This window comes from Tachysurus vachellii, chromosome 9 (assembly GCF_030014155.1).
Source record: "Tachysurus vachellii isolate PV-2020 chromosome 9, HZAU_Pvac_v1, whole genome shotgun sequence".
NCBI lineage: Eukaryota > Metazoa > Chordata > Actinopteri > Siluriformes > Bagridae > Tachysurus > Tachysurus vachellii.
In genome coordinates, this window is record NC_083468.1 from 18302897 (window position 1) to 18447075 (window position 144179).

A 144179-nucleotide genomic window follows, 5' to 3' on the forward strand; every position below is an offset into this window, starting at 1 on the left:
ATGTACTTTTGAACATTGGAATAATTAATGATAAAATGTCGACTCTTCTGAACTAAATATTAACAGTGTATTGTTCTAATGTCCTAATGCACTGACCTCCACCAGCCCCTGCAAGATTCGCACAAACAAAACACAGCCGTAGTGGACTCTCGCTGCTGATGGGATGAACATATTTAGAATTGACGTCAGGAAAATAGCAGCTCCAAACACCCTGAGAAAACATGGAGAGACAAATTTTGAGCCATTTCAGTTTTTATGCTATTGTAGTTGATTTCTTACAATGAAGGTTTAAACTTTCACTGTTGAGTATTTCACAATATCGCATGAGATTTGCCTTATGATGGTTAAATAATACTAACTAATGGTGAATGAGTGACATCTACAGTTTAATTCTGAATATGGAGTTTGGCAATGAATATGTCTAAAGCCAAGTATGAAAAAAGAGCAAAAGTAAAGACTTAATGATAAACATTTTGATGGACGTTTTGTCCACCGCTCTGTCATATCGCAAGGCGGCATTTTCTGATTCATTCACTTATTTTTGTCACCATTTACTTCATCATTTTATGCTTTCACCCCTATAAAATCTTGTGCAAGTGACACTTGTAATATTCTAGAGGTTGATGTTTCAGGGAAAGATCTGCGACAGGATCTTTCATTATTAACTCTGTCAGCCTTGCGTCCTCTTTTTCCTGTGAGGCTTTTATTACAGGAGCACTATCACAACTCTCATCAACACAGCACACCGCTTTAACCCTTCCAGCCCTGACCAGGCATTTGTTCTCACAGTAATCTGTACATAAATAGTGTATTTTGTTATATGATACTAATTACTGTCTTATCTTTAACTAGACTTGAAGTGTTCTCAGTATCAGGAAAGACTGTGTGAAAACAAAAGTTTCATGCATCACCTACCTCTTTGCTTCTACGTGGTTTATGGTGCCAGGAGGACTACATTTACCTGTTTGCTGCTAGCTTGTTGGAAATAAAGCCTCCAGGGATTTGAGTAACAATGTAACCCCAGAAAAATGAGCCATGTATCAACCCTACTGTCTCAGGGTCCCAGTTAAACTGGGCAGGCTGTAAAAAACAACAAATATTAAAATATGCAATTACTAAGTGCAATACAGAGACAGAAAAAGGGAAAGAGCAAAAAAGTCATTTAGATATTTGTATTTCCCTTTAATCAGACCACAGGAAATTGCTGTACCTAACTACACTGAAACTCATTTATAAGCTTTTCAGCTAAAATCAAAAAGAAGATAATCTCTTGTCGCCTCAGCTGAACTGGTTAATTACTTTGTCTTCTGTTTAACAACTGCAATATTAATTTTTTCAAAGGGATGTGGTCTTAAGTCAGTGAAAAAGATATGAGTGATAAAAAGAGATACTTTCATGAACTCATAAACTGTTCTAAGGGCATTTGTCCCAACTGGTCTTTGCTGTTGCATGGCACTATGGCACAGGAGGTAGCATTACCACCTCACAGCTCCAGGATCCTGGTTCAAACCTTAGCTCAGGTTCAGTCTGTGTGGAATTTCACTTGTTCCCTTGTCTATTTGGGATTTCTCGTTTTCTTCAACCTCAATTCATCTTCAACCTAAAACGCATGCTGGCTAGTCCAAATTGGTCTAAATCGGTGTGTATTTCTTCTTTGTGTCTAGTTTCTCCAGGATAGGCTATCGATTCACAGTGACCCTGACAGGATAAAGTGGTTACTGAAGATGAATGAATGAATAAATGCACATTCTTTTATTCACCTGCATCACAGCAGTCCCATTGATGTACACCGTGTTGTTGTTGACCATTTCCACAATGGCCACACCTAGATTGCAGCGGATACCAAATGAGATACAGAAACCCAGTCCACTGAGAATGGCAATGATGTAGCGCTTGGGCAGGCCAAAGCAGCCACAATCGAGCATTGGTGGGCTGCGGTGAGAAGCTGACACGGGCCTGCCATCTTCCGTTAGCTCTATTGGTGCCTCATCGTCTACATTGGTGCCATCAATCTTCCTGCAGAAAGGTGGTAGACATGTGACATAAAAAGAAAGTGTTCAACTAAACTTCTACCTAACAAACCTTGTTACTCAATTAAATTCCTCCTGCCAGCTCTTCTTTCAATTGTTCTTCTACTTCAGTATCTCAGCTGATGCTCCTCATTATGTTTTTGCTTTCTTATTCTGTCTGCCATCAGCAAGATCAGAATTTGACCAAAAACATGGCCTGAGAAAGGTCACAGAGTGGAGCTTTTGTCTCTCACTCCCTTTCACCACATATACACCAGCTCTGTTATAGAAACTCCATCATGTCTCTTATGCACCAGATAACAGCTACGACTTTCTCATGTCTACTCTCAAGTTCCTGCCTCTCAGAGACTGGAGAGTATTCACTAAGAGTTTAGTGGAACTATTGTAGAATAGAACTGTGGATTATTTTCATGAAGAATCCCAAAGCCCTGGTCTTTCTCTCTACGGATGTTTATGCATCAGGTGAACTCAGAGTAGAAAAATTGGGAGCTCTTTCAAGGTTTGCTTTAGCTCACAAATAGCATGAACACAATGACAAGCATATAATATCGTTCAATTGTCCAGCATTTAATCCTCTAACCCAAATGTACAACCAAAGTCTATTTTTTACTCCCTATTTATTTATCTAAGCATTACAATAATTTGATCTGTATAAGAACCATAGACAGTAGTTAAAAAAGGAGATACAGGAGACCTCACTGACTGATAATGTGACATTTTTATAACTACAGGTAATGACAATGTCAATACATGTCAATACATGATAAATTATAATTCTGGTACAGTTTGTCAGATGCACCACATTTCTTTAGGTTAGGATTCAGCAAGATAAATACTACACTATTCTTAATTTAGTAAACTTCACTTGCACAGTGGTCACTATATTTCTAAATTATATATTTAACAGTATCTGTTCAATTACAAATCACTTTAATGTGGTGTTCTGCTGTAGGTTTTGTGGTTCCAAGATAATTTCAGCAGTTCCCTTTTGTAGAATCCAGAATGCAGCACCTAAACTGTGTATGACAGAATATTACACAGGCACAGGAAATTATTCGCTTTATCGCTTTTATCTGTTTGTCTTACTTTTGACAGCGATTTTCCATTTATATTAAGTTTGCAAGTATGTCACACTTCTGTGAATATGTCAGTGTCTAAAAGCATTACCCTGGGAGCATAATTTCTATTTACAGTATGATCTATAAACTATATTTATACGTATACATGTCCACAATATATACAGCATATTCAGTTAATACTTCAGATAAAATTACAATTAGGTTAATCGACCTAATACCCAACCCTCTGGACAAATATATCACAGGAGTAACACCAGTATTAGAAGAACCAGCATAAAAGTTAAGAACTTTAATTAAAAAACAAAACAATGTTATAGCTAAAAATCATGACTATTAATCGCATTAATTCAAATCTTTATTACATCCGGGTGGTTCACAATAAAGAGTTCAACTTCTAAACAGTAAAATATGCTGTCATAACTTTGTTAAACAACAGAATTGCAAAATGTAGTGTTTTCTAAACAGATAAACGAAATGTTCCACACTTACCTCTGCAGGTTCCCCATAGAGTCGCCCACAGTGTACTTCATCTCCTCCTTCCCTGGCTTCAACACCTTCTCCTTCAGTCCTGCAAGCCCTCCAAACGGCATCTCTCCTTCCCTTTCACTGCTCTTCTACAGACCGTCTGTGAATTGCGTCCCTAAATTGCTCTGCTTTTGCCAAGTAGGCAACAGGTCCACTAGGCGTTAATGCTCATCCTCTTCTGGTTGGGCTTGTTTGACTGAAGTACAGTAGAGGGGAGGTGGGATGCTGCGCCTTGATGCTCTAGCAGCACTAGATCGGTGGCACCAACTGGAAGTGCAGGAACTGAACACGTAATTCAGATGTCCTCAGCAGTCCAAGGATCTCTGTGAACTTGTTCACTTGGCATGAGCATAAAGAAGCACCTTGAAAAGCTTGTTTGGCAGAATAAGAAAAGGCTGGGAAAGTGATTTGCCCTGAGTGACTATATCATTGTGAAGAATATATCGAGAAACTAAAGATCCCAGAGAAGCTTTTACTTTTCACAGCGCCAACAAATGCAGAGGATACCTACCTGTATCCCCTCCAATCCTCACTCTCCAATGCTTGTCTCATTTAGAGCAGGTCAGTAAGACAGTCAGCCACAAGTCATTAAAGATTAAATGCAGCATTAGGCAGGCAGGCTCACTGTTGTATGATATAAGCAGGTGTAACCAGAGACACAGCGTTTTTTCTCAGACTCATGATCATTCTGTATTAGTGTAACAAAACCATAGCAGGTTAAAGAGTGTCAGCCCCAGCAATGACACACTGATGTGAATGTTCAAAATGCAGGTGCAAAACCCACAAAGAAATATAAAAGTGATCAATAGTGTAATGTGAAAAATATGAAGGACTTCAGCAGTTTGTATGGTAATATATAGTGAGATAATGGGGTTCATTGCTGCCATGTTCAGAGAGCAGCTTTAGGTATTATTCCAAAAAGCCAAGCCAAAAACCCCTTATGGCATTCCATAATGGTCATTACTAACTAAATAATAACTCATATAAGCAAAAAACAGTATAATTGTCTCTGTGCTGCTCTTCATTTTAGTGAACTGAAAATCTGATCTTTAAAGAAAATCTTTTTTAATTTCCATCTTTGTTTTCTTTTGAATGAATGCTTAGCTTTCACAAAGAACAATGCTGATTTTTGCCAATAAAGGCTGAAAAGAAAATTCCCAAAGTTCCAGTGCGACACCTAGTGGTTTTGTCAAGGAAATGACCCAAAATATAATATAATATAATATAATATAATATAATATAATATAATATAATATAATATAATATAATATAATATAATATAATATGAACACCTTTAATAAATCTAAAGCACTGAAAATACTAACTTTCAGAAATCTTACAAATTATCAGATGGACGGTCATCATTTTATTTTGCATAAATTCTTAGTGTGACAGGAGCAGAACAACTGGTGAAAACGAAAGCGTGTAAGAAAGCGTTATTGCCTTAAAAGCACCTCTCTACACTTGCATTAACGGGTATTTCAAAATGCACTCTACCACAAAATAAGAAAGATATTCTAGCATTTGCACGCTCCCAGGGTTCAAGAAACATTCATTCATTCATTCATCTTCTACCGCTTATCCGAACTACCTCGGGTCACGGGGAGCCTGTGCCCGTCAGGCGTCATTGGGCATCAAGGCAGGATACACCCTGGACGGAGTGCCAACCCATCGCAGGGCACACACACACACACACACACACACTCTCATTCACTCACGCAATCACACACTACGGACAATTTTTCCAGAGATGCCAATCAACCTACCATGCATGTCTTTGGACCGGGGGAGGAAACCGGAGTACCCGGAGGAAACCCCCGAGGCACGGGGAGAACATGCAAACTCCACACACACAAGGCGGAGGCGGGAATCGAACCCCCAACCCTGGAGGTGTGAGGCAAACGTGCTAACCACTAAGCCACACCCAATAATTTTCTGATGTTTAAAAATAATGTTGTGGTGGACGCTAGGACCTGTGGGACGCTGCTGCAGAGTTACCCCAAACTTAATTATTTTCCAATAAAAGGATGTCACAATAGTTTAGTCCCCTCAACGTGCATTTTCTTTATACATTTTAGAATTTATATATATAATACATATATATTTATGTTATTTATATTTATGCTATATGTTATTTATATTTATGTTCATATATTTATATATTTTCTGAAATTGCATTTGTTAAAGAGCATTATACATTTTAGATTATATATATATTTGTAATACAATCTAGCCATGGGGGTCACAGTCCAGTGACTTCTGTGCCGGTCCCAAGCCCGGATAAATAGAGAGGGTTGCGTCAGGAAGGGCATCCGGCATAAAACATTGCCAAATCTAACCATGCGAGTTGTCAGTAAGAATTTCATACCGGATCGGTCGAGGCCCGGGTTAACAACGACCGCCATCGGCGCCGTTGACCTACAGGGCGCCGGTGGAAATTGGGCTACTGTTGGTCGAAGGAGTAGAGGAGGGAGGAGAGTGCACAGACAGAGAGAGAAGAGGAAAGGTAAGAGTGTAGGACTGAGAATAGGGACTCTGAATGTTGGTACTATGACAGGGAAAGGTAGAGAGCTGGCTGATATGATGGAGAGAAGGAAGGTGGATATACTGTGTGTACAGGAGACCAAGTGGAAGGGTAGCAAGGCTCGTAGTATAGGAGCAGGATTCAAGCTGTTTTATTATGGTGTGGATAGTAAGAGACATGGGGTAGGTGTGGTCCTGAAGGAGGAGTTTGTGAGGAATGTTCTGGAGGTGAAGAGAGTGTCAGACAGGGTGATGAGTCTGAAGTTAGAGATTGAAGGGGTGATGTTGAATGTTGTTAGTGGTTATGCCCCACAGGTAGGTTGTGAGTTAGAGGAGAAAGAGAGATTCTGGTGTGAATTCGATGAGGTGATTGAGAGTATTCCCACGGGTGAGAGAGTGGTGATAGGAGCGGATTTTAATGGACATGTTGGTGAGGGGAACACAGGTGATGAGGAGGTGATGGGCAAGTTTGGAGTTAAGGAAAGGAACCTTGAAGGACAGATGGTAGTAGACTTTGCTAAGAGGATGGACATGGCTGTGGTTAACACGTATTTTCAGAAGAGGGAGGAACATAGAGTGACTTACAAGAGTGGAGGTAGGAGAACACAGCTAGACTACATCCTTTGTAGAAGAGGCAATCTGAAAGAGATTAGTGACTGTAAAGTGGTAGTGGGAGAGAGTGTAGCCAGACAGCATAGGATGGTGGTGTGTAGGATGACTCTGATGGTCTGTAAGAGGAAGAGGTCAAAGATAGAGAAGAAAACTAAGTGGTGGAAGCTGAAAAAGGAGGAATGTTGTGAGGAATTTAGACAGAAGTTGAGGCAGGCTCTGGGTGGTCAGGTAGTGCTGCCGGATGACTGGGAAACTACAGCAGAAGTGATCAGGGAGACAGGGAGAAAGGTGCTGGATGTGTCATCTGGAAGGAGGAAAGAAGATAAGGAGACTTGGTGGTGGAATGAGGAAGTTCAGGATAGTATACAGAGGAAGAGATTAGCCAAGAAGAAGTGGGATATGGACAGGACTGGAATAGACAGGAATACAAGGAGTTACAGGCGCAGAGTGAAGAGGGAGGTGTCTAAGGCCAAGCAGAAGGCATATGATGAGTTGTACACTAGGTTAGACACTAGAGAAGGAGAGAAGGACTTGTACAGGTTAGCTAGACAGAGGGATCGAGATGGGAAGGATGTGCAGCAAGTTAGAATTATTAAGGATAGAGATGGAAGGGTGCTCACAAGTGAGGAGAGTGTACAGAGGAGATGGAAGGAATACTTTGAGGAGTTGATGAATGAGGAAAATCAGAGGGAAAAAAAGAGTAGAAGGGGTGAACTCTGTGGAACAGGAAGTAGATAAGATTAGAAAGGATGAAGTCAGGAAGGCCTTGAAGAGGATGAAAAGTGGAAAGGCAGTTGGTCCTGACGACATCCCGGTAGAGGTCTGGAAGTGTCTAGGAGAGGCAGCAGTGGAATTTTTAACTAGTTTGTTCAACAGGGTATTAGAAAGTGAGAGGATGCCTGAGGAATGGAGAAGGAGTGTGTTAGTGCCGATCTTTAAGAATAAGGGTGACGTGCAGAGTTGCAGCAACTATAGGGGGATAAAGTTGATGAGCCATACAATGAAGTTGTGGGAAAGAGTAGTGGAAGCTAGGTTAAGGAAGGTGGTGGAAATTTGTGAGCAGCAGTATGGCTTCATGCCGAGAAAGAGCACAACAGATGCAATTTTTGCTCTGAGAATGTTGATGGAGAAGTATAGGGATGGTCAGAGGGAGTTGCACTGTGTGTTTGTAGACTTAGAGAAAGCGTATGACAGGGTGCCAAGAGAAGAGCTGTGGTACTGTATGAGGAAGTCAGGAGTAGCAGAGAAGTATGTCAGAGTGGTGCAGGACATGTATGAGAGGAGCAGGACAGTGGTGAGGTGTGCTGTAGGTCAGACAGAGGAGTTTACAGTGGAGGTGGGACTGCATCAGGGATCGGCTCTGAGCCCCTTCCTGTTTGCTATAGTGATGGACCAGTTGTCAGAGGAGGTCAGACAGGAGTCTCCTTGGACGATGATGTTTGCAGATGACATTGTGATCTGTAGTGAGAGCAGGGAGCAGGTGGAGGAAAACCTGGAGAGGTGGAGGTTTGCGCTGGAGAGAAGAGGAATGAAAGTCAGTCGTAGTAAGACTGAGTACATGTGTGTGAATGAAAGGGAGGGAAGTGGAATAGTAAGGTTACAGGGTGAAGAGGTGAAGAAGGTACAGGAGTTTAAGTACTTGGGGTCAACAGTCCAGAGTAATGGAGAGAGTGGGAAAGAAGTAAAGAAGCGAGTGCAGGCAGGTTGGAGTGGGTGGAGAAAGGTGTCAGGAGTTCTGTGTGATAGGAAAATATCAGCAAGAATCAAGGGGAATGTGTACAGGACAGTGGTGAGACCGGCCGTGCTGTATGGTTTAGAGACAGTGTCACTGAAGAAGAGACAGGAGTCAGAGCTAGAGGTAGCCGAACTGAAGATGTTGAGGTTCTCTTTGGGTGTGACAAGATTGGACAGGATTAGGAACGAGTACATCAGAGGGACAGCCCATGTTGGACGTTTGGGGGACAAAGTTAGGGAGGCGAGATTAAGATGGTTTGGACATGTTCAGAGGAGGGAGAGTGAGTATATTGGTAGGAGAATGTTGGAAATGGAGCTGCCAGGCAGGAGGCAAAGAGGAAGGCCAAAGAGGAGGTATATGGATGTAATTAATGAGGATTTGAAGCTAGTGGGTGCAAGTGTTGAGGATGCAGAAGATAGGGTTAGGTGGAGAGAGATGATTCGCTGTGGCGAACCCTGAAGGGAAAAGCCGAAAGAAGAAGAAGATATATTTGTAATACATTTATTTATATTTATGCTATATGTTATGTTATTTATGTTCTTATATTTACAGTGGGGCAAAAAAGTATTGCCAGCCACCAATTGTGCAAGTTCTCCCACTTAAAAAGATGAGAGAGGCCTGTAATTTTCATCATAGGTACACTTCAACTATGAGACAAAATGAGGGGGAAAAAATCCAGAAAATCACATTGTCTGATTTTTAAAGAATTTATTTGCAAATTATGGTGGAAAATAAAGTATTTGATCAATAACAAAAGTTCATCTCAATACTTTGTTATATACCCTTTGTTGGCAATGACAGGTCAAACGTTTCCTGTAAGTCTCCACAAGGTTTTTACACACTGCTGCTGGTAGTTTGGCCCATTCCTCCATGCAGAGCTCCTCTAGAGCAGTGATGTTTTGGGGCTGTCGCTGGGCAACACGGATATTCAACTCCCTCCAAAGATTTTCTATGGGGTTGAGATCTGGAGACTGGCTAGGCCACTTCAGGACCTTGAAATGCTTCTTACGTAGCCACTCCTTCGTTGCCCGGGTGGTGTGTTTGGGATCATCGTCATGCTGAAAGACCCAGCCACGTTTCATCATCAATGCCCTTGCTGATGGAAGGAGGTTTTCACTCAAAATCTCACAATACATGGCCCCATTCATTCTTTCCTTTACACGGATCAGTCGTCCTGGTCCCTTTGCAGAAAAAACAGCCCCAAAGCATAATGTTTCCACCCCCATGCTTCACAGTAGGTATGGTGTTCTTTGGATGCAACTCAGCATTCGTTCTCCTCCAAACACGACAAGTTGAGTTTTTACCAAAAAGTTCTATATTGGTTTTATCTGACCATATGACATTCTCCCAGTCCTCTTCTGGATCATCCAAATGCTCTCTAGCAAACTTCAGATGGGCCCGGACATGTACTGGCTTAAGTACATGTTCCAGCTCTCTGCAGGTCATTCACTAGGTTCCCCCGTGTCGTTCTGTGATTTTTGCTCACCGTTTTTGTGATCATTTTGACCCCATGGGGTGAGAACTTGCGTGGATCCCCAGATTGAGGGAGATTATCAGTTGACTTGTATGTCTTCCATTTTCTAATAATTGCTCCCACAGTTGATTTCTTTACACCAAGCTGCTTACCTATTGCAGATTCAGTCAGGTGAGTGTAGAAAAACACTCATTTTACAGAGGAATTTACCAATTAATTCATTAGAAACCTACAATGTGATTTCCTGGATTCTTTTCCCATTCTGTCTTTCATACAGTAGTTGAAGTGTACCTATGATGAAAATTACAGGCCTCTCTCATCTTTTTAAGTGGGAGAACTTGCACAATTGGTGGCTGACTAAATACTTTTTTGCCCCACTGTATATATTTAGATTATATGAAAATATGATAATATAACCTAATTTTTTCATCTCTACACTAGCTACATTTAAATTTAGAATTGATTACAAACTGCTGCTGCTGCTGCTAAATGGTTAAGCTTCTACGTATCTAACCAGTCATCTAACACACTACAATCCTTCACGATCTCTGACATCACAAAACTCTGGACCTCTGGTAGTTCCCAGAATATCAAAATCTACTAAAGGCAGTAGAGAGTTTTTGTATTTAGCTCCCGAACTTTGGAATACCCTCCCTAGTGTCTGGGGCTCAGACACACTTTCCCAGTTTAAATGAAGATTAAAGACATATCTCTTTAGTCAGGCATACACATAATACTTACCATAATCTTATGCTCTAGTACATCTGAGGCACATTATTATTTAGTGCTTGCTAATATTATGAACAGCAGCTATGCTTATACCTTTCCACTACTTTTCTTTTTTCTACTGATCCCGAGGCATCCAGAGATTGTACCAGCTCCAGTTGTGTTCCATGTCATGAAGATTGTGGACCTTTATTAAGAAGAGGTCAACCCTGAGAGGATTTAGATGTAAAAATGTACCAGCTCCGGTTGGACTCTGCTTCATGAAGCATTAAGACATTCTAAGAGGAGATGCATGAGTGTGTGTGTGTGTGTGTGCCCTGCGATGGGTTGGCACTCCGTCCAGGGTATATCCTGCCTTGATGCCCGATGACGTATTTACAATACCCATAGTATTGATCATGACACTAAATATATTCCTCATTTTTTCAAAGTGTACATGCATTATTTAAATTTCAGGTTGTTTCACTACAAAATTAGAAAAAAATCAGAATAGTGTGAATACTTATGCATAACAGGTGTAATTTAGTGTCACCAATTCAACCATCCACACATGGAAACCATGTGGAAGTCCAAACAGGGTTTACGCTCTGATTGTAGCTTCAAGTGTAAGCTCAAGATTGAATTCTACCTGCTGTGCCTCTGTGCCATTGTATTAAGTCCTTCGTTGTTCTTTTGTGCTCACGAGCAATATTGTTCTTCGCTGACAACACTGTCTGTCTGTTAATAACTGTACATTTGTCCTAGATTATCTAAACTGAATGTATCTATGTGGATATTTCCCAATAAAATACAGAACAATACAATATATATAAAACAGTAGAATAAAGAATTGAAGTATGTATGATAAGAAACAAAAAAACAAGCCAATATACAGTGTTTTTTTATTTAAAATTGGAAATAAATATTAAATAAATACATATTAAATAATTAAATATTTAATATTCTACACTATTTCTATGTCTCTAAGCAAACTGTAGAAAAGGTCTGATTTTCCTCAGGCCTAATACTGAAACACGTGTTCAGAGGACACTCCAATGGATCCTTAGATTTTGAAGTGGATGATTAGATTTTGCATGTTAGCCCCAGTGTACACTGTCATTAAAGCAAAGGGGACTGAGCAAATACTAAGAAAATCACATTTTCACATAAATAACAGAAAACAGAAAATTTTGACGTGTGAAATATCACGTGTAAATACAGTGCCGATCCTGACCTCCCTGGGGCCCTAAGCAAAATTCTGCTAAGGGGCCCTCTTACCTGACCCGTGAGCCATGTAAACCATTTGCCACACATTCACACTTGTCACCCCACTGCTCCCACTACAAACCTCCCTCCTTTTAAAAAAAAGCCCCATCTCTTGGTAAAAGAGTAAAACAATACAGAATTGAATGAGGTAAACAAATCTTTATTGAATGGAATATTTTAAATAGAATTTTGAGTTGAATATTAGCAATTGAATTTAAAGTGAATATTAACATTATCTTAAATAAGCAGAAAATAACAATTTATTTTCTGCTTATTTAAGATAATCATGTTAAGATAATGTTAATATTCATGTGCTAATGTTCAATTTCTTTATATATATATATATATATATATATATATATATATATATATATATATATATATATATATTAATATAAAGAAATAGAACACAGCTTTGGATTTGGGGATTTTGAGCGCGTGTCATTTCGTGCATGATTGCATGTTCACGCGCAGCGCAGTTATTGAGCTGCTGTTTATAAACACCGTTGGCCTTGGGCGTTTATTTACGCGAATGGCCAAGACAGGCCAAGAGATGCACTGGGCGCTAATTTAGCTAGTCAGATAGAGACTAGAGACAGAATCACATCAACTTAACTTTACTGTTTTGCTCTTGCTGACATCAAACTTGAAGAGAACACAAGTTTACCTGATTGCTGTTCTCGCATTTCACTCTCAATTTGTTTCTTTTTTCTTTTTTCATGGCCAGATGGATAGCTCCACTTCATATTGTCATCTACACAGTAAAAATGAACATGTGCTGTAAAATGAGGCAGGGGGAGTCGGGGCCTTGCGTAATTTGCGGGGCCCTACGCAACTTGCGTAGTGAGAGTATAGGGCCGATCGGCTCTGTGTAAATATGTAAAAGATTCTTCTTGTCACAAAGGTTGTTGTCAATAATACATTTTACAATGAAAATTGTTGTATCAGACTTTTGGATCCCACTGTAGCTGTGACAACAACAACAACAACAACAATAACAACAACAACAATAATAATAATATTAATGATGATAATAATAATAACAGGGGGCACGGTGGCTTAGTGGTTAGCACGTTCGCCTCACACCTCCAGGGTTGGGGGTTTGATTCCCGCCTCCACCTTGTGTGTGTGGAGTTTGCATGTTCTCCCCGTGCCTCGGGGGTTTCCTCCGGGTACTCTGGTTTCCTCCCCCGGTCCAAAGACATGCATGGTAGGTTGATTGGCATCTCTGGAAAATTGTCCGTAGTGTGTGAGTGCGTGAGTGAATGAGAGTGTGTGTGTGTGTGCCCTGCGATGGGTTGGCACTCCGTCCAGGGTGTATCCTGCCTTGATGCCCGATGACGCCTGAGATAGGCACAGGCTCCCCGTGACCCGAGGTAGTTCGTATAAGCGGTAGATAATGAATGAATAATAATAACAATAAAAACAATTATGATAATAATAATAACAACAATAACAATAAATAATAATATTAATAACAACAACAACAACAACAACAACAATAATAATAATAATAATAATAATAATAATAATAATAATAATAATGGAGATGATGATGATGATGGTGATGATGATGTGTTATTAAAATAGTAATTAATCGATGGAGACAAAGCCATGACAGCTGACTACACAGACAGACAGACAGTGCAAACTTTTTCCGTGACATTAACCCGATTCCCGCTGCAAACCGCTATAGAATCTGTGACCGCATTTTTCTGCGCTTGTGTAACATATCGCGTGACCTGCAGGATTAGAAACGTGAGGGAACGGAACGCGGAGGAGGCGGAGCCTGAGCGCGATGGGCGGAGTCCCGGGCGTCTGCTTCCGCGTTCCCCCCTCCGTGCGTCCTGATTACACACACACACACACACACACACGGTTTGTGCGTTTTCATGCTCATGGTTGCAGCCTCTCCGACTAAATTAGGTGACAGAAGGAGAAGCAAAACGGTCAGTTACACAAATCTTCGCTGCCTCCCGCCTCCACTCCCCCTTCACCCCCCACCGTCTCCAGCGTTTATTACCGCCTCCTCCTCCACATGCAGCCGAGTGCTGGGCCCCGGCGGACCGGCTCCAGTCATGTCGTGGACAGATGCAGCCGCTGCCGCCGGTGACAGAGCCTCCGGGGGAGAGACAGGTAGGTCATCTGGGTGGGTTTAAACACACGTTCTCCTCTAGGGGTTTGTCGTGCAGGCTGATACACGGAGAGAGAGAGAGAGAGAGAGAGAGAGAGAGAGAGAGACAGACAGACAGACAGACAGACAGAGACTCACACAGAGACACAGAGAGAGAGAGACTCACACAGAGACACACACAGAGAGAAACACACACAGAGAGAGAAACACACACACAGAGAGAGAGACACACACACAGAGAGAGAGACACACACACAGAGCGAGAGCGAGCTGTGTTCAGCTCTCATTGGTGTTCACGCTTAAACTAGGTCAGTAGTTCAGTAGAGCAAACTCTCGCAGTCGAGGATTGACGCTGGTGCTTCTGTGCACGACTCTCTGCACTGCACTGCTTTGGAAACGATTCCACAAGGAACAGTTCAAGCCTTTTGTGTAATTGTATTAAAGCACAACTTTCTGTTCCTGATCCTCTGTGTTAAGGCACTAATCATAGTAGTGGGGAAAAAAATGACACTTTGAAATATTCATGTCTTTATTGATTGAGTTTGACGTTCAGGGTCTGAATAACTAAGTTGTAAGTAAAATACTGTGCATTATGACTTGTTTTGGGAAGCTTTGTAGTGGCCCATAAGCTAGATGGTCCTGGTGCTTGTGTGATTTATGTTTCTCTGGCATCAGCCCTGGAGGTCTCATTTTATTTTAAGCCCTGCTTTTGCTTTGACTCAGTTTTTTATAGCCTGTGGTGCAAATGTAAGTAAACATGTACACAACTTTATTGTTCAGCTCAGATGAAATGATAGATGTTGGGCTACCGATCAGAAGGTTGTGAGTTCGAATCCCAGGTCCACCAAGCTGCCACTGTTAGGCCCCTGAGCAAGGCCCCAACCCTCAATTGCTCAGTTGTATGAAAATGAGATAATGTAAGTCGCTCTGGATATAAGGGCATCTGCTTAATGCTGTACATGTAAATAAGCAACAGAAGTATGCCGTATGGGACTTCAGACGTTTTGCAGGAATGAAAATATGCACACACCACACCTTTTTTTTACCCAAGTGAAAATGTGAAAGTGTAAATATGACTGAGGTGTTGTGTTTTTTCTCCCTGTCAGTGCGCCTGGAGCTGCACCGTGCTTAACGCGTAAACGGCACTTGTGTAATATGTGGGTCAAACTCAGCACTGTTGTAGGCCAGTCCTCTGATGTCCTCATAACACATTCAGCGAGCATGCTTAAACAAGAAAACTCCACAAACCTTTATAACCATTAATTATTAAATATTAATTTCCAGAACAACTTACATTGATCTATTTTATTTTTCACAAGGTTTCAATATCGATCCAAACCTACAACCTTCTAAATGATAGTCCAACGCCTTAACCAGTCAACTACGACAACAAACATAACACCCACACAACCAGTTAAAAAAAGATGTGTAAAAAAATGTTTGCAGCGAGCAAACCCAGTATTTACAGGATGTCATGTCTAATTAATTTTTGTGGTGGTTTAGGGTCCTTTGTCTTCAGTAACTAACCCTTTGTCAGGGTTCAGAATCTAACCCATAAATGCTGTGTGAGAACTGAGACTATACCCTGGGTGGGTCACAAATCCATTGCAAGGAATCGCACACACATATAGACATCTCAGGGCAGTTGATCACAGCAAATCAATTTACAATAGTGGATTGAGAGCGTTGTGAGGAGTTGTGCCAGCCTGCATGGCTAAAAATCTTCTTGTACAAAGATTGGCTGTACTGCTACATGATGACATGCCATGCAGTGGAAAAAAAAAGCACTGCTCTTTTTTTTTATTTTTAAATGACACCCTAAATGCATTTTGTGGTCTTTAGCTTTTATGAATGTGCTTCATGCTGCCTATTCCTTGAGTGTTTTATTGAAGTGAGCGAGATGGTAAATTTTTAAGTAGGTTGCGTTGTCCACAGTCTGTCTTAGCAACACTGGGATAATATGAGGCAGGAATACAGTACAGTGCCTCTTTTCTTCCAAACCTGTAGTACAACAATGGCACACAGTTACTTACTTAATTTGCTGATTACGAGTTACTGAGTAAACGCTAGAACGGAAAATGCACGTAGTGAAAAAAAGAAAGCAGCGTATGTTCATAGAACAAAAATCTGTCACACATTCTGTAATTTTATTACCAACTCTCGGTCCGTGCATCGAGTAATAACTTCTATCCAAATTGGCTGTCAAATACTTTTATTGTCTTAAGTATTTTGACACGGTCAATACAAACCAGATCATTATTGCAGAAATGATTTGCACATAAAAGATTTAAGTAACTTGGAATCCATTCAGAAAACAGGAATGTGAGAGAGACCTTTTATAGCTTACTCCCACAGCTGGCATATAACACGAGACAACCCTTTCTCAAAAGTAGGTTAAAGTAGGTTATTTTCAGCAGCATGCTGTTGCTTCACCTTCTGCCTCACTCTGATTGAATCCATGGCAGCGGACAGGGATGCAGGAGTGATGGGCAAAAGCAGATTACAATCTGCCTAGAAGCATTATGCACAGTTTTATTCCTCATGCACATGAAGACACAGCCCTGATTTATAACAGTTACAGTATTTTAGGGATTTGCGTCTTTAAAGTTGTTTCAGGTGTCAGCTGCTCTGCTCTTGTGGGGGAAAAGAGGGGGAATGAATGCAGCTGAATTCCCATGTCTTTGCTGATATCCTGTGGAAAATATGTTCCGTAAATATTCTCATATCATGCTCATGAATTTATCAGTGCTGACTATGTGAATAGGGACTGTAAAAGGAATTAATGTGTCTATAGTGCGCAAGAGATGAAATGTAGCAAATGAAGAACACTGAGACTGGAAACTGAATTACAGAATACTAGCGCTCTGTGTTTGAACATGTAGTGTTTAGTCTAAATCTACGGTCACACGTGCAGAGATAAAGTCACCAGTTGCTTCACTATGAAGTCACCAGTAGGCGTTTTTACTACTGGTTGCCATAGTGATAATGTTTATTAGTGGGTGGTGCATTAGCATTCCAAATCAATTTTCTTTGCTGCAAAGAAAAATTGTGTTTGAAAAAAAATAATCAGCGCTGTGTGCTCTTGCTCCGGTTCACATGCTTCACGGTTCTGCTGTTTTCATTTGGTAGCTGCTGCACGAAGTTGCTCCATATTTGCATCAAATTTAACTTTCCCCAGCTCTGTCACATTGTAGGACACACCCGCATCTAGTTGCCAATGGTCACCGTCTCTCATGTCAATGGAAGACGCGAACTCTCGTTGGAAATGAACGTTCTCCCGTCGATTTGTCGCTGTGAGTCACTACATATGTGAATGTAGCATAATTCTGGTCCAAAGTGAGTTGTGATGTGTGTGCGTTGTATGACTTTATAGTGTGATGGTAGAAAGCAGGTTATCATGTTTACTTTAGTTCACAGACTGGTTTTGCACCTCATTAAACGTGCCATGTGTATGTGTTAATTAAGGCATCGGTTACTGCAGTTCTTAATGGACCTAATTGTTAGCAGAATTATTGGCACACGATAAATATGTTTATAAGAAATGGCTGTTAATAATAGCTTCATCTTGCAGTGAAAATATGTGAAAAATCTATACTTTTTGATGTAAATTTATTCTCGGGAAATAAAAAAAAAACATCAGTCATTAGTTATAGCTCTGTACTTATAATTTTCTGCAGCGTCCCATTGTTAACATAACATGATGCTGCAGAATAAAAGCCTTCAGTGGCTCTGTTGAAGGAGCGGTGGATCTGAAATGGCCATCCTTGGGTTGTTGGTTCAAATCTGACTTGAAGGACAGTTTGCTTTGGGCAGTAGTGACTCAGTGATGTCTCTGAGTTACTGATTCAGCACCACCAAGATGTTGGGCTCTTGATGATGAGCCCTCCCTGCATCAGGGGTGCCATGTCATGCTAGACCATGTGCTCTGACCCCAAATTCTAAACAAGCTGGGATCATTTTTACTGTAATGCATACTCAGTATAACAAAGTCTTTCTTCTGATTGTCTCCTTTAAAGTTTTGAGGCAACTCCTCGTTACACAATCGCTCCAGAGTACAAAGTCCTCTCTTTTGGACACTCTTTAATACAGGCCACCTTTTTAGGTCAGGGGACTGGGTTGGCCATGTCTATTGAACTTTTTTTATGTGGATATGGATGTTTTCAGTGCGTTTAAATGAAGCAGCCACAGTTTCCTTTCATAAATTTCACATATATTTCTGTTAACTATGTTTCCTATGGGTGCAAGTAATTTTGGAGCGTACTCTATGTGGGTGTGTGCACAGTCTGTTCAGTTTCTCTAGTTTGTTTTATGTGCTTGATGATGTAATGATACAAAAATAGCTTTAATTATGCTAGTTTGATGACTAATGCAGAAATCTCCGTAGAGGACGGGCAGTTGATTTAATATTTGCATGCGAGGTTTCTCAGGACATGAGAAACCGTGAAAGTGTGAGCCGTTTTCAGAGAAACTGGAGCAGCCTTTGCACAGTAAATTGCCAAGATCTTGTGTAAAGAAGAAACACCATTAAGCCAGGTCATGAAAACTATCCAGCAAGCAGTACATACTTAACAGGCACATGTTAACTTTATTTATGTTTATAAATTTTAAATTAGATTTGTTTGGTTTTTTTTTGTTTTTGTTTTTTTAAATCCCACTCTTTTAAAAGTCGTACGGCTGTGACTTTGTGGAACAGTTATGAAAACTGTCCCACTTTTTTTTTTTCGTTTTCTTTTTTTTTTTTTTATACATTATCACAGATTTTTAGAGCAAGCTCATCTTTTTCTTTTCTTTTTTTCGTCCATTTTTTGGTTTGTGGTGTCTGAAATTGTACCAAGTACGATGTTGAAATGAGGGTCGCCATGTGACGCTAATTATTGTGCACTTTTTTTGCAGTAGACCGGCAGATAGTGTAATGATTAAAATCGACGTTCTCTTAAAGAGCTGTTGTGATTCTTATTTTTGTCATTTTGTTTTATTCAACTTGACTAGAATTTTACTAAAGGTGGCTGTGAATGTTTGTTTATTAATTTCGCTTTAAATTTTGGAAAAGCTTTTTGTAGATATTTGCAGACTTCCATTGAGATTATGAATACATGGTGTGTTTAATGTTTTTTCTCAGTCTGTTATCTATATCTAAAAAGCAAACAAAAAAACATTCATCTGCATAAAATCACTCATAAACAGGTTCATAGCTTCAGGTACTGTTTACATCAACCATTAGAATGGAGAAAATCGGCAACCTCTGTGATTTGGACCATGACAGAAAGGCTGGTGCCAGACACGTTGGTTTATAGAGTATTTCTATATCTGCTGATCTCCTGGGATTTTCACACACAGCAGTCTCTAGAGTTCACTTAATATTGTATAGGGACAAACAAACAAAAGACAAAACAAAGTGAGGGAAACCTGTGTTGGTGGAAATGCCTTGTTGATCAGATGAGGTCAGAGGAAATTGGCCAGATTGGTTCTAGCTAACAAGAAAGATACAGTAATTCTAATAGACTCTCTTGTGGTGTGCAGAAAAACATCTCAAAACGCACAAAACATCAAACATTGAATTGGATTGGTTATAACTGAAGAAGGATATGCTGGCTTCCAGTCCTGTCAGCCAAGAACTGGAATCTGAGGCTACAGTGGGCATAGGCACACTGATTGTCCACTTTAAGCCATTTTATCTTCTACTGCCCAGTTTCAGTGATCTTGTCTGGTCTCAACAACCATGCCAAAGTTAAAGTCACTGAGATCACATAATTTTATTTATTTTTTCTGATGTGAACAAGCTGTTCCTTGGTATTGAACTGAATGTAGATACCAAGGAACAGCTTGCAAAGCAAGGAACAGTCTCAAAGCAGCTTTACAGAATTACTAATTTGTGAGCTTTACACAAATTTACAAATTTTAAAAATATATTTATATTAATCCATAACGAGCAACCCCGAGGCAACGGTGGCAAAGAAAAACTCCCTGAGATTTACAGCATGAGATGATATGTGGAAGAAACCTCGAGAAGAACCAGGCTCAAATGGGAACCATCCTCATCTGGGTGACATCTGCATGACTTTATACATTGAGTTACTGCCATACGATCAGCTAATTAGGTAATTTTACGAGTAAGGAGATATATGGGCGTTCCTAATAAAGCGCTAATAAAGTCCTTAGTATTTGGCTAGTTTTGTAGTATGCTGAGTTTTTTATTCTACTTAAATACCCTTCATTTTATTTTAAATGTTTTAAAGTAAGGTGTTGGGTATAAATTACTTTCTTAAAGAGAAGAAAGAGGTAGATCATTGCAAAATGTGGCCACAGCATCACATTGTAAAGCCTAATAATGTTCAATCCAGAGCCCAGGATTAAAAAATCAGCCTGCTGCTGATCTGTTAATGGCTATTTAGGTCACTTGGCTTGTGGGCCACTTTTAAGTGGAGGAGCCATGGATGAGAGCTGGGTTTGCTCTGGCCCGATCCACTGAACTCTGTGACTCACAACTGTGCCGCTCTGAAGAAGCGAAGGAGGGGTTCAGGGGAAATTAAACATGCTTTATAGGCTTAGCGAGGAAAAAAGGTTCAAGTTTGGCCACACACATACACACGTGCAGTCCAAGGAAGACGCTTTGATTCATGAATGGAATTGTTCATTTTGAATTTTAGAAAAGGAAAATTCTGAGTTCTAGTAAAACATATTGTGAAGGATGTGTTATATGACGCTTGCCCTACTGTCCACACTGACCTTTTAAAGAGACAAAAACTGGTTATATTGTTCATTTTTTGCATTCAGGTTTGTTGTGTCTATATTCAACAATGAAGCTGAGCCGAAGAAGTAGAGCAAACATAAAGTTCTGTGTGTACTCAAAGCTCAGGCATTATATTTACTCACTGACACATTTTCTGACTGAATGTGAACATACTTACATTTGTCAAACAAGATTGTGATAGTACTCGTCTAGTACATATGCAAGGCACTAAAGGCAAACTGTGTATTGGTATTGGTGTTGGTGTTTAAGAATTCATTCTCTTTTGTGTCGCGTAGCAGCTAAATTGTGGCATTTTATTGTACATTCACACACCGACTCACGGAGACAAAGCAACCAAAACCCTTCATTTTCAATAGGTCAATAGTCATTCTAAACCCCACTTAACCCTCAGGTAGAGAATTTTGGTCTTGTTATTTAGAAGTAGCTCTTGTACCAAGTTTATGAAACCCTGCTTCTAAGCATTGCAGTGCCAAAAGCGTAACAACACTTAACCAATACGGCTCAGGCGGCAAGCACACTCAACATAACTGAATTGTGCGTTGTAGTAAAGGGAAAATATATGTGACACTGAAAAATTTAGCAAAACATACCAATGAACACCTGGACAACTATGCAACAAGCTGTGGAAGATATGAGTGTCTGCTAGGGTGCAGAACTGCATCTATATCATCTTTTTTCAATGCTGTGAAAGCACAAGACAAGCCATTTATTTAAACCGGTCGCAGTCACGGTTGTTGATGCAGCAGATATGCTAATAAAAATGTTAACCCATGGTATTAGGAAGGAATAGTGTGAAACTTCAGATTATGAATAAACAGGATCAGTTGTTCACCCCTGGTAAAGTTTGAGTGCTGTGAATGGCACATGATAACCCAGGATTCCCAGATTGTCCGGCATATTCAGTGTTAAATAGTTTGTGTGTAAAAGTGTGAAGCCCTAATGAGAGCTGGTGACATCTGGCATTATAAGCAGCCTTAGGCGACTAGATGTGGCCGTATCCAAAAAAGTGTGACGGGACTGAAGACAGTAGGAACGTACACAATCCATGGCAAAGATCACATGCAGCTTTTCCTTCATCTCACCTGATGTGATGCAGACATACACTGCTGAATTGTATATACAAACACCAAATCTCTTTCCAGAATGTTTCATCTTAGGCACAAGAAAACTGATCATTGAAAAGTGAAAGGATATTGCTATAGCTACCGAAGGTTGAAACCTCCCAGAACAGCGACTGTTGGCTTGCAGGGATAAAATCAATGTGTGTGAACATCAGCTGATGCTCATAGGATCATCCTTAAAATCCTGTAAAAAAATCTTTTATTCGGTCATGCAGAAGCAAATGTGTCTGTATTTAAGGTCCCCTGGAAGTTTCTTTTTGTGCTTGAATACTGATAGTGAAATCAGTCTCACTCTGCTCCAACACAATTTCCACTATGGCTTCCTTCCAACACAAAAATAGACACAGGAACACTCGCTATTTTAGTTTGCTCTGGCAGATTCTTTGTTATCCTGGAAATGTTTTTACTTTTAAACAGACTTTAACATTCCTTCAGAACATTAAGTTTCAAGTTTGTCATATGTAAAAAATGTTATAAATAAATAAATAACAAAAAAGAGCCAAAGTAAAAAAATACACACAGACAAGAATAGTGATAATAGTAATGCTTAATATTCTATATACGTGAATGCGTACAAATCTCACAGCTTGGAGGAGGGTGTTTGAAGATGATGGTTTATTAAGATTTTTTTTTTCCTCCAGTGTTTTGTCTAGTTGCTGCTTCAAATCAACAACAAATTAGTACATAAGAACACGACTAGGCATCATTCGTTTAGTCAGATTGCCTTTAACTAGTAATTAAGGATTTCTGACATGAAGTTTTGCTGGATTGCTCTTTTGTATCCTACTTCTAAAAAAAAAAAAAAAAAAAAAATAGGTCAATGCCCAGAGAGCATCTGGCTTGTAAGGTATTGCTGAATTATGTGATCAGTGTGTATTTTGTGACGTCTCCCTGCATCCCTTGTGGAGGCAGATTTCAACAACGGGAAGCCAGTCAGGTTTATAGCCTCCAGAAGACACTTCCTTTTAGGAAACATCCTGACTAAAAATCATGGAGTTGTGCGTGGCAGGCTTGGGGAAACCCACCAGCCTAAATTCAGCTGTGACTGAATTTAGGAAAACAGCCAAAAATGGTGGACAAAAAGTTGTTTTCCTTTTACTTAAATTTAATTTATTCGGTCATCTGCCAATTTGTACATAGTAGCTAGCTCTCCTGTGTCATACAGCAGACAACCGCCTCAGGCAGAGTGAGGGCCAACACGTACTTCCTCCAAGACATACGAAGCCAGTCAGTGCATCTTTTCAAGCTGCTGCTCATGTTATGACAGCCGATTGTTTCGGAATACAGTAGGTGCTGGTTTCCCTTTTTCACGTTCATAATTTCACAGAGACAAACTGATTTTTTAGTGCTTCTCTGTGTCTGTGGCATCGTCATGATTCAGGCTCCTGATATTTTAAGGTCATTTCACCTGAAATAATGCAAAGTTGACTTCAGCATTATTTTAATTAGTTTCTTCGAATTCTGTCTAATAACCTTTAAAAGAGGTTTGGCTTTTTAGTACGATAAGACATTATTTTTTTGTATTATAACTCTCATTATTTTATTATCACTATTGAAGTTGACCAATTATCGAATGCTCTGAAGTCAAAAGTGTCCTTATTCTTCACCTTTGGTGGAAACTAGACTACAAAATGATGATATAATGTTACTTCTAGTAGATATACATGTAAAAAGAGAAGCATCTCAGTTCAGGAAAGCATTTAAGGAGACTTTCACTGGCATTTTAGTCCAAAAGTTTGCCTGTAAATGATTCCTATGAATTGTGCTTGGAAGTGCTTGGATCTGCACTTGTTTACAAAGTAAAGTAACTTGTGCATGTGTTTTAGCTAATGATTTCCACAACATGTATCCTACATGAGTGTCAGGGGAACATTTTGGGACACAGAATAGGAGGCCTTCAGACATTTAAATGTTTTTTAGTCAATCAATTCAATTCAATTTTGTCAAATAAAGTCAATTAAACAGAGGTAATAGTACATTTTTGTGGAAAAAGATCCACAAGAGTACTCGAAGACGTGATGCATGTCTTTTTTTTATTATTATTTATTTAAACATCTGGAACAAAATTTGTACTTACAAAAATCATCGGTTTGCACCATATTGTAAATGCCAAACATTTTTACTGTGCAGAATCGGGCCTAATTTCATCTGAGGTCTGCAGAGTTTGGCACTGTGCAGAGGAAAATTATGCTAGATGAATAAATAATCATTTCAGATGAATGTCTGACATGTCCAAACATTTTCTTGGCAGTTTTCAGAGTGTAGGAAGTCTCATGAGCAGATTTCTTCAATTAACTTCCGGAGAATTGAGTCAGTGTATGGCACCAAAAATTTCCAGCACGCTCCAGTGATCCACCAAGCCTGGGTGAAAAGATGTTCCAGACTTCTAAAAATTGGGAAAACCTTGGAAATTTTCAATGAAGTCAGCTGTCCATGACCGAGTTTCACATACAGTGTCAGCAGCCATTGCATGTCATGCCGTGCGTACGAGCTCCTTTGACTGTCCAAAAATTCCCCAACTTCTGAACAGTGCCAAAAACATTGAGAGCATGCAGAACTTGTTTTTTGTGAGTGGGTGTAAAAATGGATTTGAGACTTTCAAGCCCATTCAAGCAGATTTGTTGTTAATGCCTTGTGACTTGAATTCATGCAAGCAGTTGCACACCTGTAGAATTCACCTGTATTCACATACTGATGTGTCTGACTTCACATTTATGGATTAAGGGTGTGTAAATGTGTATTACTTCATATTTGTGGCTGCAACTGTAGCAAAAATGTGAGCATGTGAGTTTCTTAATTTGTGATTCGTAAAACAGTAGTTGTGCTTTTAGAATTTGAGAAGGTGTAACTGTTGTGTTGGATTTGTGAGAGGAAAAAAATTCTACAAGTACAAATTCCACCATCACAGCTGCTTGTTTTGCACCAATAAATAACAATAAATCAATATGTTATCAATAAATAACAGCCAAGTTTAGTGATATTTTCCCCCCAATGTGTTGGAAATATTATATTAATTTATATTAATGCTGTTTAAAGATATTTAGCTTTTTTACAGTATTCCCATCAACATCACTCTTAATAATATAAACTAATAAATACTCGCCGTCTGTTTTAGTAGGAACATCTGTACAACTGCAGGTGTATGCAATTATCCAGTCATCCAAGCATGTGGCAGCAGTGTAAAGCGTAATATCTTGCAGATCATAATGCACTGTAATTATGAACACATCTTTTTGGATTGATATTTGTTAAGTTAAACATATTTTACACTTTTTTTTCTAAACTATGTAATTCTTGGTGTCATCTAATCTAAAATTTTTAAATCTCTATGTCCATGTTCTGGTGATCTGGTAAAAAAGTGTCATGTATAAAAACGATCCAGTCCATACTGTAAATAAAGTCAGGGTAAATAAATGGTTAGTGGATTTGTTTTAAACTAGACATTAATCTCTTCATCCTATATTAAAGCACAAGTCTGAGAAAAATGTAGTTTTTTGCTTTGTTTATGCTTGTGTGTGTTATAGGAGATGTGTTGGAGGAGGGTTTTCAGACTCACTCTGTCTCTGTTTCCGGTCTGGTGACCAAAACTTCAGCTGCTGGCACAGCATCCGGCATGGAGCTGACCAGGAAGCGCAAGGGCAGCACCGACAAGTAAGTGAGCGGTGGTGTATGAGTGAGTGATGGTGTGTCTGTGTATGAGTAAGTGAGCGGTGGTGTACGAGTGAGTGATGGTGTGTCTGTGTATGAGTAAGTGAGTGGTGGTGTATGAATGAGTGATGGTGTGTCTGTGTATGAGTAAGTGAGTGGTGGTGTATGAATGAGTGGTGGTGTGTCTGTGTATGAGTAAGTGAGTGGTGGTGTATGAATGAGTGATGGTGTGTCTGTGTATGAGTAAGTGAGTGGTGGTGTATGAATGAGTGATGGTGTGTCTGTGTATGAGTAAGTGAGTGGTGGTGTATGAATGAGTGATGATGTGTCTGTGTATGAGTGAGTGATGGTGTGTGTCGGCGTATGAGTGAGTGGTGTGTCGGCGTATGAGCGAGTGATGGTGTGTCGGCGTACTCACCCTCACTCATACGCCGACACGCCATCACTCGCTCATACGCCGACACACCATCACTCGCTCATACGCCGACACGCCATCACTCGCTCATACGCCGACACACACCACCATCACAACATCACTGGGGTGTCGGCGTATGAGCGAGTGATGGTGTGTCGGCGTATGAGCGAGCGATGGGGTGTGTCGGCGTATGAGCGAGTGATGGGGTGTGTCGGCGTATGAGCGAGTGATGGGGTGTGTCGGCGTATGAGCGAGTGATGGGGTGTGTCGGCGTATGAGCGAGTGATGGGGTGTGTCGGCGTATGAGCGAGTGATGGGGTGTGTCGGCGTATGAGCGAGTGATGGGGTGTGTCGGCGTATGAGCGAGTGATGGGGTGTGTCGGCGTATGAGCGAGTGATGGGGTGTGTCGGCGTATGAGCGAGTGATGGGGTGTGTCGGCGTATGAGCGAGTGATGGGGTGTGTCGGCGTATGAGCGAGTGATGGGGTGTGTCGGCGTATGAGCGAGTGATGGGGTGTGTCGGCGTATGAGCGAGTGAGTGATGGTGAGTGTATGTGTGCATAACTTAATCACATAACTTAAAACATAATTTGGTCCATTTGAGTGAAAATCTCCTATTTGGACTTCCATCTATTACTTTTTCCTGAATGAGGGCAGAATGAAAAGCGTCTGATTTATTTTTTTATTAAAAATGACAGAAGGCTAACTGTTCATCTAGTTTGTGTTGATCACCAAGCCACTTTGTTTCCAGGGAAACAAAATCAGTGTCAGTGCTGGATGAGGACATGGAGGATGATCAGGAAAGGTCTCTCATTCTCTGAATACATTCTGAACTCTTTTTTTTATTTCAGTAACTTTTTTCATAACAATTTTTAATGATTTTTTTTAGGTCAGAAGGTGATGATCCACACGTGAAAATGAAATGTTTCAGGTACTTAGTCATTTAATGTTTTTTCCACTTACATTATGTAGTGACTTCTACAAAGATACCTTTTAGACACAAAATGAAAGTTTTTTTTTTATTGGGTTTTAAATATATTTTCATGTAACATTTTTTTTCTTTAATGCCTCTTTAATCTCTTTAATTCTTTAATCTCTACCTTTTCGACCGTCTCTTTCATTTTATTGACTCAGATAGTCGCTAATTTATCTTCTGACATCCTTTCTTAGCATTACTTCATGCAGTTTCTTAGTCTGAGTAGTACATAAGGCAAATGTACAGCCACAGTCTGGGATTGTTTAGCACATTTAGGAAACATACTATGGTCTCTGAAGAGAATCGAAGTAGAGAGAGAGGAAGGGACAGAGAAGGGCTTCATTTGTTGATGATCTACATTGTGAAGTGCTTTTAGAGGAAGTCAAAGCGACAGTGGTGCACTTGGACCAACCAGACCCCAACGTCCTGCAATTTAGTTATTTTTGCAGTTGGTGCACTTTTAGCCCATGCAGCAAAAACTGACTTTGGAGAAGTTTTTTTCACACTTTTAGAAATGTATTATTGAAACAGGATCTAAAGTAACAGTTTGTGTAACCCATTTGTCTTGATCTTGCATGATCATAAGCCTTCTATCCCATAGGGAACCTCACAGCCAAATCGAGAAACGGCGGCGGGACAAGATGAATAACCTGATCGACGAGCTGTCGGCCATGATACCCACATGTAACCCGATGTCCCGCAAGCTCGACAAACTCACTGTGCTGCGTATGGCTGTGCAACACCTCAAGTCACTCAGAGGTACGTTTCTTCTAAAGATTTCTTTTCATGTTTTAAATAGCAGTAAATCATTTCCTGACCGTAGCTCTTCTTGTTTGGCCAGGTGCGACCAGCTCCTTTGCCGAAGCCAAATACAAGCCTTCATTCCTTCCTGATGATGAACTCAAGCACCTTGTTCTCAGGGTAATCCTGAGACATGTAAAGCATTGGGACCAGTATGATGCCTAGCTAGTTTAGTTCACTACAGATATTTACTTAATTTTATGGTCTACGTAATGCACTACAGGCACAGCGAGCATGTCCTGCTGCCCTTTGATGCAAAATGATAAGTATTAGAAGATAAGTTTGGCTTTCACATGTCTTGGAATAAGCACATTTCAGCTTTTATTCTGCCTGGGTGGTTGATGAATGTTGGGGGAGAGCTGACAGGTGAGTGGGAAGAAAAAACTGGGAAAAAATGTATTTGAAAACATTCAGAAAATCTAATTTATGCACATACGACTAAAATATGGACTCCTGTCACATCTCTGGTGAACCCATGTGGGATTCAGTATACAGCCTATAATTTAAAGAGAGCAATGTGTAGTACCTGTAACTCAACTATAAAACAGTTTGAGTTCCCCCAACCCCCCAGTTCCTGGCCACCTCTGTGTACAGAGAGATGTGTTGGTGTTCTGGAGGTCGTCTGTAGTCCAGCTGTTCTTTGTATGTTTTTCATTCCACTGACCTCTGTGCTCTCCATGTTGCCTAGGCTGTGGATGGATTCCTGTTTGTGGTTGGATGTGACAGAGGGAAGATAGTATTTGTCTCAGAGTCTGTTTCGAAGATTCTGCACTACACTCGGGTGAGCATATTATTATTCACCATTATAAAACGATGTTGCCTCATGAACAGCTGGTTAACCAGTTTGGGCCTCATACATTTTTTTGAATTGCAGGACGTTTATTACACATTTATGACTCATTTTACTGTTTTGCCTTTTAGCCAGAGCTGATAGGCCAAAGTTTGTTTGACTATGTTCATCCAAAGGACATAGGAAAAGTAAAGGAGCAGCTCTCAGCCTCTGAACTGTACCCACGGGAACGCCTTATAGACGCCAAAAGTAAATACTTTAAAGTGATCAGAAATTCTTCTTTGAGGACATTGTATACAAGTCCTAGCGTACCATTTAATGTGCCTACTGAATGTAATGTTTGTGTATGCGATTTCCTCAATGCACGTGTGTGTAGCTGGACTCCAGGTGCAAGCTGACCTGCCTGTAGGAGCCACTCGAATGTGTTCAGGAGCACGTCGCTCTTTTTTCTGTCGAATGAAGTGCAACAAAGTTGCCGTTAAAGAAGAAAAGGACTTCCATGCCAGCTCGTCAAAAAAGAAAGGTACGCAGCACAAATCAGTGGCTTCTGTATATCCTGGTGTTAATTTCAGCTCTCAAAATGTTCAGCCTATCTTTTTCTATATTAAAAAATAAATTCATTGCTGGCAATTGCACTGGCAGAGCCCTATCCCTACTAACCTACTATTTAGTTAAATGCAGTATGCCAAAGGAGTAATCTGTCCATATTCTCAATATTAATAAAACCATAGGTGAGAAAAACCCTGATGCACTCTCTTATAAATTAGTGGGCCTGGCATGGAAGAGCTGTCAGAATAAAAAAAAAACATGGTGGAAGGCAGCGCTTCAGTGCATTTGAAGTGTACATGCTTAAGGTGTTGAACTGTACAGTATGTGCTTAAGAACACCTGAGTGATGTGGGTGCTTTTAAACTACCGCAAAAGCCACAAGATCGATCAGCTGACCCTTCTTTCACAAGGTTCCCATTTAGATATTCGCTGGCCAACTTACTTGCAATACATTCTCTAAATTCACTTTATCTATATCTCTAAATGATCTCAAAGTTCTTCTGGCTCATGGTGTCGCACCTGATAAGCTCAAATGAACACAAGCAGCTGCTTGCATCAGGTGAGGACTTTTCATTTGCTCCAAACAAATCGGCTTTAAAGAGGCATCCACCTGCAGCATGCAGAGAGAGATTGTGTTGAGATCAGTTGAGAGGATAATGAAGCACTAAAAGGAAGCTGACATTTAGTTTAAGTACCCATCTGTCCACCTGAGATTGCAGATGGAAAGTTAGGGTTGGCATGTTTGCGGTTTAAGTGTTTTTTTTTTGTTTTGTTTTTTTTTAAGGAAGAAATACTCGGTTGACTGCTGTCAAACTGTACAAACCTCTGATAGTTTTAATTCCCCATACCAGGTAGCATTTAATGTTCCTGATTTAAAAAGAGGTGTTATATTGTATATGAGTACACACACACACACATACATACATACATACACACAGTCCCCAAAGACACTATACATGGGGAAATTAGCACTTTGTCCCAAAATGTCTTTATACACAAGATAGACTTAACAATGCTTTTGACAACAGAATCAAACATTGAAATAATTCTCATGGTCAGATCAGAAAGGTTTCACAAAGTTGCACAGTACAGCTGGAGGCTCTTCTTCCCACAAGCCATTTGGTCCCTCATTTAGGACAATAGCTAGATGCTGGACTTATTCCTGACTCACCGACTCAACGCACACTACCTCTAGCTGACTTTTTTAGACACTTTATTCAATTTTATTTGTGCTGTCAAATATAAATGTTCAGATCTTTCCATGTACTTTCTTCCCTTTTTCACCTATACAGTTCATTATTTTTGTTAGTGTAATTTACATTTTTGTATATTTTTATTCTTATTCCATTTGTATTCTTATACTTTTATTATCGATCCAATTTTTTTATGATGCAGACAGTCTAAAAACATTTTACTACATGTCCTACTGCATGTGGCTGTGTAAAAGTTTGAATTTGATTTGATTGACATGCACTTACTTGTAGAACACCAGATGTGTTCACATGAGTACACGAGGAGCAAGAGAAACAACCTCGCTTGTGTTTACAAAGATATGTTTAGAAGCTCAGGTTTTATTCAATGTTGCATTGAATTCACATGAATTAATTAAAAGGCCAAGAAAATCATGATTTTAAGTGTTTAAAGTATTTAAACTGGACTTTTAACTTTTAAGTCAAAGCTATTGGTCGTGTTTGTTTTGTGATCATTAACAGTACAGATAAGGCTGGAATGTGTAACAAGTTCATGTGCATTCCTGTTTCTAAATATATTTCAGTACATCATGGATAAGATTGTTCAAAAAAAAAGAGGAAGAAGAAAGGATGATAAGAAGGCATATTGAACCTAGAATAAAATTTTGGTGATGTTCTCTATACAGATTTCACAGAATGCTTTAATTGCTGTCATTGCTGAATGCTGTCATGATTGTTAATTACTGCCCCTAGGCACAGAGTTCACAGTGTATTTATGTTAAATCCCTGGGTGTAGCTTGACATAGCTGACATTGCTGTACCAGTTGGTGTTCATCTATAATTGTCTGTATAAAAACAAGGCAAAGATACATCCCGCTACCTTCCCTTGAGAAGTGGAGAGAAGACTTAGGGAGACTTTAAAGACTGATGCCAAATCCAGACACTATCCCCTTCTTCCACTCCCTCCCTAAATGAACTCTGTCCATAGTTGAATTTTAAAAATGTTCTGTTTATTTGGAAATTTAGCACCATTTCCAGCTTTTAAGGTCTGATCCCAAGTTTCTTTCCGTCTCTCTCTCTGTGCTGTTGAAGAATCACAGCGTTATTGTACCGTGCACTGCACCGGCTATATGCGCACTTGGCCCACCAGTCAGCTCGGAGCGGAGGGAGAGGCCGAGGCAGATAAGGAGAGCTCACACTTCAGCTGCCTTGTAGCCGTGGGCCGCGTGCACCCTCATACTATCCCCCAGGCCAACGGAGAGGTGAAGGTCAAGCCTACAGTGTTCATCACTCGCTGTGCCATGGATGGCAAATTCACATTTGTGGATCAACGGTATATAAATTTAAGGATAATTTTAAAGGTAGCTATTATGGTGTGACAACATAAAATCAGCATAGGAGATCATATGACACTAATTCTTGCTTTATTTATTTATTTATTATTTATTTATTATTTACAGTATATGCAGTGGAAAGATAAATCAGCTAATTTTCAACGTTAAATGTGATAAACTTGATGTTCAAGTAAGAAACAAATAGAAATGTTTTACTGGGAACAACCACGCTAAAGCCATGCTCCACAAAGAGCTTACAAAGCAAGTACGAGAACTCAAGAGGCTCACAACTTTAGATGTAATGTAGAACAACCTCATCATGTATTAGAGAGCCTGCCCAGATATCCTACAGCAATAATAAAAGAGCTGCTGGAAGATTTATCAAGTTCATGCGACACTCATGACTGTAACAATAGCTGCTTTGTTCTTCACATGAGTGGGTTATAAAGTAGAATGAAGAGAGAGAAGCTCGTTTTAGAGAAAACAAAACATCCAAGCCCACCTAAATCACCTCTAAACGCTTTGGCAAAATATTTTCTAGTCTAATGAGACCAAGGTTCAGTGTTTTGTTCAAAAGTATACAAGGTGCAAATCATGACAGATTATCACCAAGAAACATGGTGGTGGCAGCATTATGCTCTGGCTGCTTCATCTAGGACTGATGCACTAGTCTCTGGTTTAGACATGGATAGCTCCAAATACCAGTCTGTTTTGCCATAAAATCTGCAGACTTGTGTGAGAGAGCTGATGCTTTCACTTTTTAGCATGACCATGGTTAATAGCACAAATACATGTGAACAAAAGAAAAGAAGACGATCAGCAAACTTGGAATAGCCTAGTCAGAGACCCAGATCTAAACCCTGAAGACAACCTCTTGAAAAATTTTTTACAAGGAAGAACAGAATAAAATTGCTAAAGTGAGTGGTGTGCACAATTACCCAACTGGATTATTGTAACCTATATTTTTTTCTCTTTTTTCCCCCCAAGAAAGGTTTCTATTTATTTTTCTCTAGAATTGTGTTGGTTGCAAAAAGATCTGACTCGATTTATCTCGGTTTATTTCTTTTTTCCTTGGATTATTTTTATTTTAACAGATAAACAGGGACATATCCTTTTTACTGCTATTTGAAATGTACTGAAGTTTTGATTGTTATTGCTATTGATTGACAGTTTTAGCCCTCAGGCTAAATTACAGAGATAACTACACTGTTTCCACTGTTTGCAGAGCCACCACTATACTTGGATATCTACCACAGGAGCTGTTAGGCACATCCTGCTATGAATACTTTCATCAGGACGATTTGCCTCATTTAGCAGACCGACACCGAAAAGGTGATATCAGTGCAGTGCCGTGTTTTGTTAATGTAATCTGTTAATTTGATAAGAACCACCATGTCAAATACAGTGATACCTCGAGATACGAGTGCTTTGACATACGAATTTTTTGAGATACGAGCTGTGATTCGACCATATTTTTGGCTTGAGATACGAGCAAATTTTTGACATACGAGCATCCGAGCCGCCGCCGCCGAAACAAAGATCCCCAACAACCACGTGTGCTCTGTTTCTCCCGCCTCAGCTTCCCGCTTCTCACTCGGTTAAAGCCGCCTTTCCACTGTACACGTCAAACGACGGGCGATAAAACAGGAAGTCATTCATTTCCTACGGAGAGTCGCAAAGGAGCTGCGTGAGGTGCCGACCATCTGCGGATCCGTAATTTTCTGATCCGTTTTAAGAGTTGGATCCGTTAAAAAATTTAAACCTGTGCGACTACACCGCATCTGATATGCCGACCGGACAGGTTTTTATTAAAACAACCGGCAGATGTTAGTGAGGAAAGAGTGACAAAAAAGGCAAAAACAAGTGAAGAGAAAAGCGATGAAGAAAATTAAGCAAAATTAATGTAAAGAAAACAGAAATTGTAGCAATTAAGTTCAGTTAAGTTAAGAGAAATCAAGCATCGTGTTAGTTCTGGCAGGCCACGTCGTCAAGCGTGCATCAGCTGTTAATCAGCTGTCCACGACGCGCACCAATCCGGTTACGCCATATTACCCGGCCATTTAAATTCCCATTCATTGAGTCGCTCTAGCGCTTCGCTGCTGCTGCGATTTAAACTCCCTCCTCCAACCCCGACTCCACCATGCCGGAACCCGTGTTCGCTGTACCAGTTTACGTCATAAATCTCCACATCTCTCTCTCTCTCTCTCTCTCTCTCTCTCTCTCTCTCTCTCTAATTATTTAATTATTTATTTATCCATTTATTCATTTATTATTTTCCTTTCCTATTTTTAACTCTATGCATGATTAATGGTTCTGTTACCCGGGGGTCTATTCTATTTTCTAGTTGCTGATCTCCCCGCTCTAAATGAAGTTTAGTTAAGTTCCATTTAAGTGTAAAGTAGCATTAAGAGTGTACAGTAGCGAGTAAGTGAACGAAAGTAAAAGTGTAATTCCTCCTAATTCCTCCGCCTGTTTACTCCTCCCTCAACCTCCGTGCGCATCTTCCGTAAAGTAAAACCAGTTTATTTTTTTAACATTCTCTTTTATTACTGTAATTTTTTATACAATATATGTCATTTATAAATACAGGTACTGTACATTTTTCATATTCAAAACACATAAACAAAACAACTGGAGTGGAATTTTGCGAGCTGGAACGGATTAATGGGATTTCAATTCATTTAAACGGGGAAATTTGCTTTGAGATATGAGCAAGGTCACGGAACGAATTAAACTCGTATCTCGAAGTATCACTGTAATCACTGAAAGCTTAACCAAAATTTAATTAGGCTATCGTTCTTTCTCTAATGATAATTGGTCAGGCTGGCTTCTAGCTGTAGTGAAATTCCAGTTTATAAGTTATTGCATAGCTGAATTCTCACATCTTAGACCTGTAGTTTTGCTCATATAATTAGTTTTTTCCCTTCCCTTTTTTTTTAGTGTTGAGAAGTAAAGAAAAGATCGAGACAAACTGCTACAAGTTCAAAACAAAATACGGCTCTTTCGTCACCTTGCAAAGTCAGTGGTTTAGTTTTATAAATCCCTGGACCAAAGAAGTAGAATATATAGTGTCAACAAACACGGTCATATCGTGAGTACAACTGCCTCCTCCTAATTTATGAAGAATTTATAAACAGAAAGAAGCCAAAGCCTTTATGCAGGATGCGTGATGGAAAATGTTTGTTGTGATACTCTTGTGTTACCTGATGCAGAGATACGAGCCATTCAAGCAGATCAGTGGACAAGTCAGAACAGACGACAGATTCCTCCAAAGCCTCCGAAGGTGAGGGCCTCTGTTGCTTCTTGAGCTTTGGTAAACTCTGTATTTATAGCACGATACTAAACAATATCAAAGAGCTGTTTTAATTGCTTCTCATGGACAATATGGACCTTAGTAGAAATGATTATACTGGTGGTGTGAGATAATGTGGAACAGAATGTTTGTTACATACACTTGTACAACAGTTAGATCTGACTAGGTGTGTGCTTTATTTGGCGAAACCACAGAATCTTCAACAATACTATTAAGATTTTGTTTCCTAAGGCAACAGTTTGATATTTGATAATCTCACTGATTATACATATGATATGATATGATTTGATATTATCCTGTGTACATCCATTTAAATGTATTTTTTATTTTTATTTTTTGTATAATAATTAATTTAGAATAATAATCTACTTCCGAATGTTGTGTCAAGTTTTTTGCCTCTCGGATCATCCGATTGTTTCGCTCCTTGGTCTGATCTGATTGGTTGGTTGAAAGCTTCTTCTCGGTGTGTTAGTTCTGATGCAGCATGTTTATTTCCCCCCAAATATGTTTCATTCATATTAAGTAACACCATTGAGCACTTTCCTCTATAGCAATTTTAATAAACAAAACTTTAACAAATAAATGTGTATTAGAAAAGATAATGTAAGACATTCCTTATACTCTACACACAAGTATAATTATGGTCCATTTTTTTTGTGCTCCCTCTTCTTTTTATTAAAACAAATTCTGTTACGAGCCTTAAATAATGTTTTATTCAAATGTCTAGATCCAGGACCTTCTGTGGTATTATTATTTTATACATTTAATCATTTTCGCCGCTAGATGGCGGACAAACACAATACAAGTTCATCTGTGTGTTGGAGAAATTTCCCTCTGAAGGCTGAAAGCAAAGATTGGACTGTAAAATATTTTTTCCGCAAAAGGTTGGAACAACATCTGTGTGTTTAATTTGTAAGTAAAGTGATGAAAGTGTTCAAAGAATATAATCTCAATCAGATTTTTTTGTTATTTATTTATTTAATTTTTTTATCCGTTTATTGTTTAAATAAAACTCGAATATGATTTCTGAGGAGTCATCTTTTTTATATATATATATATATATAATGTGTGTGTGTGTGTGTGTGTGTGTATATATATATATATATATATATATATATATATATATATATATATATATATATATATATATATATATATATACACACATATATATATACACACTATATATATATATATAATATAAACAAAAGGTCTACAGACAGCAAAATGTATTTTATTCACCAAATAACAACACGTAGCAACATGACACTTTTTGCGAACACTTTTTTATTTTGTATGTGTGTGTGGTTGAAGAAAGGGGCTGTTTTAAACATGGATATTTGCAATTGTGTTTGTCGTATTTATTTTTTTTTTTTACTGCTCTTGTTCAATTAGTAAGGCGTAGTAAACAATACAAATTTTGAGGTGGTGTATTATCACACGTTACTAAATTATTGGTGTGATTTGGTCGCAGTAGATCATTATAACACCATCCCTTCTGTGTTCTGTTGCATAAGCGAGTGATAACAGATCAGATTATTTTAGGTTTTTGGTCCTCTTATAGTTAATCTAGAGTTATTTTGTATTTTTCTTATTAGATGATGCGAAAAAATCACTCCCCATCATCCCAGGTATCTCGAATGCTTCAGGCACCATGATTTATGCTGGAAGCATCGGGACACAAATAGCTAATGAGCTACTGGATTTTAATAGGTAAGTCTTTCACTGAATATTAGAGAAATGTCTTGGAATGGAAGTTATTTGAAAGTGCTGAAATATGGAATGTACACTTGACAATCTTCACAGGATGAACTCTTCCCCATCTAGTGGCAATGCCAGCCCCTTCAATCTGCTGCAGGACAAATCTCCACTGGTCCTTACTCAAGATTGTAATGTGAGTCACTCTGATGTGTGCGTGTGTGTGCGTGTGTGTGCGTGTGTGTGCGTGTGTGTGTGCGTGTGTGTGTGCGTGTGTGTGTGTGTGTGTGTGTGTGTGTGTGTGTGTGTGCATGCAAAATGAGGTTTTGCTGACTGCTTTGTGTGTGTGTTTAGGTGCCAAATGGGGACGTGACAGAAACTCATGTGCCCAGCAAGTCCAGTACGGAGGATGGCTCGCGCAGTGGACCCTTTACCGGAAGTGAAAATGTCATGGGTACCTGCTACACTTTATCACTACAGGGATGAATAGTATAAACTCAATCTTGAAACATTGGCGTTTAGCATAGATGGGTGAATACGGCTGTTCTAATACACTACCTGAATCTGATAAACTATTAACAACCTAAATCAGATCAATTACAGAATGTAATGAAACACTTCACACCGATTACTGAAATGTGAGTGATTTCTATTTTAAACAAAAACACAAAAGCACGTCTATTACCATTAGGAAGCAAGCTAAATTTGGCTCAGTAACCAGGCCTCTTGTCAAAACAATTAATTTAAAGATTTCACTTTGATATCAGCGCTTTTACTTTATTTTTTAAATTTATAAATTATTTTGCATGCAATGTGGACCCCCATTTCAGTATTTTGAGCTATTTTGTTCATATTCATGATATATAATCTCAGTTATGGCAATTTCACTTTTAATAACAATTAGCAGTACATAAAATGTGGAGGAAAAATTTTAAAGGGGCGGATACTTACACAACCTGCAGTATAATCACTCTCTCATAAGATCCAACCAAAGCAATCATTGTGTTCCTCTTTCCTTGCTACAGGGGGACCGTCTCAATTGGATCTCGAAGGGGTTCCAGGGCTAGGAAGTCTAAGCAGCGACGAAGCCGCCATGGCAGTCATAATGAGCCTGCTGGAAACTGATGCAAACCTGGGAGATGGCGTGAACTTTGATGAGATGCGCTGGTCTCTTTAACTTCAGAGCTCCAATGTATTTTCTTGAGTTTTATTATTATTATCTTTTTTCTTTTGGTTAAGTCCTTTTTATTATCTGTTTGGAGTTTTTAACCTTCATGGACCACTCGGGATGTTTTTGCCCGTAGTTTCCACATCATTTGGCCAAAACATTCTCTGTTTCAGCAAATGGAATAATTTTTGGCAACGACCCTTAATTTGACATATATTTTGGAAAGATGATATAAGAATTTACAACAGGTCTTTAACAGATTTAATATCCTAATGTTATGTTCAGGATAAAAATATCCATTAAGATAAACTGTTTTAAAAATATATCAGATTAATATTTTATACTTTATTTTATATTCTTTTTTTTTTTTTTGCATAAATCTGTTAATCTCAATTCTGATCAAAACTACTAAATATTTTTTAGAAATCTAGGATTTTGACTTTTTAATTACCAGTTCTTTAGTGATGTAACTGATTTGGTGGGGAAACACAAAAGTGACTTATTTTTTATTTAAAAAGTGATTGTGGACTGGAATTTTATTTTATTTTTTTACCTTTTATCACAGTCTTGGATATGCCTTATTTTGCCCCATTGTCTTTCCCAGGTCAAAGATCACACCTCCAGGCAAAGGATGTGGCGTGTCGCCCAAATTTAAGTCCATATTTGGCCATTTTTTTGGGCATGTACTGTCGTAATCTGCATGGCAGAAGCTGCTCATCTATTCTTCATGGTGCTTGTTGCTCTTCCCCAATCAAATGACAAATGATTAGTAACACAGTATGCAAGTGTTTACAACAACTTACATTGTTTTTGTTTAGTCTGGACTTCTCACCATCAAAAGGCAGCAGGCACATAAATATACACACACGCACACACACACACTATAACATGCTGATATACTACATAGAACTCCATATAAAAAAGCCTCGTTATATTGGCAGTCAATGAGGTAAAAACAACCACGAAGAGTAAATGAGGGGGAAAAAATTCAATCTGATGCTGCACAAAAACTAACAATGCATTAAAGCCAATGTTGTTACTAATCTTTTACATCCAAGAGTGTGATAAAAGGTAAAATAAATAAATAAATATAAATCCCCCCAAATCAGTGACATCACTAATGGAATTGACAATTAAATAAATATATTTAGTAGTTTTGATCAGAACTGAGGTTGATTTAGGTCTGATAAACAGATTTATGCAAAAAAAAAAAAAGTAACAAAATATATATATATTTAATTTCATCTATTTAATTTTTAATCTCGAAAATAATAATGAAAGGGTATTGTTTTGGAACAATTCATGGGTTAAACAAACTTTATCACTGGGCCTAAGATCATCTGGGCCTAATTATGTCTTCGAACTATTTTCAATCGGCTTTTATATATATATAATTGCTGTCCTGCAGTGTTCATCAGTGCAAAGGAAATAGAGATATAGAGAGAGCAAGAAAAGACACCTCCTTGGGTTTATACCTTTATCTTTAAAAACAGTGAATATTTTGCAGGATTCATCCTTAAAGGACAGAAAGCTGGTTATTATTCTCTTTGCCAGAAGTGAGCTTTCGAAGCCAAGCATCATGGAGGTGAAGAGGAAGGTTTGTGGTCGAAATTTGTCGAAAACATTGTTCTGAGAGAATTATACAGAAGCCCTGAGCCCTTAAAGTTGTAAGTGCCATGTCATTATTTAGACATAATACCTAATTATTTTGCTTATTTTTTAGTGATTTTAACATATTACTTCATAATTTTGATGTTATGTTTAACACCCAAAGGTCTATCAATACCATTAATTTACAAATGGTATACAGCAGTCAGACTTGCTTCATTAATTTGACAAGCGCCATTCCAAGGTTCTGGTGTTTTTGTATAACACCGGTCTATTTCACTCTGCTCATCTAAGTTCACCACCTGAAATTCATTGTGGCTGAATCAACGCATCATTCTGATATTCGTATAGTACTAATGCTCGAGTGAGCAGAAAAAAGATCAATCCTTATTCAAGATTATTATTTTGACTTATTTATATGGATTCATTTTATATCAATGTGTTAGTTAGTGTTTTATTTGTATTTATTTTTTATTTATGCACTCAGTTTATAATTATTTTAGTTTTTTTTTTTTTTTGGTCTTGATCATTTATTACTTTATTTTTGTTGTTTATTAATTTGGACGTCATATACACTCAAAACCTCCAATCTATTAACAGGAAAAAAAGAGATTCATTAATTGAATATTAATTAGCATGTAATTCCTATACATTTTAGTAATTCTTACCTGTTGACACGAACAATTATGTAAGTGTGTGCAGGTATAGTAAAGCTAACTTAAGTTATTATGCCCTTGTTTCAAATTATTATCTTAAGTTGAAATAACTAGGTATAAGTTTAACATAATGGCATAGCATGCTAAACAGCGCTCCCAACACACACACACAGCTTGTAGTTCAGGGCTTCTGAGGAGTTAACATTTGATGCTTGAATTCTAAAACATTTTCAAGGTTTTGGATTTTTTTATTTTTGTTTTTTTTTTTTGTCTTAAAGATGATGCATGTTTCATTTGACATTGGTTCAACCTTGATCCACATCTATAGTTCTTAATGATGCTTTCATGGCATGAAAAGCTAGCTGAGCGGATCTAAGCAGAGTAGAACAGTGACAGAGCCATATTACATATGTCCTTTTTTTCAGAAAGTATTCTCTGGTAAACTATGTCACCGTAAAGTATTTAAAACATGAAGATGATATCCAAATTAATCCACAACACTCAGGGAGCAACTGACTGGCTTATTTTCTTTTTCCACTCACCTTGTACAGTATTTAGCTATAGGTTGTTGTTTTTGTTTCTTTGTTTTTATTTTGGAGAGAATCACTCACAGGAATCTATTACAGAGATTGTTTTCTGTACGGTGAATGATGCGCATTATAAACCTTAAGAGGCACACTTTATTCTCCACCTGCTGAGATTTCCAACATTGCTCCCTTTTGGACACAATGAATTTCTAGACACTTTAATGTGACTCTTGTGTACATGAAGCTGAATGTGACGAGTTAATTATGTGACAATGAGCCATATTGGTTAGCTATTATGCCTGTCTAGTGTAAACTGCCACCACACTAGTTTGGTTTGATATAAACAATTTAAAAAAAAATAATTTTTTCAAGTATTAATGGTGACATATTACAAAATATATAGCTCTTCAGACAAGATATTAAACAACATAAGGGTCTAACACATGGACCCCTGAATGGATGAATACCACAGACCACCATTCCCTGGGATGTTTGAGGGTTTGGTTTTGGTCATTTGGGGCCTTAAGCATAAAACAGCTGTTTACTCGACCCATACAAACAAGCAGTGAGCTGTGATACATGTGCCATATGTGAATGGTGAAAAAAAAATTGTTTTTGAGTTGCTGTTTTTTTTTTTATTATTAGGATCTACGTACTGTATGCATTCACCCCTAGCATAGGGTCACTGTCTTTCAGTGTGAATATGTGCTATATGCACTGGCACTAAGCAAAAAATTAGTACTGTACTTAGAGTAGAACCACAGCCATAACACCTACTACTTCAGTCCTAGTTAGATTCAAATAGCCTGCATAGAAACATGCTATATATATGTTGTTGAACTTCTAGTGATATTCATGCATGCTGGCCTTTTGGAGTTAATTTTTTTTTTTGCTTGTCTGTTTTTTGTTTTTGTTTTTTTTTTACTTTTTTTTAGTATTGGATAAAGTTAATGTTTTGCCTTATGTTATTGACTCAAATGTTTTGTCATTTTGATGTTTTTTCCTTGCTTATGTTTTGGAGATTGGTGATTAGTTCACCTAAGACTGTTCCACTGGGGACACTTGTAGTTCCTCCTTCCATGAACTGCTTGTGAGGGGAATGTGGTTGGACGTGGGACATGAATCACTCTGTACAAGTCTCCTGGAAAAAATAATAATAATAAAGAAGAGGCTGTCGGAAAAGAAGAGGATTTCATCAAGGCCACATTCGAAATATTATCATCATTCTGTGTTTTATACTTATGATGCCATGGCTGCTGCTGTGAACAGGCCTGGTTCATGACAGAGAAGCTGTCTATATCTAGGCTATCATGTACAAAATGACTTCAATAAATATTAGTTTAATTTACATTTGAATCATCTTTCTCATTGAATTATATTATAAAGATGTGTATTTCCCATTTTAAACTGTACCATTTTTTTAAACACATCTGCTTTATTGTGGTGGATCCAGAACCTGTCCTGACAACCCACTTTGAATGGGATGGCAGCACTATGCATACACATTTATTTACACCTTATAGGCCCAATAGCCCAATAGGTGCACAGACCATCCTTGTACCAGCTGGTAATGGCTCACAAGGAGTCTTAACTTTCCTCCATTAACCAAGCAAATTAACTGCTGTCTGAACTTTCAGGAAATTAATATTCTGAGAAATGTAAACTACAGCCATGAAAGGGCAGCAATTTTAATATGTAAGAAATCCAGTTGGACAGCAAACCAATTTCAGGACTGAGTTGAACATTTGCAAAAAAATTTAGTCTTGCCCAAGTTTTCTAACTTGGAATGGTGGAAGTGGTTGGATGTTGTGGCTTATAAATATGAGAACAGCGTTAGCTGATAAAATTATATTTTACCTTTTCTCAAAGGAAATTCTGTTATTTTTTGTATATTATAATATAAAATAACATACAAATAGATGATTATGTTAATAATACACTTGTTAATAATTGATAATGATTGTTAATAATACATGTTTCCAAGTGTTTGTAGACACCTTATCATCACACCTACATGTAAGCTTTCCCCAAACTGCCACAAAGTGTATAAACAATCATCTAAGACATCCATGTCTTCAAATGGTGTATCGCTGCAGTTTCCATTCACTGGAACAAAGAGTCCCAAACCTGTTCCAGCATGATTATGTCTCTGTGAAAAATGTGTTGATTTGTGGAAATGATGACCTTGACCTTAATCTTACTGAACACCTTTAGGGTAAACTGGAACACCGACATCAGTGACTGATCTTACTAATGCTGCTGTGGCTAAATGGGCACAAATCTCTACAATCTCACTCTAAAATCTACCGGGTGTCTTTCCAAAAGAGTGGAGGTTATTATGGGATCTGGAATGAGTTGTGTGTGATGCTCAGCTGTCCTTAAACGTTTGACCATATAACGTTATTAATATCTATACCTGCTATAATGTCATTTTATTCATCACATAGAAAGTCTGCATTCAATCTAGTATAGTAGAGTATACTGTAGTATCTTACTAACTGTTCAGGATCATGGTGCTTATAATTAAGCTAATAGGAGGTATATACAGTATTTTGTGAAGCAGAACCAAATAAATTCATTAGAAAATATTGCAAATGTTTTCAGTAAACAAATTATAAAATAAATTACAAATATCAGTAATAGGAAAAGAATAATCTGCATGTAGTGTATCACCAGGATAAAAAAAAACAATCTGTAATTCAGTAATCTGGATCTAGTATGGAAGGCTGTTTAGTTAAGTGTCATCACCATAACAACCCCCAACCCAATCGCTCCTAAATATAACTGCTCTCAAGGTAATTACATTTGAAGCCCCCAAACTGCTTGTGCCTCCTGCTAAGAGATTACTTTTGCCTAATTTCACGGCCTCAGGATGGCACCTGTAAGAACGCTTAAGCTTGAGAGAGGTAAGCTGGGCTCTGGTATATAAACATGTGTACCTGTGATAGCTGATAGTGGAGCAGAATTAAGGATGGGACAGGCTGCGACTTTACCCTGCAGAAGCAGAGGCACCTACATCACAGAACTTTATGAGTGGGTAAGGTAAGGCCGAGGGTTTATTCACAAATGATTTCATATTTGCACAAACCTGCGTTCAGCATTCATAATGTGTTTTTGGTCTGACTCTTCTGCTGCTTAATAATAGTTGACCGAGTTGTAGATTTATAAGAAAACATATAGTTTTGGATTTTTTAAGCTATTTTCTAGCACATAATTGGTAGGTAATAATCTCCATTAACCAAGCAAATTAGCTACAGACTGAAATTTCAGGCTGCTAAAACTATTAGGAATTAAGTATGAAATTAATATTCTGAGCAAAGTAAGCTACAGCCATGCCGATCAGCCCTGTATTGTCTATCTCTGACAGAATGTTCTTAAAGGAGTGTCCGAGTGGCCTGATCACTCTGCATGAGTTCAAACGCCACTTCTGTGTTGGAACTGTGGGAATGGAGTCTGCTGAATACGCTGAGCAGATCTTCCGGACATTAGACAACAATGAGGTATGACAAACCATGTATCAACATATTGACTAGGATCAGAGGAAGCATGTTAACTTGTTTTATTTAGAAAATATAAAGTACCTACTAGGATTTGCCTTGAGTTTTGTTCTGCTTTATAGTTACAGTATCACTGCAACTGTACTGTGATCAGATAAGTTGACTTAAAAGACAAAATAATTTTGGTTTAAGGAATAGAGCTTGCTGGGACATGCTGTTATAGGAAAATAATCAACAACAGCGTAATATTATGTGGCCGGAAGTGAAACATATAGTTACTATAGTGAAATTTTTATTTTCAGTTCATTTCAGTTCATCCCATATGTGTTCAGTGATGTTAAGGTGAGGATGGCCCCACTTGCCATTTAACGTCTTTATGCAACAGGCTGGAACAAGGGCATAAAAAAAAAGGCATAGAAAAAGCATACAAAACATTCTAGACAATTCCAAGACTCACATATTAGTGTGCTGGTCAGGTGTCCACAAACATTTAGCCAAACACTTTACTGTAAACCTCTTATTAGAATTACTGATGATACAGTTGTCAAAGCCGCTGTTATAGAATATAAACATTTTCTGGCCAGTCAGTATTATATTGCCTGTCTCTTTCGATTAGTTCTTTTTGAGAACAGTGTGAAACACTATGAATTGTGACTTTCAAAGTTGATATCTTCTGCACACCTCCAAAAATGTATGTAACAGGATGGATTCGTCGACTTCCGAGAGTACGTGATGGCCATCAGCATGCTGTTAGAAGGCTCATCAGTGGAGAAGCTTCGCTGGTCATTTAAACTTTATGACAAAGACAAGGATGGAGCCATAACACGATCAGAAATGCTTGATATCATGCAGGTGTGTTTTTATATTCCTGTACACGTCACTGGGATATAGAATTGGTCTTTGCTTTGGTTGCAATGCTTAATGTTGAATAATAAAATCAGACCTAGTTCTGATTCAGCATGCACCATTTAAAGACAGGTATTTGTGTAAAATGAGGTGAGTAGTACTGGTCTACTTTGTTAGAGGGTGATTCAGATTTTGTGATTGTGTCTTATTTGTTGGCAGGCTGTGTATAAGATGAGTGTTGCAGCCTCTTTAACCAACCCTAATCCACTGACTGCTGAGGAATGCACCAACAGGATATTCATAAAACTTGACAAAGATAACAACGGTAAGGTGGAAAAGAGTTGTTGTTTTTTTAAAGGAAAAGTCCATGCTAAAGATCTCTCATATTAATCTTGAAAAATAACTTGAATTTCAGGTAACTTGATTCTCGCATCTCCAGGGTTTGGAGTTTAATTCCTGCCTCTGCTTCCTCTGGGTACTCCAGATTCCTTCCCAAGTCCAAAGACATGCGTTGTAGGCTGATTGGAATCTCTAAATTGTCCATTTTGTGTGAATGTTTGTGTGTGTGTGTGTGTGTGTGTGTGTGTGTGTGTGTGTGTGTGTGTGTGTGTGTGTGTGTGTGCGTGCGTGCGTGCGTGCGTGCGTGTGTTTAGGGACCTGTAAGTTGACATCCTTGTTTTCTGCATCAGGTGTTTTGTGATCTCAAGGCTAACAACATCTCCCTACAGGTTCAGATGCCATCTGTTTTATATGTATTTGTGTGGTGTATACAGTATGTATTGTGGATGTATATGTGTGTGGTGTGTGTGTGTGCACTGTGATGGGTTGGCACCCCATCCAGGATGTCCCTTGCCTAGTTCCCTGAGGTCCCTGAGACAGGCTCTGGGTTCCCCATGACCCTGTGTAGGATAAGCGGTAGACGATGGATGGATGGATGAATGGATGGATGGATGGATGGATGGATGGGTGAATGTGTGAATCTTCAGTACCATCCAAGATTCATATTGTAAATTGTTTAACCTTCTTTCATTTACATGTTGGTCTAATTTCACTTTGGTTAGCAGTGTCCTATTTTACAATGTAGCAGCTTTAGTGTTTTAGTCTGTCCAGCTTTCTCAGGGTACTCTCTGTAATCTGATCACTCAAAATAATGTATTCAACCTGATTCACTGTGTCAGCATTGCTTACATTGTTGGATACACTTCTGTGTTGGATATAGGCATGTCACTGGAAAATAGTGAGTGAGAAAGATGTGCTTGCTCTTTTATTACTAGGAGCCACAAACAAAAACTGATTGTTATGCCTTATGTTCGAGGTTATTGAACCACTAACCACTAACCACTAACTTTTCAAGGGAATAACAAAAACGCATAAAAAAAATAAGTACCAGATTCACTAAGCACATCAGAAATGTTTCAAAATAAATTCAATTATATGATTCAATGTTGTTTTAGGGTAATAGTTTAAGTAATAGTACTGTAGTCTACACTGCAAAAAATTACAGAATATTGTCAAAATTATCTATTATTTCCTCATAAATGATTAGAAAAATCCAAATATATGATTATCAAACCTATTTCTAGACACGTTATTAATTTTAAGTATTTATGTCTAGAAAGATGCAAAATTATCTGACTATAAAATTACATCTAATTTAAAATATGCAAACATTTAACTTAATAATCTTATATTTTACTTATTATTTAATATTAGAATAAAAAATAAATAAGAAATATTGCTAGATTTAAGATATTATCAACTGCTGACATTATTGTTAGCATAGTTTTAACTCAAATGAATCACTGTATTTATGAGAATAAAATCCATACCATGCTCTTATTCTTAGCGTCTGTTGCCTTATGTAATGGCAGTGTATAAAATAACAGGAACCATTTTTCTTTTTACAGCCATCATCAGTCTGGAGGAGTTTATTGATGGGGCTCTGGCTGACGATTGGATAAGAGAGATGTTGGCATGTGACCCCAACACTGTAAAGGTAGAGAGAACCCTTAAGGGTTGCTCTGGAAATAAATCTTTGGGTTCATTTGAGTCTACAGAATGAACGCTCATCTGCTGGAGCAGTAGAATAATATCTCTGACAGTCCTACACCACATATCTAAAGTTTTCCTGCTGTAACACACCCAGCTTCTTATTTAACTTTTAAGATTAATAAACACTACAATTTGGAGACTATTATTATTACTAATATTTGTACATTTACAGCATTTTGCAGACACCCTTATATCATCTCATTTTTATACAGCTGTGCAATTGAGGGTTAAGGGCCTTGCTCAGGGGCCCAACAGTGGTAGCTTGGTGGACCTGGGATCGAACTCACAACCTTCCAATTGGTAGCCCAACACCTTAACCACTAAGCTACCACATGCCCATTGTAGACACTACAGCAGTGGCAACTTTTTGCTGAAGGTGCAGCATGCAGTTGATAAGTTATCTTTTTATAAATATCTTTTATGTCATATTTAATAAGACATTATAGAGACATCAAGACATTTCAGTTTTACATAAGAGCATTTTGAATAAACATCAGCACAGTTCCTCTTTGTGTTTTTTCTTGTTTACATGCATGTCAATACAATAACACATAATTTGTTTAATGTGATCATTTACAGTTTAATTTACAAATAAACACAAAAAGCTAAAATAAAAAAATAAAAACAATTCTGATGTGCAGTTTGTTCATTTCGAGTGAATCAGAAGAATCAGCCAAGTGCAAATCCTTCTTTTTTGTCCATCATAGTAGGTGTTATTTAGGCTTTGGGTTAAAACACTTGATCCTGTGCAATTTAACATGGACGTCTTAGATAATAAACACATCATATAAGTTTCTCTTTATCTGATTACAAAGACTGCATTTATCTTATTCTTCCCTATTATTGTTGAGTTGTGTCTTCTTGTCCATCTGGCTTCTGAAGCAGATAAATCTAGTTCAGGATCTCACTCCCTCTCTTTCAGTAAGTGCTTTATCCTTTTTGGGGGTTGTGGAGGTTTAGGAGCCTAATCCAGGAACAATGGCTGTAAGGCGGGAAAACACTCTGGATGGAGCACCAGTTCATCACATGGCACATTCACATTTACACTTGTGGCAATTTAGGGTTACCGGTTCATAGACTGGCATGTTGTTTTGGGAGGTGGGAGGAAACCAAGTTGGGCACGAGGAGAGTATAAGAAACTCCACACATGATTGAACCAGAATCCATGCAGCTGTGAGGCAGGAAATAAATCATGATCTGGAAAACAAGATCACAGGACAGAGATCACAAGATTATGGGTCAGAGATCACAAGATCACAGGACAAATAGGTTGTGATTCTGAAATAAGGGTAAATGGAAAAAAAAGTAATGTTAGGCCTCTGGGGATTCCTAGTAGTTAGTGTGTGAGGCGAACGTGCTAACCATATATATAAGGGCTATAGTGGCTTAGTGGCTTAGCACGTTCGCCTCACACCTCCAGGGTCGGGGTTCGATTCCCGCCTCCACCTTGTGTGTGTGGAGTTTGCATGGGGGTTTCCTCGGGGGTTTCCTCCCCCGGTCCAAAGACATGCATGGTAGGTTGATTGGCATCTCTGGAAAATTGTCCGTAGTGTGTGAGTGAATGAGAGAGTGTGTGTGTGTGCCCTGCGATGGGTTGGCACTCCGTCCAGGGTGTATCCTGCCTATCCTAGTTCGGATAAGCGGTAGAAGATGAATGAATATGTGTATATATATATATATATATATATATATATATATATATATATATGTGTGTGTGTATATATATAAATCACTTTTCTTTTTTGTTTTTTTCTTTTTTGCACTATGTTGTCAGACAGTGTGATTGGGTACAAATATGATGATTGGCTACAAGTAGGATGTCCTTTAGAATCGAATCCCGCATCATGGGTAAATGTGTAGTTCAAAAGAGTCGATTCACCGATTCGAGTCCCTTTTCCTCGTCCCTTGCCGTGACGTCAGCGCCTTCCCGAGTCATTGTCGACATGGCGCAGGCGGAGGCGCAGCGCGGAGTTTTCGCACAGCAAACCTTGTGAAATTACATTTCGCAGCGAGGACGACGGCAGAAGTTCCATCCTAACAGGAAAGTTTAGTTGTAAACAGTTCAGACTCCGGTTTTGGTAAGTCATTTAAACTCTCCACATTAGACTGTGTGCAGATTCACACTTTCCAAAAGTTGTTGTTGAGCCGGAAAGCTACATGTAACCTGTGATTAATGGATGTTACACTGTTTCATGTGTAAGATGAAGTATTTTAGAGCTTGGCTTGAAGAATAGAATGAGCAGTAATCATATAAAAGTCTATAAATGACACCAGGATTCAGTTAGAACAACTACAGCTGCTTGACTCTGAGTAATTTCCGTAGCCAGAGGGGACATAAACACAAAATAACACCCAAAGTCACGTACAAATCCGACATTATTCTCATAATCGTGTTCTCACATGGTGTTGTGTTGGAATCAGTAAAATAATATGATGTCCTCTGAGTTACTGTTGGCTTGTGATTCATGCCTTCCACGTAATCAGAGGAACAAGAGCAGCTTTCTGCTACTTTTCCATCATTCACAGGGGAAAAAGTGTGTAAAGAGAGAGGAAAACCTTTGTGCACTGGGATGAACACGACTTTCTGGGCTGTTAATACGTGTCCCAGGACATTAGTACAGATAACATACAAGATATTAGATGCTCTATGTCTTAAAATTTGTAGTGCAAAAGACCATCGGTTAGTTTTTACACTTAAGAACTCGACAAACCTTTCAGTAATCATTTATTCCTGATTATAATCCATCTATTCAAATATTCGTTTGTATTTTTGCTCATTTATTGGCAATAAGTAAAATAATATTAGTTAATAAATGAAATAAAATTGACTCAAATTTTACAAATAGACCACATTAGACTTTAGACCTTTATAGGATTTTATATTTATAGAGATTTATAGACCTTCTTCTTCTTTTTTTACTTTTTCATGCTACTGAGATTTGTATGAAGCGAATTTAATTCAAACAGATTTACCATCTATAGATCTCCAATAATAAACCGAATCCCTTTGACTGACAATGGTGTTGTTTTGATTTCCATCACTGTAACAAAAAGTAAATAAATCACAGCTCTTATTTAGCAAACATCTTTTTTTTTTTTTTTGCACACTTTTAGAAATAATTTTTTACATTTATGGCATTTTAGCAGACACTCTTATCCAGTGTGACTTCCATTTTTATTTCAGTTTATACAACTGAGCGATTGAGGGTTAAGGGCCTTGCTTAGGGGCCTAGCAGTGGCAGCTTGGTGGACCTGGGATTTGAACTCAACCCCTCCGATCAGTAGTCCAATGCCTCAACCACTAGGCTTCCACGTCCCTGAAATGATGGCGATCCTGCAAACATGAGACTAAACTTTAGAGCTAAAATGGTTCACTGTGTAATCATACAGACTGCTCCGTCCCTAAAATATCTGTCCATGTATACACTTTGTATTTCATCTGCATGTCTAAATAGAGTGTATATATACAATATACAAAAAAATTTTGTACATGCAATATATCAGATATCATTACTCGATGCAGTTCTAGTTTCTCTCTGTGCTAGTGGTCTTGCCCCTATGGGTGTGTTTTATTGCAAAGTGTTTTATTTTGAATTTGACAGTGTGCTATAGATAGAGAAACAGTCCATCTTCCTGCAGTTACACTTACGAGAGGTTGGAATAAGTCGTATTCCTCTGTCTTTCAGGCTGGAAATAAGATACGATACTTAATTATTGCTCTTAAAATGTCGATCTATTGAGTAATAGTCATTGATATTGTAACATCTTAAGACACAGTTTGCTTAGTTAAGAGTTCAGGTTTTGTGCATTTAAGCACTTTAAATATCGTATAGTGGTGGAAGCGGTGTTGCTTATATACTGTTGCTTCCTACTTTTGATAGGAACGAACAGTTATGGATGGAGAAAAAGCAGCCTTGTTGTAGACTGGTCAACAGTTGATATGTGGCTTTCATCAGAAACCGGAAATCACAACAGCTTATGTTTCAGTCCATAAAGTGTGGCGCCAGTTCCAAACCAAAATAACACCATGAGTTATAATTAAAAGCTCCACATGTGAGGGCGGATCACGTGACATTTCCGAGCATGTTGATAACGATTCCTCTCAGCTTGTTTTCTGAAACCTTTTGGTACAGAAAGATGATTATTATACTAATGCATGGGTTCTGATATAATATTTAAGTATGAAATAATTTGTATTTTGAGATTTAATTCTGTTCTTTTGTCTCTGTGCCATATTTCTACTCTGAGGTGCACGCCTTGAAACAACCTTGCAACAACATAGCAACCATAAAGACTTGTTTTTGTGTAGAGATGGATGGTTCTTTTCTTTTTTATTTATACGGTCACTGAGTCTGATGGGTTCAGAGAAGGTCTGTAGTTACGAAAGCGTCCACTGTGTAGTGTAGCCTAAAGACATTTATCCTGATGGAGCTCCAAACCCATTAGGACAGAGAATTGTTTTTTAAAGGCAAGTTTTGGTGAAGTACAGGAACATGCATTGGACGTATGAATCTCAAACAGTGACATCATAGTGTGATTTTCATGCTTCATACTGAAGCCATGTGGTGACTTGCAATATACTAAAACAAGTCTGTAATGTGTAAGGAAAACTCCTCTCATGACACACATACGATATCTTTATGTTTAAACATTTTGCAATGTGCTTAATGATTCTGGTGATAATTTGTTGGCTTTTGCTAATCCAGTGAGAAGTTATTCTTTGTGTGTGTTTTACACATGAAGGATGATAGTCAGGTCTTGCAAAACAACAGAGCAGAACAACAGAGTTTTCTCACTCACTATGTTCCAGTGATGTTCAATGATGTATTAATGGAAGGTCAATGTAGAACACAGATCCAGATTGCATTGCAGCAGTTAGATGCGGTTATGCTGAGTTACAGCAGTGACTCTGCTCGAGTACTTGGTGAGCTACAGGATGATAAAGTGATTGTGTTGTTGGAGAAATTCACAGTGAAAATTTGCAATGGAACCTGGTCAGTTTTGACAGATGAAAGTGAGACTGAAAATTTGCTGCAGCACTGTCTATAGCTATGAAATAAAGAGTCCAAAACAGTTTAGTCCATAATGGAGCATGACTCAAATGAAATGCTGGTCATGCCGACTAGGCAGTGCACCACCGTCTTGAACCTGTAGGAAGTGGTGTGACTTTGGTTGCACTAAACTGTGCTTGGTCTGCACTTGTTCTGGAAGTAAAGTAACCTAAACATGTGTTTTAGCTGATGATAACGTCGTTATTTTCCACATCACGTGTGTATCAAAATGGGTGGGGAAATCTTTGGGACACATTTATTTAATATTTACATTTATGGCCCTTATTGAGTGACTTACATTTTCTCATTTTATACAACTGAGCAATTGAGGGTTAAGGGCCTTGCACAGGGACCTGGGATTCAAACTCACAACATTCCAAGCTATACTCCAACATCTTAACCACTAGACTACCACATCCAGATGAACACAGTTGCACTGCTTAGAGTGAGACTGAAACCAGAGCAGCACGCAGCAGATGTTCTCATTTGCTGTTGTCCACAACCTGCACAAATTTTCCAGGGTGAAAACCACCACAATAGATGAGATGAACGAAGGGCTAATTTCCGCTGGCAGCACTATCAGCAGGTAGTCGAATGGCGTTGTGGGTAATGTGGTAAACAATTAACCAATATGAAAACAGACCAAAAATGTTAATGATAAAAAAACAAAAAAAAAAAAAGTATTTATAGATTAAAAAAAGGACAAAATAAATGTAATATTGACAAATTTTGAATGTCATTGATGAATATCTGTTAAGTATAAAGATAATATTGTAAAAAGTTCAGGGTGAATTTTTCGTTTCAGTGCCCAGATTTCTCACAGAACACACACAAACTTGATGTGATGTGTAGAGTGCTGCTTTACACAGACTGGTATTGCAGTAAACACAGATGTTGTATTGTGTAGCCGTAGCGCTGTGTGACTTTTCTCTGATGTCTGTATTGGAAACAAATATGAAGAAAACCTCATGAATTCCTAAAGACATAAATTAAATCTCACTAAAACACTATTTTAGTGGCATTCATTGTTTTCTGCTGTTTGGCTCACTTTCTGATGTGAAATTCCAGCGTCCTCATGGAGCAGGAATTCGCGTTATCCCTGCATGCTGTAATAAAGGAATCTGATAGAGTACTACGTAGTGCCATGTTACAGTGATGACCAGCACAAAGAGCTTGTTATTGTCATTGTGTTATTGATGTCCATGCCTTGGAACCATTTTGTTCTTGGCACAAGAGGAAATTCCCCAGCAAAGCAAGAATCTGCAATGCAAAGTGATTGTAGCAGTTTGCAAGTGTGTTTGATGTGTATGTAAAAACATAGTCTTCTAAGCAGTGAAGGCCGAGAACCGAGAGGCCGAGAACAACGAACGTGTTTGGACGGACACAAAACTAGCATGCTGTACACAAAGGAATGCACAAAAAGCTTGCAAGCATTACACTGCATAGCTAAACTGTGTTTTGTTTTTTTGTTTTTCACTTGGGGTCGTTGAAAGACATTGTTCATGCCCCGCTTTTTCAAAAAAAAATTTTTTTCATATGTTAAAGAGAAGTGTTTCCATTTGTGATTCTTTTATTTGCAGAGTAGTTTTCTCTGCATCGTGCAACCAAAGGATGCAGCACAGTGTTCTACTGCTTCACATCCTCACTCCTTGGCCTCGTAGACTTCAGGAGCTATTATTGTTTTTCCAGAGAGAGAGAACCTAGTAATCTCTAACAACAGGTTTGACCTGGCCTTGAAGTTTTCACAGCTACAGAACACTGCGAACAGCAGCAGACACACAGCATGCTCAGGAGAAACACAGACACCGTCTTGAAGCTTGATTGCTTGAATTAGTAATTTTTGGGGCGTAACATTTTCTAAAGCAATGCATTAGGAAAAATAATGGGTAAAAACACTGCTGTAGCAAGAGTATATTTGAATCACTGTGAAAAATAGTTTGGAAGACTGACTTCCGGATCTGAAATGTGTGTTTTGATTTACCCTCCTGTCAGTCCAGATCCTGGAGGTGGAGCTTTGTGAACATAATGGGGGATAGAGATCAAAGTTATAATACAAAAATGTCAGTTCAACTCTTAACAATCCGTTTGAGGCCTAATCTTGAAAAAACAAAATCACTAAACTTACCTAATGCACTTTTAATAAATAAAAACTCAATATTTGTCATGTTGCTATGTTATAAGAGGAATTAAACAGTTGTTTAAAAAAAAAAAAAATCTGCTTTGTTGTGGTTAAAAACACCCCTTTATGTCATAATTTATTTGAACATTTCCATGGAAAATGTTTTCTCAGTAAAATGTTTAGCTAAGTACATACCTTTTTGCCTAAGCGAGAAAGTTTGTAATGTTCTAAATATATATTTGAACACAGTTCCAAAAAAACTAAAAGGCTTTAAATCTCAAGGCGTCTTCTATTTTATTTGTGGTCCAGACAGACTTCTGGGTGTCCCCTCTTTGTCCGACATTACTGCTCTCTCTCTCTCTCTCTCTCTCTCTCTCTCTCTCTCTCTCTCTCTCTCTCTCTCTCTCTCTCTCTCTCTCTCTCTCTGTGTGTCTCTCTCTCTCTCTGTGTCTCTGTGTGTGTGTCTCTGTGTGTTTTCTTATTTGAATATGTTTTGAATTTGATAGAAACAGTGATTTCTGTTCAACCCACTAGGTCAGATAATCTACCAAGCCTGACAGAATCTTACCTCAGCTTTAGAGTTTAAAATTTTTTTTTCTTTAAGAATGGTAGTAAAATACTAGTTTACTCAAAACACTGTTTCCTGTGTAATTTTCAGATTGCTGTCGTGAAGCCATTTCAGTTTGAATTACCTCAGTCTAAGAAAGCAGTGATGTGTCTGGTTATTCTGAGCCGTTGGAATGAGCATTTAAACAAAGCTATCAGGATAAAGTGGAGGGATTGGTTCCATGTTCTCTAACGTGGATTTATTTCCGTTTGATGTGGTACATGTTTGTGGGTGGTTTCTATGAAACATCAAGAGTGAAAACCACTGGATGAATGCTGGGTGTCACCAGTGTGTTAGAGTTTGTTGGAGCCCAGCTGTTTAAATAAAACCCACCGTTCTACTGGGCGGCTGAATAGTTCCTCCTAACCTGGTAAAATCACGATATTCCCTACACAGTGCACTTTGTAACCGCTAAAGCAATATGTTGTAACTTGTGTACTAGCACTATGTCAGAACGTGGTTTTGGGGTGTTGGTCATGTATTCATTCATGAACTCATTATCCTTATCCAACATCATCAGAGACTTTACACATGGAAGTATAAAAAAAAACTTATTGTTCACCTCTTCATGACTGTAACAAGCAATTGTCTTGCTTGTTTTATTTAGGTAGGTAATTTTAATCACCTAGTTTGCTGGTGCCTCTGTGTACTGTGTTGGACATCGGCTAGCTCGCGGTCTTTCAAAATAAAATAAAAATAAAAGAACTTGGGGTTTAGCTAGCAGCTGTTGTAAGTCTACACTACACCACATTTAGCCAGTAGTAGCAAGCTACAAACCTGAGGTCTGTTTCTGAAAGTTTAAAATGCTCACCTATCTTTACACTGGCTCCAAGCCAAGCATCCACTACCCAGTTTCTGCATCTGATTTCTTTCCTTTTTGGCCATAAAACGACGTGCTTGGGAGGTTTGGTAAAAGCGGCATCTCAACCCTACATTTTAATCCATAATCATACATTATGCCTTTTTTTTCTGAAGCAGAAAAAAACAAAAAAAAAACAGATTGACAACACTAAGTAGTATTTTAAATGAATACAAACAATAAAATATCTTTTTTTTTCCATTTGCACTCGTTGCACTCCTGTTACCATTTAACCGAATCCTGTTTCCTTGGGGTATAAATATGAGGTTGCACACACAAAATCTCTTTATCTATTATTGTAGGAAAAACAAAGCACTTCAAACTCAAAAGAGACAGATAAATGTTGACCTGCACAAATCAGTTCATGCATATAAAGGAACATAAGCTGTTAATAATATCATTAAGCACAATTAGAACCACGAGAAAAAGCTGAAACCTATAAAGGACAGTTGCTAATTTAGATTCAACAGTTAGAAATTACATTCAACAGTTTCAAGCTGTTAATTGCCATTTTGACAACAACAGACAATATAAAGGCTTTTGCTGAGAGCATCTCACAAAATTCTGCATCTGAACTTTAATATCAAGTAAAGGGCACTTGATACCCTGCTGTAAAATATGATGGTGGATTATTGATGCTTTGGCTCAGGTTTGATGCAGCTGGTTCCAAAAATCTGATGCCAAGATACTTGGTGCCAAAACCTGGCAAAAAAAAAAATTAAGAGAATTTAAGAAAAAAAATTTGAACCACAACTAAGAAGCTGGCTAAGAAACCACATGCACAGACATGATATTAGGGAGTTTAAAATGTTGTGCATGTAGGAGTGGGTCGAGATTGTTCTGAATGTATCTTGAGCCTTATTAGACAAAAGGGTTTCACATAAAAAAGGATCATTTCAGAGCTTGGAATAATTTAGGAAGGCTGTATGTGTGTTTTTACCTTGTATATTCTGTGTCTGTGTGTCTATGAATGTGCGTATGAATAAGAAACCATTTATTCTTAGTTTGCACTAAGGATTTAATGCTCTAGAAATAATGGTACTGCTGTGTTCTTGGGCTGTGCACCAAAAGACCCTCACAGACTGCACCCACTAATCTCTCAACAGAGTGTCTTGTGTCCCAGAGCAGCAGCATGAACACTGTGCCAATAATTGAGGTAAATGACCCAATTATTCCTTACAATCACTGGCTCATGGTCTTATCCTGACTCCGTAACCTAGGGAACAGTGGACGAGTGAAGAATCATCCTGCTTTCCCACCTTCCAAAGATCGATTGTGTTCAAGGCAACTCGAGCATTCTCTCACAAAAGCCCTAGCCCGTAGCCTGTGTGGGCGACTATAAACATTTTATTGAGGGAGGTTAGGTTTGATCGCTGTTTGAGAAGATAATCCTAACCTTATGAGACCCAGCCATTCAATTTTGTTAACTTTGGAGGATCACAAATTCCACTCTTTAGTGTTCTGTCATGCCTTAAAGAGGAATTTTACAGCTCGACTGTGATTTCATATCTGCTGCATTGAGACATGAGACAAATTCTTTTTCCTCAACAGGAAAAGGGCTCCTGTTTAAAAAGGACATTTTTCAGAAAAGAAAAGCAGGTTAATTTTTTTTAATCACCTAATATTCCATTTAATAAGCAGGATTTTCAACTTAATCCACATTTACCATTTTTTTATTCAACTTCTAAATATCATTTGTATAAGAGAACATTCTGAAGGAGCCTTGTAGATTTGTAAGGTGAGAAGGATCCGTATATAATCTCTCTTATAATCTTGTAAGGCCAGAGACTGAAAAGATGCAAACACACAACACCCACAGGCTTTGCCTATAAAACCAGCCCCAATTTCCTGTAGCTCATGCCCTTTTAATGGGTGGAGGACTAACGTCTCAGTGAGGATAATATTGTAAAATAGATTATTTGACCTTCCAAAGGTAATATTTGTTTTTACTGCAGATAATGTGTTTTTGTAACATGAACTTTATCAAGTGTTATAACTCATTGTATAAGTACAATACGAATCATGTGTTGCGTTCAAATGAGACCAAAACGAAACCTGCAGATTAGAATGACCCGCTGCATGTTGCATGAAAAAATGTGACCGCTTATAAGGAAAAGCAACTGAAACCTGGTGGAAAATATGAAGGTGGATTATGTGATGCTTTGGAGGTGTTTTATGTCTAGTGGAAGATTGATAGCATCCTGAATTGTTCAAGATGTTCTTGCTAATATAAGTCAGGCCCAGATCTGGATACCATAGAGCTTTCAACATGATGATGAGCTAAACATTCTTTCAAATCAAGTCAGAAATAGTGTTTGTATTCCCCAACAATTAATTCCAAACTTCTAATTTAAACATTGGATCAGACAATAAATATTTTTTAAGACTTCTTAATATGTCTTATTGGGGGCACGGTGGCTTAGTGGTTAGCACGTTCGCCTCACACCTCCAGGGTCGGGGTTCGATTCCCGCCTCCACCTTGTGTGTGTGGAGTTTGCATGTTCTCCCCGTGCCTCGGGGGTTTCCTCCGGGTACTCCGGTTTCCTCCCCCGGTCCAAAGACATGCATGGTAGGTTGATTGGCATCTCTGGAAAATTGTCCGTAGTGTGTGATTGTGTGAGTGAATGAGAGTGTGTGTGTGTGTGCCCTGCGCTGGTTTGGCACTCCGTCCAGGGTGTATCCTGCCTTGATGCCTGATGACGCCTGAGATAGGCACAGGCTCCCCGTGACCCGAGGTAGTTCGGATAAGCGGTAGAAGATGAATGAATGAATATGTCTTATTATTATGACTTGAAAATATGTTTTCTGTTGAATAGACAATTATATACAAGGCTGCACATTCAAGAGTACATGTACCATGGTTAACCATGTCTCTAATAAATAGAAACATGGTACATGTGAGGTTTCATGTATTTTATTTTTATTTTATTTTTTGCTAGCAAACATCAATGTAGTAATACTTTAGGCTATTGAGATATTAAAATAATTTTACTGTCTACAGCAATACAAGCTGTATAAAGATGAGAAAATACCATTACTGTCATCACCGAATTATAAATAGAACCCTGGACCACTTCTCGGCTCATTTCTGCCCAGGTCTGGCTCTTCATAAACTAACAGGCGGTCCATTTTACCAGCTGATGTTTAGTTTAAGCACCAAGGAATCCCAAACCACCACGGCTTAACAGTTTTTGTAAGCCAGGATGTCACAGTGAAGGTTTATAACAAAGCAGAGTAAGCATGGTATGGAAGCACACACTTTTCTGCCAAGTGGTGCAATCTGCCTTAGACAGGTACTGTACCTCAAATGATAACTATTGGATGCAGTGGCAGGTAAAATCTTGATAGGATGTGGCACACTGAAGGAAAAGCAGATCTAAACAAGTGTAATGTCAGTAACTTGCTGCTGTAGATGAGCTTGTAGATACATGGATTGGCAGCAGATAATTAGCTGCAGTTTCACTGACCAGAGCCTTGGGACATTCAAATAAGATGGTCAGTGAGGGAGGGAGGACAATTAGGTTAGTATTTATTTAGGTACCATGTTGTTTGGACAATCCCAACCATTAAATCAACCAACTCAATGGGATTTAGCCTATTTATTCACTTTAGATTTTAGCTATTAGGTTTTTTTCATTCAAATTTTGGTTTTTAATTAAACGTTACTATTACTCAATTAAATGTATAAAATTTTGAATAATATTAATTCCCTGGGTCTTTGAACAGAGAACTACTGGTATTAAATTGTTTTTCTTTTAGCACATTATCAGGTATGATGTCCCATCAGTGCACACGTCAGCGCAGACACATTGTCTGTACATTGATGTTTTTCCGTTAATATGTTCCCTAAATTAAGTCTTGTCGCATATTACACAGTAAAGAAATAATTGGTATAGCACTTATTTTGAATGCTTTTTTATTTTTATTTTTTTAAGGTTAACTAAACAGGTTGAAGATGATGTCTGATGCGAGTGATATGTTGGCTGCTGCTTTGGAGCAAATGGATGGCATTATAGCAGGTAATATTAATTACATTTTACAAATATTTGGGAACCTGATTATCATATCCATATGCAATTGTTTAATGTCCTCTCCCAGATTTAGTCAGCCTCTGCTGTTATAATAAACTCCACTCTTCTTTGGAAGGCTTCCATGCTCATATTCAACTCCTAGATCATAAGTGATGTCTGGCACTGATGTCAGATGCAAAGACCTGGGGTGAAGTTGGTAATTCCAATTTATTACTTAAAAGGTGTTTAGGGCTCTGTCCAGGCCACTCAAGTTCTTTAACACCAACCTCATAAAACCATGTCTTCATGGGTCCTTGCTTTGTGCACAGGGGCATTGTCATGCTGAAACATGTTTGGACTCGACCACTTAGTTTGAAAGTACAAAGTCATCCTGTACAATTGGGTGCTTCAAACTATGTGGCAGCAGTTTGGTGAAAGTCTGTATATGGGTGTGACATCAGAAGTCCACATACTTTTGGAGATAGGGTTTATAAGATTTGTTGCTTTTTTTGCATTTAAAGTTCATACATTCAAGATAAAATAACTAACAAACACAAAATCTCATTGTCTTTGTACAGGACTGATTTCAGTGATTACCAAGGATTTTTTTTCTTTTTGTTTGTGTAAAAAAACTACAGTTCAGTATCCACAGTGGAATGAGAATGGGAAGACTGCTTTGATGCTTTGACTACCATTACCAAATACCATAGTGACATTTGAGAGTCCTTGATGTGTCTAGCTTATTATAAAGCTGCCGTTTTGGGTCGTAGCCTATCATACGATGTGATGCCCTGAGGTCTTGTTAACTGTAACTCTTATTTCAGTCCAATTTAGACATTGTCTTGGCCTGTACCAGAAATATAGCCCTCAGATCTCAGTGGATGGTTCCATTGTTTTTGTTCCCCAACTTTAGATAATTGTATATGACTGATCTCTTAGCAGGGCGGCATAGTGGTGCAGCAGATAATGGTGCTGTCTAATAGCTCAAGGTTCTATGGTTTAATCTGAAGCTCAGATTACTTTTTGTGTGGAGTTTCACATGTTCACCCAGTGTCTGTATGGGTATTTTTTGTGGGTTATTCAGTTTCCTCCTACTTTCCAAAGAACTTCCAAGACATACTGTTTTGTGGATCAGCTACTTCAAATTTCCCCTAGTTGCCCTGTGTGTGGTTGAGTGTGTGCATGGTGCCCTGTGATGGGCTGGACACAGAACCAGACAAATGTATACTTGTCTTACACCAAGTGTTCCCAGGATAGACTCCAGTTCCTCTGTTATAAGGAAAAGGCATCTACTAACGCTCAGTGAATGAACAAATTATGTTGTGGTAAGCTATATCAGATCAATGTTTGACCTGATCACTCATATTGAAAATATTAATCTTTGCAAGTAATTCATGAACACATTGGGAATTCTTATTCTGTGTAAATTAAACGAAAGGACCGTATTCAGCTCAGCACACTATGAATCACCATTTAACCCTCATTGGATTTTAATAATGGTTCCTCCTTAATTGACAGGAATTTTTTTTGGTTATGTTTTTTAATCTGAGACAAACCATCTCTACACATTAGACGCCATTGACTGAGTAACACTCTCATATTTCTACCAGGCTCTAAATCTCTTGACTATTCCAATGGGATTTTTGACTGCCAGTCTCCAACCTCACCATTCATGGGAAGCCTGCGGGCGCTGCACCTAATCGAGGATCTGAGGGGGGTTTTAGAGCTCATGGACACAGAAGAGAGAGAGGGATTGCGCTGCCAGATACCTGACTCGACAGCACACAGTCTGGTGGAGTGGCTACAGGGACATCTAGTATGCATTCTCATCTCATAACTGTGTCACATTACTGCTGTTTCCTTTTACATGTAGGCGAGTAGTAAGAATAGCTTGATGTTGCTGTGTTGAAAATAGAATTCCTCTTTTGTTATTTGTACTTGCGAATACCTTTGAATAATGAGCAATAGGGGTTTAAGGGCCCAGCAGTGGCGGCTTGGTGGACTTGGGATTCAACCTTCCAATCATGTAATCGAACCATTAAGCGTTAATTGAACCATTAAGCCTTAACCATTGGGCTACCACATCCCCATAAAACATTTATTTAACCTTGGTGATTAAAAGCCAAGGCAACATTTTGTATGATGTTATATTTCTATATATAGATGATGATTATATTCATCAATACAAATATTTAAAATCTTTAATACTGTATGCTAAGAGAGAGGCAGAGAGACATGTTGGTATACTTCCAACCAAATGCCAGAGGCAGCATGTAATACCATAACTCTTCTGTTTACTTTTGTGTTAGTCTGGTCACCATTTAAGGTGCTAGGAGATTAACAGCGTTTGCAATGCAAGTACTTTTCATGAGCACTAAGTTTCATTTTTTTTTGCTTCTTTCTTTACATTTACATGATTTCGCTCAATTCATTAAGCTAATTTTGGTCATAAAAAATAGGACTCTTAAAGTTCAAAGCTAATAGATGTTATTATTCTGTTGTACAGTCATGATTGTGTTCTGTTACAGTCAAATGGCCACATTTCAGTGACTGGTGATATTTACCAAGACAGACTTAATCGCCTTGAAAGTGACAAAGAATCCCTCGTTCTTCAGGTAATGTTTGACCTTATACATATATTAACATTATACATATATATTTTGGTTAGTATACATCCTGTGTAGGCTTATCCGAACAGAAGATGGTTGAATGAATGAATTGATAGATGGTTAATATGCACTATAATCTGTGTAATTCTGTATGGTTGTAATACTGCATAAAGGTCTATTTTATTCAGCTCTGTTTATGTTGGCTGCTGGTATGTTCTTGCTGACTTCATAGCCAGCTCCTTGTGATCTGTTTGTTTTATTAAATGAGTGCATCTTAAATTGCAGGCTATGCGAAAGACACTTGTTTGACAGTTTGATTTAGTTAGACTTGCGTACAAATATTCTCTGTGTTTTTAATGACCACTCTACTCTTCACACTCATGTCAGCTACCCTCGTGCTCTCTGTTAATGATTCTGTTTAAGCACCGTAAGATTTTTCAGCTTACTTTTCTTGTAGTGAGATGCTGTTGTTGTCTGTTTTGCTTTGATTGATGTCACTGAAAATGAAACACATTCAGAACACGTTCATTTTATGTCTTCTGTTTATTAGTGTGACACTTTAGAAGGAGTTTCCATCATGTAGCATCGATCATATGTTGGAATCGAACACTTTTCAAGATTACAAATAAATAGGCACGCTCTCAGACCTATGCCTGCTTTTACAGCTGAAATTATTTCTTGCAGGTGAGTGTCTTGACGGACCAAGTAGAAGTCCAAGGAGAAAAGATAAGAGACTTAGACTTGTGCCTTGAGGAACATCGTGAAAAACTGAATTCCACTGAGGAAATGCTACAACAGGTATGTTGCCGGATGGTCACTTTTAAGAGGCAGATCTTGAAAAGAAACTGGAAACTGTTATTAATGCAGCACAATGATGTATATTTTTCCAGGTGTATCAGCCATACACACTATATTTATTTGGCCAAACATTTATGGACACCTGACTATCACACCTATAAGTGGTTCTTCCTCAAACCTACAAGCACAGAATTGTATAGCATGTTTCTGTATGCTGTAGCATTACAAGTTGTCTTCACTGGAACAAAGAGGCCCAAACATGTTCCAGCATGACAAAGCCCTTCATGTACACAAAGTCATGATTTGCCATGGTTGGAGTGGAAGAACTTAAGTGTCCTGTACAAATCCCTGACCTCATCTCCACGGAACACCTTTAGGATGAACTGGAATTGTGTGTGTGTGTGTCTGTGTGTGTGTCTGTGTGTGTGTCTGTGTGTGTGTCTGTGTGTGTGTCTGTGTGTGTGTCTGTGTGTGTGTCTGTGTGTGTGTCTGTGTGTGTGTCTGTGTGTGTGTCTGTGTGTGTGTCTGTGTGTGTGTCTGTGTGTGTGTCTGTGTGTGTGTCTGTGTCTGTGTCTGTGTGTGTGTCTGTGTGTGTGTCTGTGTGTGTCTGTGTCTGTGTGTGTGTGTGTCTGTGTGTCTGTGTGTGTGTGTGTGTGTGTGTGTGTGTGAGTTTAGGGACCTGTAAGTTGACATCCTTGTTTTCTGCATCAGGTGTTTTGTGACCTCAAGGCTAACAACATCTCCCTACAGGTTCAGATGCCATCTGTTTTATATGTATTGAATTTTATTTTCTCTCTTTTCTATTTCAGGAGCTTCTCTGTAGGTCAGGTCTTGAGTCTCAGAAGATGGAGCTGATGGCTGAGATTTCAAATTTAAAGCTAAAGCTGAATGCCATGGAGAAGGAGAGAATTGACTTTGATGAACAATTCAGAGATAGTGAGGTTGTAATCACATCTAGGTCACATTTATTAATTACTAAAAGCAGGAGAATGACTGCTAAACACTGTTTGTTCTATAAACTTGTCTTGGGCTGCTTTGGGTTTCTCTGGAAAATAGATATTACAGCAAAAACGTTGTTCCATCATCGGACACACACATCAGAGAATGCTGTTTCCTAAGAGTGTGGGTGTCTCAGGGAGGTCTGTGTGAAGGGTCTGTGCTAGTGCTGTGTACAAACACATGTGGAAATTTTATGGATAAGAAAAGACTTTCTGGAAACAGATGGATGCCTCATGTTCTCTATATGGAGGCGGAAGAGAGAAGTTATCCAAAATCACACATGCTGACTTTTTTTTCCTGCCTGTGAATTTGTTTACTGTCTATAACTACAAAGTTAAACTGTTCAAATTATGCAAGCAGACAGAATTCATTGAAAGCCTTTATGAAAAACATGTAACCCATCAACCCATACGATCCGAATCAGACAGATTTAATCCATTCCTTTTTCTTTTATTTTTTAAAAATTATTTTCTGGCAAGAATCAGACAAGTTATGTTTATAGTTTACAGAATTTCATGTGTGTTTGGTCTTGGATGGTCAACAATATTTATATTTTTGTTTTAAGAATGAAAAAATGAAGGTCAGCTTTTTATTTATTACTATTATTATTATTTTATTTTTTTATTATTATTATTATTTTTAGCTTCTTGAGATTCTTGCCATACCAAAGCCATTTGAATACAGTGATTTTATTCTCTAGGAAATGGAAGATCCAAACAAAATTGTTAAAGCACACAGACTGTAAAAATGCTTTTTACCCCGAGGAATAATTTTAAGTTTTGTTTGTTTTTGTTAGTCTATATTTCTTTGACTGTTTATTTAATTGTATGCGTCTGATATTACATTGTCGTCTCTTTTCAGTGGTTTAATCGGTTTGAGGCCCCAGGCTGTTCGCTTGTTTATTGAATCATAAATTTCTCATTTAAGGATTCTTGACACTCTTAACAAAGAGCTTATCAGCCTGAGGTCTTAGTGTTGAATGGAAGTAGCTGTCACTGTATTCTTGTTTCTGAACAATGGCTAAGATTGACTGTCAAGGCTTTGAGGCTTTGTCGATACTTGATCATGCACTGTGTGGAACTTTGCATTGAGCGTTATTCACTAAATCAAGAGTGAAATCTTTTTGAAGAATAATTTATTGAATTTTTGTCGGGTTGTTAATATGAGCTTTTTTCCCCTTTTCAGGGTTTGATCCTAGAGATTAATGAGCTGAGGTATCGCAATTCTGAGATGGAGAACGAACGGTTGCAGTATGAGAAGAAACTAAAGTCTACAAAGGTGACAATGATGATTATTTGATCTGTTTTAACAGCTTTTTCCTATTTTCTCACCTTTTTTCCCTGTATTATTGTTCTTGACCTTTCATTGAGCTTCATTTGTTCTTGACTGTTCATTGAGAACTGTTCTTGACTTTTCATTGTGATAACCTGGGTTGACTTTCTGCTCCATCGTTCCTTCTTCAAGTGTCTGTTTTTCCTCTCTACTCAGTTTCTTTCTCTCTCCTTTCCTGGCTAATATGTGCACTGCTAGTCACTAATGGCAAGACTGTCTAGCCTGAAACTCAAAATGGGCCAGATGCAGTATGAAAAACAGAGGAAGGAACACAAAATCCAGGCACTCGAGGTTGGCCTACCTTGCTGCGGTTGTTATTTTATTATTTGCTTGAATGTGAACATACTGTGTGTATTTTGGCCGTATTTGACTTTTCATCCCTCCCTCACGATTGTATAACATTAAAATTAGCACTTTTAGATTTTCTTTCTCATATAATGCATATTTTAACAAATGTTTTCAACCAGCTTTAATAGCTCAAGTGAGCTCCTGCAAAAAGTCATTTCTCATCATTAATTCGAGGTTACTGGTTCAGCAGATGGGTTTGTTTCAGACAGAAATCCAGAGGGACATTAAAAACACCCACACTTTGGATCTGTGTGGAGGATTTGATTATTCTGGAAAACACATTTCACAGTACAAATCCAAACCAGATTTATTGCTTATATTAGTAATATATAAATAAGTTATCTAAAAATAAACCCTCAAACTTTCCTCTTAATACAGTATATTTACTATGCTCACTAACCGAAACTTGGTTTTGTTTTGTTTGTTTTTTAAATAACAGAATTGTCCATTTTAATAAAAAATTCCAAACCCTCAAACTTTCTTTAGAGAAAGCACAGATAATCTGTAGTTTAATGTGCCAAGTCTAAATGTCATACATAAATATAAGGTTTTGAAAGTTTCTTTATTATCTATGCTTTCCATGATATTGTTTGAACCACAGAGAAAGAAGTCAGCATGTTTTGCTAACCACAGCTATGCTTTAATTTAAGGCACTCTAGCCATGGGAATCTTTTGGGTGAGACAGTAAAGGCTTTGCAGCTTTTAAAATGAAATGTTTTGAAAAGTTTCCTGTTCAAAATATCCGCCGTCTGTGTAATTGTGTGATTGGGGGAAAAGGTTCAAAACAAAACACGGTGGAGATTTGTTGATAGTCGTTGTGGTGGTGTTTCAAACTCAGCACTTCATTTATGATCTGTGATTGCGGGTGTGATTTATTTTCTTTTTTTTTTTTTTAAAGGAGGAGCTGGCTATATTAAGAAGGCAGCTGGATGGTAAAGATGGAGAACTAAGGAGGCTACAGGATGAGACAGGGTCCAGATCACCCACACCTGCAGGCTTAGAAACCACTGAGAGAGGTGAGTCAGCATCAACCTGCTCCAACACGCTGTGGGAATTAACCTAATGCACAGCCAGGGTTAGGACTTTCTGACTTTTCACTGTGCCATCCAGATGCTCGATTAAAAAAGGGGGGTGGGGGTTTGGGGGGGATGCTGTAATAGAATGAACCAATAGAAAGGTTTTATTTTATTCTCAATATCTGATTAACAAGAAGTGTATTTCGTTACTCTGTCTCCCATACAGAGGATACTTTTAAGCAGAAGCTCAAAGAGAAACGTAAGGGCGGCTTGCCTTCTATGTAATCATTCACGCCTGTTGTCTCGCTCACTTCCGTTCTACTTTCACAGCCTGCATGTATGCGCTCATTGTTATTGCATTTCTGTGACAAGAATAACGATTCATCCCTGAGCCAGTTATTATATGTACAACTTATTATAGGAGGGTAAAATACTCCAGTGATTTTTTTTCCCAACCTAGTCACAATTCACCACCCAGGACTGAGAAAAGAACTGAAAACCTGTTTAGAAACTCATTATAATGGAAATCCAAGGGCTGGTGTTGAAGTATTTGCATCGCGTTTTTGTTCTTTCGTATTTAAGTCTTAAGTCAAAGGTATTTGTAAATGAACTCGTTTGGATCCATCTGCTCCAAGACGGTACTTTTTTACAGAAGGAAAAATTAGCTTTAGCAGTGTACCCAGTTTCTGCCCTGTTCTTCCTGGATACTACAAAACCTTCAGGAAATGTAACCCGAAGGAAGTGCAGAAGGTAGTGTTGCTTCCTCACGACTGAACTCAGTTTACTGTCTGTATGGATTTTTGTCTCATGTCCCTGTTGGTTTCTTCTGGGTTCTCTGGTTTCTTCCCACTTTTGCGAGAACATACCTCTATGTGGACTGACTATGCTGCATTGCTTCTAGATAGATGTGTGTGAATATGTGTGTACACGGTGTCCTCTGAAAGATCGACATCAGATTCACTGCAGCACTGATCCAGGGGAACCAAAAGTAAACAAGTCTCATACCTCTTTCATCTGAAGAGCCTTATTATTAGAGTGTAACAACTGTAGTTTTCCCTTTAAACCTCTATTAGTCAATTTCATATAAAATGGGTTTTACTTTCTTTTCTCAGCCCTTGGAAATGTCTTGTTTGTGCTAATTAGAGACCAGTTGATGTAGATTAGGTTTGAAAAAACGCTGGAGTGTTCATTTTAAATAAATGCTAAGATCAAAATCTAAACCAGCTTGCAAGAAGGTCAGTATCTATCATCTGTTCAGCATGTTGGATGCGTCCTGTTTACGCACTTAGGCCCAGCAAGCACTTTGATTTATTTTTATTCTCCTTGCCTGTGTGCATTAACAATAACACCTCTCCTGGCCTGTAGCCCCTGTCGACACATCTATCAGCTCTCTACATCGTTTCTTTTTCTCCCTGTCCTACATACTTCTTCCTAGGAAGTCTTTGAGGCTGGAGGTCTGTGTACTCCACTCACACAGTAAACTGTCTGGAGCTCATCCGTATGTGATGTCATCACTGCTGGGCCTCAGCTCCTTCTGTAATGCTGAAATTTATGTTCTGTTATCTGCCTTGTGTCACTGTCCACATGTGATCATTTACCTGCCAGAACGTAGATATTTACAGCTTTATCCTTGTTTTACTACATGGGCTGTGCTTTACAGATTTGGAAGTGCAAAGAATGAAAAAAGCAGTTGAGTCACTTTTGGCAGCCAATGAAGAAAAGGTATTTGTTACATTTTTTAGCCTTTTGAGGTTTTTGGGTCATTTAAAACTATGGTTTTAATCTGTGCATATTTTAATGCCTGCTCCATAGGATCGCAAGATTGAGGAGCTTCGGCAGTCACTTACACGTTACAAGAAGGTGCAAGACTTGGTCATGTCAGTGCAAGGTAGAAAAGGTAAACAAAGTTTACATATGTGTCCAGCGATAAACCTGACGCCAAAAATAATTACGCTGGAAGTTTATTTTGTTTGTCTCAGGGCGTTTCCTTTTTCTCCAAGATACCACTTTCTTTTTTTTTTAGGACACATTTCAGTTACATAAATGATATTCAGTTAAAAGTGCAATTTGATGCTGAAATCTGCCTGTTCAGTTTGAATCTGTCTGCGTTCAGTCTAATTGGATCCAGTTAAATGACTCTTTCTTTTTTTTTTTCCCCCAGATAAATTAAAAGAAGAAGAAAGTGATGAGAGCTACAGTGACAGCTCTCTCACCATGTCAATAGCAATGTCAGTTTCCATGGATGCCGATAAGTCCGTCCTGTCGTGTGCTGAGGAAGTGAAGAGTCAAGATGAGGTATGGCGTCTAAATTGAGTGTATCTGAAACCGGCCTTATCTCAACGCCAGACTTGCGTGACTTGGAAGGATTCTGGAACGTTATTAGTTACTGTTTCTCATTTGGCTCTATGGCCCTTGAAATAGTTTTATTTTTGAACTTTAATTTGAGCCAACATGAGTAGATGACGTTCACTGTCAATTCCAAGCCTCTCTCTGAGTCTACAGATGATTCATATTAGAGCTTTGCACAGCATGTCTGATTGATTTCAGTTGCAACATTCGGCCTGTTCACATTAAGTTACAACAAGTCAGAAATAGACAGCTCTCTAGGCCAAGCTTATCTACAGTTGAGGCCAAAATTATTAGCCCCCCTTATGAAATTAGACAAAACTCTTGATTTCTCCATGGAAATGACCATTAACAACAAGTGTTTTATAGTGTTTGTTTCCAAAATAAGAGAGACAAAATATCCACTAAGTTTGATTAGGATATTTAATTGAAATAGTGAGTTGAAACAAGAAAGGGCAAAAATGAAACGTCCAAAATTATTAGCCCCTGGTCATTAACAGTCAATAGTGTACCCTTTCTGAGCCACAACTGACAACCTCTTAGAGAGGTTTTAGGTTGGCACAGGTCTTCTGAGGGATTTTAGCCCATTCTTCCATTGCAAATTGCTCCAGTTGGTCCAAATTACATGGTTTCCGAGCATAGACATTCACTTTGAGCACTTGCCATAGATTCTCAATAGGATTGAGGTCTGGGCTCTGTGCGGGCCACTCCAGGACCTTGGTTTTGGTATCCTTCAGGAACTGTTGGACCAATTTCGATGTATGCTTTGGGTCATTGTCTTGTTGGAAGACCCAGCGACAACCTAAGGCTAGACTATGAGCAGATTTCTGCATATTATCCCTCAAAATGTCAACATAATTTTCTTTTTTCATGATGCCATGCACCCGAACAAGGCTCCCTGTGCCTGAAGCTGCAAAACAGCCCCACAGCATGATGCTCCCACCACCATGTTTAACTGTGGGAACTGTGTTCTTAGGGTTGAAGGCCTCACCCTTTCTTTGCCAAACATAAGCAGCATCCATGTGCCCAAACAGTTCCAGTTTAGTCTCATCAGACCAAAGCACAGACTCCCAAAACTCATCTTTACCTTTCAAATGTTCATGGGAAAACCTTAGTCTGGCTGTGATGTGCCGCTGTTTGAGTAAAGGGGTTCTTCTGGGACGATGGCCCTGAAGCCCACCACGATGAAGCGCCCTCACAACTGTGTTCCTTGAAACATCAACTCCAGAAGAGGCCAGGTCAGCAACAATCATCTTGGCAGATGTCTGGGGCATCTTGCTGACATCTCTGAATATTTTCCTCTCCAGAGTTCTTGAAATCTTGTGCTTACGACCACATCCAAGTTTGTTTCTTACAGAATTTGTCTCCTTATACTTGGCAATGATGCAACGTACAGTGGTTCTAGACACTGTGAAAGGCTTGGAAATGGCAGTATAGCCGTCCCCCTTATCATGAGCCTCCACTATCTTCTTTCTGAGCTCAAGTGCCCTGTTCCTTGGTGGTCAAATATTTTTGACCACCCCATTCAATGTTGATTGAATGCTCAGGTGTTGTTCGGAAGCCAATTGACTACAAAGGTGTGGTTTGAAAGCTGATTGATTAATTAGGTGTGTTTTGAAAGCAAAAATTCACATGGGGGCTAATATTTTTGACCACCCCATTTTCACTATATTTGATATAAAGCAAGCCTAAAAATGTATTTTATATTCCAAAATGTACCAAAAGCTACTAAATAGCACTGGTGAATGTTTGATTATATCAAGTTCTATCAATGCTGCAAACATTGGAAAGATCTTTAGGAAATGTTCAAAAATTCCTGGGGGGCTAATAATTTTGGCCTCAACTGTAGGTAAAATTAAACCATGTGTATGCAGAAATGCTGTGGAGTCCTCTTCCTTCAACATAATAAAATGGAAAAATCGGCTTTATCAGTTGCTGTTCACACCGTTCAGGGTCATGCGACTCTTTCTGATCACGTACACCCATCCACATTTAACTCTGGTTTAGATGTGTGCATCAGAACAGGGATTCTGATAAGAACAAGGCTTCTGTAACTTTTATTTCCTGACTCTTGTTCTGATGCACATCACTAGTTACTTGCCATGCTGCATGGGTTTATCCTTATGGTCCTCTGGAGTGATGACTGAAACCTATAGACTCAATATTCTGTTTAGCTGTGCACCTATAATACTAATCTCTGTTTCTTTTCTGTCTCCCTTTGGTTTCTGCGATTAGCCGACGACTTTTCTCAGCACGCTGCATGTGCCTTCGCTCGCAACCACACCACAAACCAAACCAGAGGCTGATGTAAACCTGGAGCCAGTGCAGTCACAGAGGTGAGCTTCTCAATACACTTAACACACTTCATAGAGGATCTGCTTCTTGGGAATAAATCTTAGCCTGACTGGCCCGCAGGCCGGCTCACTATCGATCAGTGTGATCTGATCACAAAAAGCACACTTCCAAAAGGATCTTTTTGTTTTCTCGAAATAGTCGACAAACCCTTTTATTGCATTTATATTTAATGTACAAGATCATTCACTTTGTTCTTTGTCATATTTCCTTTACACAACATATTTTGTTTGCATGCCACTATCTCAGGCTTCTATAAATAAATGTTGATCTAGTGCATGTTTATTCTCCTTAATTACAAATATTAGCTGCTTTCTCTTGTCATTACATATTAGAACCACGCTGCTTGCCAAGCTTAGTCATGCCTAACATCTTTACATTTTTTATACACTTTTCACACCATTTCATCACACGACTATGTTTACATCTCAAACTTGCTTGTCCATCCCTTCTTTCCCTCTATACTAGCATTCCAATACATGTGTGTTTATCCTGTGTAGTGATTCAGTGCATCAGGAGCCAAGTCAGTCACAGGAGCCCGTGATAAATACCAGTCTGGAGTGAGTATGTTTGAGCTGCAAATAAGGGGAGGTTTCTCAGCAATCTGAAATCATCCTCTGCTTTGCAACCTGTCCAGAGTTTGTTTGGTTTCATTTATGAATTCATGTATTAGGAAATAATACATGGGACTCTGTTAAGGTTGATGAGCAAAAAATGTTTTTGCTTGACTTTAATGTGAAAGAGATAAGTTTGTGTTTGATGGTTGCTGTTTAGTAACCATGTTTTAAACTCTTTTCATCTCTGAAAATGAATCAATTCCGATTTTGTGGATTTGTTCTAAATATTTAAAGCCCTGTTTGTGCTGAATACATTTACATGGGTTAGAATTCTGGTGATTTACAAATGGTTTTTGAATGTTAACAATGTTTCAGTGCAGGTTCATATCACAATCATTAAATGATTTCTACAACTCTGAAAGTTGTAATTCTGGTGCAGTTATAAGTAAGATTGTGTACATCGAGTCTTATCCAGTCTTTGATTTGTCCGGCTAATTTAAACCATTTTACAAAGATACTTTATTATGGAACCTACATTACTGAACCTTTTCTAGAAAAACCTAACTGAAATTATGCACAAAGAGTTTTAGAATGTTTAGTTGTGAATGAATGATTAACATGGTTTTAATCTTATTGCAGAAGTGTGGAGGTTCCCAAATCCAGCAGCCTGAACAAATTGGATGGCAGCACTAGTGAAAAGGTGAAGTTTCAATTGACTCAGTGAGTGTGGAAGGGGAAAAAAGTCAGATTTACCAATATGAGCATTATTTGTGTCTTAATGGAGCTTCATTATGATGTTAATATTTATTTAAAACATTTTTTTTAATCCCAGAGGCCTTTGGCAGTTGGAAAGAGTCCAGCAGAGGTAAGTTTTGCTCATCAGTATTTTCTCTGCTATTTTAGCTCAATTATTTTGTGAGATCTTTGTGGAATGATATTTCTTGTTGCTGTAGAGTCGTGCTTTTGATGAGTTCAACAAGATTACAACCTTACCACCAAAGTCCACTAGCAGCTCCCGTGCTGTTGAAGATGACACTTTTGGCACAAAGAAGGCCAGATCCTCCTTCGGACGAGGTTTCTTTAAGCTTAGGGGAGGCAAGAGGACAGCCAGCGCTCCTAATCTTGGTAAATCTACTTTCTTTTCAAGTGGAATTGTGTACATGATTGTATGTTGTGTGTGTGTGTCATTGTGAGATGCTGCTAGTCCAACTGCTAGTGCATTTCATAGGAGAACATTTGTAACCATCTCAAACCTTCTCATCTGGCTGTCTCAGGGGGTGAAGGACAGGTTTTGCTGTTAGCTCCTAAAAGCGTAATTTCTCACTTACTCGTTTTAAGGATGATCATTTTCATTAATGAATGCTTCAACATGGACAAGACAAGCATGATGGTGTTGGCGGTATGACAGCTGGAGTGTTTAAAGAACTAAAGCACTGCTGCATTACTCTCTTATTCCCTCATCTCCACTGGCACAGTTTTTAGAAGGTAGCTGAACAGTAACCCAAAGTGAACATGAAAGATGTTTAAACCCAAACCCTTTCCTTTAGATATCCACATCTCATTAGGTGTTTTGTCTAAGTGCAAAGGAAGGATGTGTGCTGTTCAATTATCATAGCTCACAATAGTAAAGTCAGGCAAAATTTTCATTTAACTTTACATCTGAAAGTCCATCTTGCTTTTTTTATGCATGTTGAGTGACTTTAATTTCAACCTCAACTTTTATGCATGATGTTTCCACCAGATTTCCCTTCTCAGAGCAAGCAGAAATGAGCAGTGATGGCAAATAAAGTACACTTGTGAATTATCCCTCGTCTTTGGTGTATTTTGTCATTCCGCTCATGCCACTTTACCAGAATGAGCCGGCTGGCTTTGCAGGCTATGGAGATGTAGCTCCTACCAAAAACATGTTATTCCAGAACCACATTCTTCTACATATCCAATCTCACCACATTCACACAATCGTGTACCTTGCAACAATACTGGCTTTAAAGTGCAGCCATCACCTATGAAATATTACCCTTTTATAATAAAATAAATTTTCTAACTCACATGGATGTATTTTCATGGCTTCTCAGTTTCCCTCAGCTTCAGTTACTCTTTAATTCTGACCAGATGTCATCTGCATTGATGTCATGTAGCAGTGTTTCTAATATTTGATGTAGGATTGTTTTCCACTGGGCTATTTGTGTCCTCAGTTTGAATTACTGTAGCATCAACTTTTATTTCTTTTTTGTGAAATCTATTGGCATTAGGGGTTGTTCTTGTCAGGTCACTGCAGCACATTATCACTTGGTGGTTATGTAGTTTCTGCTATATGTGTGTTTGAACAGCTGCAACAGAGCACAACGGCATGGACCATCTGGATCTTGCAGGGATGCCACAGAATTCAAGCAACAGTGACAGTACAAACACTCTCTCCAGCTGCCTAGAGGGCAAGAAGAAGTCGAAGGGAATCAAAGCATTCTTAGGAAAGTGAGTAGACTGTCTAACACACCTAAACATTGCCCCTTGTCCATGTCATAGGCATTTCCTAATTCCTTACCTTTAACCAAACCACTATACACAACTCCTTACTAAAGGCTTACAAGAAGTCAGTCAACAACCTTCACCTTGGATGACAACCTCTCAGAGAACGAGTTCAAACGGGGAGGAGTCCGAGCCACAGCCGGTCCCAGGCTGGGATGGTCACGTGACCTGCACAACACAAACAGGTCAGTCAGTGTGCATAAGTACAAATGGGCTGCTGTTGCTGATCAAGTAAACAATCCGACACTAACATTTGTGAAGAGCGCTCCCCCTGGTGGTGAGCCAAAGTCCTCACACTCTTAATGCCCGCTGACTTTAGACAAACTACTTAAATGTATTGAAGTCTTAAAAACTACCTGGAAATGTACTATGTAACTTTTGTTTACTGCTTAATGTATTTTTACTTTTACATCCATTTTAGGTTTCTGGAAATATATTTTAGTTCAGGAAAGTCTTTATGACTATAATTTATTTGTACAAATTGCATAAATCATTATCAGCTCCATCTTGATAGCAGGCACAATACCTGCAGTACAAAGAAATTCTAATTCGATCTGCTTGAGCTTGATCCAAATGAATTGGATTTAGGTTGAAAATGGTGGTATAATTCAGACATAACTGGCATGAAAACACTTGAATCAGACTTTTCTCTATCAGATTCAAAAACTCTACTCAAAGCTCAGTGCAGTGCTGCATAAATTTATTTATGTGTAACTTTTGCATTTTTGAGGGGGATTATATGTAATACACATGTAAACGAATAATAGACTTAAATTGCTATGTTTGGCATACATCTATAAAGAGTACTTTTGGAATCCGCAATCAGATTGAATTCACTCGGCTCAATGAAAATGGGCGCATTTAAACATACCCAGATGTGAGAGGTATGAGACAAAGATGCATTTTTAGATTTAGCTGGATTATTGTGGACAAAGCCTTATACTTTGTTTACGCTTACATTATTTGGGACCTGAAATTGTGTGTGCTTGTTTGAATCAGTGAGGTGGATGCTCCATTTGCACGTTGGTCCCGGGAGCAGGTGTGTGACTGGATGCAGGAGCAGGGACTGGGGCTATATGTGAACCTGGCCAGACAGTGGATTTCCTCAGGACAGACTCTCCTACAGGCTTCTCCACAGAACTTAGAGAAGGTGAGCATTCAGTTCATCATATACACATGTCCAGTCATAGTGCAAACTGGGTAACTCAGGATAAAATGCATTGTTAATGAATATTTGGTGTAAGAATCGTTATACATTATAGTTTCATCTCTACAACTAGAGAGTCATTGCTTTAAAGAAACATCTCCTGTATCTCCTGGGGCAGGATGTGTTCATGCCAAACTACCAAATATCTAGAAGCTGATGAGTTATTATTTTCCCACCTGTGTTTATTATTCTCTTGTAAGCTTTTCTGGAAGATTGCTTGTGAGTAATATGATCCTGGTTCGGTTTTATTGGTCTTTGGTTGAGAACATTCTGATTTTTACTCAGGTTTCAGTTTTTAACTCTTAACTTTTTAAAAATGTTGATCACTCCAGTGCTGTGGCTGACCCTGAGGATCTTTATCTCTCTGTGTGTGTGTGTGTGTGTGTGTGTGTGTGTGTGTGTGTGTGTGTGTGTGTGTGTGTGTGTGTGTGTGTGTGTGTGTGTGTGTGTGTGTGTGTGTGTGTAGGAGTTGGGGATCAAGCATCATCTACACAGGAAGAAACTGCAACTGGCCCTTCAAGCACTGGGCTCTGAGGAGGAAGACAACAAAGGCAAACTAGACTACCAATGGGTGACGAGTAAGCCTTTAAGTTTCATTAAGCAATTTTGATTTTTGATTTTTTTTTTTTTTTCCTCCTTAATATTTCATTTTGTAATCACTTCACCCAGGGTGGCTTGATGATATTGGACTTCCTCAGTACAAAACTCAGTTTGATGAGGCAAGAGTGGATGGGCGAATGCTTCACTACATGACTGTGGTGAGTTTTCTCTCTTGATGCCAACAGGCCAGAAATTTGTTCACCTCTTATGTCACTGCTTTTTATATATGTCTATTTCCCATATAAATGTTCACATGAATATATTTTCAGGGTTGGATAAATCACTAGCATAAGCACAAATATGGCCTGACAATAAAGCCATCTTTATCGTCTTTTCTTAAAAACATACGTGTGAAACACATTGTTCTGAATTCCACTTCCTGTTGCTCTACACACCAGTTGAGGTGTTCTAGTAAGACTATTTTACAAGGGGTATTTGTAGGTGTGCACAGATGAACGAACGGCCGAATTCTCCTTCTCCTTTACTCTCATTCACCTTGTAGTGAAACATGTAGACAGAAAACAAAAATGCTAGACGCACCTGAATATCTTGCGAGGCTAAAACACCACAACTCTTCGCAGAAATGTTGATCAACTACTTTTTCACTTGCTGAGGACACAGTGTGCTACATTAGAAAATGTCTAGAAGAGTATAACAGCTATAAACTCATTTGTTTTCTTTAGTCTGTGTAAATACATCTGCAAACTAGTTCACGTTTAGATACCACTTTTTAGCTCCAGCTAAAAAAAAAGCTTTTTAGCTTGATTTGTCCACCCCAATAGAGTTTGAATACCTTTAACAATGACCTCTGTTGTGTTGATCAGGATGATCTGCTGTCTCTGAAAGTGGGAAGTGTTCTGCATCACCTCAGCATCAAGAGAGCTATCCAAGTTCTCCGCCTCAACAATTACGAGCCCAATTGTCTACGCCGTAGACCCTCAGATGAGGTGTGTGTGCTGCTGAAATTTCCCATAATACTATATTAACATTAACGCTTTGTGTAACAGTGTTGTTTCCATCTGCCTGTCTTGGTAGAACAACATCACCCCAGCAGAAATCTCTCAGTGGACCAATCACCGTGTGATGGAGTGGCTGCGTTCTGTAGATCTGGCAGAATATGCACCCAATTTGAGGGGCAGTGGAGTCCATGGAGGTCTGATGGTGAGCTATATGGAGGAGGATAACTTTAGAGGATAACAAAGTGTGTGAGATTTGATGATCCTTAAATAGGCATATGTTTGTGTGTTCAGGTTCTCGAACCTCGTTTTAATGTGGAAACAATGGCACTGATCCTGAACATTCCTCCAAACAAGACTTTGCTCAGAAGGCACCTGGCGACTCACTTTAACCTGCTGGTTGGTTCGGAGGCTCAGCAGACGAAGCAGGAGTGTATGGAGAATCCTGATTACATTTTACTCACTGCAACTGCTAAAGTCAAGGTACAGCTCACCATCCACACTACAAGATCTAACAGGATATAATTCTGGTTACCACTGCATTTTATTTTACTCTTGGTTTATTTAATCTGTCTTAACTCTCATTTTGTGTTGTATTTAGCCACGAAAACTGGCATTTGGGACCTTTGGGACTTTGAAGAAGAAGAAGCAGGAGGATAGTGATGAGTATGTGTGCCCCATGGATGTGGAGATGCCAAAAGGACACAGTTTCCAGAAAGGCTTTAGAAGCATGGAGCTGCACATTTACGAGGATGAGCTGGACAGACTAGAACAGGTGGAGTTATTAGGACCCAACAAGGACATTTGCTAGGTTGAGCTGTACACCATAAGACAACATTTTCCTTGACTGGTTCTATTTCCAGTGGAAAGCATGATGTTTATTCTTTCTTTTTTTTTTTTTTTTTGTTGTTGCTTTTAATTATATTATTAAATTATTGTTTTAATTAATTTGTCTATTGGTTGGCAGTTGTGGCATTGCTCCAGATCCAGGATCTCTCCTTGCTTCAGTATTTTCTGTGTAATGCATCAGTTTAGTGGCATCATTAGAGGGATTGTTCTGGGTCTCCGTGGGGCTACTCAACCCTCTGTGCCGTAATGTTCCTGTTCTTGCTATGTGTAGTGTTTGTGTAGCTCCATAGCTCCACTAATCCCTAGTGCTGCATTGAGGTTGATGGAGCCTAGTGATGCTGCAGCTGTCCAGATTGTCTAGACCATGCCAGCCTCGGCCGTCAGTGGGACTCTGACGTTGAAATTTGATTAACGGCTTTTGGTCTCAATCTTTTATTTCTTTCAGTACTATTTTGTATTTGTGTGCTTCTTGTCCTAAAATTGTACCACGAGTATGAAAGAGACATAAATTAAACTACATGTCACTTCATGCGTAATCTAGTCTGTTTCATTACATTTTTATTTCTTTTTTTGCTATCCATAGATGGAGGATTCAGAGGGCACTGTGCGACAAATTGGAGCTTTCTCAGAAGGCATCAACAACCTGACGGTAAACAAGACAGCAATCTAAAATATAGAAAGATATATGATACATTTTAGAATGTGTAATGATCGCAAATATTTTGTGTTTCAGAGTATGCTGAAAGATGACGAGCTCTTTAAGGAGGTTAGAACATCATCCCCCAACATTAGCGTGACTGACGACGACTCCAACGTTTGAGGAATTTTTTTGGGCCCAACTGCCCATAGTGGTGCTGCTGTGATCAAAACTGACTGTGCCAACCTCTCTGCACATCTCTCTCTCTCTCTCTCTCTCTCCCTCTCTCTCTCACTCTTATCTGTCAGTGCTAGCTATACATTGTGAGTGTATTCCTTTTATGTAAACTCTCATAAAAAAGCTACAATACAGTATTTGCCACAGTACAGTGCAGAGTAGGTGTCATTCTTCAAGTTAAAATATGTGTCAAGGTTGTGAATATGTCTCTCTGGAGCGGTTATAAGAGTGTATTGAATAGTCAGTCTCATCTTTGCTTAATATTTTATAAATATTATGTAGTTTCAATTACGTATTTTTAAGGAGAGTTTTTAAGGGAAAATTAGCAGTTCTACTGTAGTTTGCCTCCGAACTGCAACTGGAGATTTGTTGTTGTTTTTTTTTTAATGGACTTCCACCCCATCTGTTGTGTCCAGTATGGCAAACGGTGCACAGTGACACTTTTATCCTTTAAATAATAGAATTTATTTTGATGAGAAATAAGATTTTTTTAAAACTACAGTAAAAAAAAATTAAAAACTCCTTCCATTAAGAACTGTTATATTCCACAATGATCACAAGATATCTGCCATATTTACATTTTTCTTAAAAACCTTTCACAGTATTTGATGTATTTATAGGTCTATTTGACCATAATGTGTTTGCATGCAATATCTTCAACACTACAAAAGCTCAGTACTTGCCTTGTAAAGGAATGGTGGCCCATCCAGGTCATATTCCTGCCTTGTGCCCAGTGTTCCTGGGAAATACACCGTATCCTCCATGACCCTAACCAGAATAAAGACATTACTTCAGATGAAATGTAATGAAAACTCAGTGCAAAGTATTGGATGCCCTATTTGTACAGTTGAATTTTATTTAATCTTTGCTCTCTCTCTCTCTCTCTCTCTCTCTCTCTCTCTCTCTCTCTCTCTCTCTCTCTCTCTCTCTCTCTCAATATTGTGCATCAGTTAACATATCAAAATTGTTCTTATTACACATCAAAGCAATGTTATTGTTTTTACCAGCCATAATTGTATGTTGTCTTATGCACATTTGTAAAAGGTCAATAAATTAAAGTAAAGCATAATCCCATTTATTATGCTTATATCTGTACAAACGCACTGATTTCATTTTATCCCTAGTATCATAGCTTTAAATAGAGCTGGCTTGGATTAAGCCATGGACTAACCGAGGTTGATCAGAAAATCTCTCTTTAGAATAAAAATCCTTTCCCTGTCCCTGAATTTTTTTTTTGTTGTGTTTTTAGCCGTATCTGTTTCATATTGGTAATGACAGTGATTGGTAATGACAATATTGGTAATGACATACATATCTATATTTGAGGGTGTTCAGGATCCTAAAACACCTCTCATTTTGCTTGTTAAGGCTGTCCGATGTTATTCATGTCTTGCAGCATAGGCTTTGTTGTATCTGTTATGTTGTCATCCATTATTTGAACATGCCTCAATATGCATTACCAGTTCCTGTTGAAGTTGCACAGAATGCAGACTGCATTCACAGTGTTAGTTTTCTTTGACCTGTTGGATCTTTCAGAATTGGGGTTCATCCATCATCTAAACCCAAGTTGTTTTTCTCAGCAATAAGGGCACAAGCTTGCTGAAGGCACAAGGCTTTCCTCATGAAAGAGATCTATTGTAGGCTCTGTAGTGCATCACAGCACTGTGGAGTCTTGCTGGAGGCTTATCAACTTAATGTAGCACTTTACGATTCTGGCTTGTACTGGAGTCACCTGCCACACTGGAGCTGAGGCCTCTAGGGTTAGTAACATCACTGTAACTAATTGAATTATGTATGTATGTATGTATGTATGTATGTATGTATGTATGTATGTATGTATGTATGTATGTATGTATGTATGTATGTATGTATGTATGTATGTATGTATGTATGTACATACATGTATGTGTGTGTGTGTGTGTGTGTATATATATATATATATGTGTGTGTGTGTGTGTGAGAGAGTATGTATGTGTGTGTACCTGTGGCATTATTTTTACATAAGTCAAAACCTTTTTGTATTTATTTATTTATTTATTTATTCTTTTTTTAAGAAACGTGAAAAATTATTTTCTTTGCATATCCAAGCACATTCATGTGGCAGCTCCTTCTATAAGGATATTATTATTAGTAGTACCTCTAAGCTAACCAATAACAATGACTTATTTACCTGAACATACATTACACCACAATATTACAGTGTTTGCTCTACTTTGGTCAATGGTGGCACCGACAGTTAAGGCTCTGGTTTATTGGTCAGAAGGTTAGTGGTTCAAGCCTTAGAACTGCCAAACAGTCACTGTAGGGCCCATTGAGCTACAGTAGGGTTTGAACACTCTCTAATCCAAGGGTACTATATCACGGTTAACCCTGTGCTACGTTTTATTTCTAAAAAGTTAGAACCCACCCATACGTTAAGTATAGGGAGGTCACACCCTACCGAGCAGGGGCACCACTATTTTGGGCCCTATGAAAGAAAATGAGACTGGGCCCCCTACCACACCCATTTCGCACCAAACATACAAGCCACTGCGGGCCCCAAAAGTGCGTGGGCCCTTAGAATCTTCCAAACTTTTCCCTTATTAGTGGCACCCCTGCTACTTAGTATGACCTACTTTTATTAGACAAAATTCTAATTAAAATGCTTGCATTACCCGTTATTGTCTGGGACACATCCCACACTGTTTTGTGTCATGTTTTGTTTGAGTGATTTGATTCGTTTGAATGATGTTCCAGACATTACTATACAGAAGCTATTTTTATTGCCAAGTGTAATTTGTGTGATTGCTGCACACTCAAAAAGTAAGAGTGCAGTGTAAAATGCTAAAAATAGCCTGTACAGTGTTTTAGAAAGAAAGAAAGAAAGAAAGAAAGGGAAAAAACAGCAGAGAAATTGTAACAACAAACTCACCCACCCATTTCTGGGAGTGTTATATAAGTACGTGGTAGGTGTTTAGACTTGTAAAAGGCCGTCTGTGTTTCAGCCGAGGAAGAGTTCAGAATCCTGTTTTGCTACACGGAGAAACAAAGAGCAATGGCTAGCAGGTCAGATATGTGTATTGTTTTATTCTTTAACTTTTATCATTTTTATCTCACAATGATTAATGCTTTTTCCAGACAATGCATTATAATCTGTGTGTGCAAAAAATATAAGAAATTGCCTTTACATTACAACTGGCTGTTTTAGTTGTTTTTAGTCAAACTAGGTTACATTATTTGCTATAATATCTTTGCATCTTCTTCCAGGCAACTGTGGGAATGTCTTATTGTCCTCCTGACCTTCTTTGCACATAGAAGTGCAGCAGCAGCGTGAGTTGAGCTTTTTCTTTAGATATTTGTACCACGTTATAATATATTTACAGACATTGCTGAAATTCTTGTAAAATCTACAGCCAAACTGTAAACCAGGAGCTGTCTACGATAATCTGTGACCTCTGGAAGTTAGACGTCAATCGATTTACGCCTGAGACTGACTATAAGATCTCGTTACAGGTATGTCATTATGGTTTATTATAATATATGATAATTAATATATTATATATCATTAATATATTAATAGGACATAAAGAGGATTAGAGGGAAGGGTTTTCTTCACTGTTAGGGATTTTTTCTATTCCATATAAGAAATTGGATATAAGGTTTTTTCTTTTATAAAAGTTGCCTTCATGGTTTCTTTACATTTCCATTTTGTAAACAAAAAAGGGTCGAGCTGCTTTCATACCGAAAGGGAGCAAATTTGTGGTCGATCACGCTTCATCCCCTCTTTTCTCCTATGTGGATGAGAAAAAGCTGCAATCCATCATCACATATGCAAGTAAGAGAAAAATAAATATATTTTCTTACAGAAATCCTTAGCAAAATGCTTAAAATGGATAAACTTTTAAATTAAAGTTCACCTCCTGCCTTGAAATTTGATTAACCTCCTAAGACCTAAGATTAACCTCCTTATGAACCTGAGTTCAATATACAAACCTTGACAGTTGAAGTAATACAGTCACCTAATTGGGCCTAACATGTTTTACACTGTCTGCAACTTTAACAGTTTTAACATGCTCTACGTCTTAAAACAGATGCCATAAAAATCTGCTTGGTTTGCATATAAGCTTTAATTTTTCCCAGGAGCAGCTCTGGACATGCCTTTCTCACAGGCGTGCCTGGATTCTTTCTCCAACTGTGAGGCTTCCATTTTGCATTTTGGTTACAAAGGACCATTAATGAACTGTGAAGCATTTATTTAATGCAGCAACTCTAGTGTGATAAGAACATAAAATGCAAGGAGAATATGTTCGGATTTTTGTTTGATGGTGGAAAAAAAAACAGGGAAAAAGGGAACCCTAATAAAGGAGTTGCTTGTGTAAAGTAGGCTGTCATTTATTTAAAACAAAGCATGTCTATCTTTATAGTGATATGAAATGTAAGATTCTGAAATGTTTTACAATAATATGTAGTGATATCAAGGAGATATTCTAACTGTCTATCATGCATGTTTTAATGCATGTTTAAATTAATCAGACATAATCAGACAAAAACAGCTTGTGATTATACAAATCATTTGTTCAAAAGCTTCAAGATCTCTCACTCCCTTCTAGAGTTCATGAAGCTGCTGGATAACTATGAAAGGTCCACTGGTGTAGCCGAGAAGGTGACTAGTGAAGAGATTGCTGAGAATAACGCTTTCCTGGATGCCATCTTAGACACAGCGGTCATGAAGGTAAAAACACTACTGTAAATTTTGTATAAAAGTGTAAAACCAAGACACTGTTTCCTGGAAATCCATGAGTTGAGTACAAAAGTGCCATAACAGTAGCACTTAACAACCCCTATACATGTAATGAATGTGTTAGTTTTGACAGATTTTCTTCCATTATAAAGTATCAATGATATGTGTAAATGAAATAAGGTATAGAATATGTGTTTGGGCATCTGGGTTCTCCAGCTTCTGCCCACCTCCCAAAAACATCAAGTTTATAGCACCATATAGTGTAATATTTTGGCCATAATTATAACTGCTTCCATCCCCTTTCAAGTTCTGTAAATAAAGGAAATGAAAGGGGATGTCCTCACATGTATGCCTGTATGTTCTAAAATCAAGGCTGTTCTAACTTCTTTCATTTCCCCTTCCTTCCTGTCAGTGTGTCATACATTAGTCAATTTTGTGTCCACGTTTCAGTTTTAATATCAAATCCACTTGCTGTTTAACTTGTGAAAAACATAAAAATACTCTTAACAGTACACATTATATTGTAAAATGGCTTATACATGTATGTAGTAAATTCATATGAATTCACTGCTTCTACTTCTCCTGTCACATTATGTTTTTAGGTGCAGCTCCTGGAAAATTAAACCCAGAATGTAACAGTGTGCAATAAAACATCTGGTTTTGTGTGAAATGCACAATGAAGTGCCTAATTTGTTTAATGATAGATATTCTGGGGTTTTGTTTGTGTTTTACAGAGGGCTCACCAGTATTTAGTTCAAAAGGGAAAATCAAACTCAGACCTAAGGCAGTTCAAGAGTCAGCTGTACTACATGTGGTTCCGACTTTACCACAGAGATCGGACTGGAGGGTTAGTCTCTCTCTCTCTCTCTCTCTCACTCTCTCTCTCTCGATTCATATGTGTAAGCGGTCTACAGTGAATTTAATGTTAGTAACGTGAAACTGTTTCTTTTTTTCACCTCCTCCTCCTTCTTCTTCTATACCTTCTTTACCAGGGCAGACTCCAGTGGCTTTGAACATGTGTTTGTTGGCGAGACAAAATCCGGCAGTGATATTATGGGTCTCCATAACTGGGTCCAGTTTTACCTTCAAGAAAAGCAAAATCTCCTTGATTATAAGGGTTACAAAGCAACAAGAAATGATATGGTAATGTCAAACACCTCTACTGTAAACTGCAAGCTGAAAAATGTTAACCACACACGTTTCTGCCTTAGTACTGCAAACAGGATTGTATTTATTACTGCAACACTTATAATGTTAGAGTCAAACAAACCATATATCGTATTGTCAATAATCATTTAAGAGCTGCAAAAACCTTTGCTTCCATTTGTAGACAAAATTGGCTGAGAGTTTGTCCTGATATTTGATCTGCATGGTCAGCCAGTGTCTCATGGGATTGTTGTGGACAAAGAAGCTGGAGACTGTGCCTTCTTTTGAACCAATGTTGCGTCAGGCAGCTGTATGGTCTGGTCTTTTATCAGCAATCAGGTCTGTGCTGAGCTCGGAGTTTGCGATGAACCATTAGTTCCTCAGAAGCTCTTGGTTGCACTATTGTAAATTGTTGTAGGAAGGACATTATTTACATTTACACTATCTACTGTAGAGTGTCACCCAAATGAGGATGGGTTCCCTTCTGAGCCTGGTTCCAATCAAGGTTTCTTCCTCATATCATCTTAGGGAGTTTTTCCTTGCCGCTGTCACCTCCGGCTTGCTCATGAGGGATAGGGATATAAATATATATAGTATTTTAAATTTTAAGTTAATCTTTTTTAAATTAATTTTAAAACTTCAATTGTATATATTCACTTATTTATTTTTATTCTTGTTTTTTTCTTCTTCTCATTATTATTATATATGTATTTCCTTTTCTCTCTCTTTTGTTTCCATACTTCTGTAAAGCTGCTTTGAGACAATGGGAATTTTTTTAAAAGCGCTATACAAATAAATTGAATTGAATTGTCCACCAGTTTTTTTAAGCTGAGAGGCTTAAAAAAATATGAAGTAACTTCCAGTAAAGGGAACATAGTGAGCATTGTGGAATTTTATGCTATGGAACCTATAAACTGATATTCCTTCATCATCTTTTATTCTCTCTCTCTTAAAGTTAATTAGACACAAATGTTATTCTACAGAGAAAAGCTCTATATTATAATATAAACCTGAGATTTGAATTACAGCCATAATTATAATACTGCCACAGCTGTTGTCATAGAAAAGTAAGCAACATCTTCTGACCAAGGAGTTTTAAGAATTCAGCATCATGGTCACTGAAAGATCATGAAGGTGAAAAGAATTACAAGAATTTTCAAATTTTGGAATTTGACGTATACTCTTCTTTTCCTTTAAGCCGGATGCAGATGATCAAGTCTTGAATGTGCAGTTCAGCTGGCATGGCCTGCTGAAGCCAGTGGGCAGTACTTTCATTGGTGTCAGTCCTGAGTTTGAGATGGCAGTGTTTACCATCTTCTTCCTGACATCCACCGAGAAAACTAGCACTGCGGTGGTGAATATGGACCAATACCAACTGGAGCTTGTTGTCAACCGACGTGGACGCTCCATCGGCACTTCCTACCCCAAGCTACTGAGCAGCAACAACAGACACATACTAAACAACTGAGCTTTACTTTTAAACAGTTGATTTTTCTGCTTGTAGCATTCGAGATTCAACTTGATAGTTAATAAAAATAAAATAGACAAGACTTGACATCACTTTTTAGAATAAGCTAGCGTCTTTTAAAAACCATTACATGTAGCATGTGTCTGAGCATTAAAGACATGTTTTTATTTGACAAAAGGAACTGATAAAACTTGTCCCTGCATTTAGAACAAACAAAACAACTCTTAATTGAAGAGCATGTCATTTGAAAGATAATGCATAAATTGTGGGTTTTGCATAATGGAATCAACCGATTTTTTTAACCATTGTTAATAAATCTTAGCAAAGTAAAATGTTGTGCAAGTTTTTTTTTTATTCATTAATCATCTACCATCTACCATCTAACCCAGAATATTGTTCAGGTTACAGAAACAAACCTGCTGTTCTAATGTACAATTTGTCAGTCATCATGTGGCATTCATTAGTGGAAATTGAGCACCACTGAGCAGATATATATCATCACATGGAATACAGTAACTTTTTCCTGCAAAGTGACCTATATGAAAGAATTGGTCTTGATTAATTTCACCTAGTATAAACATTCATGTCATTTTGATCATTTTCACACAAACCATCACAATGGACTTGAAATGAAGCAATAAAGGTGCAGTGAAGTATAGACTTTCAATTTTAAATCAACAGGTTTAATAAAAAAATATTGCATTAACAGTTTAGGGATGAAAGCTATATTTTTTCACAGTCCGAGCATTTTCAATTGGCTGATTGACTGATAAGCAGTTTCATGGCCTGTTTCCTCATTATTTAATGAAAAATTATGGAGATAAAAGATCTGGAGTTAATTCCCCGGTGTTGAAAGTGCGTTGGTAGCTGTTCAAGGGAACCCTCAATATGCGGTCCAAAGAGATGTCGATGCAAGTGAACCTAATCCATCAGTTCTCCACAGACACACACTATTACTTTTAAGTATCTAAAGCTTTGTTGTGTTTTGTTCACAGACTGAACTTAGATCAGACAGCATAGAGTAGTAGAGTTCTATAATGTTATAAAGGTTTCAAAATTAAAAAGCTCTACAGACTTACTGCCCTACTTCATTCAAACCTTACTTTATTAACTAGTGGCAAAAACAAATACAACACTGCTAAGTAAAAGTCAAAAAGTCAAAAATGAAAACAGCCAACTCTTCCTAGACTTTATATAAAAGTAAAATTAAAGAAAAGAGAATAATTAAAGAATATAACAGTAACCAAAAATAATGAATGGAAATAATATGAAATAAGAAGAGTTAATAGAGGTAATAGCATGTCATGTGCATTTATTTTACATATGTTAATGCCATTGCAAGTCTCAAGAGTTATTGTATTGTAATAAAAATTTGTTTAAAAGTTTGAAACTGTATATATGGTATGATCTATGACTAACCATGGGGGGTTCTTAACATTTAGAAACCAGGTTTTTCAGGGGGAAAAAATCACATTATTGTGTAAATATTTATGGTTAAAATATCACTTGTTATCAGTTTTCTTCATTATTTATTTTGCTCACTGATAAGGATACTGTAAAGGAAGACACAAAAAGGTGCTCATAGTAAATAATTCCGTGTTTATTACACTGAATAAACACTGTTTATAACACATATCTCTGTGTGTGTATTTGTGTGTTTACCACTTTTACCACATTACCACTATAGTGCATGTATGCCCTGTGGCCTGTTGCACCTATGTGACACTCTCCCATTTCCTCTGGAACAGTGTGAAAATCAGGAAGTACTGTAAACTAATTCTCTCCTCTGGGTTTATTCTGTAAAATAAACCCATCTCTCTCTCTCTCTCTCTCTCTCTCTCTCTCTCTCTCTCTCTCTCTCTCTCTCTCTCTCTCTCTCTCACTGAGGACATTATTCTGCATAGTTATTTGTATAAAATGATTCTATCCAAATGTTGTCTTGTTTTACATTATATATTAAAATTATGATATAATATTACCTACGGTATTTGTGGGAAATATTATGTAAAATACTTTTAATTATATAATCAGATTTGTATTTATATATAATCTATATAATTGTAAAAAGTAAGTAAGAGTAAGTTTGCATGTTCTCCCCGTGCCTCAGGGGTTTCCTCCGGGTACTCCGGTTTCCTCCCCCGGTCCAAAGACATGCATGGTAGGTTGATTGGCATCTCTGGAAAATTGTCCGTAGTGTGTGATTGCGTGAGTGAATGAGAGTGTGTGTGTGCCCTGCAATGGGTTGGCACTCCGTCCAGGGTGTATCCTGCCAATGACGCCTGAGATAGGCACAGGCTCCCTGTGACCCGAGATAGTTCGGATAAGCGGTAGAAAATGAATGAATGAATGAACATTTATGATCGTTCATTTGTCAAAAGCCAAACAGAAGCAAACAGAAACAAACAAACAGGAACAAAAAAGGGTCAATTTTGTTAACAAAATCCAAAATTGTATTTTTTAATATATCAAGAAAAATGTCACTCTGACAACTTCTTACTAATTACATAATAATCTGTTTCTGTTTGTCTTGCATTTTTCTTTTCTGTCTCCTGGTCCACAAGCACAACTTCTGGCCTAATGATGTGCCCTAGAAATGCTACTTTGGATACATGAAACTTACATTTTTTCCCATTTTCCTATTGTAATATTCTTAAGTGCAGCACACATGGGGAGATGGGGGAAAGATATTAACTGGAATCTTTATTAACAGAAGCAGCGTGTACAACTGCTACTACAACTGGTAGCTACCACAGACTGGCTATGTTCAATACAACAATACTCTTTTGGACAACTTTTGGATGTCTTTTGTATAACATTGGAACTTTTGTATAACATCCACGTTACTAAACCTATAAGCAATATTCTTGATGTACAACACTTATGCAGTGTAAACTTTATAACTTTCAAATACAAAAGAAAAATATTCAATTAGGGTCGAAAACTGAGCGCAACAGAAATAAAGATAGGACTGTGAGATTTTAAAGTATCTTTTGTTTTAAACATTACAAAAAGTGAAAATAGCACTAACCAGTTGAAATCGCAATCATGAATATCATTTTATATGGTTAGATCTTTTTAATAAAAGTGATCTGTTTGGCTAATCATTGTTTGGCTAATCATTTTACATCCTCGATCGTTAATGTTAATATGGACAAAAGTGAACCATTCGGCTGAAATACATAATAATTAGTTATATGTAGTTATATAGCGTGTTAGAAAAGTTGGATTGTTTAATTAAAGATTAATTAAAGTCAAGCCGAATAGGAATATTAGCGAAAATGATCTAAACGGCTAGATATAATAGCTGATAGCTAAAGGTCACTAATTGTTTACATTTACATTTACAGCATTTGTCAGACTCCCTTATCGAGAGAGATTGTTTCTCAGTGTTCAGTTTTTTAAAATTAAATAAAAACTTCCGTAAAATAATAACCGTTTTATAAAAAGTTAAAATGCTTCCAATAACATGGAATATGTTCTAGTTTATTACTTAGATGTTCATCTTTGTGATTCAGTACTTGCTGTACTCTGTCCCCTAAACACCCCTAACCCCTTTCTCAACCCCTTCTAAACCCCACCTAATCATCATCCCCTCCACTAGTCCAGAGTTTGTTAATTTCTAAAACATTAATGTAAAATTAGCGTCACATAAAAATCGTCAAATCAACCATTATAAGAAAACTTTTTTAAAAACAACAAACTAACATTGCAGCTGGAAAGTCCATGCTACTAAAATAATTCTAAAGTATAATAGTCCTAAAAATAATAAGCATTTGTTGTGGTATAAAATACATTAATCTTTAATAATAGTACAGTTGTAAAATCAGTAAATTACATTCAATAAAAATAATCAGTAAATGTCATTCAATAAAAATCAATAACTTTTTTGTTCAACACTCATTTCTCAAGTGTTTCTTTCTTATAACACATCATAAACATTTCTCCTTGGTTTAAAAGTAATTACACTGTTTTCCTCTCACAAGCAAACACATTCTAGCCAACACTCTGACCGTCTTAAATCTGTAAAATGCCAAATAAACTGATAATAAGTGAATCTGAAGGTGCGATTTTACTAATACATGTTCAAGTTCATTCTCACAAGTGATTGCACCATGGTGATCAATTGATTAGTTTACAGATGAGACCTTGGAGCTAAAGCACCACAAGGAAGAAATTTTAAGTTTTAAATTTAAAATTTTAAGATTTAGGATTTTATTACTATTAATGGGGGGCACGGTGGCTTAGTGGTTAGCACGTTCGCCTCACACCTCCAGGGTCGGGGGTTCGATTCCCGCCTCCGCCTTGTGTGTGTGGAGTTTGCATGTTCTCCCCGTGCCTCGGGGGTTTCCTCCGGGTACTCCGGTTTCCTCCCCCGGTCCAAAGACATGCATGGTAGGTTGATTGGCATCTCTGGAAAATTGTCCCTAGTGTGTGATTGTGTGAGTGAATGAGAGTGTGTGTGTGTGCCCTGTGATGGGTTGGCACTCCGTCCAGGGTGTATCCTGCCTTGATGCCCGATGACGCCTGAGATAGGCACAGGCTCCCCGTGACCCGAGGTAGTTCGGATAAGCGGTAGAAGATGAATGAATGAATGAATGAATTACTATTAATGCTGAATTGGAGAAAACACTATTAAAGAGATGGTGTGGTCAGATAGACAGAAGGGTTTAGATTACCAGGTTGTATTTCCTGTCTACAACACTTTGTGTATTTTGATATTATCTGAACGAACTTTTTATATTATGCATTATTAAAAAAAAAGTCAGCCATTTCTTGTGAAAAATAAATAATTGCCAGATTTAAAAATCAATAGCCAAACGTTTTATATTAACAATTTAATAGCACACTGTGTTTGCTTTTACTGTCTTACTGTCAGGAATAGCTGGGACTATTCCCTACCTGGACACTAGGGGGACATTTTGGCAGTTTTCCAGTCTTGTGCCATGTGCTTTTGTTTTTGTTTTGTGTATCAACTGTGAAATACTGACAAAACTTATCTTATTTATTTAGATAAAATATTATCTGGAAGTAAACAAAAATAAAAATCCAGGTTTGTGTGTGTGGTTATTTTATATTTCTTTTAAAAGAAGAAAACAGAAGAAAAATGAAGCAGACTTAAAAGAGGCTTCTTCAGTATTTCACAGTTGATACACAAAACAAAAACAAAAGCACATGGCACAAGACTGGAAAACTGCCAAAATGTCCCCCTAGTGTCCAGGTAGGGAATAGTCCCAGCTATTCCTGACAGTAAGACAGTAAAAGCAAACACAGTGTGCTATTAAATTGTTAATGTAAAACGTTTGGCTATTGATTTTTGTACGTTTCTGTGTTTTCACCACAAAATACATGCTACTGTCTGCTACTAGGAGATTTCACAGTGTATGAGTTAAATTACACTGTGAAATCTCCTACAACAGAGATGTGAATGGAAGTTTTTCATCTCTTTAAAAACTATAGCACCAAACTACACAGGCAACATGCTGAGACCTTGCTGAGAGTTTAATAGTAGAGGTAAGAGTATTCTGATAACCTAAACATCAGTTCCACACACACACACACACACACACACACACACACACACACACACACACACACACACACACTATTACCGCTAAGTATCTAAAAGCTTTTTCTTTTTTTTTCTTTAAAGTGCACAGTTTCTTTGTGCAGTTCTTAGATCAGACAGCAGAGAGTAGCAGAGTTCTGTAATGTTATGAAGGTTCCATAATTCCAAAGCCCTAAGGACTTACTAATCCAAACCCTACATTATTAACTAGTGGCAAAAACAATTACAATACTGCTAAGTAATATTTATCCTAAGACATGAGAGTAGAAATAGAATAGCAGGAGCAACTGGAGGAAGATCTAAAACCCCACATAGACACTAACCACACCTCCGGACATTTAGAAACCAGGTTTTTGAGGGGAAAAGATCACAATATTGTGTTAAAGTTATGGTTAAAACATCACTTATTATCAGTTTCCTTCTTCTTCTTTCTATTTGGAGTTAAATAACAAAAATGTAATGACTGACCATAAATAGTTCCATAACGATTTATACATTTTGTGTCCATAGTTATTTAGACTTCATTTAGATCACAATGTTCCAACATTTATGTTAAGTTTTTATTTAAATAACAGTTACTATTTAATACTGAAAAATCATATAAAGGATATACAAGAAGATAAAAAAAACATGTTTAACGCTATAAAACCATGTTTATACAATGGTGGGGTTACAAATATGTTATACAGAGATCTCAGAAGATACCTCAGAATCTCTGACATCATTGAGGGTTCAAAGACATGCGTTTTCTCTCATCAATCTGTTCAGAGAATTTCATGGTATACAGGATAAAGAGCATGTTGTATGAAAGTTAAGATCCCACAGCAGCACTCATAGCTTCCAGTCAGTTTGTAATGCAGTGGTGAGACATGGGCTTCTCTTTAGCCTCTAAAACAAACCAGGATCATATACATACACAAAAGAAATTACTACAGTCTCCAAGTGATAAGTACAAGGTTTAAATAAGAACGTTTGCTTATCCATATAAAATCGCACAGAATAGATGCATAGTATATATAATAGTAATGGGGTCGCATAGCCTAAGCTCGTCTCTGTCTTGCAGTAATAAAAAGACATTAATAAAATGGTTGCATCCACATCAGATTTCTTTTAACAAATGGTTTAAGGTGGGCAATTTTGGATATTTGTGCAAACAAGCTCAACAATACCATCAGTTAGTACAGAATAGCATGAAAAATCAATGATGACATGATTACTCAAACTGAAGTGCTGTCTAGTGTCTATTTTTGGGAATTTGAGGTAATATTTTCAAGCTTGACTTATAGGTAACACATCATCAACAGTGAGTGCGAAATACAGCCTAATGAGCTATAATGAATGAGAATGCAGTGGATTATTTGGTCTATCATTGGACCAATGATATGCCATTTACTTCAGAAACTAGACTAAGCTACTGCTCTCCAAAAAAAAATACAAATTCAATTAAAGGTAAAATGACAAAATCATAAGGTTGACTATTATATTTGGTTTTCAAAGTAGGGCATAATGGCAGTAAAAAAAAGAGAACTCCGAATATACGTTTATGTTATAATGCCATTTCTCAGCAATAATTGTTCATTGTTGAGCTTTGGATAAATATAAGATTTCAGTCTTATCACAACCATATCATATATCATGACCAGTCATCACTAGTACATGGAGTATTTTGTAACTTGCTCATCGAGCATGGTACAGGTTCACTTGTCCAGATCATTGCTGTCTTGGCTGCGAGGTCTGTAGTGGCGTGCACAGAATTCCCTGATCCTTTCGCATGCTTCCACCATCATTTCCTCAGGAACTGTCACCACAATCCGGAAAAAGTTTGGGTATTCAAATGCCTGAAGATGAAAGTATGATTGTTGTATAGTGCGCTTATAGTATCATAGATGAAAAAGGACATTTTACAACTTGATGATCTACTTATTTAAATAATATATGACAACAGCTTTACAGATGTAAAACAGATAATATATTGAGGAGAGCTGAGTGATGTACCGTGGCAGGTAAGCAGAACACGGACTGTTCGGTAACCAGCCGCTCAGTAAACTCCACATCGTCGTGGAACTCTGGAAAGTGCTCCATTTCAACACCAACCTAAAGATGAAAACAGATGCATATTATCTTCCTATAAGTTGACGATACAATCCGTTCTAAAACTGACACCAGAGTAACTATAATTTTTGGTTAGGGTCTTCATTTAAATATTACCATAAGGTACATGGCTCCAGATGGCATTACTGGATTGAGCCCAGGAACAGTGGTCAGCTCTGAGAAGCATATATCTGCATTTGACTGTAGGAGATGACGAAAAGTTACAATAAAATATAAAGGAGGTCAAAGCATTTTAAAGGTTTTGACTCGACAGAAATTAAATACATGTTAGAGAATGACTTTTAATCATGTTTGCCAGTTATGTTCGCAAATCAATACATTTTCAAGTCACACTGGTTTTCTTACCTTTATGAAGTTAATTGTACTTTGGTAGAACTCAGAGGGGGTATTTTTAAAAATGCTTTCTAGCGCCCCCTGGATAACTGTACAGGCTCCCAAAATGCGTTGACTGAGCTTCACAAGACCTTCCCGAATCTTAGAACATAATCATGGAGAAATATGTAAAGTGAATATAAAATTATGTTGATGTTATGTTTTATGAATATAAAATTATGTTATGGTGAATATAAAATTATGTCTTATTACAACATCCTAATTGTTAAAACTGAGCACACCTCTGGTCCGAAGATGTTATTGCGGTCATGGATAAGAATCCAGCCCATTCTCCATCCAGGAACAAGCCAGCGTTTAGCCAGACCACCACAGGACAGAATTGGTACATCACTGCTGAGAGGAGCCAGTGAATGAAACTTACAGTTGGGAAAGACCTGAGAAAGTTTAGAACTACATCAATGATGTGTGATGCAATGCATCATATGGATAATGTTAAGTTGTAAGTTAAAAAATCATTGTTATTTTTATTCTTTCATTGTTATTATCATTGTTGTTTTTTAAATGTATGTAAAGATTTAGCTAAAATTGCATTCTTTAAAACAAATCTAATAAATAAACAAATAACAGAAATCTAATAAAATGGCTTTTTTGTATAAATCTCTAAAATGGCTTTTTTGTATAAATAATCCACTTAAAAATAAAATGATAGAGAATAGTAGTCTTGTGTTGAATCTTTCTTGCTCTGGTGTGCTGTATTCTTAAATCTTTGTGCAGTTAGAAAATGAAGGTGGAAAAAAACAAAAAGGAAAAGGAAAGGAGGGAGAGAGAGGATCCAATCATATAGTATGTAAGGTTGGCGGTCTGGCTCTCATTAGACTGGAGCCTTAATGGTGGGCGGATGAATCCACCCCACTTCCCATTGGCTGTTGGCTGAGATTGTAAACCTAAAGTTTTGGGAAAAATCTGTTTCACTGGCTCATTTACACATACAAGCAGAACACATATGTGATTTTATCCAAGGTCCGAACTGGTATTCCTTCCTCCAATTTCTGCTTTTTGTCTGGTCCAAACAGTTCACACTGTAAAATAAACCAATCTCTCTCTCTCTCTCTCTCTCTCTCTCTCTCTCTCTCTCTCTCTCTCTCTGTGACTTTGACCTCAGTTCTTATCCATTTATTTATGACAAACACATGTGAATAGTGCACAGTCATTGTGGGTGGAAACTGCAGGATTTACAGACATACATGTGGCTTCCTGCTGTATACATCAAAGAAAAGTAATATGATCTCCATTATAATAATTTGTTATATTTTTTCAGACCTTCAGGGCACATAATATGCTCTCATATGATTCATACAAATTTGATTTAAGGCTAATTTCCTTAACACTTTACACGCATATGTGATTATTTACATCTCTTTTTTTCTTGCCTGAAACAGGACCATGAAGGTGAAAGGACATGTCCCTATCATGACATTGTGCTTTACTTTTTAAGAAGTGCAATTATATATAGTATATATTGATTTGTACTCAATGCACTCATTTTTAACTTGCCCTGTAATCCCTTTTGTGCTGATGTGTTTTCCTTTGCTGGACTGAGCCAGGGAAAAGCAGTTGGCTGTATTCTCTCTCACTCTCTTTGTTATAAACCGTGTAATGCCAGAAACTACTTCCAAAATAAAAATATAAAATATCCAGCATTAGTAACTGAACTCATCTCCTGAGCCTCCATCAAATGGAGGAATCTTAGTCTTCACTGTTCCATTAAATTCTCGAATCTGTTTGGTCAGATTACGTTCATGCATTTTCTATTACAGCAGTTCTAACAATAGTGCTGGCTGTAATTCATACCACAAGTGTATATTAACTCATTTACTATAATTCATATACATATCTTAGCTTTTTTTATTTTGTGGAAGATGCTTTCTATATTTGTAACATAACTAAAAATTTGCCAATGGGAAAGGGCAGGATTTGAGGAAATTCTAAAGCATTTCAATGTAAATTTGACAAGATAAAAAAGTATGAAATGGTGTTAATGCATAAATAAAACATGGCCTAATCATTGCCACATTGTTGTGGTATTAGCATGGGCTGTATTGTTTGCTAACATATAACCCCACCACCACCATAATTGCCCCATTATGGTGAAAGTAAAGAGTACATAGTGTAGTTTCACCATAATTGCCCCATTATGGTGAAAGTAAAGAGTACATAGTGTAGTTTCTCTGCTGCTCACTCACCATGTCTCCATAGATCTCATCTGCTAGGATAGGCACACAGTGTCTTGAGGCAACTACAGCAGAGCAAAGAGTGAATAGGTTAATATTCAAGGTTAAACAGATCCATCTAAAATAAAATAAATAAATAAAAACTGCAACACTGCAATATCAAATAGACTAAATTCTCGCATTGTACAGAACCCAATCATGTTATACACACCTGAGAGGATGTTCTGCAAGTGCTCTTTGTTAAATACAGAGCCACAGGGGTTGGATGGGTTGTTGACGATCAGACAGGTTGTCTTCTCATCAATCAGACTTTCCAAGTGTTGGAGATCAATCTCCCAGGACTTCTCCGGCTAAAGACAAAAGACCATATAAATGTTGTATAATGGGAAGATATATAATCGCTGTATGAACAGCATTGATATCACCCACTTTCCTGATTCTTTAAAAAAACTGACTTCCTTCCTTTTTGTTAAACTCTATTAATTTTGTATATATTATTTTATGAAGTATTTTCACTACAATTACATACCAGTAGGTTGTACAGTTTGACCTGGATACCCATTGACACTGCCAGAGTTTTGTAGAGAGAAAAACCAGGGCAAGGAACCAGGATGTTGTCTCCTGGATTACACAGCACATTGATGGCCAACTCAATAGCCTGGCTACACCCACTAGTCAGGATCACATCCTAAGGAGCAAACAGATTTAGGGAAAATGTTCACAATGTTTTGAATCTGTGTTCTCATATATATATACATGTATATACATATATACATATGTATATGATAATATACATATCATATATATATCATATACATATATATGATAATTTGTGCACTTACATTAGCTTCCAGTGGAGCACTTGCTTGGCTGTAGAAGTTCGCCACAGCCTCTCGGCTCCTGTGGTAACCTATAACGATAATGTTAAGATAATATTAAGAAATTATTACACATTTTTCTCATATATGAGATAATATGTGAAAATAAAACCCTAAACAAATAAAAACAGGAAATGGAAAAAATGTACATTTTTGTTTGTTCTTGTGTAAATAAGCCAACGCTACATTGAATAGTCAATTTCAAATGATCAAATTATCAGATTATTTAAGTGCTAATAAAATTGATAACTAAAACAATTTCCATGATTCATGGGACAATTTCTCAATGTTAAGTTTAAAGTTTGTGTGAAGTACATTCTGGGAGTCTGCCATTCATTTTCCTTAATTTCCTAAGTAGGCTGGGATGTAGATGTCTCACCTACTGAGGGGGCATAGCCGTTGTATTTGTGTGAAGCTACAGCTTCCTTCACAGCCTGTAGCACACTTTCATCTGTAGGCAAGTTTCCGAATACTGTAGGGTCACCTGAGGTAAACAAAGAGAGATGGAAGGAAGATGATGGAGGGAAAATGATTATATTGATAATCATGATGATGATAAAGATTGTGAAAAAAGATAACGATGAACCTTATTTAATATTAATGGAAGGAGTCTCCAGTGTCAGTGCTTAAACCAGTCATTTTTTATATTTTTTAAAATAACATTTTTGTTTGTTTTTTTTTTTTTTGTCTTGTCTTTGGGTAGCGAATGACTGTAGCTCCAATAATGTAACAATGTAATATGTTTTTTTCTACTGTAGTTCTGTAATCTATATTATATATTTATCTTATTATTGTACATATAATATTGTAAAATTATTTTATATTATATATTATATAATATAATATTGTAATAGTATTTTTATAATATTAATAAATATTATATATTTATGTATTATATAATGTTATTATAATATTATAACATTATATCTACTGTATGTTTTCTCTCACCACGGTCAATAAATTGGAATTGACAATAAAACTCAAGTAACTTCTATTTTAATGACCTGTTAGAAATCATCTAATGGTTTGTTGAGTTCTGATATTTTACCGATGGACAGGGCGATCATGGGTTTGTCAGGGTTCGGGGTGAGCTTCATTCCGTCCACTATAGCGCGGATAGGGTTGAGGGTGCTCTTCGCCATCTCTGACGCTCGCACCTTCCACCGCTGTCCGCGCGCTCTCGGTTTAACGGGGCTGCGCGCGCTCCCGTTCAGAACAGTAACACCGTTTCCGTTCATTCCATTGACGCTGTCGCCATTCAGTCCGTGGCCTTTAAACTTTTCATCTCCGTGAAAACCGTTCATTGAGACTCCATTCATTTTCCCGGCACGTGACATTTTCTCTATAAAAAACAAATGATGATGATGATGATGATGATGATGATGATGATGATGATAAATAAATAAATAAATAAATAAATAACAATAATAATAATAATAATAATAATAATAATAATAATAATAATAATAATAATAATAAGCACGTGTGTAGCCTACAAACATAACTAACAATAAAAACATCAGCAGCGTTGGACTGATTATTTCCAGCACTCGGAAAGACAAGCAAAAATGGAGACAGCCAAAAACAAAAAATAGGCTCTGAAATATTATTCTTATTATTAGGCTTCTATACTTGGTTCGATTATAAAGAAAACATAATTGTTGTATCAACAAATGTGATGAATTAAAAATCAATAGATGCAATTTATGCAACACAAGAATTTTAAAACTATTAAATCAAAACAAATTCTGTCACAAGTTTCTATAACTGCAGAAACCAGAAGTGTCTAACTGAACCTGCAAACCTCCTGCATCACCAAACATGCCAAATATTGTGCATCTTTATTCTAAACAATGACTGAATTCTGTTTCAATGATATCTTTAGTAGACATGTATGAGACATGCTTGTAAATTGTAAATTAATAATAATGAAAAAATACCTTTAAGAAGTGCCTCAAAAGACTTTATCTCTACAGGAATATGTTTAAATTATGCACTGAAATGAGTTGTGAGTTTAGTTCTGTGGTCGCTTTTATAGACAGCTGTTGCAGAAATAAGTGTTGGATGATACCACCCATTTTTTCATTGGTAGAAACTGAGGGCTGTCCCACACACCCCACTTACATGGTCAATGATGTAAAAGGACCCTAACATTTACAGGTAAGCTTGGTTCTTTCCAGGAACTGGAATTTGACACTTGGTGCTGATTCATTCCCAATATTTATATGCCCCTTATATGCTACTGTACAGTTTGTAGATTGAGCAGATTTTGTGCATTTCGGGACCTGAATGTTGTGTTTAAATTGTACAAACTCAAGGATGCTTTTAGTCTTAGCAAATCTTATGCTGTTTGATGAAGTGAACAAAAACTGAGAAAGATCAGTAAAGTCATTATACTGTATGTCTGCAGTAACAATTTAATTCTGGTCAGGGTTGAGTGGAGTCAGAGCCTATCTCAGACACAGGAGAACATGGACAACAACCCAGAGTGTAATCACACAGAACTGAAATGGGGACCATGGAGTCTTGCCACTTTGTGGAGGATTTAGCAAAGGCTATAATATTCACATGATACCTATTTCAGCCTAATTTTAGTTGTTTTAGTTTTAGTCTCGTCGCTATTAAGTAGCAAGACACTACGGAATCTATCTGGTCAAAATGCAAAACATCTGTCCTGCACATGATACAGTTACGTCAACCAGTGTTTGGCAAATACACAGAGGTAGCAAGTTGCATAACCTATGCAAACAGATAGACAGTGCTTTTAGGAAATGTAAGAATCTTTTTTAAGGTCTAACACACCTGATGTTTTGAGCATGCCTATCAATTGAATATGACGTACAGCAGCTGGACAAAATAACTGAAGCATATTAATAATGATTGAAGAGCTGCCCCTGCTCAATCACACCCACATCATCATTATTTAATATACTTCCAGCACATACATTTGAATCTAATTCAAATTTGAACACAATAATATATTTTCCTAATGTATTTTAACTTTTGTTGTTATCTTGTTTTCATAAATTTGTACAAAAAATATATATCTAAACAATCACAGATGTATTTTTAAACAATTTGTTTAGGAAAAAAGGGAGAAAATACTTGAAAGATTTGACTTCTTTGGCTTCTTGTCACACATAGACTACAGCACAGTGGAATTCTTTTCTTTGCATTTCCCAGATAGAAGTTGGGGTCAGAGTGCAGGAGCAGCTATGATACAAGAACCCCTGGAGAAGAGGGGGTTAAGGGCAGAACAGTTGCAGCTTGTAGGTACTGGGGCTTGAGCCATTACCCAACTTGGTCAACAAGATTAAATTCTTTTCTAATATAGTCTGGTTTGTTTCAGTCATGTCTCCTTTGAACAGCCTAGTGTGATGCTCCTATTATTATTCATCACTCTCAATATGGTGTTCTTGGATTTTTGTAATCAAAAATGACAAGCTGAATTATTTCTAAAGAGTTCTATTTTTATTTCATCTGACCAGAACATATTTCATACTTCTTATTGACCTACCTGCTGTTAGGTCAGAGAAGGTTTGTAGGATATAGGAGATTAATTGGAGGTGATGGGAGTTCAGTTGTTGTTTCTGCTACTTCCAGGTCATCCTGCAACTATTTGAAATGACTGCTTGCATACTAATCTAGGAGTATTAGTTGAGGGTCTATAAACTTTCAACAACATACAATACAAAACAATTGTACAGGATGTTTAAGGTCTTTAACCCCACATGTGTTTACTAGTACTTTGCATGAGAGAAGTTCTGGAAACTCCTTTACCTTGAACATGATTTCTACTTGTTGCCTAAAATCATCCCAGTACAATTTATCATTTTTTGTTCAAAAAGTACAAAGTCACAAGACATTAACTGAAAGTATTAAATAACAAAACCAAGATTTAAAATACTTATTTCCACCCACTGTAGCTGAAACTGAAGCTATAGCTGAAACTGAATGTGTGCTGTAAATGATAATGGGAAACAGCCAAATGGCCACAGAACTATTTGCTCAACAAGGACAGTGTGCAAAAGGTTGGTTTGGTGTAATGAAAGTTCGAGAGCATTCTGTCCTTAAACATCAGAAATTAAACGTCAATAAACATCAAAACGAGCACCAATTTAAAAAGCCAACACAAACATCAAACTGCCCATGAACTTTTATCCTTGAATGCCTGCCAACTCACTTACCTGTTATACATCAGTTTTGCATCATTTCAGTGTAACAACCTAACATCATTATTACATAAAAGGTTGTTGGGCCAAAAACTAGGCATCAGTTTTACTTTAAATTATGATGGTCTGAATTGTGAAAGTAAAATTGTAGCAAGTTTCAGTGTGTTATAGAATCAGATCCATAGTCTTGGTTGCTATATCACATTAAAGATTGAAAACAATCTGATTAGACTTTCATAAGAAAATCTTTCTTACAAAAACTTGCAATTAGGGGTGTATAGACTTAATATCCACTATACACTGAGCTTTTTTATTTGTGAGATGAAAAAAAAAAGAAATTTTGTGAAACCAAACATAATAAACATATATAATATATATATAATATATATATTATAACTGGTTCCCTGTCTCTCGAACAAACAAACCAGCTATACAAAGTTGAGGGAGGGATCAACTGTATTATTTCACACAATAATCAACTACATCTATACAGGTTTAACCTGTTTGTGAATTAAGTTATTTTGGTATGCAAACATAAGACACGCAAAATCCACATTTATCAAGGACTCAATCCTTCAGAGATTCCATTTAGACCATTCATAGGTACAAACAATTACCAAAAACAAACAAATAACAACAAAGATAATAAGAAAAAAAAATAAGAAAGCACAGCAAGATTTATAAATGAAAAGAATACTTGTACTTATGGCAAAGCCCAGACACAATGCAAGAAACGTCCCATATGACCTGGCACATCAGGCTCTTCTATAATGACAGCATCTCCAAACTATTCCCACAGCATGCGTTGACGTACAAGAAGTGTAGTCCATAAACCAAAAATCCTTCTACAAAAGAAAGTACAAACAATGAGGAAAAAAAGGTGTGAAAGACAAACCCTTGCCTCAGAACTACATTCCACACATACACCTCAGCCATGCAAGGCAGAACTACCCAGAATTAATCATTCAGTGGCTACAATCAAATCTCTACTTACAATTGAGCAGCAAACAATCAAGTCTCTCAACCAGGATGGTCTCTCAGGGCAGAGAAGGAACACAAGGCACACCATGCTGTATCTTTCTCTACTACCTTCTCACCTTTTAATCACGCTCCCTGGGTGTATATATATATATATATATATATATATATATATATATATATATATATATATATATATATATGTTATACATACATTACATACATACATACATAATATATATATATATATATATATATATATATATATATATATATATATATATATATATATATATGTGTGTGTGTGTAAAAGATTTTTTGTTTCATTTTACAAAAGGAATGCAAGTACTTGTAACTCAAGCTCCTCAGTGCTGTACAACTGTAACTACCTGTCAAGTCCGGTGTCAACAAACTTTGTTTAATAAATGTGATAACCCTTAGACTCCCCAGACATAAGTACAAATGTTCATGAATCAGCAGTAGATTCGATCACTCATGGGCTACGTGCACATGTCTCAAAGTTTTGTCAAACTGCCATCAGGATATACACACACGCACGCACAATCACGCACACGCTCACACACGTGATTGGACAAAAAAAAATTACTGGAAAGTAATTCGCAAAAGACCTACAAAGTTGTTTAATTGTTTAAACTTTTTTAATGTCAAAACAAGTAATAAAATGTAAAACTGTTCTAAAAATTAAATAAATAAAAAATGAGGTATTTTAAAAGCACATATAAAGTTATTTTTATATTAAATTATCTGAAATTATTTGAATGTTTTTGCTTTAAAAAGAAAAAAAGATCAAAATTAACATCAAATATAATTTTTGATTAAAGTCTGCAGTTTAAGGAGCAGAATTATAAAACCCGAGAGTACCACAAAGGTCTGGTTAATGATCAATATACACCTGGTATTAGGTAGCTTACATAATTGCACACGATGTCCAACAGTCATTTGTTCTGCACTTCACCTATACCTGCGTCTCTTGGACGGAACATAATCAGAATCGTCAGAGTCTTGTGTGTCTGATTCAGAAGCTGAAAACAGTAAATTGACATCAAACACATCTTCTTCATCTACCTCTTCCTCTTCAGATGACGGAACTGGAGCACGACTTGGCAGTGTGGCTTGGTGACACTCATGCTGGCTCAGTCTGTGGAGCTTCACTTGAGGCTGAAGCCAATTAGACACCAAGAGGAAAGTCTGAGTCTCTAAAGAGAGCCTTGGTTTTCCTGCTAATGTGCCACTTGACTCTAAAGAAACCTGCGCATCATTTTGGCTTGGACTAAGAGTCACCGCTGGAGCTGCAGAAGATGATGGTGAACCAACCTGATGGTATGAAGATTCCAAACATATTTTCTTCAATCCCTGTGACGATTCCTGCTCAGTCAAGGATGATTTTTGTGTAATAATGTTTTCTGGAAATGGTGAAATACTGTTTGAAGATGAAGATGTTTGAGATAAGGATGGCTGAATTGAGCATGTTAGTGAAGGACTGACTACCTGAACTGAGCATTCTGGAGAAGGCCAGTCTTCTAATGATTCCAACGAAAAGCTGCTGCTTTTTTGTTCTGAGAAGGGACTTGATTTCTTTTCTTCTGTTGGAGATGTCTGCGAAGATGCCATCAGTTGTAAAGGGAGAACATGTCGCTCTTCATCCACTGAAAGGTATGAAAAAGACTCTGGCTGAGAAGACAGAGAAATGTTTGTAGAAGATGAGTCATGTTGAGGAGATGCTGAGGTCAGACCGTGAGGACTGGATTGGGGAAGTGGAGGGTGAGGTGGTGGAGGAGAGCTTTGCACATGCATCAGTGAAGCTTTGTGTTCCTGACTCCTCTGCTCCTCAGAGCATTCTTGGAGGATACTCTTCATTCTCTTGCCGTGTTTGGAGCACAAGTGCTCTGTTAAGTCATCGTCAGCTTTCTTCTCTTCAGCAACGAGTCCGATCTCAACGGTCTGAGGACACGGCTCTTTAAGCATACCAAGAGCATTGTCAGTCTGATCTAAAACTCTCTTCTTCTTCAACACTGTCATATGTTTTTCCAAACTCTTATCTCTATTCAGCCAGGAGCTCTGAGAGGATGCCTGGGACAGCCAGTCTTCCTCTGCCTGTTCCAGAGGAAACCTAAGAGCTACACAAAGAGGCCCAAACACTGGTCCATGGACTTGAGCTCCTTTTTGTTGCTTACACATCTCTGCACTTTTATGATCCATGTGGCTTCCTGTAGCTGGAAAAAAGAAAAAACATAATGCAGCGTTGTGAATGTAAGGTCAACATTTTATAATAGACATGCTTGAGTGAGACTTACCACATCTCAGCAGTTTCTTTAGCGCTGTGGCTGGAGACGCACTATTACAGGTAAATAACTGTTGCAGTAACTCCTCTGTCCCCTTTAACGGCCCGGACCGTTTTAGAACCTAAACGTGTTCAGATATTCAATTTAATTTAATTGTATTTAAAGAGCAATTATAACAGACACTGTCATAAGGCATTTTTACAGAAATCTAGATGGAGATTTATATTTAGATTCCTAATTAACAAGGCAAAGCCAGCAATGGTGAAGAAAACCTCTGTGAGACGACCCATGATACTCTTGATGACACCAGATAGTGACTTTATGAATCATTACTCATAAGTGTATTTTATAAAGTCAAAACTAAATGCAATGAAAGAATGTTCATTATGAGCATCAAGGTCTTTATATTTACAACAGCAGTCTTTAGGCACAACCTGGAACCTGGAATTAAGTAAAAAATCTTTATTGTGTCTACGTAGGATATTATACAATATTGACCAGAACACAAATGAGAATTTTATACTCGTGACACACACAGACAAAACACACCTAGGCATGAACATGGCCTTACCTGGTCAATGTAGGTGGGTTGTGGAAGAGCTTTGTTCAGCTCTTTTAAATAATGTAACAACCTCTCTTCCAACTTTATGATGTAGCGTTCTCCATACTGCTCTTCCATCTTATTCTACAAAGTATAACAATAAATACGCTAAAGATGTCAAAGAAATTTGAGACCGTACAACTTTATTCTTAACTTATTCTAGATGTTCTTTATAGGTGCCACAACTTTTGCTACACTTGTTTTACATGAGATATTCTTGAAAGTCAACATGTCTAATGCTGACTGGGCTGAATTAAACTCTATAATGACATCAAGATACATTTTCACTTACTCTAATATAGTTTTTGAGCATTTCTGGCTTTCTTGTCAGTAACTGCGCAAAATTTTTAAAGTCCCGATGGGCCTTCTGCATCAACTCAATATGCCTTTGACTCTGCAATTTCAAAAGAACAAATTCATGTGTGGTGGTCTGAGAAACATGGTCAAATCTTCTTATGTTTGAAAAATACTCCAACAATTACTGAAATAGTGAAAATTACATACAAACATTTTAAACACTTTAACATTAAGTGATGATAATATGCACTGTCTTCTAAGTTAAGTTAATTGTCAAAAAAATATTAGTAACAGCCATAGACTCACTGTTAACTCTACAGCAGCTCAATGCATATAAACACACAGAGGTTGAGGGTATCCGTTACATACAGTTTGGGATTGAATATTTCAGAAACTGCTGATGTCCTGGAATTTTTCATGAGTTTAAACAGACTGGTGTTAGAACATCCAGTGAGCAGTACAAGAATGCTGCAGGAATTCAAATAAACACTCTTTAAAGCTGTGGTGAGCAGAAAAGCATCTCAAAACATGCAGCATATCAAAACTAGAGCCGGATGGGGCTACAACAGAATCCCACAGCAGATTTCACTCTTGTCAGCTAAAAACAGGAATCTGAGCCTAACTGTGTAAACAGACAGAATAGAACTGGAATAAAATAATTGGCATATTTAAATTCATTTTTTGCACTTTTTATGAAAATGGACCTACATTATATATACCTTTAAAAGATTCTGAATCCAGCAGAGCCTTTATATTTCAGAATTTCTTACTGATGAAAAGGTTAAAATATAAACATGTGAAAGAATTCACATTCTGTACATGTGTATGAATGAACTACAGTATTTTAGTGTCCTCTAGAGGAGAAAATCCAACATCTACTTACACTTCTATGATACTGTGGAAGGCTGTCAGGAAACAGCTTTACAATCTTGTCTCTAATGATTTCCATGCTCTGGTCCTCCCAAAACATCCACATAATAACCTGAAACATAGATGGCACCGTAAAAATGTCAGGACAACATTAGTTAATACCTTGACCACATGGTGTGTTCGACAACAAACATCATCTTCATCATCATTAAACCACATACCAAAGTTTTCAGTCCGAACATGATCTTCATGTGCTTGATGGGGGTCACTAGCTGAGGTAGTAAAGTGTGAGTAACATCCAGGAACTCCATGACCTGTGCAAAGTGTTTAATGTCTCTGGCCCGGATGACCATCCAGGACTCGGCTGCTGTCACACGGATGCTACAAGGATCCTTAAGAGTCAGACTGCTCCGGTCACCTTCCAGCCACAGTGGAGGACCTAAAACTTTTTACACAAGACATCAGGATTCAGCATTCAGTTCAATCTGGTTGGTGCTTAAGATACAGGTTATTTACAATGATGACTGCACAACAACATGTCGTCTGCATTATTAACCAAATATATTTGACAACAATGAAGTATAAATAAAGAAGATATTTAAAAAAAAGTATAATAATTATATATATGAACATATCTGACAGATGCACCAAGCATGAGGTGGAAGTGTCTAATAAAGGTACACAGCTGTACCTGATAACACACACACACACACACACACAGCATCTGAACCATAACAAACACATACCTTCTAACACCTCCATCATCTGGTTAGTCCATGCATATTCAATTATCCACAGTGGTACAGTAGATATGACGCTGGAGGTTTTCTCGCACCAGAAACCTTCATCCATTCCAGAATATCTCACACTCTGATGCATGTATTCATGATGATGCTTTTGTAGTGTCCACCGGCTCGCGCTCATGAATATTCATTACCAGTGGACAAGTACGGGCAAGTTAGTTCAGACAGCCGAGATAAAAGAAAACAAACAAACAAACAAAGCTGTGATTTATCATGTAAAGAAAGTTATCAAAGAATTGCTATTGATAAATCATCTTCCACTAAAACGTTTCGCTAGATATGTACACATTTTACGTTGTTTTTCTCAGCTTATTCGGTACATGAGACACCGAGGCTGGAAATGCCTCCTTGTTCCCTACACTAGTACAATACATAGGGCAGAAAGTAAAGGCGTTCACCATAGATATCTATGGGCGTTCACGCGCTACTTTAGTTCACTTCATATATAATCAGGAACCGTTTGGGATTCAGCCTGCGATAATGCTAACGGCTAACCAAAATATATTTAAACATGGCAGACAAGCCAGGAAAATCTTCATAATTAAAGTATCGTTAGGTTATTGCAGTCACACAATTATCAGACATTCATTCATTCATTCATTCATTTTCTACAGCTTATCAGAACTATTCTCGGGTCACGGGGAGCCTGTGCCTATCTCAGGCGTCATCGGGCATCAAGGCAGGATACACCCTGGACGGAGTGCCAACCCATCGCAGGGCACACACACACACACACTCTCATTCACTCACGCAATCACACACTAGGGACAATTTTTCCAGAGATGCCAATGAACCTACCATGCATGTCTTTGGACCGGGGGAGGAAACCGGAGTACCCGGAGGAAACCCCCGAGGCACGGGGAGAACATGCAAACTCCACACACACAAGGCAGAGGCGGGAATCGAACCCCCAACCCGTGCCCCCCAAGTATCAGACATTTATTTATTTATATATTTTTTACGTATACTCTAAAGTATTTTGTCACAAATGTATTAACGTATTTAAAGTTCTCAATTTGCTTTGACAGGGCTGTCAAGTGTCACGCATTGAGAGTGACAGTCACGCATTTCGGTCTTTTCTCCCGCTCTCCCGCCAAACATTGTATTTGTCACGCAGAAAAACATTTTGACTATTTATCATATATTTAATACGCCGCAGCGCCCAAAATGTATCAGTCCGCACCGCTGTCTCTATGGAACCGGGCAGGAATCAAGCGCGTCTCCCCTGGAGCTCTTAGTCGAGCCTGACACTTATCAGCCAATCAAAAAAGAGCACTATTGTATCTGGGTAAGATGTAACGCAACAACCAATGAAAAAAAAAACATATTCATTAGAGAGGGTATTTTCGATGGTCGGTTTGAACAAAACCTCAACACGAAACAGCTTGTCTCTGGACGGGACATTGTCCTCAATCCTGACCCTAAAAATGTCTGGGCTTGAGCTGAACTGTTTTAAATGGGAGCAACATTACAAATGATAGAGTCAAAAAAGGCAACAAACACTTACAATAAACACCACCAGTCATAATCTCTCTCTCTCTCTCTCTCTCTCTCTCTCACACACACACACACACACACACACACACACACACACACATTAATAAAAGGAAATTGAACAAATACTTTGTATTTGGTTAAAATGTGGTCAGTGATCATGGTTAAACACAGTTTTCTTTTTTTTTGGGAGGGGGGGTCGCTGGGGGGTTGGAGATGTCACTCTTCAAAACTTGAGAGCCCTGACAATATGAAGCAAGTATATAAACGTCTCTGTTTAATACACGTACAGGATCATTGCAATATTTAAACGTCTATACTACAACACAATGTTACAAAACGGAAATGTTTAATTATTGTGGAAAACCACGTCGATTTTATTTTAAAAGAACATTTTATATACAACCGAGTGATTCTTGGCCGCGAGACTTTTAATTTGAAAAACCATTTCTGCAGCCCGTGTATGAACCATGCTGAACAGTGCGCGTGCGTGAAATATATTTTCAGTAGTTATTTGATGTCGGAAGCTCGGTATAATGGTCAGTGTGATTCTTTGACTTTTTAAGATAAATTACTGAAGTTTTATTTCAAACGGTACGTATTTTTATGTTTTGATCATTTTTCTATTGTTTGTTATCCTGTTACTCTCATATAAACTCACAATAACATGTTATAGTTTACTCAGGTATCAGGTTTCATTCACTGTGTCACGTGGTCCTATGTGGTGTGTTTATTCATTTCATGAATATACCTCATGGCTCATTTTAAATACAAATGCACCCTCTGCTTTTGTCCCCAAAGTGAGTTGATTACCTAACATGTCTCCCCCCATTGATGACGTGATCAAACTGTGTTGTGAGCTGTCAGCAAATCAGCAGATAAAGACTACAGTGAAGCATTCTGGGAAGGGAGCGATGACTGCTGGAGGACTTGCCTTTGCTGGTGGATTGGTCGGGGGTCCTCTTGGCATCGCCGTAGGCAAGTATCAGCAAACTGCACTAATTAAAATACTGAAAAAGGAACAAGAACTCAATGAGGCATGCTGTTATAGGAAAACAATCCATAATTGTGGAGTGGTGTGGTGTGGTGGGGTGTGGAGAGGAGTGGAGTGGTGGGGTGGGGTGTGGAGAGGAGTGGAGTGGTGTGGTGGGGTGTAGAGTGGTGGTTTGCGGTGGTGTGGAGAGGAGTGGTGTGATGCCAAGTGAAATGGTTCATTTTCCTATAATGGCCCATCCTGTTCTATTCCTCTTACACTGCAGCAATCTGTCAATGATTACAATTTTAATGTTTCAATGAATGACATATCATGCTTTTATCTATTTATAGTTACACCAAATGTTGAACATTCTTAGGCTATTTAGTTATTGTTCACGTTTGTACCATATTATAGTAGCTATAAACTCATTCTCTCATAGGTCCTTTTTCTCTTTTGGTTCAAAACTTACAAAGTTACAAAGCACTGACATTGGAGATTCCTTACAGAAATGTTTCCAAACATGATACAGAAAACTGTTATTAGTCTTGGATTAGTTTAGCTATACACTTCCATTGTTGCTTTGGAAACAATACTGTATTAATATGACTGTAGCATCTGAATTGGGACCACCGTCAGCTGCTGTTCTAGAAAATTATATATCCTCAGATTAAAGATTCGAAAAGTGCCATGCTTTAATTTCCTGTTTCTCGTGCTGTGTTAGTTTTAGTTTGTGTCCAAATTCTTTGATATAAATTCGTCTTTGTGCCTGGGTAAAAGGTGGTGCCGTTGGAGGACTTCTGGGATGCTGGATGACAAGCGGTCAGTTCAAACCATTGCCTCAGGTCATCAATGAAATGACCCCAGTGCAGCAAAAGAAGCTCTACGAGGACATCATGTCCATCTTGGGCTCGATCGAGTGGACTGATGTAGCCCAGTTAATAGCCTTAGTCACAGCAAATGCCTCACTTCAGCAGCAAGTGACTGCTGCTTTACTGAGCTATATTCACAGAGAGCTTCAGGCTGAGGTTCATTATTTGGACTGAACCACACGATCAAAGCACTTATTTGGACAACAAAATTAATGAATGATGTAAAGAAAATAATGTGTTCTTTTAAGTGAAACCCATTTATTTAATAGGTTTCTTTTTAATTATGTTCTACTATCATCATTGAAGGAATAAATTGCACAGGACACAATCAATTTTTGACATTAAGGATGAATAAACTGATGATGATTTTGCTCACCAGAGCTCCTACACTACATATATAATGTTCAGACTAATATTGTAATGTTGTGGTTTCTGAAGGATATTATCATTTATTTCTTTGAGCTTTTACTCCCATTTTCTTACAATTTAATCATTTTCAGTTACTACTAATTAAACACAAAGATAGGAGGATGCAATTACACGTCCTCTTTACTTTAAAGTCACTGAATGATGACCAGTTGCCTATTGTATCCCCAGGGGTGACTCCTCATACATTTCAAAACATATATTTAATTTTGGGCATTCATTGCATTATTAGGTTTTTGACTGTTTGTTTTTTTTTTTTTTAAATCTTAATGCAACAGCGCCCTGAATCCATTCCCAGTATTTTGGATTCAAGAAGCCAATTATGAAGTGACTTTAATTAAACTCTAAATATATTATACATTATACATTTATTAGGTTTTTATTCTTATCACATGACTTCATTTATTTATTTTTTTGATTGTTAAAATAAAGCCATTTTAATCAATTTGCATTCAAGGATTTTATTTGTACTCTTTGTTTTTTTATTTGAATTATGTTTGTGTTGGTTTATTATCTTTTGGAAATAGTTGGGTGTTTTTTTTTTGTAATGTTGAGCAACTTAATCTATAAAAATATGTCAAGCACTTGCATATCCTTGACCTGGTTGCTTGAATTTTTGATCTAGAAGTGGTACATGATTATTCTGAGCACTCATAATTAATGGTGATGTTCAACATCAGTTCATTTCTGGGTCCCAGATGAAGTATCAAGTTATCAAGAAGAGTATAAGGATCCACCTAAAGTCTTAAAGGTTTCCTGTTGGAGGAAGCGATAACTGCATTTTTATTTAAAAGATGAAATGCTTGTGTTTGATTGGAGTGTTAGTCTGACAGGAAAGGAATGCCATCCCATACAGAGAGCAGAACCAGTCTCTTAAACTTCTAGCCAAGGATGACTAGTGATCTTCTGCAAATGGGCTGCTTCTGAGAAAGCCGTCTTTTGTTGGTTTCTCCTTTTTTGTAAAGATAAACATAAGCTGACTTGTTTGGTGTCATAGTAGATCTCCGACAGGCCCAAGACTAGAAGAAACTAGAGAAATTCATGTCCTTCTGATGGACTTCTGACTGCCAAGCATGCGTTTACAATGTACTGTACCTGCTCCCCAATCTCTGTATTAATCTTTGTATTCTTAATGTCCTGAGTGCTGCTTTATGTGGCTCTGGGGCTCTAACATACTTGAAGCTTACTATTAAAAAAACTATCATTAACTATCATTAATTATCATTAACTATTATCATCATTACTAAAAAAAATCATTAAAGGTTCTATGTAGAACCCAACAGCAGGAGGCTTCAGGATCAGCTTAGGTTCCAGGTGTTGCCCCTTTAGAAGAGCTAGACCCATTAACCACCCAAAGAACCCTCAAGAAACCCTGTAAGACTGGTGAAATCCTGTCTACAGTGATGCTGACATAAGCCCAGCTGCAACTGTTTGGTGATTTTACTGACTATAGGCCACATGATACTCAAGAAACTGCATTGTAAAAAGAAACATTTTTCTCATATAGTGGGTGGACAAGATGACAGAGATGTTTGAATGGTTTAAAATATTTATTAGTTTGGCCAGACACACATACTAATATGTAATTAGGAAATGTCCACATTTAACCAATAATCACTGTGTCCGAAGAACGGCACCTCTAAGTTGAAGGGTGTGAGTCCCTTCATAATCCTCCCAGAGGCGTCATAATGTGAGCCGTGACACGGGCAGTAGTTACCGCCATATTCCCCAGCGTTTGCTATAGGAACACAGCCAAGATGAGTGCACACAGCCAAGATGAATGACGATGACCCAGGAAGGCTTAACAACATGGTCTGTGTCGTGCTGTGGGTCTCGAAGCTCTGACAAATCCACGTTAGCCTCAGCTGCGACCTCCTTCTCGGTTCTGTGGCGAACAAACAGAGGCTTTCCTCTCCACTTGAACGTCATGTCCTTCCCTTCTGGAATACCAGGCAGCTTGATTTAAATTTTGGACAAGGCCAGGACATCTGCAGTGGCGCTCATGGAGGAGACAAACTGAGTTACAGCTGTCACAGTGGAGCCTGTGATCAGGTAGGAGAAAGCCCTGCGAGCCTCGCTGCTCTGCTGTGAGGATGTTTTATGATCCTGTTTTACGACGGTAGTCAGAGAAGTCAGGGATCCTGATATCGGTGTGTGCAAAATGCTCTCCAAAGTGTCCTAAAAGACAATTAAGAACAGCAATAACGAATGTGTTATGTGAACAGAAGATATGCCTTACCCTACCCTACATTCACACCAACCATCGACAGGCACTTGTTCAATTTCTCAATACTAAGAAAATTATCTAGTAAAATAACAAATATGGAAAAAAATGGCTTTAACAATTTCTTGTTCAGACACACTTTTCTCTTGGATTCAAGCTAGAGCTACACTTAGAATCAATGTCCTGTTGGAAGATCCAGTTGTGACCGAGTTTTAACTTTCTGGCTGATGTCTTGAGGTTTTGCCTCTTCCACACAATGTCGTCTACTTTAGCATCAGTTCCCAGTTCCTTTTATGGCATTGGAGTAGAAACATCTTCCTTCCATCTTCCGAGTTTCGTTTAACCTCCCATAGACGAGCAAACATCTACGGGAGCTCGTTTTTGCCTCCTTTTGCGTTCACTGATTCACTGTCTGTGTGGTCACAAGATTTTTATATTTGGATCTGATGGGACACACATGAGACTGTGATACCTTTTGTTGTTTGGAAATTGCTTGTGGAGGTCCACAACTTTGGTCTGCACTGAGTTGTTTGGATTTTCTTACATATGCCCAGAGGTGCATCATTCCCAATAAACTGAGGCAAGTTAATACACATAAACTATTGTCCCACTGGAATTGTGATTGAATTCATTTAAGCTTAAATAAATAAATTTGCCCCTAATTTGACTATTTTGAAATGTCCTTTGTTTAAACAGGGCTGTCAAGTCACGCATTTCGGTCTTTTCTCAAGCTCTCCCGCCACACAACGTATTTCTCACGCAGAAAAACATTTTGACTATTTATCATATATATAATATGCCGCAGTGCCCAAAATTTTCAGAGGAGCCTATTTGTATTTTATTTTTTGTAAACATGAATGTTTTGTGAAAACAATTTGAGTTAACGGTTTTCAAGGGTGCCTGATTTACATGTGTTGTAAAGAACAACACAAAGTGGATATAGAATATTTTGTTTCAAAACAAATGTTTATGTTTATTGTAAAAATGTTTATTTTTATTGTAAAAAAAAAATTGAGGTACTGATTTTCAAGAGTGCCTGATTTACATTTGTTGTTAAGAACAGCAAAAATTTGGATATGGAATATTTTGTGACAAGGTTAAGAGTCAAATGTTTTTATTTGTGTGTAATTTTCAACCTGTTTTACAAGTCTGAGATTTTCTCACTCACTCACTCATTTTCTACCGCTTATCCGAACTACCTCGGGTCACGGGGAGCCTGTGCCTATCTCAGGCGTCATCGGGCATCAAGGCAGGATACACCCTGGACGAAGTGCCAACCCATCGCAGGGCACACACACACTCTCATTCACTCACGCAATCACACACTACGGACAATTTTCCAGAGATGCCAATCAACCTACCGTGCATGTCTTTGGACCAGGGGAGGAAACCGGAGTACCCGGAGGAAACCCCCGAGGCACGGGGAGAACATGCAAACTCCACAAACACAAGGTGGAGGCGGGAATCGAACCCCCAACCCTGGAGGTGTGAGGCGAACCTGCTAACCACTAAGCCACCGTGCCCCCTGAAAGTTTCTTTATAATTAAATAGTATGAGAGTAGTTTATTGTCTTGTCATTATGCAGCTATAATTTGGAATTGGTAAGCCTACAGCCTACTTTAAACTAGTTGTCATATCACACTACACATAAAATACGTAAAAAGTATTGGTATTGGTATCGTCAATACCAGCCTGGGTATTACTTGGTATCGCACATCACTACTGGAGTTCTTAGTCGAGCCTGACACTTATCAGCCAATCAAAAAAAGAGGCTCCACAATAGCCAATCAGAAAATAGCACTATTGTATCTGGGTAAGATTTAACACAACAACCAATGAAAAAAAACATATTCATTAGAGAGGGTATTTTCGATGGTCGGTTTGAACAAAACCTCAACACGAAACAGCTTGTCTCTGGACGGGACATTGTCCTCAATCCTGACCCTAAAAATGTCTGGGCTTGAGCTGAACTGTTTTAAATGGGAGCAACATTACAAATGATAAAGTCAAAAAAGGCAACAAACACTTACAATAAACACCACCAGTCATAATCTCTCTCTCTCTCTCTCTCTCTCTCTCTCTCTCACTCTCTCTCTCACACACACACACACACACACACACACACAAATTAATAAATGGAAATGAAACAAATACTTTGGAGATGTCACGCATGCCTTTCTTCAAAACTTGAGAGCCCTGGTTTAGAGCAAAGTAGACACCCTGACAGACTTTTGCCAAAAGAATGTTATTTATGTATGTTATGTATGTTATTTCCTTTTTCTTAACGTCTTCAGCAATTGAGCACAAACAACACAGAGATAATGGAATTCTATAAATAATGTCAACGTAATCGTTTACTTTTTATTTTAATCTTTATACTCTAAGTTTAAAATGTTTTAAAGATATTATATTCAGGCAGTAAAATGTATACCTATGTGTCTTCAGTTATTGGGTCCTTTTACTCTGCATGTAAACAGTCAGCCACCACAACTCTATATAATTCCCACCTCATTCCGGAAAGCTTTGTTCTGATTGGTTAATATCCTTTCCTTTCCGTTATCATTGGCTGATATTTAATCCGCACGCGAGAACAAACCTATGCAGTAATTTATAAGAGTTAGCGTTGAATACGTTGTTTGGCGGAATGCGGGTGGGAATAAGAAAGTCTCAGCACAGGATGGCTGTTCAACTCCTTTTTAATAATGAGATTAATTCGTAGAAAGATAGCGATAATTGTTGTTTTGGCGTATGTTGTTTTTTCATTATACGCTGCATACAATGTGTTTTTCAATAAGAAGGTTATTAGTCGTGTACACAGAGTGGTGAAAAAGGGCTCTGCACCTGCAGGTATGTTAACTGTGTTTAGCTCGTTAGCTTGCTAAAGTTAGGCTCTGGAACATTAAGGGAGAGATTAACTGCAGCATTTTCTCCTAGTTTGATATCTTCTGGTGTTGTTTTTTTTTTTTTTTTACACCCAGTACCTTTATTATTGATTCTTTTCACTAACGCAGACCAATAATGCTATTTCTAACGATGAGTCGGTTAATTGAGTCGACTCTTTTAGGTGAATACTGAGTTAAATGAATCGGCTCTTTTAGGTGAATACTGAGTTGATTGAATCGGGTCTTTTAGGTGAATACTGAGCCGACTCGCGTATGACTCATTTGTTTTTGTGTTCAATGGTGTGACTTTTGCAAGTTAAATTAATCAAACATGCATTGATGAAGTCAAGAATCGTAGCTGAATGAGAAGTATATAGAGGTATGGTATGTAAATTGCTGTATATAGTGAGCAAGTAATGATGTATGGATAATAAATTAAATATATTAAAAAATATATATATATTTAAAAAAAATACAAATATTTATACAAATATTTATAATATTTACAAATATTATCGAAATGCTGCAGTACAGGACAACAAAGCTGTTTTGGGTTTGTTTAAAGGTCTGTTAATGAACTTTACAATAACAATAACATAACACAGGGAAACACAAGTGAAAATGCATGTAAAATGCATTGATCTTTAATTGTTGTCCAGGAATCTGCACATAATGTCTTTTTTTTTTATTGAATCATTTCTCATATTTGTAGATCAACCCAAAGCTGGAGAGGAAGAATGGAACCCATGGGAAGAGGACGAGCATGCAGACTCCATCTCGGTACTGCAAAAAAGGAGAGAGGCTTACAGATCATATCAGGAACGCATTGCAAAGAGCAGGCCCAAAAGATATAAAGTTCAAATCTGGGGAAAAGCAGCTATAGGTAAGTGTCTGTTCATTCAACTATTGCTTTCACTGTGATGGAGGTGACTAGTTCTCTGTGTAGGTTTTACATTTGACCTGCTGTAGAAGTTATGTATGATCAAGGATATTCAGACACCTGACTATAAAGTTCATGTGTGCTTAAGAATCAGTCAATGAATCACTTTGTGCAAAGGGCTGTTGTCATGCTGGCGAAAAAACACAGTCATATCGGTGTAACGGTCATATGTCCACAAACCTTTGGCCTGTTTATAAGCTGTATTACAAGAATCTTTATTTTAAATATTAAAATATTTCACAGTTTTTGTGGCACCCTTCATAAAAAAATTGATGTCTAATTATCAAATGTAAAGCTTTAATGTATTTGTTTAAGCAGAATTGCACAATATTGTTATAAATGTCTTTTTTTTTCTTGGCACTAGGACTTTACTTGTGGGAACACATTTTAGAAGGCCCTTTGAACCCCACTGATAAAACAGGGCAGTGGAGAGAAGGAGAGATTCAGTCAGGGAAGATCAGTTTCAGGTAAGCTGTGAGCAACTGAACGAATCAGAGGCCTAATTTATCAATCATGTGTACACATAGTTTTGTGAGTAAACTACGCATTCACACATTCTCATGGACATGAGTGGTAAATTTCGCAGATATGACCGTTGTCATGAAAAAAGGTAAACTCAGCTAGATGTGGTGCACATATCACAAATCTGGGTGATGTATTTAAAACACTAAATAGGAAGTGTGGTCGTTGTGGTTTGAACTGTTAAATTAGCTAATGTGCACATTCACAGTGCCACAATACTGACATAAGACAAAATAGGTTTATAATGTAAAAAATTAATTTGTTTTTACAGATAAAGAACAAAAGGCAGTATGTTAGGATGACTGATTTATAAGATAAGGACTCTAAGCAGTCATGATATGTAGGTAGACAGAATTATTATCCCCAAGGTTAAATTCAGGAAATTGAATTGTCTTTTAAATAAATCATATTGATTCAGCTTTCAGAATCAGTATGATAATTTTTCCATGTCTGTCAGTTTTTACACAGGCCCAGCAGTGGTGCAGGGTCACATTCCTCTGGACACAGACAGTGTTGTGTTGGTGTTAAACGGTCGTGAGCAGCAGAAGATCTCCTACTCAATCCAGTGGCTTCAGCATGTGCAGACTCTTGTGCAGGCTCACACCATCTCTAAAGTGGCAGTGGTCTTACTGGGCAGTGAGCAGTGCACTAATGAGTGGATCAGCCCCTATCTGAAGAGATCTGGAGGCTTTGTGGATCGGCTGTTCCTTGTCTATGACAGTCCCTGGGTCAACGACAAGGATGTCTTCCAGTGGCCTCTTGGTGTTGCCACGTAGGAGCTTTTTTTTTCTGAATCAGTTTTGTTTTTATTAAGATGTAATTCAAGCCTCAGAGCTTTTCTGGCACTATATTATTTCAATGTTACAAGCTGAGATTTTCACTATTCTAAATGAATTCTTTCTGATTCGCAGATTCAAATGATCTCTTATTGTAGATAACTGGAAAGTCTGTAGACAATATATGTTTTTATGCAGGAACCTTTTTTATTTTTTTTTTTATAGGGAACAGATTTATTTATTTATTTATTTATTTATTTATTTATTTATTTATTTATTTAGGAGCACAAGGAGCACATATTGACAGACACACACATACAGATCACAAACTCAGATTCTAATAATGAAAGTAATAAGAAAAACAAAGCTTTAAATAACTGTTATTCTTCTATTCAACAGGTTAGTAAAGATAACCTACCTCATTCAGTCAGACAAATTTCATTCGGACTGATCTCAACTGGTGGTTTAATCTATTCGGACTGAGCTGTTTTTATTCTGATTAGTCAGATTATTAACAGATTCTTAAGATGTAAATGTATCTAATGACTTAATGTTTTTTTTCCTTCTTCTGGTTAACAGGTATAGACATTTCCCAGTTGTAACACCCAATACGCAGATGGTAAGCACAGTGAGACCCTACATCTGCAACTTCCTTGGCACCGTCTATAAAAACTCTTCTAGAGAATCTCTCATGGGCATCTTGAAGCAGGACGGCTTGGAAAAACAGTGTCTTACAAATGCTCGAGAGAAGTATGTGTTTGTGTCATTAGAATAGAATGTCTACAGAGCATTTACCAAGATAAATTAGCACTGTGACACATTACACATATGTGTATTCATGTATAATTAACTAGAAATTGAACTCTTGCATTCTGATGTGAGATTCAACATGATTTACTATCACAGCTAGGCTTAGGCTTAGCCTACATTCTGATAATTTGCCCTTACAGTTTGCATATTTTCCCACAGACAAAAAACAAAGCTATATTCCCAACATGATTGTATCCAAAGTGACATGATCCCTTTCTCTCAGGTGGCTTCCTCAGGAGACGGCAGAAACCTCCAGACAGTACCAGATGGCTCTGGCTCAGAGTGACTTGACCCTGTGCCCGGTTGGCGTAAATACTGAGTGCTACCGCATCTACGAAGCCTGTGCCTATGGCTCTGTTCCCGTGGTAGAGGACGTCCTGAATCCGGGAGCCTGTGCCAGTGGTCGCAGCTCACCTCTTCGCCTGCTCAAAGATGCAGGGGCTCCCTTCATCTTCCTCAAGGATTGGAAGGAGCTGCCAGCCATCCTGGAGAAGGAGAGGGTGATGACGCAGACTGAGAAGACGGAGAGAAGAATGAGGCTGCTGGAGTGGTACACTGGATTCCGTCAGCAGATGAAGGACAAGTTCACAGAAGTCCTGGAGGAGTCCTTCTTTAAACTGAGCTAGAAAGAGACACTGGGTCATAGTTAGATTTCATTGAAACAGTACTAGCTTAATTTATGATTAAACTTTAACTTGTGGTTAAACTTACGAAACTTATCGTTGTTAGTGATGCACCAATCCTGTGTTTTCAATTTCTATACAATATCAATATTAAAGTGCTCGAGTATTTGCCTGTAGTGATCAGATACTGACCATCCTCACTGTAACTGAGACTCTGCAAGACCTTTCAGGCATGTGACAAGCATGAAGACAATTTGTGTGCTCATATCCATTATTTGTGTTGTATTAATTAACAATTCTGGCCTATTATTCTGCACTACTGGATAGGTGCATCCCTGATCACTGATTTTCCTCCTTAGTTTCAAACCACTGCTTATTAATGGAACCTTTATTTATGAATTGGTGTTAATGTCTTTGTCTGTGTACTAATTTCAGTGAACATTATCTGTTTTCTGCTGTGCAGTGACATGTATTATAATGCTTATTTTTAACATTTAAATTGGGTTTTTGTGGTATTTATTTATTTTGTGTTTTGCTCTCACGTTGTGTTTTCTACAATAATGCAAACATTATTTGACTCATCTCAGTGCAATACAATTAAAAGAATGTAACGTGTAAAACGATTTCTTTGAAATTGTGGTTATTTGTGAATCAAAGACAGTTTTGAACGTACTGCATTTGGCATATAACAGATTTAACCCTAAGGAGCAGCATTCTAGTGCATTCTCAGCTCTAGGGTACATGGTTGTTTGTTGCTTTCTCTGTGGAGTTCCTGAGTCACCTTGAAAAATCATGTCTATTCTAAGGTGGGAATGAATCTGTGAATGCATGTGTAGACTGAATAATTAAATGAACTCTGATAATGATGCTGTAACTTTTCTGCTAGAATCAGAATCCTACTCAATCACTGTGTTAATTGATTTAATTATGAACACAACCCAAGTAGAGATTTAACCACTACAGTTTGCGTACCGCCAGAACTGAGGACGCTATCACTCATCTTCTCCACACTACAATGAGCCACCTGGACTGCAGAAAAGGGAATTATTCAAAAATGCTGTTTGTGGACAACAGTTCAGCGTTTAACACCATATTTCCCTCCACTCTCACCTCTAAGTTGGAAGTCCTGGGACTCAGCCTGCCGCTGTGTCAATGGATCTCCAACTTCCTGACAGACAGACCACAAGCTGTACGGGTGGGCAAACACACCTCATCCACCATCACCCTCAGCACTGGAGCCTCTCCACGGTTGTGTTCTGAGCCCCCTGCTGTACTCACTGTACACATCTGACTGTGTGACCACTTCCAATTAAACCACCATTATCAAGTTTGCTGACGACACTGTCATGGAGGGTCTGATCTCCAACAACGACGAGACGGCCTATCTACAGGAGACTATAAACCTGGAGAGATGGTGCCAGGAGAACAATCTTCTCTTGAACGTCAGCAAGACTAGGGAGTTGATAGTGGTCTTCAGCACAAAGCAGGAGCTGGACTCCAGTGAAGAGAGTGGACCGTTTCCGATACTTAGGTGTTCACATCACACAGGACCTGTCTTGGTCCTGTCACATCAACACCCTGGTGAAGAAGGCCCGGCAGCGTCTGTACCATCTGAGACGCTTAAGGGACTTCAAACTTTAGCACCTCTCAGGTGCTAAAGACTTTCTACACCAGCACCATTGAGAGTGTCCTGACGGGTAGCATCACTACCTGGTTCAGGAACAGCACCATGCAGGACAGGCGAGCCCTCCAGAGGGTGGTGCGTTCAGCTGAACGTACCATCCACACCGAGCTCCCTGACCTGCAGGACATCTACAGTACACGGTGCCGGACCATGGCCAGGAAGGATCTCAGCCATCCCAACAATAGACTCTTTTCTTTGTTGCGTTCAGGGAAACACTTCCGCTTCTTGAAAGCAAACACAGAGAGAACGAGAAGCTTCTTCCTGCAGGCCATTCGGGGTTTAAACCAGGAAACCCCCAGGATCTGGATCTAGATCTGGATCTAGTACTGGACCTCTTCACGGTTTTTTGCACACATTTTTTGCACTGACACTCTGGACTGTCACTTTAACTCTGGACTTGCACAGCACAGTACCACTTTATACACTCTATACACACCATACTGCACATAGACACTTTATCCACTCTATACACACAATACTGCACATAGACACTTTATCCACTCTATACACACAATACTGCACATAGACACTTTATACACTCTATACACACCATACTGCACATAGACACTTTATACACTCTATACACACCATACTGCACATAGACACTTTATACACTCTATACACACCATACTGCACATAGACACTTTAAGGACAATAATTAAAAACATACGCATTTATGTATATTTATGTATATGTATAAACATTGTATATATATGTATATTAATTTAATGTATATACATTATGTTTCACTTATATTTTCATATTTTCATATTTTATATATTTTTTTTATATAGTTTATACTTTTTTTTATTTATCTTCCTCCTTTTGGTTATATTTTTTATCCCAAATTGCATTCCTTATGTTTGAATACCGGACAGATGCAAAAAGCATTTCACTGCATGTCGTACTCATACACTGCATGTATGTATGTGTATGTGACAAATAACATTTGATTTGATTTGAGATTTATTTAAGAATCCTTCAGATTGCACTATTTATCGAGGTGTAATGACGACCATCTACCACCAGGTGGCGGTGCAAGAAGGGAAGAGAACATACTGTGAAAAACAACGCTTAATGAACAGTGAATAGTTTTACTTGATATTCTGCAGGTTCGTGTGTCACTTTCCGGTCCTTATAAATAACCATTCGAGGTATTTAAAACTCATTTATCTAATTCAAACATCCCAATCCAGTTACTTCTAAAAGTTTGTATTTATGTAGTCCATTCAGCCCGCGTGCGGCGCTGAGAAAATGTTGCCAGATTGGTATAAATCGCATTCTAATTTGTATACGAAATACATGCCAGTTGAATGATATGTGAACGAGTAACATGAGTAACACGAGTAACACGAGTAACATAAATCGTGGTTGAATGGTGAATCTGTTATTATAACGTGTTAGATAAGCTTGTAACGTGAGTTCTGAACACTGAACAGACCCTTCGCTGTTATTCTCAACCTGGCAACCCGCGCTCAGATCCCTCCCCGTTCATACTGAGTCTCCAAACAGATGCGCTGCGTTCAAATCTGCGGATCCACAAAGAAGTCGAGCTAAAGCAAAAGGATCTTCCTTGATACACACAGAGAAAGAGAGCAACGACAGACCCCACCGTTCCCAGCTGAAAAAGTTACAAAAAATCTCCGGGATGCTTGTGCTTTAAATACGAACTGATCTGGGATCATTGTTTACATCATAATCCTCTTATTAACTCCTCTATTTTCTGCACGGAGAACGGCTGGAAAATGTCGCATCCTCCTGCCAAGTTTAAAAAGGATAAAGAGATCATCACGGAGTACGAGGGGCAAGTCAAAGGTAAAGAATAAATAAGGGGAAGAAAAAAAGTTACAGGATTTGGGTTTGTTTATCTTTTTATTAATATTCATTAATAATTTGTTAATACAGAAATTTTATTTTTATTAAGATATAATTATATTGGATCTGAAAGTATTATGTGCATAAATCACATATATGTATATATATATAAATATAAATAATATTTATTTATATAAATCTAGAATAAATGATTTTCTGTAGTTTAAACTACGTTATCACGTTAGATGAGATTTGCTCATTTGAATAATTCCCGTCATGCTTAGCGCGTGTGGCTTGTCACATAGTTTTCCTCGTCCTGTTTTTTAAAATATAAACTATTTTTTAGACTTTCTTGTTGTTTATGACTTGTTGCAGTATCGATCATGTCGTTAACCACTGTTCCTTTTGTGAGCTGTAATGTTCCTCACCGTTTTGGTGAATGTTTAGATGAAATCTAAGTATTTCTTCTTCCTTCAATGTAAACATCTCTTGGTCTCCTTGACAACCAGTTTTGTTTCTCTCTTGTACTGAAGTTCCATCCTTCACACTCACTGCAGTCTTATGTATTTTGACAGATTTATTATGATTTTATTATAGTAGGATTGATGTTAGTGGTTATAAAGTCTACATACAGTCATTATTCCTCTCTGCTGTTTCCTCCTGTTTGTCATGGAGTAACTGTAGGGTTTTTGGCCTTAAACTATAGATGACACATTTTATTGTTCATATTTCTATAGAGAGAGCGTAAGGGCGTTTTGGGTATACAGTTATGAGCTGGTGTTACTCAGCAGTCATATGGCAAGAATGTGCCAGTGATGACTAAGGCTTTATTTAATAAGCAGTCATGCACTGTTCTTCACACAGCAGCTCCTTAACCAGCCACCCGACACTGTAACGGCATGACTTACATCAACATGCACGTCTGTACTTTAAATAACAGTAGACAATGTTTCCCTCTGTATTCAGTATTCCCTAATAACAACAAAAGGGTAAAGATATTGAAATACGGTCCCATAAAGTCCATGTGAATGATTTTGAATGATCGGTCGAAAAACGATTGATCTCGTCGTCAGGAATCCGACAGGAAACAACAGCAAATCATATCTGCATGTTCTGTAACTCTTTAAGGTAACTCAGAGTCAGCAGTCAGCTGTAATACTAGTATTAATGTAGCCTTTTAATACGGGTGTTAACATTCCGTCGTTGTACCAGTATAACGTTTATTTTTAAACAAGTTAGAAAATATCCAGACATTCAATTTTCCAGCTTGCTAACACTAAAACTTGCCAGTTTTTCATTAATGAATGTGTGATATGTTGTACATTTGCATACTGTTTATAGCTACAATAAATGTTATGGAATATCCACAAGGCAATTAGCTACGTCTTCCTATAACTTCTACAAAGTAATAAAAGTAACTTATATTGTTATTACTTTGTAGTAGCTATAGAAAGTCGTACCCTAACCAGTGATGTCTTTTTTGTTTCTTAATGATAAGCACAAGAATTTAATTAAGATTGATTAAGATTAATAAAAAAAAGCTTGTTATGTCACATAGCAACCAGAAGCACAGAGTCCTCTGTTCTGAAGTTTTTCCCACTAGCACTCAAGACTTAAAGACTAAATAACACTGATCAATATCATTCAAAGAACAAGCCATGTGACGTGCATTGAGTTTAAATGCTAATCTGTATTGTTAGCTCCAGGTGTTGGAAAGATAACCTGTGAGGATTTCTGTTTAAAAGTTTTTATTGAGGTTTGATTGCATTCTAAAAGAGAGGCTCAGTGTTTTTTTATGTGATTACGGTTGAATATTTAACGATTGTATATGTTTTGCATTACTCTCTTTTTTGAGAGCTTGTGATAGTGCGGCCATCTTTGCACTGCAAATAATCTCCAATTTGTGTCCAAATTTTATTGTGGTTTGTTAACCTGGTGTCACCATTTGGTGCGAACACAGAGAATGGTGTGTGTGTTTGTGGTAACAATGTGGTAATAAGTATGATAACAGTGATCCAGTAACTTTGGGTTCAGCCAAGGCAACGATTGGAATGCATCTTTATCAGCTCATGTCCGGCCAGTCGTGACCAGTGCTGTGGTGTTTGGATCCTAGCCTGTTGGCATTGTTACCATAATCCTGCCTTAAGATTAAGCTGTTTGCTGTTTCTCTTTATCTATTTATTGTTGGTGTTGTGTTTTGGAAGTGTTGTCTGAGATGAATATCCCAGTTTTATCTGGATGCCTCTTGAAAGTGAATGGCAACTCATGTGCTCACTGTTGTCTATGTTTCAGGCCATTCCTGTTGGTCATAATCCAGAACTACCTTCTTATAGTGAATTTATTATTGACATTTTCAGTAGCAAGATATGTCCAATGTTCATGTCGCCCATCAGATTGCAGACACTTCCCATTTCTCTCAATTTAGTTTATTTAAAAATACAATTTTGACCATTTGTTAGTGCCTAAGTCCTGTGTATTGTGCATGTGCATTCCCAATGTGGAAAGAACGGCACACATATCACACTGTCATGATGAAGGTGTATTAAGTTTTAACTGCTGCCCCAGGGTGCTTAAGGGACAGTCAGTTGGGTCAGATATCCTGCAGGATTTCAGTCTGGCTCGCTGAGATGTTGGAACATCACTATACCCTGCCGCATCCCCATACGGTCTTTATCAATGACACGCAGGCAGTACATGACTACATTAGGGGGCAAAAACAGTTAATGTAAATCTTTGTCCTTGTTACTGCTTGCTGACAGCCGTCAAAATGTCAGGGGAGCTGACGCAACAGTTTACAAAGTTCAGAAAGTATAAACGCAGTTCAGTTCTGCTCCATATAGTATGTCTGTTCAACACACAAATACAATAGATCTCAGCTTTATTGCATTAGAAAATGTATACTTGATTATGCCACACTAACAATTACAGATATTTGAATATTAAATTTAGGCAGAAAGCGCAATTCTAGAAGAGTTAACAGTACTGAAATCAGTACTAATTGATCAGTACTTTGCTAGTCTGTTGGCTGAAGCTTGGTAAGTTGCCTTTTGTACCACAACACTGGCAGGTGGAGAGAATTAAATACTGATGGAACTACACTTCTTCCAAAATATAGGGTATGCTGTAACAGATTATTTAAATCTCACAGAAAACATCATCATTTCTTAGACCATTTGTTTCGCTAATTCACTCGCCTCTAGAGCAGGTGCAGAAAACGATTTATGTGATCATGTGGTCTCTGAACCAGCTGGGTGATGTAATATACTCTTGTTTTTTCTTGGCCAGACAATTAGTGTGATGCCATTTCATATCTGACTGTGGGTCACGACTCGCTGGCTCTTTCATGCTGCCTGGTGACAGCCAAGCGATCATATGCTCTGCCCTTGTAACCTTCATACCCACTGCTTTCCAGTAAGACAGCACTGTGTTTCTAAATCCTACTGAGAAACAGTGTTCAGTACACATGGTTTAGTACACATGATCTATAAAGGCACACTATATCCTTTTTTTACCAATCTGTACTAAAAAGTACTGGATCTTCAGACTGACATTGTTGCAGGATCTTTTAAAGAATGCAATACACCATATGTGGATTATTGTTCTTTCGCAAACCACTTTAACATATGACAACAGTGCCTAAATATGGCATAAGATATGACAAATCGTGGTGTAACAGGTCATTTAGGCTGTCCATTGTTAACATTAGTCACTGGGCTAACGTGATTTGGGTTTTTTGAGTACAGGGTCATACAGCTGAGACGGCCGGGTTCACATCATTGCTTAAAATCAGTGTATCACATATTTCACAGTCCCATAAAGTCTTTGTAGCACCATCTGTGGGGATCTCGGAGGAACAGAAAAATACTCTGCGGTGTTGTATCCACAGTTTGATTACACACTGCCTTTATGGCAGCTCTGGGATGTGTGAAATGCAGGCTAACTGCAAGATGTTGGGTAATGTCAGTGATGGCTTATGGCAGAACTGTGCCACAGTGAAAATACAGGCTACACATTGGGGTTTTGAAAAAGAAAACGAAAAGCATGGTTTTATGTTTACTTTTTGTGTTGTCAGAAAAAGCGAGCTCACTGAATGACAGAAGCAAACATGAAATCCACTTAATTCAGAGTTGCATGTTCTGAAATTTGGAGACCTTTCCTGTTTAAAACGGATTGGATTAGATTTAATTCGCTGTTTAATCATAGGATTATTCTTGATATTATGTTTTGCCGTTTTACAAATGTAATAGATCATGTATAGTAAACATTTCAGTCCACTTTTCCTCATATCAAACTATTCTCTACCTATTGAGCCTTGATTATTGTAGTGTCTCTGTCATCCTGCATTACTTTTCTAAACTCCTAATAAGAATATACAATGTGTTGATTAAAATTATAGACCCATATGTTGAACAACTGCAAATATCTCTATAGTGTGTGTGTGTGTTTGTTTTTTCACATCCTTGGTGCTCTGTGATATACTGGCATCAATCCTATCCAGGGCCTATTATAGCATTTCACCCAGCATTCCGGGAAAACTTTGGAACACCGCAACCCTGATCAGGATAAAATGGTTACAGGATACATGAATGAATGAATATAGGGGTTTCAGATGTTATTTATTTTAAGTGGAAAGATCACCGAATGTGATTTGCTTATTGGGCAGCTGATATAATTAAAGCTCAGGATGAGCACTGAATGCTCTAGCTCTCAGTAACTCAATTAGAAGCATTTAGGCTGCCATCACTTCTTGACAGCTGTCCTCATCATTCACTTACAGCTCCTGAGTGATCCTCAGCCTCTCTGTCAAACCAGCTAAACAATTCCTATACTTCATCCCGTAGATACTTCAGGTCATGATGCTTTTCTGGCACACAAACCTACCATCTGCTGTTTCCTCTTAGTTGTTACACCACATTCAAGCGGTCAGGGTGTGTATATGTGTGTGTGTGTTTGTGTGTGTGTGTGTGTGTGTGTGTGTATGTGTTCCCTGTTGATGTCATGGTGGAGGGCGTGAAGGTTATTGACTGCACCATCTGTGGCCACTCTCACTCTAGTGTTTGATAGACTAAGCTGAGCTCCTGACTGGCCTTTCAGCGCATGCTGAGCTTTTCACCCCAGCCTATTAACGCTGCTTTCCTTCCCCACATACCATCCCCACGCTACACAATGAGGGTCAATGACGTAGCATTATTGCAGAACACTGACACCAGCCATTGTTTTCAGGTGCAAATGGTACTTCTTTTGGATTCAGTTAAAGTTAAGGTTTGGACAGCATTTAAATTTAAACATTTTCCCAGACCCCATTTTCAAGTTTGCTTCTTTGATGATCACATCGTTGGTGTTAAAAGTTCTGTGTGTGTGTGTATGTGTGTGTGATGTCCTTTGATAGACTGTCCCAGATTTATTCCTGTGTTATCTTCGAAGTGCTCCATATACATCTCGATCCTTGACCCGAATCAAGGTTACAGAAAAATGTTACAGAAAAATGAATGAAATTATTTAATAGGAAGAATATCAACTACTGTAACATAAAAAAGTTTCTGCATTTTTACCAAAAGATTTTTTTTATCCATGTTGCCCTTGTAGCCATTCTGTGATTTTTTTTTTTCTTTTGTGTGATTGAAATGAATGTTATTTCCCCACATTTACTCATTCAGCATCAGCTGTACTATGTACTATATAAAGCATGCTTATATAAATATACGAGTATATTTATTTTTAAACATTACCTCATTTTGCCCTTTTACACATTATGCTGTTCACACTATTGAGTAACCTAACGAGGAGAAGCGCATCATCAGCCCCTGAGCTTGTTGATTGCATAAACTCAAAATAGAAATGAATCAGTCACTCACACCATAATCAGGTGACATGTGCAAGACTCGACTTGCTTTTCGATATAAATAAGCTATCAGCTTCAATAACTTTGATGTGCTGATTTGTTCTTGAGTGTGAGCAGTGAGAAGCAGCGAGGAGCCAAGACAACACAGAACAGTTGCTTCAGTAGGATTTGTAAACATGCTCTCAGCTCTCTCCCAGCTGTGTTCATGATAGGAAGGTTGTGCTGATGCTTGAGTGTATGTTTCCTAGGCAACTTGTGCTGATTATCCACGGTTGTTTAGAAACAGATGAGAATCAACCAGCGATGGCTCGACGCAGCACCCGCATTGTTTCTCGTCCACAGGCCCTGATTAAATGATTGAGCAATGTCTTCTGCTAATAAGCCATTTTTTAATAACCTTTGTACGTAAAAGTATTGCTTTTAAAACTCGACATAGATTTTAAATGGTTTTTGAGAGTTCTGCTGATCTTTTCCTACATTACGTTAAATGTAGCAGAAGGCTAGCATGGGACAGTAAAACAAAAAATTATCCATAAGACTCAAAATAACTGGAAAGTTTCCCAAGAAGCATAGATTATCCTGTACTGCTCAGTCTGGACTATGATTTGTCATAAAACTCCACTCTAATGATGGAGAGGAGATTAATCTACATCCCCATTCCCCTTTGACCCCTTTCCCTTCCTCCTACCTTGCCCTTTTGAACCTTAAAGGGGGCAGGGTGCATAGGTCCTGTATAATCAATAGCCAAAGGCCATCCTTTAAGTAAGCCTATTTTTAAAGGATGTCTGGGGCCAATGCAGTGAGTGGGGGAGCTGAACTTTACAACCCAGTGGTCATTGACATGGCAGCGAAATGCCTTCTCCAATCTTTGACTGTTTTAGGCCTGACTGGTTATCCCTGGAGTCAAAGGCATGGCTTCACAATTTATTTATGTTAGCCATTCAGTGCAGAGTAACAGAAGATCCCCCAGGGTTCTGCCTGTGCCCCCCGGCCCTTGGATCTGCTTTCTGAGGTGACGTGGACGAGTGTTTCCATGAGTTCTAAATATCTCACCACAATAAAGCCTCCTTTTGTGGTCTGAGGTGAAAGCTGCAGTCTTTGGGTGAACCGGGCTGCGCCCATGCCGCAGGGCTGAACTATAGCCGGGTTTGGTTTCAGCCATAACTATGTGGAGCTCATATAAAAGCCCATTTTGAGATACAGATCTGTTCCTCATGCTCATATCCTCAGCCTCCAGGAGTTCCACATATGGAGCTTTTTTGGAGTCTTTCTTTTCTATAATGAATGGTCTGCCTTTTAGTGGCTATTGGATATATATTTTTTTTATGGGCCCTTTCTACATTTGGATGTTGTTAGAGAGAGAAGTTGTTGGTTAAGCAGCATTAACACAATTTTCCTAGTGGAGATGCATCTTTATAGAGACCTTTAAGTCCAGCCATCCTGTGCATCCATCCCTTCACATGCTCTGAGCCCATTTAGAACCCAAGGCTTTGTCATTGTAAGAAATTCAAGAATGCTTTTAAAGCTGAAAAGCCACAAGGTCATACAACATAATCATTCTAAATCTTATGAGCTTAACGCTCTTATTACATCATCTGTCAATGTTCAATATTCCACAGCCACCTGAATCCTGGAACATGCTGTTGTATGTGTGTTATTCATTTTTCTTGTACATTGGTATCCAGTAACTTGATACCTATGGAAATTAATTAGCTAACATGCTGGAATGGAAAGTAATTTGTTAAAATGTCAACAGGGCCTCATGAGGATAAGATGTCCCAATTAAACTTCCTCATTTTCTAGGATGCAGCTCAAAATATTTGGACAGACAACAATTTTGAATCATTTTAATGTAATGGCACCACAATTGGACAGTCTATTGAGTCACCAGTCCATTTCCAGTCTGTTCCCATTTAAGTTTACTTTGTATCCAGACCTCAATGCAGAGGCCACAGAAACTATAATGTAGTATATTTTTGCAATAGGCATTAAGAAAACTATTATTGTACAATGCAGTGGTCTAAAATCCTTATTTCGGCCTTAATATTTGCCATCACCCAGCAATATTGCCTTGGGCTTTAACAGATGGGTCAGTAGATGTCCTGCAGTCATTCAAACATATAATGTATCGCTTTATTGAGTTCTAGAAGTACCAGATATATCTTTCTCTTGTGGATTCAGGCAAAACACCCCCAGAGACATAACATTACCAAATGCCTTTCTTAATTAGGTTTTTGTGGAATACTTTTTGCTGTGAAACATGAATTCTCTTCACTTTTATCTCTGCATGTCTTTTTCCAGGTTAGACATTTACTTTCTGCAAAGGCTCCCTGAAGGACTGACTTATTTTTGTAATGGCTTTTAGGATGTAGAACGACAATTCTGCTCTGTTATTCCAGGATGGCAGAGCAGCAAGCACTGAAAATAGACTGCACTTGACACTGCGTTCCGTGCCCAAGTGCTTTGCTCTTACTCATAACCCGAACGCAGCACCACTCAGTTTAGCTGAAGAAGAGGCTCTTCAGTAAGAGGGAGTAAAAGCAAGGCTAAGCTTGTCAAAGCTTCCATTTTGTGAATGTAGCTTGTTTGACATGGACTTGAATTTGAAAATCACTCCAATATGGATAATCAGGAATTCTTGTTACATGTGTTATCTCATTTACTTAAAAGTTACAGATAGTCAAAGGATTGGAAATTAGAGCTGTGTTGATTTTTATCGGTATGAAATGTAGCTATGTAGTCTTAGTGGGCCTCAACCTGTGCACCTAAATTCGATTAATTTGTTTAAGTATGAGAAAATTAGAGTATGATTTGTCTGTATGTGATAGAATATGTGTGTATGTCATAGTATATTGTACTAGTATTGTATAAATATATAATGGAAAACCAGCATACCCATGAAGCAGATTTTTTTATTAGCACACACCAGGGAAAGTGTCACGTACTCTGGGCTTGACCAAATTATTGTGGGTAATTAATGTGTCAGTGTGGTGATAAATACCAGTGTTTAACCACAATGCAGTGTTGGATGGATAGATGGATTGATTGATGGATGGATAAACGGATGCCTTATATACAAGGCATCCTGTTTCTGTTCAAGCTATAGCCCATTTCTAAAAGTGTTGGGACAACCAGACAAGATGTTTGTGAAATGATTCATAAACATTTTTTCATTGTGTGTGCATTTGAATACCACAGGACAAAGCTCAGTTATTGAAAGTCTGAGTTAATTTTCTGTCACAGCTGGAGCCTCACAGATAAGTCCATGGGAAAGAGGAAAGAAGACACATAGGTTGTAAATACGCCCTGCGGTGACTGTCCCTCCAGATGGTTTGATGTGGATTTTCTGTCACTTCCTTCATATTGCTTTCCACTATACCTGGGAATCTTACCTCTCTGAGGCCTGATTGGTGGGATTGGGGAGGTGGTTTTACATAAACCTATCCATGGCCTACAGGAATGTCTGTCTTTGCCTTGTATTTCCTTGTATTTCTATCTGTGGTTTCAGATTCCATCTGTGAACCACCGTAGGCGAGAGCGTACTCAGTGGGTTTGCAGAGAGAGATGTGTCTCAATAGTTCTGGGAATGGTTTGACATTGTAGCTTAAACATTTTGAAGAGATTGGCTGTCAGATAACATGTACAAAATCTGTTTATCAACACTCCTGTTTATGCCTTCCTTCCCTAAGAAATTTGCAGGTATATCTTTTTCTGCGTTGACTCCTCAACAGTTTCGAACTGTCATCCTTACAGATGGAGAAGCTGCATTTTCTCTATGCTGGATATCTTTTGGTCATGACTAAAACTAATTGATGGACTGGAAAGTGTAATCAATCTGCCAAAGGGTGCTTTCACATATGAAGTGTTATGCTTGAATTGAACCCTGGATATGACTCAACTGCAAGAATTAAATTAAGTATGTCACATATTATGCTAGCTGCTAAATTGAGCAACAGGGAAATTTGGACAAATCAACAACAAAAAGAAATAATCATAGGATGCAATAAACAATAGATAATTACATAATCATTTATCCATGTTTTCCCATCTGGGGTGATTTGTGATTTCTACACACTGGCAAAAGGTTGTTGTGTACTTTCTTCCCTCATTGTATTTCTAAGCGTTGAATAAAAGAGTTTTAAGAACTTTTTCCACACTAAATGTCCCTTAGCGAATCCTCGCTTTGGATTCATCATGTAAAGTGTGAAACCATACCATACTGTATATTAAACGAACCAAATGTATTGAATTGCCTCAGTTTTGGTCTTAGTCACTCTTCAAGCAAGAGAATGATTCTGTGTATTACAATGTGTACTTTCTGTCCATCTGTAAACTGGTCTTGGCTTATCTCTCAGCTGCTCCTTTGAGATTAGAAGTTCATTCACATTAACCTCAACTCTTTCCCACAAACTTTAACAATGCAATAAGATGAAGCGTCTTCTATGTCTTGCTATTGGGATTTTTCTTTCTTTATGTCATACATTTTTAAGCAGGAATGGAAGCTGCTTTAATGAATATAAACATGATCTGAAGTTGAGTTGTTGTGTTCATCAAGCCTACAGGCTCTGCTACTGAGGCAGAAGCAGCTCATTTGACATCAACAAACACCTTCAACATCTTCAACATCTCTGATCTTATTCATTCTTTAAATCATGTTGATTCTCATAGTAAGGCAACTATCCTTTTTGCTGATGTCCCCTTTTTCATTATGCAACAATTCCCACATCCTTATTCCCGTGGGACAGGAATGACTTCTCTCATCTTACCTTTATGTAATGTTTCTTTATTACTCCTGAATCCCTCTCCCTCAGGCTAACATATCTAGCAGATACTCTTGTGCTGTGGTATGGGGCTAGAATATAAATGATGTCCTGAATTTGGTCTTATTCTGTTCAAAGAAGGTTTTTTGGTGCACATGAACCATTAGGGGGTGAAGAATGCAGAGATAAGAAGGACACCTCAGGAGGGAAATGAATGTTTAGAGGGAGACTGTCTACAGTAAATGTCCAGCTGAAGTGGCTAATAGCTCTCATGTGGTCGCAAAGTATTCACACACTGTTTTCCCTTGAAGTCTGTAACGATGTACTAAAGGGTGTGGTTTGAGCTTTTTTGCCCCACATGTGGTCCTCCAGGGCACATTTTTGGGTAAATAGCTGAGTGTGATGGATCAGTTGCTTTGTATTTAAAGATCTTTGGCTATTTGCAGAATAATATACCAAGCAAATATGTGTATATGGACAGCAGCTGGAAATTATATTATTGATTTTTTTTACTGTTAGGAAGAAGACATAATGCTGAAATGTTGAAGCATTGAATATCTTGAATAAGACCATCAAATCTATTCTGTTGTGTTCTACTCCAATTGGATCCTCTCTACAGTTTCATTTTTCTTTGTCTAAACTGTCTGCCAAATGAATAACTGTAAATATTAAGACATTTTTATAATTTAACCCTCAAATACAATTATATTCAAAGCTCAACTGTGGGAGGTTACATCAATGAGGTGTATAAAAAAGAAGAGTTGTAACATTTGTAATGTTAATTGATGCTTAAGAATAATAAAGGCTTATCACAAATTCCAACTTTAGTACAAAATTCACTTCATCATATTTTAATCATGTTTTAAGCTGCTGTTTAATTTTATATTGAATGTAGGTAATAACCTGCCAAATGAAAAACATCTTTAAAAGATATACTGGTCTCATATTGCATTAAAAGCAACTTATTTTTGCATTATTTGACCTTTTTGAATCGATGTTTGAAGCATTTCCTGACAGATCTTGATAACGGTTTAAAGAAAGTACTCAGCTCTAAAGTAGACATTCTGCACTAGGAGAAATATTATTTCACTAATATAGAATTGTTATTAAAGATGTTTGTAGAGCATCTATTTCCTCTGGCCAACATGCTATTGGCTAACCAAAAACAAAAACCTTGCCAGATGTGATCTGATTAACCTGAATGTTAGGGTAATATTACACAACACATTCTCCTCTGTAATGAACATCCAGCTTCAAGTGCAGGAAGAGGACTGAGGACCAGAGCTCAGAGAATCAGAGAGTTGTGGGAATCAGGAAAAGATTCAACAAAATTTTTTTAATAAAGTATATAAAGTATAATGGCTGGATATTTTGTTGCTTATAGCTCATTCTCAGATGCTGGGAATAAAAACATACATAACATCTAATCCTTTCTTTCTTTCTTTCTTCCTTTCTTTCTTTCTTTCTTTCTTTCTTTCTTTCTCTTTCTTTCTTTCTTTCTTTCTTTCTTTATTTCTTCAGCCCTTCTTTCGGTCCACTGAATTGTCGACTCAATTTTGGTCTGTTTAGTTCTGTCAGTTGTTAAAATGTCCCTTTCCCTTGTTGCAAACAATGCAAGCATTACTGTTCTCATGTTAGCTTTTCCCATTAAATAACACATTTTCAATTAAAAAAACTAATCACAGCAGCTTGCTCTAGCATGTGTTTCACTTTTCTCTGTAAATATAAAACACATGATTTTCCCTCATATCAGTTCTTTCTAATTTTCTTCTTACTGTCTGATGTGAATGACGTGAATTAGCCATTAATCTTGGCTAATTTTCTAGGCTACACATTTTCTCTCTGTCATTGTGAATCTCTGCAGTAAACAGTGTCCATAAGGCGATCACATCTTCATCCAAAACACTTTGCTGGAATGCACTATAGTCTACCAACAGCAAAAGATATTGTAGTATTTCTTATACTTAAGCGTTCATGTCTTCTCCTTTATTTATCATGTCCCTTTGGTGTTTCAATGAGTTTTGTCGAAGCAGTTGCACATGAGAAATGATACACTGTGAAAACCCAAAATTTCAGTGTTTGCAGTGTTTTCCTGTCAAAAAGTATTCCAATGTAGTTGCACCATTTCCTAAATCAAATCAAATCAAATCAACTTTTATTTGTCACATACACATACATACAGAGTACGACATGCAGTGAAATGCTTTTTACGTCTGTCCGGTATTCAAGCATATAAAGGAATAGAATTAAGGATAAAAATAAAACCAAAAGGAGGTAGATAAATAAAAAGTATAAACTATATAAAATGTATGAAAATATTTGTATATACATAAATGCATATGGTGGATATTGGCAGTACAAATTAAAAATGATTTTGTGATTGTCCTTAAAGTGTCCATGTGCAGGTGTGTATAAAGTGTCACTGTGCTGTGCAAGTCCAGAGTTAAAGACACATATTTATTCACAAAAGTTGAACAAATATAACTAGGATTTTTATTGAAACATGGTTAATATTACACACAGATAATATTACACACAGATAATATTACACACCGATAATATTACACACAGATAACATTTCAAATAAGTGACACTTTCTTTAAACAAATAATTCCTTGGATGAAAACCTGGCTGCTGATGTTAAACCGTTTGGCCCCACAGCATCAAAACAGCTCCAAACCATTTCACACTGATGACTTTATGCTTAAAATACAGTGTTTTGATTTTCTTATTTAAAATCGTACTATTTTTAAAACCTCATTCCCCAAATCTTACTTTTAGTAGTCTAGACGTTTGTAGGTTAGATGTGCGACAGCAGAATGGTTAAGTCAAACTATTTAGAAACCAGAGTACCGAGTACAGAGTTCCAGAGTACCTCAGACATGTTCTTTGTTCGAAGCACGGCAGGCATTCACCTGTGGTAAAGACTCTGGTTTACATTTTCATAATAGCTTTGGACCACCCAACTCGCCTCCTGATATCTGTCACATTGATTAAATCTCCAGACTCTACTTATGCTCTTGACTAATCTGATAATCCAAGGAGTGTACATATTTTTGCTACCAGAGTCGTTTAGTGTTTGATCAATAGAGGTATTTTAAAGTTTTATATAATAATATTTTGCTTGTATAGTTTTATGTTTTAGATGTTGTATTACCGATATTAATATGAGGTGAATTCTGCCTGAGTCAGTAAGTACACCAGTACAGACTTGCTCATAGGGGATAAATACATACACATTGTGAACTAAATAGATCTAATATTAATCTTGACTTTTGTATTCTATTAATCTTTATATTATTCTTTTTATTAACCTTTTGTTCTATGTTGATGTTCTGTAAAGCCGCTTTCAGAAAATGTCAATTGTAAAAAGCGCTATACAAGTAAACTTGAATTGAATTGAATTGAATATCTGATCAAGTGTTAGGTAAAATATAGACAGAATTGAAAGGTTACAAATCTTTCCAGCATCTGTGTAAACTGTCTGTAAAGGTGTACTACAGGTGTGTGCCAGGTGTGTGAATGTCTGTTTGAAAACACTGAGCAATGTAATGCGTCTAACACGTGATTAGGCTTGTGGTTCAGTGGTTTCTTGTATTGTCTATGCCTCTTTACAGCAGGATAGGTCGGTCGGTTTGCATAAAGCTTCATTGCGCTTGCAACGTGTAATATAGCTGTTTTGCTAAAATTTGTTCGTGTCTTTTTGGAGTGTGAAATTGTTTGGATTGTTGGTTTGTTTTGAGCCAGGCAGTGGTGGCTATCAGAGCATGTCCATGAAGGCCTGGACAGCAGGAGTATGAGGAGCAAGAGACCGCTGATCTGCTCTGAATCCCTAACCATGTGTTACAAAAACAATGTAGGTGTTTTTATTTAGGCTACTTCCTAACCTTGCCAAAAATGATTTGCAGACATAGAGGCAATCAGTCGGCCTCAAATGTCTAAAACCCTGTTACCTAGGTGTGTTTTTCTCATAAATTAGTTATGTTTTTGGTTAGTTACTCTGAAAACTTTGCACAATAACTGTACTTCTGGGTGAGAACATGCTATGACAGTTCACTGCGATCTGCAGCTGTAAGAACTTTATATGATATGAATGTCACAAATTGAATACTTAAATAAAAACAGAAAAAAATAATAGATAAATTATTTAGCTCAAGTCTTTTACTAGTTACTAGTCATGAGAGCTTCTCATATAGGATATGAATAAAACTTTTGTCACTCCTAGAAGATCACCAGGTGTTGATAATCTGAGGAGATATAGTTTGTATAGCTAGCATTATGTATAATAGATAGTCCTTTGTGTGTGTGTGTGTGTGTGTGTGTGTGTGTGTGCAGGTGTTTGAAGAATATTAGTACCATAAAGTAAGCATATTGGAGAGAGAGAGAGTGTGTGTGTATATATAGAAGAGCATATAGGATAATAAAACTATGCAGTTGTGTCTGAAGACCCTGTGTGTGGTTGGATGGAATTGGTGTCACTGGTGTTTTCCCCTAAGGCTCTAAACATTGGGGATTTCAGAAAGCATTCCTCACTTTAGACCTGCTCTCTGGAGCTTTGGAGCAGTTATTGGAATCTTAATGCTCATTGAAGTCGTGTGGTTTTAAAGAGCTTCTTTTATCCTGTCAAATCCAGAACATCCTTTTGATCCTCAATGGTGGAGGGGTTCATGATATTAAAAATGGAAGCATATACTTTGGGATTTGTTTATAGTGTATTCTGGACGACTAGATGATAGTGGTTTTAAAAAAAGTTAATTACAGGAGATCCATCAGTTATTCACGTCAGTATAGTTTACCACATAACACGTAGAGAATGTCCCACAGGGAAGGAAAGATGTGGGCAAGAAATCTCCTGTTGCCATAACTTGTCTTATCAGGTTCAGTCCTCAATCTGGCCTCAGTTGAGACATGTTTTTGGGTCTGAAATGTGATACGTAGCCCTGTGTTATCACTCTCTACATTGACATCATTCTCCAAACAAAAGTAAAGTGTACGGTGTCGTCATGAGCAAACACCATTAAAAAAGCTATTCTTCTTGTTTTTTGGCACACGAGCCATCAGTTCTGCTACATACAATGAGCAGCTTTTCAGCTGTCTCATAGCACCTATTTAAAATATAGAAAGATCTTATCAATTAAGAATCAATCAAGAATCAATTAACTGAAACAATTTTCAGCAATATATTGAAAAGTATCCAGACTTTATGGAACAATTGATTGGCAACAATGTAGTTTACAAATATTTTTTTTAATATTCCAGATGTTTAAAGTGAATAGTGATATAAGACAAGACAAAAGAGTTTCTACTGAGTATTGATGCAGGGGTGATTAGTTGTAAAAGCAACTGATATCTTCAATATAAGCAACAATATTTTCAAAATCAAGTGTTAGAAATGAAATTTAGTTTATTTCAGTGATGTTATTCATTCATTCACTCATTTTCTACCGCTTATCCGAACTATTCTTGGGTCACAGGGAGCCTGTGCCTATCTCAGGCGTCATTGGCAGGATACACCCTGTACGGAGTGCCAACCCATCGCAGGGCACACACACACTCTCATTCACTCACGCAATCACACACTACGGACAATTTTTCCAGAGATGCCAATCAACCTACCATGCATGTCTTTGGACCAGGGGAGGAAACCGGAGTACCCGGAGGAAACCCCCGAGGCACGGGGAGAACATGCAAACTCCATACACACAAGGCGGAGGCGGGAATCAAACCCCCAACCCTGGAGGTGTGAGTCAAATGAGCTAACAACTAAGCCACCGTGCCCCCCAGTGATGTTATTGCATAGCAAAATTCTAAAAAGTGTCATGGAGGGTGAAAATGTATGCAAGGCACTGAACTATCCACTATTTAAAAATCTCACATTTGTCAGAAGCTTACATGATACTCTTTATTATTTTATTATTACCAAAACATCTCTATTTCATTATCTGCAGACCAGATTTATCTCTAGATCATGTACTTTCCAATGGATTGCAGCTTCCTTTAGTCAGGCTGACACTGTGAGCTCAGGATCAAACAGACTCTTATTCACTTTGCAGCTCTGAGCGTGTACAGTGCTGTTTCCAGTGGCATTTCCTCCTGGACACGGTTTGCAATGGAATGCCTAGAAACTTGGCTGTGCATAGTCAGAAAAACAAGCTTAATGCAACCGAACTGTGGTGATGTGGCTTAATGCCTTATTAGCATAATAGCTATATTAACTGCCAATGAATAGGTATAAATGTCAGTTTCTCTTCAAAATGATATTCCAATTTTTATTCTTTGATTTAGTATTCAGATTCCAGTTAGAGTGACACTGAAATATTAATCTGTTTCTTTAGCAAATATAAAATCACGAAAAAGGCAGTCACATAATTTAATGATAAATAACGAATGAAAAAATAACTCTGAATAATCTGATAAACATCAGCATATGTTTAAATTGGTTACTAAATAGCTTTCTTTACATCTTCCTCTATAGCTTTCTTACAAAATATACACACTACAGTATATAGCATGTAATATCACATGTTATTAAGTTATTAAGCCATTAAAAATCTGCAGCTTGATTTCTGACATGGGAAAGTATTTAGAATTCTGTATCATGACAAGCTGCAGATTTTTAATGGCTTAATAACTTAATAACATGTGATATTACATGCTATATAGTGTGTGTATATATGTGTATATAGTATGTGTTTGTCATACAAGTTCCAGAAATGATAACATTTTAGAATTAGCAAATAAATATGTTAAAATAAATTATGGCTAAAAGACATGGATTCGTTCTGACCTACAGTATCTGAAAAGATCTAAAGTGTTTTCCCCACTTTAGCCCTGTGTCCCAAGTGTCTAATAAGTGTTTTTCATTTTGCATGCAGATAAAGAAATAGTGTGCAAGTTTGAAAAGTAGTCAAACAGTGAAATCTGTTCTTGCATAGTATACAGTCAACAGGATCGAGGACAACTGCAACATATTTCGCACATGCACAGGAATCCGTAGCTAACCCACTCCCTCACTTCCTGTCATCACTTTGGTCATCCATAGGTACTTCCTAGTCCCGAATTAGCCACACAGCAGATGGAAAAATAATTCAGACCCAAGCGTGGCCATTTTCAGCATATAACCCCGAGGTCTACAGTCTATTGATGAAAGCAGATATGTCACGCTACTGTATACCACATGATTAATCTGGCTGTAATATTAGACTCATGCCATATTTTTTGCTCCATGCATTCTGTTCTCTCCACCTTTCTCTTGGCTGAGGATTTCACTGCCCTCTCCAGCACAAACAGATATGCAGGATATCACAAAGCAGCTGAACAAACACCTTTTCTTTTACAGTCTGCTTCTTTCTCTCATGTCTCGTGCTTTTGCTGCAGTGCTAGGCTCCAATTTTGATTGGATTTGATTGGTCGCTATTGTTATACACAGTGATTGATTCCTTCTGCATTTGCTTTAATGGCTTCTGGCTACTTTCTATAGTAATCACTTAACACTTGGCCCATATGTTTTTAAGCCCAGATGGGATAATAGTGGCAAATATAATCCAGATTTAAATACAAAAATACAGTCTGGTTTGTTTGATGATTTTTGCTTGCTAATCCAGCACCAGACTGAAAACATGAGAGTTTAGTTACCCATAAAACCGATTAGATCAGAAAAAGCCTGAAGATATTTTTTTCGTGCTGTCTGTCTGTCTGTCTGTCTCTCTCTCTCTCTCTTTCTCTGTGTGTGTGTGTGTGTGTGTGTGTGTGTGTATGACCGCAAAAGTCTCAGGAAATGGTAATGGGCAAATAGCAATAATGTCCTCCTGCTGTGTCTAAAGTAGGCTAGCACTCAAACAAACAGATCTTTTTTATCTAACCCCCTGTGCTCTAAAAGGAAGTTTAGACCTAGTTTAAAAACAATTATGTTAAAATAAGTTTGGCTGAAATTTTTTTTTTTAAAATTAATCGCTCATTTCTATGTCCTCGTGATTCAAATATACAGTACTAATACGACTAGCACTAGGAAACTGTAGGAAACGGTAGACACAAGTAATATTTCAGTATCAAAACACTCAAATTCCAGAATAATCTCCTCAGTGGTTTATACTTTAAGCATCTGATTATAAACTAGTTATTATTTGTCACAGGTCAAATGCCTGAGCCTTGATGTATATAATCATAAAAGATGAAAAATGTGACTTTTACTTTGTGTTAACAAATATGACCCAAACATGCTAAACATTGTCACTAATCAAAATCAGTCATAAAAGCAGAGTTAGATCAGATTTTTAATCTCAATGCTAAACCGACTCACATTTCACTGCTGGTTATATATGCTCTATATAATTGTGTATGTGACAAATAAAAATCTTGAATCTTGAATCTTGAAACCTCATGATTATGTAAATCTAAAACTATGAGAAATTAGTATGTTAAGAGCAATTTGAGCTATTGTTTTCTATTATTCAGAGACTGTGGTTTAGTGTTAATCTGTTGTGGTCTCTGTAAAATGAGTAGATAATAACAGATTCCATAAATGAGCTAAAAGTCAGAAAAGGCTATGACTGCCTTCAAGTGAAACCCCAAAGATTTATGAAGCTAAGTCATTAGCAGGAAGCTGCACTTAATCAAAACACTCAGTTTTTTCTTCTCTTTGGTTTTCAGTCGAACTCGGCAGCCTATATCCTATCTTCAGAATTGCTTGTATTACAGCTGACTTTGTCATCATGAAATAAATAATATATTGCAAATAATTAAAAAAAATAGAACAATATGAATTATTAATAAACAAATAATTTAAGGCTTTAAAATATGTTACTTTAATATGTATGTAATGAATGTATTATTGCTGTTTCTCAGTGTGACTCCAGTGTGACTTAGGGCAAGTTTCGATCTTGTGTTACACTGACTGAAATGTGACTATGAGCGTGTCCTTTTACTATGGTATCACATGCCAACATCCTGATGGGAATTCCCTCAAACGTGATGAGTCAGTGTTGACTCTCTCTTAGTGTTGCTCCCCCAACTTACTCACTCTTCTCAGTAACCTAGGGTAGATGTTGAAATTACCCAGTGGAAAGTCAAAGCAAAGGATTTTTGACATATTCCATATGTCCCGAGATGGTGATCCGGTGCTAGATAGCCCTCTACATTAAGTGTTCTCTTGTGACTACTGCTGCTATTTTTGGTGCCACTGATGAGCTTCTTTATCATGAGAGATTCTCATATGTTATGGCCCAGATAACTGTTGGCACACCCTCAGATGAGCTGTCTCGATTTTATGAAAAGTGTGTCTCTGGTCTTGAACTGCAACATTTAATGAGCAATTTACTGAGATTTGTTCTGCAGACTTTTCAGAAGTTTGATTTAATGAAAATCTTTGTTCTTGATGTAATCTAAGGATTGCATTTACTATCAATAATTTATGTTTAATCTCACCAATGCTTCAGTGCATAATCTCAACTGGATATTGTGGACTTGTACCTGAGAACCACTGCTTTAATCATGAAGGAAACAGCAGCCTGCTATAGTATACAGTCGTAGAAGTGTTCTGATGAATAATCTCACTATCCAGAGTCACATCTGGCACATTAGGGATCTACATCTGGATTTCTGTAAAGCTATTTTGTGACAGTGTCTATACAAATAGAATTGAATGGATTTTTTTCTCCAGTTCAAATAAAGTACAGCTTTGCCTTTCTTGACAAAACTCCTTTTTCATTATCCGGCACATCTGCCATCAGAGGAATAGTTGAGTGGCCACTCAGGACCTATTTCCCATGATGAAAGGGGTGGTGGCTAGTTTGCCTTTGTTTAGTGTGACCTTCAAAGGCGATGTATCAGAAACAATTCTCAGGAACAAACAACCTCTTCATTCAAGCGTCAGGTGCTACGATAATGTCCAGTGAGCAGACATAGTCTTACTGGACACCGCACATTACTCCTTCTGTTTATAATACACTGGTAATTCACTCACCAGGTTGACTCTAATCAAACTAACATTCTCTATTTTTCTCCTTCTTGCTCCTTTGAGCTG

General features: G+C 37.9%; 10 protein-coding genes and 1 pseudogene across 16 annotated transcripts in view; 7 read left to right on the plus strand and 4 right to left on the minus strand.

The window, feature by feature from the left end:
• Positions 1-3717, minus strand: part of slc17a8 (solute carrier family 17 member 8) — a 10018-nt gene extending 6301 nt beyond the window's left edge. For both annotated transcript variants that reach the window (XM_060878641.1, XM_060878640.1), the window contains exons 1-4: positions 3599-3717; positions 1761-2016; positions 962-1080; positions 97-211 (exon numbers count right to left, since the gene is read on the minus strand). In XM_060878641.1, the coding sequence (XP_060734624.1) occupies positions 97-211; positions 962-1080; positions 1761-2016; positions 3599-3699 (591 nt within the window). In that variant the 5' untranslated portion in view covers positions 3700-3717. The remainder of the gene's footprint in view (positions 1-96; positions 212-961; positions 1081-1760; positions 2017-3598) is intronic.
• Positions 3718-13815: 10098 nt separating this feature from the next.
• Positions 13816-42034, plus strand: bmal2 (basic helix-loop-helix ARNT like 2). Of its 3 annotated transcripts, none has more exons than XM_060878071.1 (17): positions 13816-14085; positions 25480-25606; positions 26770-26823; positions 26908-26949; positions 27596-27753; positions 27836-27915; positions 28484-28576; positions 28717-28834; positions 28962-29108; positions 31416-31656; positions 32883-32989; positions 34598-34748; positions 34870-34940; positions 36569-36683; positions 36777-36864; positions 37023-37122; positions 37694-42034. In XM_060878071.1, exons 1-17 carry the CDS (start codon positions 13842-13844, stop codon positions 37843-37845), a joined length of 2088 nt encoding a protein of 695 aa, XP_060734054.1. In that variant the 5' UTR covers positions 13816-13841; the 3' UTR covers positions 37846-42034. The 3 variants fall into 3 exon arrangements, 2 of the variants coding, with proteins under 2 accessions (XP_060734054.1, XP_060734055.1); XM_060878072.1 differs by having other exon boundaries at positions 25549-25606; XR_009649020.1 differs by lacking the exons at positions 36777-36864; positions 37023-37122; positions 37694-42034 and adding an exon at positions 35754-35882 and having other exon boundaries at positions 36569-36664.
• A 1561-nt stretch (positions 42035-43595) lies between these two features.
• On the plus strand, positions 43596-47032 carry si:ch211-245j22.3 (uncharacterized protein LOC563798 homolog). Its single transcript, XM_060877750.1, has 5 exons — positions 43596-43669; positions 43995-44127; positions 44827-44976; positions 45190-45295; positions 46878-47032. Exons 1-5 carry the CDS (start codon positions 43599-43601, stop codon positions 47030-47032), a joined length of 615 nt encoding a protein of 204 aa, XP_060733733.1. The 5' UTR covers positions 43596-43598.
• A 1903-nt stretch (positions 47033-48935) lies between these two features.
• ppfibp1b (PPFIA binding protein 1b) lies at positions 48936-80106 on the plus strand. Of its 3 annotated transcripts, XM_060878073.1 has the most exons (28): positions 48936-49100; positions 59594-59677; positions 61279-61484; positions 62197-62283; positions 62962-63075; positions 63885-64016; positions 65260-65352; positions 66653-66770; positions 66997-67029; positions 68431-68492; positions 68583-68667; positions 68932-69065; positions 71352-71452; positions 71969-72028; positions 72665-72725; positions 72858-72890; positions 72979-73150; positions 74356-74497; positions 74605-74736; positions 75551-75701; positions 76225-76336; positions 76428-76516; positions 77183-77305; positions 77394-77519; positions 77609-77797; positions 77916-78089; positions 78747-78812; positions 78897-80106. In XM_060878073.1, the coding sequence occupies exons 2-28, from the start codon at positions 59614-59616 to the stop codon at positions 78981-78983; spliced, it is 2946 nt and encodes a 981-aa protein (XP_060734056.1). In that variant the 5' UTR covers positions 48936-49100; positions 59594-59613; the 3' UTR covers positions 78984-80106. The 3 variants fall into 3 exon arrangements, with proteins under 3 accessions (XP_060734056.1, XP_060734058.1, XP_060734057.1); XM_060878075.1 differs by lacking the exon at positions 71969-72028; XM_060878074.1 differs by lacking the exon at positions 66997-67029.
• A 1882-nt stretch (positions 80107-81988) lies between these two features.
• On the plus strand, positions 81989-86703 carry endouc (endonuclease, polyU-specific C). Its single transcript, XM_060878642.1, has 8 exons — positions 81989-82082; positions 82284-82346; positions 82430-82529; positions 82740-82851; positions 83627-83748; positions 84492-84604; positions 84750-84900; positions 86102-86703. Exons 1-8 carry the CDS (start codon positions 82072-82074, stop codon positions 86369-86371), a joined length of 942 nt encoding a protein of 313 aa, XP_060734625.1. The 5' UTR covers positions 81989-82071; the 3' UTR covers positions 86372-86703.
• Positions 86704-92483: 5780 nt separating this feature from the next.
• Positions 92484-99698, minus strand: tat (tyrosine aminotransferase). The gene is made up of 12 exons (XM_060878081.1): positions 99432-99698; positions 98540-98833; positions 97871-97975; positions 97456-97523; positions 97143-97301; positions 96825-96963; positions 96626-96678; positions 94664-94816; positions 94395-94523; positions 94146-94229; positions 93933-94031; positions 92484-93775 (listed from the first exon to the last, which is right to left on the minus strand). Exons 2-12 carry the CDS (start codon positions 98826-98828, stop codon positions 93635-93637), a joined length of 1419 nt encoding a protein of 472 aa, XP_060734064.1. The 5' UTR covers positions 98829-98833; positions 99432-99698; the 3' UTR covers positions 92484-93634.
• A 3281-nt stretch (positions 99699-102979) lies between these two features.
• Positions 102980-108258, minus strand: LOC132851310 (uncharacterized). Its single transcript, XM_060878076.1, has 7 exons — positions 107459-108258; positions 106934-107157; positions 106726-106824; positions 105838-105939; positions 105516-105629; positions 104957-105065; positions 102980-104875 (listed from the first exon to the last, which is right to left on the minus strand). The coding sequence occupies exons 1-7, from the start codon at positions 107634-107636 to the stop codon at positions 103614-103616; spliced, it is 2088 nt and encodes a 695-aa protein (XP_060734059.1). The 5' UTR covers positions 107637-108258; the 3' UTR covers positions 102980-103613.
• A 1186-nt stretch (positions 108259-109444) lies between these two features.
• Positions 109445-111725, plus strand: zgc:112052 (protein C19orf12 homolog). Its single transcript, XM_060878644.1, has 3 exons — positions 109445-109603; positions 109811-109987; positions 110763-111725. Exons 2-3 carry the CDS (start codon positions 109828-109830, stop codon positions 111026-111028), a joined length of 426 nt encoding a protein of 141 aa, XP_060734627.1. The 5' UTR covers positions 109445-109603; positions 109811-109827; the 3' UTR covers positions 111029-111725.
• A 1158-nt stretch (positions 111726-112883) lies between these two features.
• LOC132851617 (cytochrome b-c1 complex subunit Rieske, mitochondrial-like) lies at positions 112884-113544 on the minus strand (annotated as a pseudogene).
• A 2578-nt stretch (positions 113545-116122) lies between these two features.
• On the plus strand, positions 116123-120646 carry rxylt1 (ribitol xylosyltransferase 1). The gene is made up of 6 exons (XM_060878078.1): positions 116123-116351; positions 117099-117269; positions 117691-117793; positions 118306-118620; positions 119204-119374; positions 119658-120646. Exons 1-6 carry the CDS (start codon positions 116207-116209, stop codon positions 120058-120060), a joined length of 1308 nt encoding a protein of 435 aa, XP_060734061.1. The 5' UTR covers positions 116123-116206; the 3' UTR covers positions 120061-120646.
• Positions 120647-123220: 2574 nt separating this feature from the next.
• The window catches only part of srgap1a (SLIT-ROBO Rho GTPase activating protein 1a), a 76296-nt gene continuing 55337 nt past the window's right edge, over positions 123221-144179 (plus strand). For both annotated transcript variants that reach the window (XM_060878079.1, XM_060878080.1), the window contains exon 1: positions 123221-123556. In XM_060878079.1, coding sequence (XP_060734062.1) covers positions 123487-123556 — 70 coding nt within the window. In that variant the 5' untranslated portion in view covers positions 123221-123486. The remainder of the gene's footprint in view (positions 123557-144179) is intronic.

Excerpts from the sequence above, each read along its gene's own strand:
- bmal2 (XM_060878071.1), top strand. The coding sequence starts at position 13,842 with ATGCTCATGGTTGCAGCCTCTCCGACTAAATTAGGTGACAGAAGGAGA. Across the intron at positions 32,990-34,597 it reads AGCAGACCGACACCGAAAAG|TGTTGAGAAGTAAAGAAAAG; the intron begins GTGATATCAGTG and ends CTTTTTTTTTAG. Across the intron at positions 37,123-37,693 it reads CGGAAGTGAAAATGTCATGG|GGGGACCGTCTCAATTGGAT; the intron begins GTACCTGCTACA and ends TCCTTGCTACAG.
- si:ch211-245j22.3 (XM_060877750.1), top strand. The coding sequence starts at position 43,599 with ATGGGACAGGCTGCGACTTTACCCTGCAGAAGCAGAGGCACCTACATC. Across the intron at positions 44,128-44,826 it reads GGACATTAGACAACAATGAG|GATGGATTCGTCGACTTCCG; the intron begins GTATGACAAACC and ends TGTATGTAACAG. Across the intron at positions 44,977-45,189 it reads AAATGCTTGATATCATGCAG|GCTGTGTATAAGATGAGTGT; the intron begins GTGTGTTTTTAT and ends ATTTGTTGGCAG.
- ppfibp1b (XM_060878073.1), top strand. The coding sequence starts at position 59,614 with ATGATGTCTGATGCGAGTGATATGTTGGCTGCTGCTTTGGAGCAAATG. Across the intron at positions 63,076-63,884 it reads CTGAGGAAATGCTACAACAG|GAGCTTCTCTGTAGGTCAGG; the intron begins GTATGTTGCCGG and ends TTTCTATTTCAG. Across the intron at positions 78,090-78,746 it reads AGCTGGACAGACTAGAACAG|ATGGAGGATTCAGAGGGCAC; the intron begins GTGGAGTTATTA and ends TGCTATCCATAG.
- endouc (XM_060878642.1), top strand. Across the intron at positions 82,852-83,626 it reads ATCCATCATCACATATGCAA|AGTTCATGAAGCTGCTGGAT; the intron begins GTAAGAGAAAAA and ends ACTCCCTTCTAG. Across the intron at positions 83,749-84,491 it reads TAGACACAGCGGTCATGAAG|AGGGCTCACCAGTATTTAGT; the intron begins GTAAAAACACTA and ends TGTGTTTTACAG.
- tat (XM_060878081.1), bottom strand. The coding sequence starts at position 98,828 with ATGTCACGTGCCGGGAAAATGAATGGAGTCTCAATGAACGGTTTTCAC. Across the intron at positions 97,302-97,455 it reads GTGCTCCACTGGAAGCTAAT|GATGTGATCCTGACTAGTGG; the intron begins GTAAGTGCACAA and ends TTTGCTCCTTAG. Across the intron at positions 94,817-96,625 it reads ATGAGATCTATGGAGACATG|GTCTTTCCCAACTGTAAGTT; the intron begins GTGAGTGAGCAG and ends AAACTTTCTCAG.
- LOC132851310 (XM_060878076.1), bottom strand. The coding sequence starts at position 107,636 with ATGAGCGCGAGCCGGTGGACACTACAAAAGCATCATCATGAATACATG. Across the intron at positions 106,825-106,933 it reads TGTTCGGACTGAAAACTTTG|GTTATTATGTGGATGTTTTG; the intron begins GTATGTGGTTTA and ends TCTATGTTTCAG. Across the intron at positions 104,876-104,956 it reads AAAGAAACTGCTGAGATGTG|CTACAGGAAGCCACATGGAT; the intron begins GTAAGTCTCACT and ends TCTTTTTTCCAG.
- zgc:112052 (XM_060878644.1), top strand. The coding sequence starts at position 109,828 with ATGTCTCCCCCCATTGATGACGTGATCAAACTGTGTTGTGAGCTGTCA. Across the intron at positions 109,988-110,762 it reads TCCTCTTGGCATCGCCGTAG|GTGGTGCCGTTGGAGGACTT; the intron begins GCAAGTATCAGC and ends CCTGGGTAAAAG.
- rxylt1 (XM_060878078.1), top strand. The coding sequence starts at position 116,207 with ATGAGATTAATTCGTAGAAAGATAGCGATAATTGTTGTTTTGGCGTAT. Across the intron at positions 117,270-117,690 it reads CTGGGGAAAAGCAGCTATAG|GACTTTACTTGTGGGAACAC; the intron begins GTAAGTGTCTGT and ends TCTTGGCACTAG. Across the intron at positions 119,375-119,657 it reads CTTACAAATGCTCGAGAGAA|GTGGCTTCCTCAGGAGACGG; the intron begins GTATGTGTTTGT and ends CCTTTCTCTCAG.